Source organism: Salvelinus namaycush, chromosome 42 (genome assembly GCF_016432855.1).
Source record: "Salvelinus namaycush isolate Seneca chromosome 42, SaNama_1.0, whole genome shotgun sequence".
Taxonomy (NCBI): Eukaryota; Metazoa; Chordata; class Actinopteri; order Salmoniformes; family Salmonidae; genus Salvelinus; species Salvelinus namaycush.
Window position 1 is genome coordinate 5,253,729 of NC_052348.1, and position 144,179 is coordinate 5,397,907.

At 44.2% G+C, this 144,179-nt stretch overlaps 1 protein-coding gene across 1 annotated transcript; it reads left to right on the forward strand.

Annotated features, from left to right (window-relative positions):
• The first annotated feature begins 15,044 nt into the window (after nucleotides 1–15,044).
• Nucleotides 15,045–111,337, forward strand: LOC120034666 (protocadherin Fat 1-like). Its single transcript, XM_038981262.1, has 27 exons — nucleotides 15,045–18,306; nucleotides 36,396–36,710; nucleotides 48,250–48,311; nucleotides 57,364–57,693; nucleotides 59,168–59,384; nucleotides 60,791–60,930; nucleotides 76,903–77,178; nucleotides 77,911–78,121; nucleotides 79,840–83,913; nucleotides 84,637–84,833; nucleotides 85,304–85,457; nucleotides 87,709–87,942; nucleotides 95,082–95,471; nucleotides 96,247–96,461; nucleotides 97,464–97,601; nucleotides 98,114–98,257; nucleotides 98,798–98,995; nucleotides 100,940–101,539; nucleotides 102,191–102,413; nucleotides 102,642–102,776; nucleotides 102,967–103,124; nucleotides 104,281–104,761; nucleotides 105,040–105,193; nucleotides 105,795–105,905; nucleotides 106,060–106,703; nucleotides 107,271–107,405; nucleotides 110,448–111,337. The coding sequence occupies exons 1-27, from the start codon at nucleotides 15,045–15,047 to the stop codon at nucleotides 111,134–111,136; spliced, it is 13,887 nt and encodes a 4,628-aa protein (XP_038837190.1). The 3' UTR covers nucleotides 111,137–111,337.
• Nucleotides 111,338–144,179: the final 32,842 nt, after the last annotated feature.

Below are 144,179 nucleotides of genomic sequence, written 5' to 3' on the forward strand. Positions count from 1 at the left end.
TTCTGTGCTTCCAACTTTATGACAACAGTTTGGGGAAGGCCCTTTCTTGTTTCAGCATGACAATGCCCCCGTTCACAAAGCGAGGTCCATACAAAAATGGTTTGTTGAGATAGGTGTGGAAGAACTTGACTGGCCTGCAAAGAGCCCTGACCTCAACCCCATCGAACACATTTGGGATGAATTGGAACGTCGACTGCGAGCCAGGCCCAGCCGCCCAACATCAGTGCCAGACTTCACTAATGCTCTTGTGGCTGAATGGAACAAGTCCCTGCAGCGAAACATCTTGGGGAAAGCCATCCCACAGTTAATGCGAGTGTAGCGAAATGCTTAGGCTAATTGTCATTTCCGGTCACAACTTGCAGACTTGTTTACGTGTTGCTGTGCGTTTTGTTGCCAACCTTACTTTGCTACCTGACAACTTTACGGTTTTTACTTTTTAATTACCGTTTATATTTTTTGTTTTTCCCTCACTCAACTTTTTTTCATTCAACTTTTTCACTCCGGACGTTTTATCTGGACATGGTTCGTCAGGACTTCCAACAGCCGAAGCTAAGTAGTAACATTAACATGATGCCTTCTAATTGCAGTCGCTGTACCCATAATATACAGGAGAACCATCGCCTTACGGCGAGGAAAGCTGTACTGCAAGCCCAGCTTCAGACGCAATCGTTAGGCAAGGGTAATTTCAGTGTAGGAAAGGATGAAACAGCGTCTGTGCCACCAGTAAGTACAGATAGTAGTATAAATCCCCCCGCACGGTCCCTGCAGCCGGACAACTTTCTCATGGCTTCTGGAGGGAAATGCTGTAGGAATGCTCAACCGGTGTCGCTCATTCAGCCGACAGAAACTTTCAACCGGTTTTCCCCATTAAGCAGCGGGTCTGAGGCCGAGCCTTCTCTGGTCTCTACTCCTCCCGTTACGGGGACTGAGACGCCGAAGCTTCCCACCATTAGCTCTGACAAATTGAAAACCCTAGTCATTGGCGACTCCATTACCCGCAGTATTAGACTTAAAACGAATCATCCAGCGATCATACACTGTTTACCAGGGGGCAGGGCTACCGACGTTAAGGCTAATCTGAAGATGGTGCTGGCTAAAGCTAAAACTGGCGAGTGTATAGAGATATTGTTATCCACGTCGGCACCAACGATGTTAGGATGAAACAGTCAGAGGTCACCAAGCGCAACATAGCTTCAGCCTGTAAATCAGCTAGAAAGATGTGTCGGCATCGAGTAATTGTCTCTGGCCCCCTCCCAGTTAGGGGGAGTGATGAGCTCTACAGCAGAGTCTCACAACTCAATCGCTGGTTGAAAACTGTTTTCTGCCCCTCCCAAAAGATTGAATTTTTGGGATAATTGGCCCTCTTTCTGGGACTCACCCACAAACAGGACCAAGCCTGGCCTGTTGAGGAGTGACGGACTCCATCCTAGCTGGAGGGGTGCTCTCATCTTATCTATCAACATAGACAGGGCTCTAACTACTCTAGCTCCACAATGAAATAGGGTGCAGGCTGTTAGCCAGCCTGCCAGCTTAGTGGAGTCTGCCACTAGCACAGTCAGTGTAGTCAGCTTAGCTATCCCCATTGAGACTGTGTCTGTGCCTCGACCTAGGTTGGGCAAAACTAAACATGGCAGTGTTCGCCTTAGCAATCTCACTAGAATAAAGACCTCCTCTATTCCTGCCATTATTGAAAGAGATCGTGATACCTCACATCTCAAAATAGGGCTACTTAATGTTAGATCCCTCACTTCAAAGGCAGTTATAGTCAATTAACTAATCACTGATCATAATCTTGATGTGATTGGCCTGACTGAAACATGGCTTAAGCCTGATGAATTTACTGTGTTAAATGAGGCCTCACCTCCTGGTTACACTAGTGACCCCGTGCATCCCGCAAAGGCGGAGGTGTTGCTAACATTTACGATAGCAAATTTCAATTTACTAAAAAAAAAATGACGTTTTCGTCTTTTGAGCTTCTAGTCATGAAATCTATGCAGCCTACTCAAACACTTTTTATAGCTACTGTTTACAGGCCTCCTGGGCCATAAACAGCGTTCCTCACTGAGTTCCCATCGGACCTTGTAGTCATAGCAGATAATATTCTAATTTTTGGTGAGTTTAATATTCACATGGAAAAGTCCACAGACCCACTCCAAAAGGCTTTCGGAGCTATCATCGACTCACTGGATTTTGTCCAACATGTCTCTGGACCTACTCACTGTCACAGTCATACTCTGGACCTAGTTTTGTCCCATGGAATAAATGTTGTGGATCTTAATGTTTTTCCTCATAATCCTGGACTATCGGACCACTATTTTATTACGTTTGCAATCGCAACAAATAATCTGCTCAGACCCCAACCAAGGAGCATCCTTGTCGTGCTATACTATTCTCAGACAACCCAAAGATTCCTTGATGCCCTTCCAGACTCCCTCTGCCTACCCAAGGACGTCAGAGGACAAAAATCAGTTAACCACCTAACTGAGGAACTCAATTTAACCTTGCGCAATACCTTAGATGCAGTTGCACCCCTAAAAACGAAAAACATTTGTCATAAGAAACTAGCTCCCTGGTATACAGAAAACACCCGAGCTCTGAAGCAAGCTTCCAGAAAATTGGAACGGAAATGGCGCCACACCAAACTGGAAGTCTTCCGAATAGCTTGGAAGAGCCCTCACTGCTGCTCGATCATCCTATTTTTCCAACTTAATTGAGGAAAAAAGAACAATACGAATTTTTTGTTGTTGATACTGTCGCAAAGCTAACTAAAAAGCAGCATTCCCCAAGAGAGGATGGCTTTCACTTCAGCAGTAATAAATTAAAGTTACAGAGGGAGATATAAGACTCCAGCTTCAGAGATTTTTGCAATTCGTTCCAGTCATTGGCAGCAGAGAACTGTAAGGAAAGGCGGCCAAAGGAAATGTTGGCTTTGGGGATGACCAGTGCAATGTACCTGCTAGAGCGCGTGCTATGGGTGGGTGTTGCTATGGTGACCAGTGAGCTGAGATAAGGCGGGGCTTTACCGAGCAAAGACTTATAGATGACCTGGAGCCAGTGGGTTTGGCGACGGATATCTAGTGAGGGCCAGCCAACGAGAGCATACAGGTCGCAGTGGTGGGTAGTGTATGGGGCTTTGGTGATAAAACGGATGGGACTGTTATAGTCTACATCCAATTTGCAGAGTAGAGTGTTGGAGGCTATTTTGTAAATGACATCACCGATGTCAAGCATCGGTAGGATAGTCAGTTTTACGAGAGTATGTTTGGCGGCATGAGAGGCTTTGTTGCGAAATAGGAAGCCAATTTCTAGATTTAATTTTGGATTGGAGATGCTTAACGTGAGTCTGGAAGGAGAGTTTACAGTGTAACCAGACACCTAGGTATTTGTAGTTGTCTGCATATTCTAGGTCAGAACCGTCCAGAGTAGGGATTCTAGTCGGGCAGGAGGGTGCGGGCAGCAATCGGTTGAAGAGCATGCACTTAGTTTTACGAGCAGTTGGAGGCCACGGAAGGAGTGTTGTATGGCGTTGAAGCTCGTTTGGAGGTTTGTTAGCAAAGTGTCCAAAGAAGGGTCAGATGTATACAGATTGGTGTCGTCTGCGTAGAGGTGGATTAGAGAATCACCAACAGCAAGAGCGACATCGTTGATATATTCAGAAAAAACAGTCGGCCCGAGAATTGAACCCTGTGGCACCCCCACTGCCAGAGGTCCGGACAACAGGCCCTCCGATTTGACACACTGAACTCTATCTGAGAAGAAGTTGGTGAACCAGGCGAGGCAGTCATTTGAGAAGCAAAGGCTGTTGAGTCTGCCGAAAAGAATGAGATGATTGACAGAGTCGAAGCCTTGGCCAGGTCGATGAAGACGGCTCCACAGTACTGTCTTTTATCGATGGCGGTTGTGATATCGTTTAGGACCTTGAGCGTGGCTGAGGTGCACCCATGACAAGCTCAGAATCCAGATTGCGTAGTGGAGAAGATATGGTGGGATTCGAAATGGTCGGTGATCTGTTTGTTAACTTCTTATGGCTGCAGCCCGGCGTCGGTACACTTATGACAACAGCCACTTCAAGTGCAGGGCGCGAAATTCAAAAGATATTTCTTTTAAATATTTAACTTTCACACATTAACAAGTCCAATACAGCATATGAAAGGTACACATCTTGTGAATCCAGCCAACATGTCCGATTTTTAAAATGTTTTACAGCGAAAACACCACGTATATTTATGTTAGCTCACCACCAAATACAAAAAAGGACAGACATTTTTCACAGCACAGGTAGCATGCACAAAGCCAACCTAACTAACCAAGAACCAACCAAACTAACCAACAAACAACTTCATCAGATGACAGTCTTATAACATGTTATTCAATAAATCTATGTTTTGTTCGAAAAATGTGCATATTTCAGGTATAAATCATAGTTTACATTGCAGCTACAATCAGAAATTGCACCGAAAGCAGACAGAATAATTACAGACACCAACGCCAAATAACTAAATACTCATCATAAAACATTTCTGAAAAATACATAGTGTACAGCAAATGAAAGACAGGCATCTTGTGATTCCAGACAATATTTCCGATTTATCAAGTGTTTTACAGCGAAAACACAATATAGCGTTATATTAGCTTACCACAATAGCCAAAAACACAAGCAATTTCCCAGTAGCAAAAGTTAGCGATCGTAACAAACAAGCAAAAGATATATAATTTTTGACTAACCTTGATTTTCTCCATCAGATGACAGTCCTATAACATCAGGTTATACATACACTTATGTTTTGTTCGAAAATGTGCATATTTAGAGCTGAAATCAATGGTTATACATTCTGCTAACTTAGCTACTTTTTCCCACTACGTCCGGATTTTTCCTAACACTTTTTCTGACACACATATTCTGACCAAATAGCTATTCATAAACATAACAAAAAAATACATGTTGTATAGGAAATGATAGATCCATTAGTTCTTAATGAAATCGCAGTGTTAGAATTCTAAAAATAACTTCATTACGATATGCAGCTTCGGTATAGCTAGAGTACTCAAACGTTGGGCGTCGGCGACTAGTTCACATGTACGACAGATATATGAAATAGCATCATAAAATGTTTCTTACTTTTGCTGATCTTTCATCAGAATGTTGTCCTTTGTCAAGAACAATCGTTGTTTGGATTTAGAACGTCCATTTTCCCTCTCGATTTAGCAAGCGCACTAGCCAAGTGGCACGACGCTCTCCATGTCAACAAACGGAAGAGAACGGAACACGGCAAAACTCCCGAAAAATTTTCAATAATCTGATGAAACTATATTGAAAAAACATACTTTACGATGATATGGTCACATGTATCAAATAAAATCAAAGCCGGAGATATTAGTCGCCTATAACGACAGCTTTTCAAAAGGCAAATCCATGTCCCTCTTTGCGCCTGCCTGAAAACAGGAAATGGAGGACACGTCATTCCAGGAGCTGTAATTCGAGTCCAGATCAAGTTACACAGTCCATTTCTTCTCTCACTCCTTGTCGACATCTAGTGGAAGACGTATGAAGTGCATCTAAACTAATAAATAACATGGACTTTAATAGGCAGCCCCTGGAACAGAGCCTCAATTTCAGACTTTCCACTTCCTGTCAGGAAGTTTGCTGCAGAATGAGTTCTGTTTCACTCACAGATATAATTCAAACGGTTTTAGAAACTAGAGAGTGTTTTCTATCCAATAGTAATAATAATATGCATATTGTTCGGGCAAGAATTGAGTACGAGGCCGTTTGAAATGGGCACCTTTTATCTGGCTACTCAATACTGCCCCTTCAGCCCAAACAGGTTAACTTGGCTTTCGAAGATTTTAGAAAGACAGGGCAGGATGGATATAGGTGTTTAACAGTTTGGGTCTAGAGTGTCTCCCCCTTAGAAGAGGGGGATGACTGCAGCAACTTTCCAATCTTTCGGGATCTCAGACGATACAAAAGAGAGGTTGAATAGGCTAGTAAAAGGGGTTGCAACAATTTCGGCAGATCATTTTAGAAAGAGAGGGTCCAGATTGTCTAGCCCAGCTGATTTGTAGGGATCCAGATTTTGCAGTTCTTTCATGACATCAGCTTTCTGGATTTGGGTGAAGGAGAAGCGGGGGGTTGGGCAAGTAGCTGTGGGGGTGCTGAGATGTTGGCTGGGGTAGGGGTAGCCAGGTGGTAAGCATGGCCAGCCGTGGAAAAATGTTTATTGAAATTATCGTAGATTTATCGGTGGTGACAATGTTTCCTATCCTCAGTGCAGTGGGCAGCTGGGAGGAGGTGCTCTTATTCTCCATGGACTTTACAGTGTCCCAAAACTTTGGGGATTTAGTGCCACAGGAAGCAAATTTCTGTTTGAAAAAGCTATCCTTAGCTTTCCTAACTGACTGAGTATATTGGTTCCTGACTTCCCTGAAAAGTTGCATATCGCGGGGGCTATTTGATACTAATGCAGAACACCACAGGATGTTTTTGTGCTGGTCAAGGGCAGTCAAGTCTGGGGTGAACCAAGGGCTATATCTGTTCTTAGTTCTACATTTTTTGAACGGGGCATGATTATTTAAAATGGAGAGGAAAGCACTTTTGAAGGCAACCAGGCATCCTCTACTGAAGGAATGAGGTCAATATTCTTCCAGGATACACTGGCCAGGTCAATTAGAAAAGCCTGCTCGCTGAAGTGTTTTAGGGAGCGTTTGATAGTGATGAGGGGTGGTCGTTTGACCGCGGACCCATTGCGCACGCAGGCATTGAGGCAGTGGTCGCTGAGATCCTGGTTGAAGACAGCAGAGGTGTATTTAGAGGGCAAGTTGGTCAGGATGATATCTAAGAGGGTGCCCTTGGTTACGGATTTAGTGTTGTACCTGGTAGGTTCCTTGATAATTTGTGTGAGATTGAGGGCATCTAGCTTAGATTGTAGGATTGCTGGGGTGTTAAGCATGTCCCAGTGTGGTCACTTAACAGTATGAACTCTGAAATATGGATGGGGGGCGATCAATTCACATATGGTGTCCAGGTCACAGCTGGATGCTGAAGCGGGTCTATAACAAGGGGCAACGGTGAGAGACTTGTTTCTGGAAAGGTGGATTTTTAAAAGTAGAAGATCAAATTGTTTGGGCACAGACCTGGATAGTATGACAGAACTCTGCAGGCTGTCTCTGCAGTAGATTGCAACTCAGCCCCCTTTGGCAGTTCGATCTTGTCGGAAAATGTTATAGTTTGGGATGTACATTTCTGGATTTTTGGTGGACTTCCTAAGCTAGGATTCAGACACGGTTAGGACATCCGGGTTGGTGGAGTGTGCTAAAGCAGTGAATAAAACAAACTTAGGGAGGAGGCTTCTAATGTTAACATGCATGAAACCAATGCTTTTACAGTTACAAAAGTCAACAAATGAGAGTGCCTGGGAATGGGAGTGATGCTGGGGGCTGCAGGGCCTGGGTTAACCTCTACATCACCAGAGGAACAGAGGAGGAGTTGTACGGCTAAAGGCTAAAAGAACTGGCCGTCTAGTGCGTTCGGAACAGAAAGTGTAAGGAGCAGGTTTCTGGGTGAGGAATAAAAGATTCAAGGTATAATGTACAGACAAGGGTATGGTAGGATGTGAGTACGGTGGAGGTAAGCCTAAGCATTGAGTGACTATGAGAGAGGTTTTGTCTCTAGAGGCACCATTTAAGCCAGGTGCGGTCACCGCATGTGTGGGGGGGTGGAACAAAAGGGCCAGTTTAGGCATATTGAGCAGGGCTGGAGGCTCTACAGTGAAATAAGACAAAAATGACTAACCAAAACAGCAATAGACTAGGCATATTGACATTAGGGAGAGACATATGTAGCCGAGTGATCATAGGGTCCAGTGAGTAGCTAGGCGAGCTGGAGGCCCGGCGATTGAGACAGCTAGCAGGCCGGGGCTAGCAGGCGAGCAGATGGGCCTCAAGGGGACGTCGCAACGGGAGAGCCTGTTGAAACCCCCTCGGACGGTTACGTCGACAGACCTGTCGTGATGGATTGGCGAGGCTCCGTGTTGGCAGCAAAGGGTCCAGGCCAATTGGCAAAAGAGGTATTGAAGCCCAGGAATTATCCGATAGATCTCTTCGGCTAGCCGGGAGATGGGCTTAGCTCAAGGCTAGCTCCAGGCTAACTGGTGCCTGCTTCAGGACAGAGACCTTAGCCAGGAGTAGCCACTCGGATAGCAGCTAGCTAGCTGCGATGATCCAGAGTAAAGGTTCAGAGCTTGTGGTAGGAATCCGGAGATGTGGTAGAGAAAAGCAGTCCGATATGCTCTGGGTTGATATCGCGCTGTGCAGGCTGGCAGGAGTTGACCGGGCTGAGGCTGGCAGATGTCCGAGTTAACGGTGATGACCGTTAGCAGTGGCTAACTGACTACTAGCTAAGTAGCTAGTTATCTGGCTAGCTTCTGAAGGGGGTTCCGGTTCTAAAGTATAAAAAATAGCAGATCCATACCACATTGGGTGAGGCGGGTTGCAGGAGAGTATGTGGAAATAGATGGAAAATCAGTTGATGGAAATTGAGATTAACAATATTAAAAATATATACGTAATATATACGATGAAAAACGATATATACAAGGGATGGGACAAGACAATCAAAACAGACATCCCACTGCTACGCCATCTTGGAAGTCTATCATGGTCCAAACACACCAAGAAAGTCATGAAGAGGGCACGACAATGCCTTTTCCCCCTCAGGAGACTGAAAAGATTTGGCATGGGTACCCAGATCTTCAAAACATTCTACAACTGTACCATCGAGAGCATCCTGACCGGTTGCATCACAGCCTGGTATGACAACTGCTCGGCATCCAACCGTAAGGCACTACAGAGGTTATTCATGCAGAGGTTAGTCTGGAGAGCCCAGTACATCACTGGGGCCAAGCTTCCTGCCATCCAGGACCTATATACTATACGGTGTCAGAGGAAGGCCCAAAATACTGTCAAAGCCTCCAGTCACCCAAGTCATATACTGTTCTGTCTGCTACCGCACGGCAAGTGGTACCGGAGCGCCAAGTCTATTTCCAAAAAGCTCCTTAACAGCTTCTACCCCCAAACCATAATAAGACTGCTGAACAATGAATCAAATGGCCACCCAGACTATTTGCATTGACACCCCCCCCAAGACATTGACTCGGTACCGGCACCCCCTGTATGTAGCCTCATTATTGTTGTTTTATTCTGTTTATTTAGTCAATATTTTCTTAACTCAATTTTCCTGAGAAAAAAGGAGAAACCCGCACACTGCTCTTGATGGTATCACTGCTGGTCCTTAAAGCTCTGACGAAGGCCTTGAGGCCGATACATGAAGCATATTATTAAAGAGCAGTGATACCATCAAGAGCAGTGTGCGGGTTTCTCTTCTTTTTTCTCATATTATTCAACTGTTACCTTACACAAAAAAGATAGCTCAGATGTGCGAGTGCCTTTTGAATTTGTAACTCTATTTTCTTAAAACTGCATTGTTGGTTAGGGGATTGTAAAGTAGGCATTTCACTGTAGGGTCTACACCTGTGACATTCGGTGCATTTGACAAAAAACAAATTGAATCGATTTTTTTTTTCTAGCTAGGAGACACAAATCACAGGGACGAAGTACATTGCTGAAGGCGTGGTAAGAGCTACCTTGTCAGGGTCCGTGTTGAGTGACAAGCTAGAGGGTTTGTACTACAACTTAAGGCAGAAGTTAAAGTGGAGTTTGAGCACCCTAACCACAACTATTCTCGAGTCCTTGTTTTAATCCCTATGACATGTCTGTCAATAGCCAACCGTCAGTCTTCCTTTTTCACGACACCACAAAAGTTTGATTACTCTCATGATGGGTAAGGGAAAGGGGGACACCTAGTCAGTTGTACAACTGAATGCATTCAACTGAAATGTGTCTTCTGCATTTAACCCAACCCCTTTGACCGAAGTCATGGTAGCTTCAAATGTCCCATAAGAACAACATTTTAACAGTCATTCTGTTTTGAGTTAATGCAACCTTTGGCGCCAACATGGTGCCCATTCAAAATTCAACATCTCCAACCGAGTTTGCTCAACCCTGTATATCTACAGCTCGAGGCTAAACCACCGCTACTCCATCTTTCCCATAACACCTCATACTGTGGCTTGACAAAGAATGGAGGCTGAAACCCCAATGGAGATAACAAATATTACCCCTATAAGCTGATCTTCACTCCTCCATTTAATAGTCATGGGGACGGATAATCTGATCCTAGACGTAGCTAACTTCAACCCAATGCACCTCCAGCAGCCCGCAACAATGAAATGTCGCAACAATGAAAAGCCCCTGTAGTGGGTGCATGGATGGGCTTACACACACACACACACACACACACACACACACACACACACACACACACACACACACACACACACACACACACACACACACACACACACACACAAATAGAGAGAGAGAGAGAGAGAGCAGTGTGCAATCAGAGCAACAAGATTTGTGGCCGTTGCCATGTGAAAAGGGCAACCAGTGGAGCACAAACAGCATTGTAAATACCCCCAATATTATCTTCCCCTACTATTCATACCACAACTATTTTCACATTGCTAAAACACTGTACATAGGTGATAATACAGGCCGAACACTTGACATATTTACTGTTAAATTATAATATTTTGGGGTTAATGTTGTTTTGTGCCTTCTCACTTTAGTTTATTGTTTATTTCAATTGCTATGGCAATGTAAACACATGTTTCTGAGAGAGAGACAGAAGGAGAACACCCCAGAACCCCACACAGCAGAAGGAGAACACCCCAGAACCCCACACAACAGAAGGAGAACACCCCAGAACCCCACACAACAGAAGGAGAACACCCCAGAACCCCACACAACAGAAATAGCATATGCCTGTTTTTACACAGACTCTGGGCAAATTTGACTTTAATGAGGTATTGGTGAATGGACATAGGACAGGGATCAGCACGCACCGGATGACTGGTTCGCATCGCACTCGAGGGTGTGTTAGTTTGTGGCCGACCTGCACACAGCATGGGGTTAACTTCTGATATGTGGCTGTGACTGCATGGTGGAAGAGTAGTCTGTGTTTGGGTTTTCCACTTTCATGCATGTTGACCCTATATATAAAGGGCTTTTAACCTATTTTCCATAGATTGCATTTTACAGTCATTTTATGAGTTCATGCAGAAATGTGCAGCCTTATGCAACCATATAACATAAATGATAGCCTACACAACCTTAGTTTCTTTTCAACAGGGAAAAAGTAATTGTTCTGGTCCTGTAGCAAAGCAACTGAGCATTACCAACGAGGGAATCCTGTTGGCTATTTTATTCTTTCAGACTCCTAGTCGCTTTGCTTTCAAGTTGAACTTGCATGGGAATCAGCAAGGAGAGCAACGAAGGCGTGTGAGCTTCGTTACGTCACCGCATCCTAAAACCGAGGCACCCCGATAGAAACAGTAGGCTACTGCTGTTAAACCGATGTAGCAGCCGAAGTGCACGCAGATGAACAGTTGTGGACTCCAAAGTGCCATACACGCTTGATGAAAATGTGGCTTTTACGGATTTCGGAGGCGTTGAAAATGTAAATAATGTGGAATAACCGGTTTCGGATTGGTTCCTGTGTGTCACTTTATCGTTTTCTGCGACATGCTCTCAAACAAAATTTGGCAACATTTTCTGGGATTTATCTGAACAGAACTTTGGAGAGTCGGCGTCATCCAGCTCGTCTGGTAAGTAATCTAGGAAATAGCATTGCTTTACACTGATAGAGTAACGATAATGTATTGCATAAAACAATTGAAAATAGCAGGAGTCTTTCTTAATGATCATCATCAACATTATTGACATGATAAACTTCCGAGGAGGCTTTAATAGTACATTTTACTGGTAGCCTATGCTTCACAATCTCCAAGATTCCACTCTCACTACACCCACGCACGCACGCACGCACGCACACACACGCATGCACGCACACACAGACTATAAAGTTATGGGTGAGCAGCAGCATGTGCCGTCCAGAGCGCAGTGCTTTGGAGAGAAAATACCCTGAACAATAGTGAGAGAGCGCCATCAATCGCATATCGGTCACACTCCCATGCGCACGAATTTGGGAATAAGATATTATTGCACAGTTATTACAACGAATATTCCAAAATGAAGATACTTTTTGAATACCATGCGTGTACATGTGCACTGCCTCTCGTTGCACACATCGAAATTCAATTTGAGGTTGTAAATAGGAAAACACCTTTTCCCCACATAGGCTCATAATAAAACGTTGTAGGCTATTTGAACCTCACTACTGTACAGGCCATTGTTTACATTAATAGGAACACCATTCACACAAGCTGGATTTAAAAAAATCTAACCTACACCCAAAAAACAATTTCAATTTGCTTGGATTATCTCATAAACACTATTGGCACCGTGCGTAAATGTGCCAAAACGTTGTACGCCTACATTGGGGGAATTGTAATAAAGTGTAATGTTCACTTTATGGATGCATGTAACATGCAATCATATAGGATAATAGTGCATAGGTATTGGCATGACTTTTCCCTATGAAATCCTATTTTATATGATTTGCCTATTATTATATCCAGCCTGCATCACATCCGGCAGTGATTGGGAGTCCCATAGGGTGGCGCACAATTGGCCCAGCGTCGTCCGGGTTTGGCCGTCACTGTAAATAAGAAATTGTTCTTAACTGACTTGCCTAGTTAAATAAAGGTTACACAAAAATACAAAATAGTAATTATAGCCTAGGAAGGAATAAATCATTGAAATTAGATTAGGGAATATAGCCGATCAAAGTTAACCGTTATCTCGGTTCTTAAAGCGGGGGAGCGAGCTGGTTGTTTTATCTTCATGCCAGCAAAGTAGATCCGGGCGTGCGCAACGCGGAGAGATACTAGGCGAATTCAGTGTGGAAGAAAGGGAGCAACGAGAAGAAGTGGAAAGTGGATAGAGTCGCGGAGAGTGAAGTCCACGTAGTTACCATGCAGACATTCGTACCTTACAAACTACATGAAAAACCGCCAAATCCACGCCGTTAATGAGGCAATAGGTATGTAATGTGATCTATTTGTTGTAGCACTTTTCCTGTGAATAATTAAGTTGTTTTTTGTGGTTTGTGAATCGGAGTTAAAAGTTGAGATAGTCCGACCGGACTAGTTATCTGTCAGTGGCGCTCGAGCAGTGGACAGAAATCAGAGTCCTTTCCTTCCTCCAGTGAAGTTTAACGTTTTAAAGTGTTTAGGAAAGGTATTAAATCGGCTACTATCGAAATGAGAGACTTTGGAAGTTGGTCACTGTTTTACGCCTTTTGTTTATTTGTGGGAATTGTTTTACACATTGTGTTGTGTTGGCGGTTCGGGCATTGTTGCCATTTCTTTAAACAATCCATACATCTGGCTCCCGCACGGCTGCGGTGTCTACGTGAAATGAATAGGAATGGTGACCGTTGGTGGATGTGTTGGACAAACAACAGACAGCAAGCAATGATTTTCACGAAGCTGTTTAGTTTTTGTCTTTTGCCATCTTCCAATAATATGAATTCAGCAAAAAAGTTCATTATTATACATAACATGTAAATATCTATATATATTTTTTTCATTCTTTGATTTGCCAGGAATAGCCTAGTTCAGCAGTTGAAAAATCCTGGATGTGTATACAGACTTAGTTAAAAAAACAAACATTGTACATGTATTTATTTGACTTACGATTGCTTACTAACCTGATATGACCGTGCCATAAAGCCCTACACTGAAGACATGAATAGTTAACCTAATCCTCAGCGGGGAAAAAAAATATCCTCAAGGCATACTTTTTTGTTGTTGAAAGTTCTCATGCATGCATTATGCTACTAGCCCCATAAAATGTATAGATGTAGTCTATTGCCTACATACATAATCTAAGGCAGCTGGACAGCAGTGTCCGTCATTAGGCTGGGATGTGCTTTTCCAGATGGCAACCCTCTGAAAGCCCAAAGAGCAACACTGTGTTTATTATAGCACAGCCTACTAGACAGAAAGTAGCCAAGCTCAGGAACTAAGGCCCCAGAGCCAGTATAGAAACAGCTTTTCTGGCTAGAATTCAGTTGTTTTCATCATACACTATTTCCAGGCATAATAATGTACTTATAATATACATGTGAAATCCAATATGAGCACAAACCTGTATGCCTGAATGTCACTTCCTTCCGTGTTAGACCATCTATTTTGAGTCAGTTTGCATATCTAGTTATGCGAGGACAGTACCACTTTTCCACCATTTCCAACCCTTTCTCCGTGTAATGTATCTGCTTGAGCTATTTTTACAATGTCATGTAGATCAAAGCATTTCGAAGATGTGCAATTTAAGGCTGATAGAAGGAATTGTGAAATCTGCTTATCATAGCTTTGAAGTCCGTTTTCGCTTGACCTGCAATGGAATAAGTGAGACTTGAATGCCTTACAGCTATTTTGTCACTACCAATGACCTCCGTCATCATTTCTACATAGAGGGTTGAATTAGAGGAGTATATGTTCTGAAGTGAAGAGACTGGTCTCTGAATTGTGCTTTGAAACAGTGAAACATATTTACGTAGTGTATCCTTTCTGTTAAACCTGTTGCTGAAATATTAAGAGGAATGCCGGCGAAGATAAATAAGTTATTTGGCCTATATCTTTTCTCCCTCTTCCCCTCTAACATAACACCCATTCATCAGCCTGACCATCATTTGTCATGCCATTTAAAGGAGTCCATTGAGGCTCACAGTAAAGAGAGGAGTAAGGTTAGAGACCTTTGTCGAACAGATATTAACAGCAGCCGTTCACCGTGCCACTGTAAAACCACAATTCTCCGAGGAAGGTTCAACATTTAGCCCTTTTGCTTGTTAGCATAAAGACATATTTTATTATGCTCTTAAATTAAAGCACTGATCCATCCCTATTGAGATTTTCTGAAAAATGTATTAAATGTTTAATTTTATGTTTATTTTTTTAGCTTGATTCTAACCTTCTGTTTTGTGTGTCTCCAGGTGGTTTGGTAGAGAACACGGTACGAAAATGGGGAAATACTTGACTTCACTGCTCGTGCTGCTCCTGCAGCTCCTCTGCGGCTGCACAGGGAACCAAAGGACGGAGAAGGCATTGGTCCTGCAGTTCACTCACTCTGTTTACAATGCCACCATATACGAGAACTCTGCTGCTAAGACCTACTTGGAGAGTCATGCGAAGATGGGCATCTACATCACAGACCCCACCTGGGAGATACGGTACAAAATAGTGTCAGGAGACAATGAGAACCTTTTCAAAGCAGAGGACTACGTCCTGGGAGACTTTAGTTTCCTGAGGATAAGGACCAAAGGAGGCAGCACTGCCATTCTGAACCGGGAGGTCAAAGACCACTACTTGCTCACTGTCAAAGCTGTGGAGAGGGGCACTGACATCGAGGCTCGCACCCGAGTCAAGGTCCAGGTCCAGGACACCAACGACCTGAGGCCTCTGTTCTCTCCCACCTCCTACAGCATCTCGCTGCTCGAGAACACAGCCATACGGACCAGTGTGGCCAAGGTCACAGCCACGGATGCCGACATAGGGACGAACGGGGAGTACTACTACAGCTTCCGGGAGTGGACAGATATGTTCGCCGTCCACCCCACAAGCGGGGTGGTGACGCTGACGGGCAAGCTGGATCACTCTGAGACCAAGCTGTATGACCTGGAGATCCTGGCGGTGGACCGAGGCATGAAGCTCTACGGGAGCAGCGGCTTCAGTAGCATGGCCAAGTTGACGGTGAGGGTGGATCAGGCCAACGAGCACGCGCCTGTCATCACCGCCGTCACCCTGGCGCCCTCGGGCGCTGACCGCGACCCCACCTATGCCATAGTGACCGTTGAGGACAACGACCAGGGACCCAATGGGGAGATCGCGTCGTTGAGCGTGGTGGCGGGCGACCCCCTCCAGCAGTTTAAGGCCATGAGAACTAGTCCCGGGAGCAAGGAGTACAAAATCAAAGCTGTCAAGGATGTAGACTGGGACACCCAGACTTTCGGATACAACCTCACGTTACAGGCCAAGGACAAAGGAAGCCCCCCACAGTTTTCCTCAGCGAAAGTGGTACATGTAACATCCCCTCAGTTTAAAGTGGGCCCCCCTAAATTTGAACAAGCTGTTTATAGGGTCAATCTCAGTGAGTTTGCCCCTCTCCATACACCCGTTGCTATGGTAACTGCCTTGCCAAAGTATCCACAGTTGAAGTATGCTTTCAGATATATGGCAGAGAAGAATCGTTTTGCTATTAATCCAGACACTGGCTTAATCACCACAGCTGGACCCATCTATGCGGATTATGCCACAAAATTTGAACTACAAGTTATTACCAGTGACAAAAAGGCAGCGACTAAGGTTATCATTGACATTATAGATGTTAACAATAATGCCCCTGAGTTCCAACAGACCTCGTACAAGGCCACTGTTGATGAGAATGTACCCGTAGGGACTAACGTGTTAGCAGTGAAAGCCACTGATCTAGACAGTGGCGAGAACGGGTATGTGACCTACAGCATTGCCAACGTGAGCCCGCAGCCGTTTGTCATCGACTACTTCTCTGGTGTCATCAGCACCTCAGAGGAGCTGGATTATGAGCTGATGCCAAGGATTTACAATCTTAAAATTAGGGCTTCAGACTGGGGTACCCCTTTCCGACGGGAGGTGGAGTCATCAGTTACTGTCACACTGAATAACCTGAATGACAATAAGCCTCTATTCGAAAACGTCGACTGTGAAGTCACGGTGCCTAGAGACCATGGCGTGGGAGAGCAGATAACGACGGTGTCTGCTATTGATGCTGACGAATTGCAGCTAGTGCGGTACGACATCAAAGCTGGGAATGATCTTGATCTCTTTGAATTGAACTCCAACTCGGGTGTGCTTTCTTTGAAACGAACACTAAGCGAAGGGGAGGCAGCTAAAGTGTCCTTCCATAGCTTACACATCAGAGCCAGTGATGGAGAGCATGAGACTGAACCAATGATTATGAACATCATTGTCATCACAGCTCGCAAGCCTGTCCAAGTGAAATGCGTCGATACTGGGGTTGCTACCATGTTGGCAGAAAAGCTGCTTCAGGGCACTAAGATCCAAGCCCCAACTGAGCCTGACGATAACTTCATGGACATCCATTCGGTTAACCGCTACTCTCCTCAGTTTGCAGAGTCCTTCCCCGGTGTCATTGAGGTCAAAGAGGACCTTCCAGTTGGGGCTAGGGTAGTCCATCTAAGCGCCTCCGACACAGACAGTGGTTTTAACGGAAAACTGGTGTACGTTATTTCAGGAGGAGATACAGAGAGTCGTTTCATTGTAGATATGAACACCGGTTGGCTTTTGGTTCACACTCCACTGGACAGGGAAACGACGGACCACTACACACTGAACGTCACAGTCTACGATCTAGGAATACCCCAGAAGTCCTCCTCCCGTCTTTTAGACGTTAAGATCTTGGATGCTAACGATAACAGTCCGCAGTTCTTGCAAGACTCATATTCGTTGGAAATAAGTGAAAACACACCAGTGGGCACTGAAATCGTCCAGGTGGATTCCACCGATAAGGACCAGGGAGATAACGGAGTAATCAGGTATTCGATTGTGGCCGACACTGACCAGTTTGCCATTGATGAGCTGACTGGAGTAGTGACGGTGAAAAAGCCGCTGGATCGCGAGGTGCACCCGGTTTACATTCTGAAGATCGCTGCACGTGACCAGGCCGTTAATGAACCTCAACTCGTGTCTACAGTGTTGCTAAAGGTCATTCTTGAGGACGTCAATGACAATCCTCCCAAATTCATCCCGTCAAATTACAGCGTGAAAGTGAGGGAGGACCTCCCGATCGGCACTGTGATTATGTGGCTGGAGGCTCACGACCCGGATGTCGGGCTGTTCAGTCAGGTACGGTACAGCCTCATCGATAACGGGGACGGCAACTTCGATGTGGACAAAGTCAGTGGCGCGGTACGCATCCTGCAGAATCTGGATTACGAGAAAAAGCAGGTGTACAATCTCACGGCGAAAGCCAAGGACAAAGGGAAGCCCATTTCCTTATCGTCAACATGCTTTATTGAGGTGGATGTAGTGGACGTAAACGAGAATCTGTATCGCCCGTGGTTCCCCTCGTTTGTGGATAAAGGATTTATAAAAGAGGACGTCCTCATTGGGACATCCGTAATGAAAGTAACGGCTCAGGACGAAGACAAAGGAAGAGACGGAGAAATACGCTACTCCATACGGGACGGTTCTGGCCTAGGGATATTCACCATTGATGAAGATACTGGTGAGTTTCTCACTTTCTTTTCCCCTGTCATTACCATATTGCCCCTATGTGGAGGCCCATTTTGTTTATAATTTATTATTTAAGGCACCAAATGGGCATGCATGAATTTTAAATGACTGGGATGCGAAATAGGGTGCAATCCCCCGTATCTGTGCAGACTGTGCTCTTCTGCCCATGTCCCCCCCCCCCTCCCTGAAATATCAGTGGTGGGGGTAAATGGTGAATAGAGGTGAGGTTCGCTTCCTGGAGAACTGCTAAGCTTCCTGATTCCTTTCATTTTTCTGTCTGAGCGAAGAGAATTGATGGCAGGAACAGCTGGAGCAGCTGTCTCCTAGACATGCAGTAGACATTCCAAACTAGTTGCCGTGGAATTAAGAGGGTTGCTTAGTGATTTTACCCACTGACTCCCCCTTTCCCACACAAGCACTGTTGTGCTGAACACTGCATTTTGTTTCAATGTTGAAAAACGAGTCATATGCAAATTTAATAATGCTTCATGCTGGCTCATCCCACATGAGATGGAACTTGTTTGTATAATGAAAGAGTTATTTTTCTGTGATTGTCATATCTGCTTTAGTACTGCAAATCTAAATGTTTGTTTTGCTGGCGATATGCCCTTGCTGGCCTCTTTGTGGTCTTACAAAGAAAGTAGTAATACTTTTTTTTCAGCTGCTCACGGACGTTAAAGCACCTGTGCCAAGGGTTTAAAAATAAACAGTCTGGAATTCAAACGGTTTTGCCACAAAAAGCTACTGGTCACCCCATTTTTCGTGCGTCAGACCTGACTTGCTGCCCTTCATTTTAAACACAGGCACCATACTCTGGGTGGCTTAGTGCCAGTTTTTCCCTTTTAAAATGTATTTCTGCATAGGAATATACATATTTAATGTACAAATGGGCCGGTGAAACTTGATGCATAAAACATTAGGTTTTTAGCATATATGTAGTCTATCCCCTAAGTCTGGAAGTTCAATGCAAAGTCTCTGGAAATGTAATTTACAGGTTTTAAAGTAACTAAATGAGAAATTGACGAGAGAATGTTAATTTAGATTCAGGTGGAGGCATACACTTTATTAAGCAGAGTAAATTAGCTGGGCCTTCCATGAACCTGTGGGGAAATCACACTTTCTTTGCTGGTAAATTTAGCATGACGGGATGAGCTGGCATGAAGCATTGCTCCTTAAGGACCATCTGTCGGCTATTGTGCCTGTCCAGTCTTAGTGTGATTGTTCTCTCTGGGGTAGTTGTCAGATTGTTGCTTGTAGATAATTCTACCTCTTTTGTTCAAAGATACAGAGGGAAAATGTAAATAGAGCAAACTGGAGCGAGCCTTTGATTCTTGAAATGCAATTTGAAACTCATCTGAGATTGGTTTAAAAATGGCTTCGGTCCCACTCATCAAAGTTTCCAGAAACGTTCTCACACACAATGCACTCTTTAGGGAATTGACATCTGAAACGAAGTGCCTTATATTTAGGCAACAGAGATTTCTGCTCTGGGGTTTGTTAGTTGAGACTTGGCCCTTGGCTTGGGGTTGTGGATCTTAGGACGAATCTCTGAAGTGTTCTTGATTCCGTAAGGGACACCCACTTCTTGTTTGATATCCCACTCCTGAATGTATTGGATGCAGGTCACCGGGAGCTCCTGACCTGCTCTTCCTCCCCTGCCCTTGACCTCCATGTCCTTCAGAGTGATTTATCAGGAGTGGCAATGATAGGATTGTCCTGCTATTCAGTCCCGTTGTTAGGGATCACAGCCAGAGCTGGTAGCAAACCAAATATGCCTAAGGCAGCGGTGTGCCTCCTGGGAATTCATGCATTGACTGAAGGTGGTTTGGGGGGTTGGTCTGGGTCTGAGCAGAGGGTGGTGCAAGGTTACCACATGAGGATTATGCTCTACAAGAATCGATGTCAAACACACCCAGCATCACTTTCACCCAGTCATGCAGCTACAGCTAGTGCTTTCCGACAAGTAGAAAAACAAAGGTTGAGAAGAGAAGAAAACAAATGAAAAAGTGCTAAAACCAAAGGGTACATGCCAGAAGCCACACACACCTTAAGCTCTGGAAAAGTTTTTATGAGAGGGCTAATATGGGAAGGCTGGCTAACATCTGTGGCTGGTTAAGTTAAATGCCTTTTGGAATCTCATGTTCTCGGTATGCATGCTTTATTTATTCCCTGTATCCTCTTGGAACCCTGGGTTTGAGAATGGAGGGGTAGTGATGAGGAATGTGCAAATGAAAAGGTCTTTAGTGCCAATTTGACTCCCATACCTCTCATCTTACCGCCAAGAAGATACCATTGTGGCTTTCAGTGTATCTCCTTAAGCCTAAATCTTGAACTTTAGTTAGTTACTAGCTTAATTTAGTTCAGTGAACAGAGGCGGAAATTAATTTATGTAACTTCAGCTTTCAATATATTTTTTCACCCGTTTCAGGGTTTGTCTTTGCTAACAGCAGTAATTCAGCCATTTGTAGGCCAAGATAAGATTAGCAAAACCCAGAAAGTTGTTACTTCTAAGATAGGAATCAACATGTTCCCCCCCTATCCAGTTCTTATTGTCCGACTGTAGACGGCTATATCTGCCAAACGTCTGGCCCATCTGGATCTCTGGCCCTTGTATTTACGTCTGCACATCACACAAACATGTTTAGAGCTGGGGGCTATGTGGAGCCCTGGTGAGATTTTGTGTGCAGTCCAGGCTAATTCTGGCCTCGTGTGCTCAGACACTGCTGTTGGGGTTATCGAGCTAATGGGGGCCTGACACACTTAAGGCCAGCTAGGTATGCCCGCTAACCTGATTGATGTTCCCAGGGCCAGGCATGGAATTTAGTTCCTTGATTTAATAAACCTTCAGTTGGAAAAAGGAACAAACAGCTGGAGCTTGAGGTCGCGATACAGAGAGAAGAACAACAAGATGGACTTATTTTATAAAGTAGGCTAGTTGAGGCTTCAAGTGAGACGGTGGTTGTTGTGGTTGGGCGTAGAAGTTAGGGCTGGGAATTGCCAGGGACCTCAACATAAGATATTATCACAATACTTAGGTGCCAATACAGTGTTTATTGTATTTCTCATGATTCTACTGTATATATATTGCGATTCGATGTTCCAAACATATTGCTCACAATATGTCTGCTGCAGAGGGGCAAGAGAGCGCCATGAAGAAACAAGTTTTGATCAGGCATAGAAATAAAAGTGCTAAAAACAAAATGGCTCCCTATTTAAAAAGATGGAGAACAAGCTATGAAGGAAAAATACTGGTGCAATTATTTTGGTGCAGGTACAGCCACCTAGCTCAAAACTATATTGCGATATTGTCGATGCTATGTGTATCTTTAAAAAATGATAATACACCCCCCCCTCATCACTAGTAGAAGTTGTTGTTGTTGTGGGGTTGCCGAGCTGGTGAGTGGTATTCATTTTGGGACAAAGCCACTGGACGTTCCATTCTCTCTGTGCATCTAAATTGAGATCGACTCTTAATGGTCTTCACTCAGCAGCGCACTATAAATGCTTTCACCGACGTTCCTGTAAAAAAAAAGCCAGTAATGCAGCTGTTGTTGCTTAGGGAAGGGTGGATGATGTTGTTTGTCATGGGCTGTGCTTGATTAATGGTGAGGTAAGCTATAGGCCTAGGCCCTATATGTCCCCTACTGGTACGTTGTTGTCGATGCAGACAGTTCTCCAAGTAGATCAATTAGACTTGGTGCTTGCACTAAAGGATTGACTGCCGTTTATGAGGTCAGGGAAGGGTCCTCTGTGATCAATTAAGCATGTCTTTCTGTTAGAACTCCTAATACCTTGTATTTCAGCCTTTGACGTAAAGAGCTAGTTCGACCAGACTCTCTCTCATTGTGTTTCTTCTCCAGGAACTGCTAGTTTTGATGCTGTTTTGACAGCACTATTGAAGGCATGTCTTTAAGTTCGTTAGCCTACTTTGTGAACTATGGTGAACAACCAAGATGTGATAATTCAATTTGCACTGATTCACTTAACTGGAGGAAGAAGAGCATGGAAAAAAGAGGTGAAAATGCATATTGATGAAAGTCTCCAGGCTTAAAATATACTAGTAGTAAAGGTGAAGAAATGTGTAGGCCTTCATGCGGTGTGTTTGCATTTATGTAGGAAAAAGGGAAGGAGTCTCAAACAGCCCCAGTGAATCGCCTCTTCCGTCCAGATGCTCGTTGGATAATGTATGCATTGCCCTTTGCTCATTGGATAATGTATGCATTGCCCTTTGCTCATTGGATAATGTATGCATTGCCCTTTGCTCATTGGATAATGTATGCGTTGCCCTTTCACTTCAAGTTGGAGGCAGCCGGTGTGCTGAAAGAGCTCTTTGTGGAAGCAAATGAAATAGTTTGATGTGTAATGGCAAAGTTCTGTGAGCTTGTGTTTTCCCCTCTTCAAATTGGGCCTTTCTCCCCCTCTCTTCCCCAAATTGTCCCCCCATTGCCCTTCCTGTCGAGAGCAAGGTAGGGCCGACCCTCAGTGATGCCAGATAAGGGAAGTATGTGCCGAATGGTTTTGTCTTTTCATGTTTGGCTGCCTTCACTATCCCAGGGTGAGTGGGGTGGGGGTGGGGGGGGGGGAGATAGTGGGAGGCGATAGCTGTGTCTGCACAACCAAAGCTTCATGGGAGATTGATTGAACCCAAGCACCCGTGCCCGGTCCCTTCTATTTTTTTTATTCTATACGCAGAAGCTGAAGCCAGAAGTGTGACTTCTTCAGCACACTGAAAAGAGCCACATGACTTGTAATGGTCTTTGCTTGAGCACCGTTGCTTGGGCGACGGGACCAGGAATGTGCAGCGGGCAGAAGTTGATTGTAGGGTGCTAAATGAAAAGCACACTTTCATTTGTTGCTTCTCTCAGCCCATTAAGTATTTTTTTGAAACCTGTAAAGGTGCCGCGTGCAGATGGTGTGCTCGATTGCGAATGAACTCTTGTCATGCTAATCTAGTCAATTGAGACAAACGGCTAATAATGATTGGTGACATTTTCTTTTCATGTAAACTACTGTACATTTAAAGTAATGGTTGCACAGAGATTCTGCAGACACATACAAGACTGCAGTAACTACATGTTTGTCACACATTTGACAGGAAAGAAAAGCATCAAATACATTTTAGTGAAGTTTACTGAGATAATTAGAATGCTGAAACTTGGGCCAAGAAACCATTTTGTTGTTCAGTTCTCTATCTTGGCGTGTGTTCCCATGTTACTTTGAAAATACCTGCAGTTCCCTGTGGCATGTTCACCTGAATGTGAAGTCGTTTTTTTCCGATCATTGCCCCAATCAAAATGGAGTTTACCGCAGTGAAGGCGGTAACCGACAGAGGCTTAGCTGGCTGTTTATTTTCTCAATATTATGCATTGGCTATCAAAGCGTAACTGACTGAATGTCAAAGTGAAATGGTACTTGGCGTAACGAGTCTTGAGGTTTCATGTGTTGAGAGACAGCCACTTAAAATCAAACAGCGAGAGATGAAGATGCTCCTTTCGAATTCCCCATCTGTCATTTTCGCTGTTAAGCTGCCAATGTAGAGACCAAAGACAGGAAACATCAGAATTACGGTAGCATGACCAGAGACAGCAGCTTAATGGCACTGGGTTCAAGTCCCGTGTTATACAGATGGAGAAGTGACGTATTTAGGCCTAGGTGCCATGGTTGCCTCTTAGGGTTGGAAAGCTTGGGATAGAAAATGCTGCCCAAACATGCATTTAAAGTCCAATACTGTCCCAACATTCCTGTCATACCTCTCAACAACTGTAATGCCTCTTATTTATATATATATTCTTTTTTTACCTTTATTTAACAAGGAAAATCAGTTAACTTCTTATGGCTGCAATCCCGTTAACGGGATCGATATGACAACAGCCAGTGAAAGTGCAGGGCGCCAAATTCAAACAACAGAAATCTCATAATTAAAATTCCTCAAACATACATGTATCTTATACCATTTTAAAGGTAATCTTGTTGTTAATCCCACCAACGTGTCCGATTTCAAATAGGCTTTTCAACGAAAGCACCACAAACGATTATATTAGGTCACCACCAACTCACAGAAAAATTCAGCCATTTTTCCAGCCAAAGAGAGGAGTCACAAAAAGCACAAATAGAGATAAAATTAATCACTAACCTTTGATGATCTTCATCAGATGACACTCATAGGACTTCATGTTACACAATACATATATGTCTAATTTCGATTTAAGTTCATATTTATATCCAAAAACCTCAGTTTACATTGGCGCCATGTTCAGAAATGCCTCAAAAATATCCGGAGAAATTGCAGAGAGCCACGTCAAATAACAGAAATACTCATCATAAACTTTGATGAAAGATACATGTTTTACATAGAATTAAAGATACACTTGTTCGTTAATGCAACCGCTGTGTCAGATTTCAAAAAGCTTTACGGCAAAACACAATATTCAATAATCTGAAAACAGCGTTCAGGCACAAAAGCAAGCCATACAGTTACCCGCCAAATTGTGCAGTCAACAAAACATTATAAATCTTCACTTACCTTTGCTGATCTTCGTCGGAATGCACTCCCAGGACTCCCACTTCCACAAGAAATGTTTGTTTTGTTCGGTAATGTCCATAATTTATGTCCAAATAGCTATTTTTGTAGCGTGTTTGGTAAACAAATCCAACGTCAGGAAGCGCGTTCACTAAAAGCTGACAAAATGTCCAAAAGTTCCGGAACAGTCAGTAGAAACATGTCAAACGATGTATTGAATCAATCTTTAGAATGTTGTTCAAATAAATCTTGAATAACGTTCCAACCGGAGAATTACATTGACTTCAGATGAGCGATGGAACAGAGCTCCCTCTCATGTGAACGCGCATGGTCAAAGCATGGTCAGGTCATGGCAGACCTGACTAATTCCTGTCTCATTCGGCCCCCCTTCACAGTAGAGGCATCAGACAAGGTTGACATCTAGTGGAAGTGCAAACTCATCCATATCTCGCTGTGATTTCAATAGGATCTTGGTTGAAAATCGACCAACCTCAGAATTCCCACTTCCTGTTTGGATTTTTTCTCAGGTTTTTGCCTGCCATATGAGTTCTGTTATACTCACAGACATAATTCAAACAGTTTTAGAAACTTCAGAGTGTTTTCTATCCAATACTAATAATAATATGCATATATTAGCAACTATGACTGAGGAGCAGGCCGTTTACTCTGGGCACCTCTGTGCACCTTTCATCCAAGCTACTCAATACTGCCCCTGCAGCCATAAGAAGTTAAGAACAAATGCTTATTTACAATGACGGCCTACCGGGGAACAGTGGGTTAACTGCCTTGTTCAGGGGCAGAACGACAAATTTTTACCTTGTCAGCTCGGGGATTCGATCTAGCAACCTTTCGGTTACTGGCCCGACGCTCTAACCACGAGGCTACCTGCCGCCCTCAAATAGTCGGTATATAGGGGGCGGCAGGTAGCCTAGTGGTTAGAGCGTCGGGTCAGTAATCGAAAGGTTGCAAGATCAAATACCACTCTAATCTCTGAAGACAATAATAATTGAATGAAAAAATAATCAACCTTTGTAAATGTCAGCACGGCAGCCTCTTGGAAAATGAGAGCTGGCTTATATTTCAAAGCGCCTTATCTGTCTTCAAAAAAAGACCTTTCCACAGGAACCATTTACCGCAGCGCATTGAGTACAGTCGGTGTCAGTGGGCAACTATCTCAGGGGGCTTCATAAACATTTTGCGATAAGGGGAAGACAGACGGTGCATCGCGCCCACTATTGTCAGAGGAACGGGGCATGGCACCAGAGGGCCGGGAGGTAACAGGTCTTAAATTTATAACGTGATATTAAACCAGGTGCCCAGCTCACAGGCCCGCTCTGAGGCTTTCGAAATAACACTGCACTCTGGTGACAATGGAAACTGCCTGGGCATGTTCCAATAGGCTTCCTCAACTGGAATTAATTGGCTAAATTCTGCCTGAAAAAAAGAGAAAAATCCCATCAGGCATGTTCTCATTGCATCACTCCCCTTTTGTTCATTAAAGACTCTCTCTCTTTCACTGTCTATCTTGCTACATTCTCCCCTCTCCCCCTCACTCCAGATGAATGCAGCCATTCTTTCATTTCTTTCCTTGGGCCAGAGAATCTAGAATATGATTCTTATTTTATTACACAGTGTCATGAAGCTATAGTTTTGAATATCCATGCCGCTTTAAAACATGAATGTGCCACTGGTCTGCTAATGCAGTTTTAGTTAGTGCCCTCTCCTTTTAAGACTATACGATTAGGTCAGTATGTAGAGTGAAGCACACATTGTTAAGTTGTCTGAAATGATTCAGTTTGTCTAAAGTTTTAAGGTACCGTTTTCCTTAAGCCCAGCTGTTGATAGCGCTGTTTTATGCCTCGGGTGGCGATTGTATACAAAATGCACAATGATGCGCGAAGCGGAAGTGGTTGGTGGGGGCACAACTCAGAGGATCATCGGGTCAAAGAGAGATCAAATTGCATTTTGTTTTGTCACGTGCGCCGAATATAGCAAGTGTAAACTTTACTGTTAAATGCTTACTTACGAGCCCTTTCCTAACAATGCAGAGTTAAAAAGTATGGAAATTAGCTAAAATTATCTAAAAAAAGGAATTAGTAACACAATAATGAGGCTTTATACAAGGGTCAGTGTGCTGGGGTATGAATAAGTTCAGGTGATTGAGGTAATGGGACATGTAGGTAGGGGTGAAAGTGACTAGGCAATCAGGTTAGATAATAAACAGAGGAGCAGCAGTGTGTGTGAAAGTGTGAGTGTGTTGGTGTGTGCGTGTGTCGTCAGTATGCACATGTGGTATGTTTTGTGTTTGTAAGCATGTGTGTCGGAGTCGGTGTAGTATGCATGAGTGTGTGGGTAGTCCAGTGAGTGTGCATAGAGTCAGTGCAAAAAATATATAATGGGTCGGTGTAAATAGTCCAGGTAGCCATTTTATTAATAACTATTCAGCAGTCTTATGGTTTGGGGGTAGAAGCTGTTGGTTTGGTTTGGTGCTCCGGCACCGCTTGCCGTGCGGTAATCACACGGCAAGCAGAGAGACATGCACTTTTGTGTTGAGAGACTCTGTGTGAACTCATCATGCAGCTGTTTGGATGATGGTTTTCCCGGATCTACACTAACGTACTGAATACCCCCTGAATGCTGGTCACTCTTCAAAGCACCACCATATTTGGTCAATGACCCCGATATGGTCTTTGCCACTTCAATAGCCTGCTAAGTCCTCTTTTGCATGGTGATTCTAAGCCTTTAGCCGATGTGTTACCGTGTGTAACTCGAGCTGTCTGCAGTATTCAGAAATATCCACCATTCTATAAAGTAATAAAGACGATGAGTGCGACAGCGAGCCCTGTAGGCTATGTGGTCATCCCATGAGGTGGAGTTTTTCCTCCTTTGGCTGCACTTCATAGCCTTGTGAATTTTTCAAAAGTTTCAGGAATTAATACTTACAGTATGGACTGAAAAATGTTGGAAGTGGAGGGCTTAGCTTCTGAGAACTCTTGGAACCAAAGATACGATTTGATTTAAGTTGCGGGGGCATGGGAAGCTTAGCTCAGGACTCTATTTCTAATACACCCAGGGCTCTACGTGGTGGAGGAATTTGAAGCATTTCGCCAGGGCCGGTGGAAAGAGAAGAGGGGGGGGATTGAGAAAGTTTATGTAGACATGTGAGGCAGGAGTCCTAAGAAGGCTGAGGAATGCGAGGGGAAAGGAGAGCAGAATTACCAAGAGGTAGTTCAAAGCAGACGTCTGACTTTTTCATGTGCAGACCAAGGGAGTGCTGGCGTAAGCCGAAAGAGCTGATCTCTCGGTCTTGAGAAGACACGTTTTTTGTTCTCTCGTGGTCTCCGAAGCGCGTAAATTATTCCTGTACGGCCTCTTGTTGTGAAGGTCATCGGAAGACCATCTCGACTTCTGTAGATATCTTTGTCGACAATAGAAAAACTGTGAAACTAGTTTTTCTCTGGGCTGTGTAAAGTTGACTGCAGCCTAATTCCTCATTACACGTTTTCAATGCCAGAAAAATGTGATATTGACTCAGTTTCTGAAGTAGACGGTGTGCTACCATATGAAAATAAGCACGGGGGATAAACAAGATTTTGCAAATCCTAATCCTTTTTTGACAACTGCTAATCTTTTTGGCTCTCTAATTTGTTTCAATTGCCAGCTTTTGATATCCATGACATGTGCAATCCCCTCCATTTGTGGCGGCGCCATTGTAGTTACAAGGCCTTCTGGGGAAAAGAGTTTGTCTCTCCCCAATTTAGCCCCCCGCCCACTAATTACCCCCTTTCATGACAGGGACCTTGGCCCTATACATGCCAGAAATACTGAGTACACCTCATCCTCTGAACTAAATAGGGAACATCATAGTATAGTTCCGCAGTTACTACCCCCACTGTGTGGTACATTTTTGTTTTTCCCCTGGATCAGCTGGCTTTATCCAATCTACTTAAATGTTTTCTGTCCTCAGACCTCCAGACCTCCTCTGCCATTTTCCTCGGCGCCTCGAAGCACAACCATGTTATTTCACCATTTTGTCAAAACAACACTCAGCGGCTATGTGTTGCGCAGCGGACTTCTTCCAGCCTCCCCCGCTGTAACTAGCTATTGAGTAAATGTCACGGTGGACCTGTTCCGGAGACTGATTGAAATGAACACACTTTGCAGTTCACACGCCTATATGAGATGGCAGAATTGTAGGAACAGCGTTAGCCGTTAGCTCTTTTTATTGTGTAGCCTGACTGCTGTGCTAGGTGGCTGTGGAAGGTGTAGCCGTAGGGTATGCAAGGAAGAGGGAAAGAAAGGAGAGAGAGTAAGTCTGGCTGGGTAGGTTGCCTAGGCTTTGTGAACTGTTTTTATTGCCTCAAGGGCACATTTTGCAACTTCCTCATTTGACTAGCCTAGAAGTATAGGTGCGATGGCTAAATACCTCAGATTTATCATTTATACACATTTATACAGCCAACTATTGTTTCGATAGATGCTTTGTCTTCTAGTAGGTCTATTTAAAGCCAGTCACGCATTCATGTTTGAATAAAAAGTAGATGTCAACTGAAATTGTCATTGTGTTCAGCAATAGTTTAATTGAAATGGTTTTCTCTTTGAATTGAACTTCATATTCTTGGCGTCAGAGCCTCATCAAACTATAAAAAAGATACAAGATTTGGGCTTTCTTACTTCCGCCAGTCAACCATTACATTGCTATCGTACATGTTGGCCTTACCTACCACAGTTTTTAAGGGTCAAGGTCCTCTATGACTATGTATTCTTGTTGTTAGTCACCACTAGAATGAATGAATGACATTTTATTTTCGTGTCACATCGTTAATTGGCAACCCATCCTTTCCGGGATGAATTGAAACATAAACAAACATTACAATGATTCACTGTGATAACTCTTTCGGTGTTCTGTGCTTTACAATAATTCACCGTTATAATTCAGTGATAATTGCGGTAGCAGTGCAGAACTTCAGTAATATAAAGCCATCTTCTCTTTGCTGATGGTTTAAGGGCTGGTAGTGGGCTGCTAAAAGCCTGACACTGATGAGCGAATGGAATGAAATGGTATGGGTGTGGTGGCTAAATCCTTCTGATTCATCATTTATACACTCTGTGAGTAATTATCCATTGATTTGATATGTTTCGATAGATGCTTCGTCTTCTGGTAGGTTTATTTAAAGCCAGTCACGCATTCATGTTTGAATAAAAAGTAGATGCCAACTGAAATTGTCATTGTGTTCAGTTAGAGGTTCATCGAAATGGGTTCTCTTTAAATTAAACTATTCTAGGCGTCAGAGCCTCATCAAACTATAAAAAAAAGATTGGGACTTTCTTACTTCTGCCGGTCGACCATTACAATGCTATCGTACAAATTGTCCTCATCTACCACAGTTTGTTTACGTTTCCTGTGAGGGGTGAGTTTGGGTCAAGGTCCTCTATGACGATGTAGTCTTGTTGTTGCAGTGCAGAACTGCACTAATATAAAGTATTCTTCTCCATGCCAATGGCTTTAGGGTTGGCAGCGGGCTGCTTAAAAGCCTGACACTCCTGAGTGGAATGGTTCTGTTATGCCAGTGTCTCCCAGTCAAACGGATGAGCACTCAAGCAGGGGCATCGTCTTTGCACGGGCACAACAAATGTCTCATCCCTCTCGCTCTACCTGTTCTCTTTCACCTTCTATCACACACACTTAGTCTGATTAGCACACATTCTCATCCTTACACGGAAAAGTACAACACACACACACACGCACACACTCTCCCCTCTATCTTAGTCTCTCACTCCATTTTCTTTCACCCACTCAACCGCTCTCTCCATCTCATCCTCACTCCTTTTCCCAGTCTCCACCCTCTCTCTCTCTCTCTCTCTCTCCACCTCTCACACACTCACTCATACTCTTTCCCGATGCTCTCGCAGGACGCTAGCAGTCAGATTAGCACTCACGTTTCTTATTCGTGCTTCACATTTGCAAATCCCTGCACATCTGTTCCTCCCAGAAGCTATCTCAACGAGTGCAGTGAGTAGTCGACAGTGCTTCCGTGAGAAAAAACTCACACTTGCACATTTTGACTACTTTCTGTTTGGCAATATATATATTTTTGTAATCTGTTTACTTCGTTATATAATCACTTTTTTTTTTACGATTTCCACCTCACGATGGCCCTTTTGGGTGCATTTCACATTCGGTGCCAGCCAGCAAGCCTTGACAACCCTGTATGCCCATATGACATTGACCATATTACACCCTGCATGCCTTCAGAAAGTATTCATACCCCTTAATCCTTTACTTAATTCATACCCCTTTACTTAACTAATTGTTGTGTTACAGCCTGAATACAAAATGGATTAAATATATATTTTTCTCACCCATCTACACACAATACCCCATAATGACAAAGTGAAAACAGGTTTTTAGAAATGTTTGCAAAGGTAGCAAAATAAAGTACAAAAATATCTAATTTAAGTAATCTGAGTCAATACTTTGTAGAAGCACCTTTGGCAGCGATTACAGCTGTGATTCTTTCTGGGTAAGTCTCTTTAAGTGACTCTTTCTGGGTAAGTCTCTTTAAGAGCTTTCCACACCTGGATTGTGAAACATTTGTCCATTATTCTTTCAACAATTCTTCAAGCTCTGTCAAATTGGTTGTTGGTCATTACTAGACAACCATTTTCAGGTCTTGCTTTAAATCTTCAGGTAGATTTAAGTCAAAACTGTAACTCGGCCACTCAGGAACATTCACTGTCTTCTTGGTAAGCAACTCCAGTGTAGATTTGGCCTTGTGTTTTAGGTTATTGTCCTGTTGAAAGGTGAATTTGTCTCCTAGTGTCTGGTTGAAAGCAGAATGAACCAGGTTTTCCTCTAGGATTTTGTCTGTGCTTTGCTCCATTCCGTACATTTTTTATCGTGTGAAAACGGTTACAAGCATATCCGTTAGGGTTGGGCGGTATCCATATTACTGGCGCCAAAAAACTGAAAAAAGACCATGGAGTCTGGGAGTCGCTAGGGCAACGGGCCTGCCTGCTCTGCTTGGAGAAGATGGGGGAGGAGCAGGTGGGCCTAGAACGGAGAGGAGAAAAAACGCAAGGAAATCAAGCTGCAGTGGTAGCTGTACAGATAACTCATTCAAAGGGCTTTGGCTTCTCAAACACAGCAGAAAGCTAACACAATATGATGCCCCGTGACCTTATTAATTCAGCCACTTACTTAGATAACTAGCAAGTTAAACTTAGGGATCGACCTGTCTCCGAATTGTTTTGTTTTTCGCATTTAAAAAAATAAATAAAACGCATAAGAAATATTGCAATGTTTTGTAAATGCAGATCTAAATGCTTCTTATTGTAATTTTTGCTCAGCATCAAACAAATGTTGTGCTTCAGTTGCACTTTTCCACTCGGATGAGAATTCACGAATGAGCATTCTATCAAACGACAGCGCTCTGACTGATGTGTAACTACTTTTTTCAGTGTAGCCAGCCTACTTTTCTCAGGTAAAATGCAATATTAACTTTAAGCGAAACATTAGGAAATGTAGCTGGTTACATTTTTTCTATGATAAACATTAGAAATATGATGGCCATGCATTGTTTTTTTGCAAAAAAGACTTTGCTTTTTCATTGTTAGCTCATTTACTTGTTGTTGCACTTCTGTTGTCATCTGATGAAATTGAAGCTATTTTCTGTCGGACGTGTTGCGCTAATGTATTTTCTGTGAAGGAAAACTATAGCTGCACGTCGCTGATCACTCTTTTGAAGCCCAAAAAAGACTGGTTACTTTCAATATAAAACGCGATCCCTGTCAATACACAGCTGGTCTCAGCTGCTCCCACTTTCAGCCGTTGTGCTATTTACAAACAAACACGCGACCGGTTCAACTGCTCTGGGGAACAACGGTAAGCTTCATAATGAAAAATAATGTGACAGATGAAATGAAGAACGCGATCTGCTTTATCTCCTAACATATTGCACAAGTTGACTGCAGGTATTTACTTAAAAAGTAACTACAAATATTAAAATGTACGGTATACCGTCCAAGCCTAATACCATAACATGATGCAGCTACCACTATGCTTGAAAATATGGAGAGGGCAGTATTTTTGCAGTATTACTTTAGTGCCTTCTTGCAAACAGGATGCATGTTTTTCCTTCTTTTCCCCTAGACAATTCGGTTAGTATATTGGAGTAACTACATTTTTGCATTTTGGTCAAATAGCAGATGCTCTTATCCAGAGCGACTTACAGTAGTGATTCCATAAATGTTTCTACAAATGTTGTAACTACAGTTTTGTAACTACAATGTTGATCCATCCTCAGGCTTCTCCTATCACAGCCATTCAACTCTGTAACTGTGTTAAAGTCACCATTGGCCTCATGGTGAAATCCCTGAGTGGTATCCTTCCTCTCCGGCAACTGAGTTAGGAAGGACGTCTGTATATTTGTAGTGACTGGGTGTATTGATACGCCATCCAAAGTGTAATTAATAACTTCACAATGCTCAAAGGGATATTCAGCATCTGCATTTGTTTTACCCATCTACCAATATAGGTGCCTTTCTTTTTGAGAAATTGGAAAACGTACTAACTCACTACATTGCAGCTTTAAATTTGTTATTAAATTGTAGAAATTTCAAAATACATAATTCCACTTTGACATGATGTGTAGGTGACAAAAAAATTAAAATGTAATCAATTTTAAATTCAGGCTGTAAGACAACAAAATGTGGAATAAGTCAAGGGGTGTGAGTATTTTCTGTCAGGTTATACCGTCACATGGCTGTAGGAAGTGTTATGGAGTGTTACAGTGCTATCCATTTCCCCCTTTGCCGCACTGCCTCCCTGCCTTATTACACGCCTCAAGCTAACCGCTATCCCTGGCTAGCAGTAATGATGAGTAATGACAAAAAGCACCTCAGACTCAGACATAAGATACAGTAAATCTGAGGTGAATAAAAACTCTGAAACCTCTGAAAAGTGAAATGTCAGTGACAGGTGTTTTTGAGTTCTCTCTTTTTCCGGAATCTTTCTATTCCCCCCTGAGGCGAAAGGTAGGCCTCTCTCTCGGTTACAGACCTGCAGTGCAAATGATTGAGTTACAGGGAGCAACAAAGGTTTTTGAAAGGCAGGCCGTAGGAAAAGTAGGAGAGGTGCCATGGAGCAGTGTCTTATCATTCTTCGGTATATGGCACACTAGGACAGTGTTATAGTCTCTCTGCCATATCTAGTGCACAGCAGTATGCGATTACCGCTTGCCTATACACGGGAACCAGGTCCACGCCCTGGCTTTATTATCATTTATTATCGTCGGCGGTGGGCCGGGCCAATGATCTCACTTTTTTATTGCTTTCGATAACAGGTCATTGTGACCTTTTTCTAAAATGTTAATGTTTACTTAAATCGTGTGGAAAGAGATTTTCTAGAGATTGTCTGCTTAACAACTGAGTCATTTCCTATTGCTTTAGCCCTGACATGACACAACACAAGCCTGCATAATGATCAGATATATATTTAAAGCCCCAAATAAAATGTGCATGAGAAACCACATCATAAACATTGGGTAATCCTCGAGGGAAACAACTGTTCACCCATCCAGAGAAGGATTGCTGACTAGACTGCTTTCTAGTGTGCCGTTTTGATGGTTCCACCACTGATCTCCTTTCAGTCATCGGGGGGGGGGGGGGTATTGTTGTGAAATGTTAGTCCTAACAGGTCTTTGAAAGCTCCTCTGTTTGTTCAGCTGAAAGCTATAGGCCCGTCATGGCATATGGCCTGCTGTAAAACACCAGGCATGTCATGTAGAAACAGACAGCAGGGGCTGATGTCAATACCAACCTTCTACCCTACCATATTCCCCCCCACTGCTGTGCACCGACACCTACCCATGATTAAAATAGCACTGAATGATACTCCCTATCTTTCCTTTCTCTTGTTCTCTTTCAAGTGCTATCTACATACTGAAAAATACATTTTCCCTAAGCGTTTGTGTGTGATCCCCATAGCAGAATGCTGAATGCTCTTTGAACTACTTTTTGAGTGATGGCCTTATTGTTTTTATATGTATGGACTAAGACAATTTCCATCTAAAAAGCTGCGAGTGAAAGGGTTTTCCATATAAAACAATTATATGAATTTCTCTTACATAAATCTTCATAAGGATCGGCGTTCCGTCAATGGGACAGTTGTAAATCATGCAGCGTGTTTTGTCAAGATTGCAGATTTTAGAGAAACAACACGTCGGTACATATAAGTGCCTTATATCGGCTGAAAACTTAAATTCTTGTTAACATAACTGCACTGTCCAATTTACAGTAGCTATTACTGCGAAAAAATGCCATGCTATTGTTTGAGGAGAGCTCCTAACAACAAAACACTTTTTTCAACGCGATAGGTTTGATAAATTCACCTCTGAAGGTGAAATGTGTACTTACATTTTGAAATCTTGCTCTGATTTATCATCCAAAGGGTCCCAGAGATAACATGAAATGTCGTTTTGTTAAATAAAATACTTTTTCATATCCTAAAAAGGTCCATATAGCACACACGATCAATTTTGCATTTCCACTCGTTCAATTTGCAAAGAAAGGAATCTGTGAAAATCTCACCCTAAACGTTGTTTGAATGAGTCAAATCACATTCGTATCTATTCCTCAGAGACCCTAGAAGGTAACAAGAATTCACTATTTCATTAGGGGTGTAGTATATCCTATAGGACACCATATTTGATCAGAGAGCTACGCCTTCATGGCACGCCGATGACTCGGGCGGCCATCACTTGAACGGCTGTATCTTTCTCAAATAAGCACCAATCGGGGTCAAACAAAGCTAGCTAGATGGGCTTTACGGGAGTATCCAGAAACCATGTATATGTCGTAAAGTGTAGGTAATAACCTTGTACGACAGCATGCCTTTTCATTTTGGACAAAAATTCTAAGGATATTCAGAGTTATGAAGTTATGGAAACTGGTTGTTTTGCAAATGTTGAACTTATAATAGGGCTACTAATACTTGGAAAGTTGAATCAAAGTCCAAGTATACAGATTTGATGATATTCTTGCAGAAAAATGGAATATGAATGTGAATGTTTCCTTCACGATTTGCCCAAATGACTCTAGGGACTTCACACTAAAAGTCTTGTAGGTCAGTCATTCTTCAAGTTATCCATCTGAAACGTTGCACATACACTGCTGCCATCTTGTGGACACTATCGGAATTATAACCAGAGTGACGGCTATAACAGTGACCTTTCTCTTGCATTTCAAAGATGGTGGTAAAAAAACACTGGTTGGTTTTCTCTTTGTATTTTCTTCCACCAGATCTATTGTGTTATATTCTCCTACATTCAATTCACATTTCCACACACTTCAAAGTGTTTCTTTTTAAATGGTACCAAGAAAATGCATATTCTTGCTTCAGGGCCTGAGCTACAGGCAGTTAGATTTGGGTATGTAATTTGGGCGAAAATTGAAAAAAAGGGGGCTATCCCTATGGTTTTCCATATAAAAAAATTATATTTATTTATCTTTCATAATAAAAGAGCCCTAAGAACTAATTATTCTCTCTTTCTTTCTCCCAGGGGTCATCAGAACCCAGGAACTCCTGGACCACGAGACCACCCCGCACTACTGGCTGACTGTGTACGCCACGGACGGTGGCGTGGTGCCCCTCTCGGCCTTCGTGGAGGTCTACGTGGAGGTCCAGGACGTCAACGACAATGCGCCGCAGACCTCTGAGCCTGTCTACTACCCGTCGGTTGCGGAGAACTCGCCCAAGGACGTGTCCATCATCCAGATCGAGGCGGTGGACCCGGACGCCCGGGCCGGCGACAAGCTCTCCTACAAGATCACCAGTGGCAACCCGCAGGGATTTTTCGCCATCAACTCCAAGATGGGTAAGACGAAGGCAAAGGCCGCCACTTTGCTGAATTTAACTTTATTGATTCCCAAGGTGGAATTGAATTCTCGCAGGCAAACATGTGTAGTGCTACTATGCTTTAAATGAAGTGCATTGACAGAATAGTAAAGGAAGACAGAAAACAACCAGTTAAGTTCATACGTGTTATTAATGTTATCCATTTGTGGTACAATGAAATGTATTGGAAATGGCCTTGTCTTTTGCTTTGTCTATTCCAATGCGTGTGTTCTGTAATATGAAACACGAAGCATGTACAGTGCCTTGGATTTATCCTCCCACGTATAATGTGTGGCCAGCAATCAATTAACCATTGCCTATCAGATTGTAGGCAATAGGCTACATACCGACTGAGAGTCAAGTGTATGTAATGTCATGTCCAATTTCATCACTTGAAAGAATCCAACTCCTCTCACAAGGTCATGAATATCGCTTCTACATAAAGAATAAATGTAGAAAGAATAGATGTTCAATTGCCCTTTGAGACTGAGGGTACACGGGGGCAGTTGTAGGTTATCTAGGTGATATCAATATTTTTGTTCTTGTTTTATAAGAAGCCTTCGGTATCTCCAGTATGCCCACGCGATTTTAGCATGGTCGATAGGAGTGATGTCTACAGGGGTTTTTCCCACTACCCACAGAGCACAGTGTGTTCACATATGGTGTTCTGAAAATGGACGAACGTTGAATATTTCATCGTTATTCTTGAGTGGGGTGAAGCCCACTGGAGCAGACAGTGATTTGACTTCAACATGAGCGGAAATAGTAGTAAAAGGAGTACAAGTTGCAAACTGAAGCTTTTGAAATGGAAGCCGAAGTTTTTGAATGTGGATGTTGTAGTTTTTGAATGTGGATGTTGTAGTTTTTGAATGTGGATGTTGTAGTTTTTTCAGAGGACTGTCTGTTATTTTTGGTGGGGTTTTGAGGAATTGTTCACACTTTATATTCAGTTGGACAGATACCATGTTATTATATATGAATGTGATTTATTAGTATAATATCATAGAGCTTGACTTTGTTCAGTTGGCTTTCATTACAATTCAGTCTGGACTTCAAAGGCCTTATCTGCAGGCCCCATGCCCAGTTATGTAATTACAGTTGGGTTACCGAAGCAGTTAGACGCTACAAGGCATAACAGCAGCTCAATATGAAAAGTTTGCTAGACTGAATCAAGTCAATCAAAAAAATTATATTTGTATGTCCCCTTTTAATAATTAACACAGAATGCTCATTACAAACAAGCCTGTTTACTTTGATTGCATTGTGCAACCTTGTATGTCTTTCAGTAACTGCTAATTAACAAACTCATTTAAATCCTTCCTCTGAGTTTTGCATACTAGTCTCTTTTTGCTTTAAATGCAAAGTACTCATTTAAACTGACATGAGGAATGGGCGGTAGAGCAATCGTCTCTCTCAATTTCCCCCGTTGACTTGTGTGGTCCCATATTCCAAGGCGGTCCTCCAATCAACAAACTGTGGTTATTTTTGTTATAGCAGGGGCCAATGTAAATGTTCTTGACCAAGTAAGGGTTCGTCATGTAGCATGCTCTCCAGCTTTCCCGACTGATGGCAACTGTCCAAGGAGAGACGGAAAAGAAAGGGAAGAAAGAAAGAGAACGTTTTTTTCTTTCTTTCTTTCTTTTCATTCTAAGGCGCATTTGTCTGCATTTAGATCATTTAGGCATAGGTTTGATAATTAAGGTGGGAGTTGTGTGGGAGGTGGAAGGTTTGTGAGTGTGGGGGTGTGTGTGTGTGTGTGGGTTGACTGTAAGATTCCACTTAGACAGATAAGACATCCTGAACACAGTGGGTAAAGTGTATTTATCTTGCAACGGAGCAGGCATTCTTGAAGTGGAGCAGGCTGTAACGGCTGTCGTTGGAATAAGACCAAAGCGCAGCGTGGAAAGTGTTCATGATCTTTATTGTCAAGAATCACTCAAACAAAAATAACGAATATAAAAAACGAAAGGGAACAGTTCCGTCAGGCACAGATACTAAACGGAAAACAACACCCCACAAAACCCAAACGGAAAATGACAACTATTATATGATCCCCAATCAGAGACAACGATAGACAGCTGCCTCTGATTGGGAACCACACTAGGCAAAAACAACAAAGAAATAGAAAACATAGATTCTCCCACCTGAGTCACACGCTGACCTAACCAAACATAGAGAATAAATAAGGATCTCTAAGGTCAGGGCGTGACATAGGCATTCTTGAAGTGATTTACAGTATAGACTAGTAGAGATGAGTTCACCAGACTCATGCTGTCGAGATAATAGCCGGATTTTAGGAGTTGGCCTCGATTTGAGTTTCTCCTATCTGTAGTTAGTATATAGAGCAGACCAGCCGAGACATGAATACACACCGGTGATTAATCACATAGGATCTGATCAGCCGAAGAGGTTTCATTTCACCCTCCGTTTTAACAGGATTGTCTGATTCTATTTTACTGTGTTCCCTTAAGAGCTCCATTGGTGCCCTCTGATCAATGGGCAGATCCATATTTGACCCCGGCCATTGATTTGGGCTGACATCCAGTGATTTTCATTTGACCTCTGAGATGGAAAGCACGTCACCGCTCAACTGTTGAAAAGCCAAAGGTGTGTCTGAGAAAGTGAATTGACGTGTCCGTCTGTCTATTTTCCCGGTTAGCTGCTCTAGATCGGCCCCATAGTCGCTTCCACTGTAGTGTATTGTAGTTGGGTGTTTGCCTCCTAACGTATCCGATATGCGTCACGGTCTTTCGACGCATTGTTCTTGGATGTTCCAAAAACTACCCTATTTAGCTACCACAGAGCAGATTTCAACTTGCCCTTTGAACCAAATGCTCCTTCTTAACCTACATATTACCAGCGAATATTTCGCCCCTTCCAGATTACGGGGTATTTATGAAACTCAAAGCTTTACGGGGCTACTGAGTCTACCTGTTTATGCTCCAAACACGCACCGCTTCTCCGGTTGCTTTGTAGGTCTTCTCAAATGGTTTACACGAAGGACGGTGGTGAGCGAGGGATGAAACCCATTCATGCATATCAAAGTGTTTTACATTTTTTATCAGTGGAACACCAGGGCTCCTAGCATCAGGTTTCGACAAAGAGGCGGCTTGTACAAAGAGAAACTTCAACTAAATCACTGCCCCCGTATATGTGTTTGTGCAATTTCTCTGGAGGAAAGGGAGGGAGAGAGAGAGAGTGAGTGAGAGTGCGGGAGGGAAGGTAGAGAGAGATTTGAGTGCATCTCAACTGTTGCTGAATACATTAAATGTAATATTCAGAAGTGAATGGGACACATTTGTTCAAAGATAAACTTAACTAAATCACTTCTATGTGCATTTAATATGGAGAGAGAGAGACACATTAACTTTTTATGTTCCATATCACTACCATTACGACGGATGAACATTGGCCTCATACCCGGTCGACATTATCAACTCAATATGACATTCTCCCCACATATTACAGGACAGCACGCTCTGTAATTATATGTTCAAAAACAGCAACGGGAGCAAGGCCCTGTTTTGGCATATCTACAAAGCTCTAGAAAGGGGTGGGGAAAAAATAAAGGAAAAACATTGTGTGTGTTGTATGTGTGGGTTTTGGCAAACGTTGCATACACACGTGTAGCTAGCTAGCTTATTAGCTTTGAAGCTAACATTTCTTCCCTTCAGCTTTCTGCTTTAATGTCTGACAGCTTCAAATGCAGAGAGATGAAGGCTTCTGCTCATGCCACTTTTGGGTCACCCTTTTCCCTATTTTGGTGAGCCTTGCAGACACGTGTAGCTTAGCTAGCTAGCTAGCTATCATTGAAGCTAGCATTTTCCTCCTGTAGCTTATTGCCTGACAGTCCGAGGGCTTCAAACGCAGATGAAGGCTTCATCTCCTGGCTGCTTTTGTGTCACCTTGCCCTTTTCCCTGTGCAGCCCCCGTATCGGCTGGCTAAATCCCTGGATGAAAGGCTTACTTTATTTCTGCAGAGTAAACAAGTCCGGCTGTTTAGTTCCCTGTAACTCTGGGGGTTTCATTTAAGTGCAAGGCCAGCTCTCTCCCTCTCTCGCAAGACACCATGGCAATCCCATTCGGCGAAAGCTGACAATGGGAATTCATGGGTTTTGGGGTTTCGCTTGGTCTGGAATAAAAAGAGTTCCTCCCCGCTGTTTGGAAGTTTGAATGTTTTCTTTTCCCCAGTCTTTCGAAGACGCCAAGGAGAATTGGGTCACTTGAATACTGTCTGCTTTGTGAGATTGACTCCTTGGCCATCAATGTATGTGTGCAGTCTGCGTTTGTAGCGTTGTATGTGCCTCCTCACATAACTCAGTGGTGTGTATCCAGAGCCGGTGTGAACGACTCTTCCCCTTTCTCCTTCACCTGATCTAGTGCTAACCCACCCGCTCGCTGTGCTGAAGCGGATCAGGTTTATCATGATACACATACCACAGGATTCCCTCCCTTCCTCCTCTCTCATTCGTCCCTCCCCCTCTCTCTCTCTGTGGGTTCAGCGTCCTTTTCAAACACAGCTCCGGTCGGAAAACACATTTCTGTTTTCCCACCCTCGCTCGGCTTGACCCCCAGCGAGCTCTTATAGGAGTAGAGTTACCGAGTTACCCACCTCCTGCTCTGTACAAGCCTCCACTCTCACGTGCACTCTCCACTCTTTAAATCGCTACAAAGCTTTGGCCTCTCGTTTAAAAGCGAGGTCGGGGCGTATTTCTCGGGCGGTCGTCAGGAAGAGGTGGACGTGAGCTGCCTACCTGCATAGATGGAGAGTAGGAAGACGGTTACTGTTAATGATACCTGGCGAATGAGGGATTTAAATGACGAAGGCAGCCTGCTGCGACGGTTTGGACTGGGCTTTAAACAATGTCCGAACTAGAGGTTGTGCTCAAACAGCCGTGACTTCTCGTCGGAAATACACTTGCACTCAGGAAACAGGGAGGGAGAGGGAGAGGTCAGCCAAAGATCACAAGAATATCGCAGAGAGTCTGTGATAGAATTAGACTAACTAGCTGGCAATTCTATATAGTCCAAAGGTGATACACCAATGTGTCATCATATGCTGATTATTATGATAATGGTGATGATCATTGTGATCTGTAATTGCAAGAGCACCAATAGTCTCTGGTTCAGTATTTCAGTGTTTTAACTACGATCCCTCTAGGACTCTCTTTTATGACGATAGGTTCAAGGTTCCCTAGGATCAAACACTGGCCTTGCCCAAGAGACTATTGTATAGTCTGTTGTATGAAAGTTAGCCTGGGAGCGCAAACACACAAAACCTCCCCTTTCACAATGAGGCACTCAATGTTCTTCACTTGACAACAGTACAGCATAGCCCATTCACTTAGTTCTGCCTCCTCTTTTAGTCCTGACAATGGCATGTCCTGTGTGGGACAGAGTTGTGTATACCACATTGTTTCCCCCGCATTTGGCGGCAGCAGTTGACCCACGTATTGAAATTAACGGGAAAGATAAACCCAGGTGAATGTTTGTATTTCTTTTGGGCCACCATTGAAAATGAGGGCTCAACGCCTCCTCCTAGCGAGTCCGGATCAGAGAGCCAGTCATTGTAGTAAATTGAAAAGGAATATCTCAGTATTGCGTTGGCAAGCATGGTTTCCTCTGACAGCTTTTATATGCATTTCTCATGCCGGTAGTCGTATGAAAAGCCTTTAGAACAGGGGGGAAAAAAATTGCCGGTGGGGTCCGGACTTCAAATCATCCACTCCGTGATATACTCGTATCAGCTTTCAGCGACGCCTTCTCTATTAGAAAAGGGAAGAGAAAAAACATCTGACAATGTGCACCGCGTTTTTCAAAGCGCCCAGGCCGATAGCGAGGGGAAGCCAGATAGGAAATGGATACTACCACCAACAACTTCCTGCCGTTTCCTGCTATTCGGGGGCCGAACAATTGGCACGAGACACCAAATGTTGTTAAAGGAGCAAGAAAGGAAAGGGATGGAGTATACTTTTCTCAGGGAAAACTAATCGACAGGTTCTAGCTACCTGCACCTTTGTAGGGTGTTTTGTGTGTGTGTGTGTGTGTGTGTGTGTGTGTGTGTGTGTGTATCTGCCTCGTGTGTGTCCATCTGTCTCTCTTTCTTAGAGTGTGAGGGAGGCCTATAGCACTACAAGGCTTCAAGGTTCATTAAGTATGAGCTCTTAGCACACCTGTTCCTCCCGGCTCGCCCCCTCCTAAGCTCCTAAGCACCTCCCTGACCTCTCTGGGAACAGCTGAATCTACATCCTTGCACACCGACCAGACTGTCTGTCTTCAGCGCGTGACTGAGAACGGGAATGTACACAGGAGCCGATGTAAAAAAAAAAAAACATGTCTGTCATCTGCCTGGGGATCGGTGTTTTCTCACTCACACACAAGGTGTTTCCGGTCTTTCACTGTCTATTTTGCTCTACCTTTCTCTTCTTACCTCCCTCTCCCTGTTTCTCTCATTCTCTGTCTGTCTGTCTCTGTCTCTCTCTCTCTCTCTCTCTCTCTCTAAATTGAAGGCATAATATAAACAGTATAGCCAGTATGTAGACCCCAGCTGGTAATCAGCTCCACAGTATCCAATTACTCATCCTCGTCACCAAACCATACATCAATCACACGCTCAAACAGGCATCTGGACAGAACCCCCCCATAAAAAACAGACAAGGGCTGCATTCCTATAGGCACACCGTTAGCACAACGTTTTGCAACGGGAGATGAACATTTGTGCCTCTCCTTGGAGAAGTCCCTCACTGTTTTAGCCAGTTGTCTTCCGTTTGGTGCCCTGTGAATACGACCCCAGTCACATTTAACCATGGGAATCAGAATCAGTAACACCCAGGTGGCTCGGATACGCTTTCAATGTACCACGACCACAGATGACATTGACCTTATGAAAATTGGTCCCCGAAATTGCGTTCCTTCAGTGTCGATATTTATTTATGTTTATGGTCGTAAGCAACTGCGCTTCCTTGTGCTTCCGCTTATCGGCAGTCCTGCACATCCTGGCGGGGAAAATTCCCAAGCTTCCAAATTTCCTCGGCTTCCATCATATGAATATTAGTTTTGGAGATGATATATTTCCCCAGATCTCCTGTATCCGTCCTACTCGAGAACCGTCTACAGAGAGACAGTGAGCTCATAGTAGGGGTCCCTCTTTTTGCATCCCTAATGGAAACCTATTCCCTACTTACGGCATTATTTTTGACCAGGGCCCACTGTCAAAAGAAGTGCACTGTGTAGGGAATAGGTTTCCATGAGGGACGCGGGAATTGTTTATATCCCCTCTTATGAATATCCATTAGGTGAGTCCTATTAGCTACCTGGTAGGAGGGCAATGAGGTAGGGAGCATGGTCCTCTGAAGCATCCCTATCCCACCTTGGGGGGTGTGTGTGTGTGTGTGTGTGTGTGTGTGTGTGTGTGTGTGTGTGTGTGTGTGTGTGTGTGTGTGTGTGTGTGTGTGTGTGTGTGTGTGTGTGTGTGTGTGTGTGTGTGGTGTGTGTGCGCGCGCATAGGGGAGCGGGGCAGGCATTTTAGTTTTGAAGGGATTTAGCTGTCCCTCTCTCTCTCCTTCGCTAAATGCTAGCCATTTTCACAAAGACCCCCTCTTAGCAGCAGGTGTGGGAGGGTCACGGGAGGGTATTGTCTGAGTCCACTTACACTGTGTCTGTGTGTGTGCCTGTCAGTACGTCCCTGTCCGAGTGTGTAGTGGTTTCTATCTTGTGTGAATCTGTGTCCCTGTCTGAATCCCTGTTAGTACGCGTGAAGTGGGCTCTTATGGGGAAGGCAGGGGCCTTTTGTAAGCTGTGTGAAGTGCGGCATTCCCTTAGCTAAATGATACATCTGCGGAGGCCCATCAATGGTCCCCAGTCAACGGCTCTGTGGCAGCTGACCTTTAAAGGAACACCCAAACAACCCCTTCTCTACTCTAAGTGTTTATCCTGCCTTATCTTAGAACCCCTCACACAAGTCGGCCATGCTTTGGGCTACTTCTTTTGGGATACTTTGCCGTGCGACACACGCTTTGGGATAATGCCGGTTTTCTTGGGCTGTGTTGGCTGTGTGACGGAGCAACAAGTGCAGGAAACAAATCTCCCCGGAGACTAGGTTGGAGCTAGTTGGTAGATTCTACAATGAAACACGAAGATGTTGAAATTGTTGTCTTCGGCACACGAAGCTAGGAGAGGTTAAATGTTTTCTCCTTATGAGAAAAACGAGTCGCCCTGGGCCATTGTATATATTTTTTTTTTACCCTCGACACAACAACAGAAAAACAGCAATCCCGACCTAGATCAAATAATGATATCTCGGGGAGATTTTTGCTAGTTTGTCAACAACTACGGTAAATACCTCAAGGCGCTCATATAGCTCGTTCATAACCGGGGAGGGTTTAAACCACCCACTGCAGACACCAACAACATTCCCACACGTCTGCAGTCGACAGCTAAATATGTGTCACCCTGCTAGACTGCTAATCACTGCAGTAATACCTGGGTTGTGTCGTCCCAGCCCGGCATCGTCCCGGACAGCTCCCCCGGCCTCCATTTTGGAGACGCGGTTGTGCTGAAGGACATGCTGAGGAGTGCCTCTCCTCTGCAACTGTTGTTTTTCCCCTCTTCTCAAAACAGCCTGGCTGTAATTACTGTCGGCCCTGGCTCAGCCCACTCCTGAGGAGGCTTGTGTGTGTTTGGAGCGCGAACGGCAACCTTCTCTCTGCTGTCTAGTGTGTGTGTGATTGCGTGTGTGTGTGATTGCGTGTGTGTGTGTGTTTTGAGAGCTGGTTTTTGGGTTTGGAACTGCAAGCTTCTCCCTGATGGCAGGCCTATATGTAGCCTGCCAACAGCTGTACAGCTCCTCCAATCTTAACACAACTTAGTCATGTTGACTTCTGTCTGTACTCTGTATCTAGGACCAGTCTCTATAGCTATACACCGACTGTAAAAAAACTTTCCATGACATAGATTGACCAGGTGAATCCAGGTGAAAGTTACGATCCCTTATTGATATCACCTGTCCACTTCAATCATTGTAGATGAAGGGGAGGAGACAGGTTAACAAATTATTTTTAAGCCTTGAGACAATTGAGACATGGATTGGGCAAGACAAAATATTTAAGTGCCTTTGAACAGGGTATGGTAGTAGGTGCCAGGCACACCAGTTTGTGTCAAGAACTGCAACGCTGCTGGGGTTTTTCACGCTCAACATTTTCCTGTAACTATCAAGAATGGTCTACTACCCAAAGGACATCCAGACAACTTGACACAACTGTGGGAAGCATTGGAGTCAACATGGGCCGGGCATTCCCAGTGGAATGCTTTCGACAACTTAGAGTCCACGCCCCGACGATTTGAGGCTTAATGTTTAGTACACTGTGTATAGTACTTATTGGCAGCAGTGTATTTCCAATCCATAGGCAGAATTGATCTTCAGAGGCTGGAAGCCTGGAGCCGTGGCTCAGGTAAAGATAGGAACGTACGCTAAGCTAAGAGTACCACTTCATAGTTGTTGATGCTTATAACCCCACATCAAAGGACCGCTCCCGAGAGCTTGGAGACAGCTAAGATACTTAAAAAAAGAAAAGAAAGATAGCTCCAGCCATCCGGATCAATTTAGAGCAACCTTTCCTAAGAGTTCTACCTCAGTTAAATTTAGCTTCTCGCCAGGATGGAGGTACAGAGGAGTCAACCCCCGTCCCTTCAATTAAAGCTGTGGAGGATTTTCAGCCTGGCACACTTGGCAGCTTGACAAAGGGGAATGTGTGTGTGAGAGCGCAACCCCCTCTCTTTGCCAGTCTTTGGGAAATGTGGGTAATATTATTGTGTGTATTTGTGTGTGTGTATATACGTGTGTGTGTGTGAGCCACTCTCTCTTTCATTCGTTGGGAAATGGGGGTAATACGATCACTTTGTTTATGTCCATTGAGATGCCTTGCAAATTGGCCGCTTTTCAGGACAGCCCCACCGATATTCCTTACCTTCGTTTACAAAGAGCCTTGTTCGCCGTGACCTTTTAAAAGCTACGTCACAGTTAGCTGCTAGTATCAACCCATAACACTACCCATCGCCAAACTACCCAGCATTATTACAACAGTACAGTGTAGCACATTGACTTAGTTCTTGCATTTGTCCTGACAGTGACATGTTGTCAAGAGTCCTTCCTTTCTTAATCGCTCCCAATTTCCTGGACAAGCTTTTCCAACGTATTACAAACAAACAAAAACTAGCTTAGCACACAAGGGAAACATTGTCTTTCTCTAATGCTGATATCGCTTTGTTTTGATTTATTTTAAATTCCAAATTAACATTGTTAATTTTTAGGGTATAGTATGACGCCCGGGGGAGCTCTGGCTCAGTTGAGTCCTTCATTTGCCGTGCAGGGCTATTTTGAGAGGTGCTGTAAGTTGTGGGCTTGCTATTCTGGTTTGCACCATATGTGCCATTGATGGGCTCGGGTTTCGGAAATCCTTTTTTTGCTATGATAATCAGGTCGACCAGCCGGCTCTGGTGCGGTCTGCTCTGGCACGTCTACTCTGCACTCATGTCTACTGCAAGGTTACAATTACGCCGGGAGTGAGAATACACTGCTTATTATTTGAGGAGAAGAGACTGCTCATATAATGTAGCCATACTTATTTTTTAAATTCTCTCTTCTCCCTGTCCTTTGGTTGAATCTGATTCAAATCGGATCAGATCTCGAGGCATGAGTTTTGCATAGATTTTTTATTCTTAGCTAAGCCGGGATACGCAACGCTTTAAGTCCCTACTACTGCTGTAGCCCTCAGAAAAAGTGAAACACCATCCCCCCCCTGTGTGAAAATAATTGTAGTCACAGTGGAAATCGGGGGTTCTCGAAATCCGAAATGGGATCTCATTCGAAACCCCTACACAGATGAGTTGAGACTCTGGGGCTCGGGCTTGGGGCTGCAGTTGACTGTGTCTGCCTCTGACTGCCCGCCTCTGTATTTGTTCAGCTTGCGTTATAAACCTCAGTTAGAGTTTAGAGGCCGCTGCTGTTTCAGAGCCCGTTAGCGGACCTCCGCGATATTTCACTTGTGGCGGACGGGGTGGCCTGACAGTGGACCTGTCTGGGTCGCGGAGGTGACCGGGGGGTTAGAGACTTTTCTGAGGGTCAGTATCTCAGCCCCTTCCTCCTCTCGCAGGTCATTTAGAAGAAGGGTTGGATGACATAACCAAGGAAACAAAGAATGGAGGGCTTGATTTTCACAAACATTATAAATGTTTACCCTTTACCCCTATTTACCCTGGCCCTTTCATGCTTTAGTGTTAGTTTGGCTTTAGGAAGCACATCATGTGTCTTGTAATGAAGTTTGTCTGCCATTACAAATATGCCCTTTTCTCAATATTAGCTGCCTTTTTCTCTATGGTTTTGTGATTTCATTTTCATGATTGCATGAAGTCAAGAAAATGGATATCACATTGTCCTGTAGTAAGGCAATATAACATTGATGCAACATTGATACATTGATCGGGGCCATAATACTAGCAAACCTCTCTTTTTCTCTCAACAGGTCTTGTTACAACTACCTCGAGGAAGCTGGATCGAGAACAGCAGGACGAGCACATTCTTGAGGTAAGCACCTTGTTCTGTCTGGTCTACCACTAACAGAAAGGGGGGAGGGAGAAAGAAGAGGGGGAATGAAAAAAAACGGTCTACTTCCTTGTCTGTCCGTCTGTGTGAGCCCTCGTGTTTGTTTGGAGAAGCATTAGCAGCATTGCTAATCATCAGAAAGGCCCTCAAGGACGACCTCTCCAGCCGAAACGGCCGTTAGGCTTGGCTGTCTTCAACCAACGTACTTTGGCCGAGCGCCAAGTATTGCCAACCAAAACAAACTGGGGCACAGAGACGCAGCGCATAGTTCCACACTAACCGGCGGAAGGGGGTTTGGGTTTTGGATCGTGATTCCGCCGTTTGAGATTTCCAGGGGGGAATCAGGGTGACTGTGCCTTTGTTCTTCTCCAGTGTACCATCACGGGATCGAGGGAGGCAAGCCGGGGCAGGAAGCGAACCTTCAACGCCGGGTTGATGTTTAAACTTGTGGATACTCACTTTTTCTCTCTCTATCTCGCTCTATTTCTGTCTCTCCCTCTCTATCTTCTCTAACCCCACCCTCCTTCCACCCCCCACCCCCCTCTTCATTCCGTTCCCTCTGCCCAACCTAACCAAACGTTTAACGCCAGCACATTTAATTTTGTGCCAAGATCGATTAACCAGATTGGGCGCTGCTTAATTATCGTTATAGGAGTTAATGCAATTCGAGGTTCATTGGATGCCAATTAATGCCGATGTGTGCCTGCATGCCAGCCACTCCCTGTGTTTTCATACTCAATTTACAGTGGGACGCACTCATTTTATTCTGGGACTGGAGAGTAAAGATAGTGGGGGAGAGGAGGGGAGAGATCTGTTCTCCTGAGGAAGACATTTTACTGCCTCCCGCTTCTCCTCCTCCTCTCTCCTTCTCTCGCTCTCTCTTTTTCCCTCCCCTCTCTCTCATTCTCTCCAACCACATCTATGATAAATGAAATGGCCTACTCTTAGATTTGAGTGCCGAGTTGCAGAGGCCTCAAGAGAGAGGAAAACTAAATTGAAGCTTTCGACACAAAAGCCCTTTTAATTTGTTAAAGTGACCAGGTTAGGAGCCCTCTGTGCGAACGACCGAGCAGATTCCCAGGACAGTCAGAGTCAAAAGCCACCCTTGAGGGTTAATCTCAGGGGCATTGGTTGGTGTGTGACAGTAGCATTAGAGATAAAGAGAGCTGATAGCCAGTGTGTTTTTCCAACAGACTCCTGTTTTTACGAATACATAGCCAGAGCCCGTTTATTATTAGTACGCTGCTCATTTGTCCCGTTTGAAGAAATGCTCCAGCAGACGTTAAATAACCACATTAAATGTTAACAAGCTCAAAGCGCTCCTCCAGTTCTTTCATGTTGGGGCCAAATTAAAATGCACAGCGACATTTGTACACTTCTTTTCTCTTATATATATATATATATATATATATATATACCGAACCAGTCAAAAGTTTGGACACATCTATTCATTCAAGGGTTTTTCTTTATTTTAACTATTTTCTTCATTGTAGAATAATAGTGAAGACATCAAAACTATGAAATAACACATATGGAATCATGTAGTAACTTAAAAAGTGTTAAACAAAGCTAAATATATTTTAGATTCTTCAAAGTAGCCACTCTTTGCTTTGATGAAAGCTTTGCACACTCTTGGCATTCTCTCAACCAGCTTCACCTGGAATGCTTTCTCAACAGTCCTAAAGGAGTTCCCACATATGCTGAGCACTTGCTGGCTGCTTTTCCTTCACTCCGCGTTCCAACTCATCTCAAACCTTGGGCTCCCGAGTGGCGCAGTGGTCTGAGACACTGCATCTCAGTGCAAGAGGCGTCACTGCACTACCTTGTTAGAATCCAGGCTGCATCACATTCGGTCATGATTGAGAGTCCCATAGGGCAACGCACAAGTTGTCCAAGTTTGGCTGGGGTAGGTTGTCATTGTAAATAAGAATTTGTTCTTAACTGACTTGCCTAGTTAAATAAAGGTTATATAAAATAAAAATATCTCAATTGGGTTGAGGTCAGGTCATCTGATGCGCAGCACTCCATCACTCTCCTTCTTGGTCAAGTAGCCCGTACACAGCCTGGAGGTGTATTGGGTCATTGTGCTGTTGAAAAACAAATGATAGTTCACACTAAGCGCAAATCAGATGGGATGGTGTATCACTGCAGAATGCTGTGGTAACCATGCTGGTTAAGTGTGCCTTGACTTCTAAATAAATCACTGACAGTGTCACCAGGAAACCACCCCTACACCATAACAACTCCTCCTCCGTGCTTCACGGTTGGAACTACACATGCAGAGATCATACCATAACAACTCCTCCTCCGTGCTTCACGGTTGGAACTACACATGCAGAGATCATACGTTCACCTACTCTGCGTCTCACAAAGACACAGCGGTTGGAACCAAAAATCTTAAATTTGGACTCATCAGACCAAAGGACACATTTGCACTGGTCTAATGTCCATTGCTCATGTTTCTTGGCCATAAGCAAGTCTTTTCTTCTTATTGGTGTCCTTTAGTAGTGGTTTCTTTGCAGCAATTCGACCATGAAGGCCTGATTCACCCAGTCTCCTCTGAACAGTTGATGTTGAGATCTGTCTGTTTACTTGAAGTCGGTGAAGCATTTATTTGGGCTGCAATTTCTGAGGCTGGTAACTCTAATGAACTTATCCTCTGCAGCAGAGGTATCTCTGGGTCTTCCTTTCCTTTGGCGGTCCTCATGAGAACCAGTTTTATCATAGCGCTTGATGGGTTTTCCGACTGCACTTGAAGACTCTTTCGAAGTTCTTGACACTTTCCGGATTGACTGACCTTTGTGTCTTAAAGTAATGATGGACTGTCATTTCTCTTTGCTTATTTGAGCTGTTCTTGCCATAATATGGACTTGGTATTTTACCAAATAGGGCTATCGTCTGTAAACCACCCCTTCCTTGTTACAACACAGCTGATTGGCTCAAACCCTTTAAGAAGGAAAGACATTCCATAAATTAACTTATAACAAGGCACACCTGTTATTTGAAATGCATTCCAGGTGACTTCCTCATGAAGCTGGTTGAGAGAATGCCAAGAGTGTGCAAAGCTGTCATCAAGGTAAAGGGTGGCTACTTTGAAGAATCTCAAATATAAAATATATTTTGATTTGTTTAACACTTTTGGTAACTACATGTTTCCATCTGTGTTATTTCATAGTTTTGATGTCTTCACTATTATTCTAAAATGTAGAAAATAGTAAAAATAAAGAAAAACCCTTGAATGAGTAGGTGTGTCCAAACTTTTGACTGGTGGTGTGTGTGTGTGTGTGTGTGTGTATATATATATGTGTGTGTATATACACTGCTCAAAAAAATAAAGGGAACACTAAAATAACACATCCTAGATCTGAATGAATGAACTATTCTTATTAAATACTTTTTTCTTTACATAGTTGAATGTGCTGACAACAAAATCACACAAAAATTATCAATGGAAATCAAATTTATCAACCCATGGAGGTCTGGATTTGGAGTCACACTCAAAATTAAAGTGGAAAACCACACTACAGGCTGATCCAACTTTGATGTAATGTCCTTAAAACAAGTCAAAATGAGGCTCAGTAGTGTGTGTGGCCTCCACGTGCCTGTATGACCTCCCTACAACGCCTGGGCATGCTCCTGATGAGGTGGCGGATGGTCTCCTGAGGGATCTCCTCCCAGACCTGGACTAAAGCATCCGCCAACTCCTGGACAGTCTGTGGTGCAACGTGGCGTTGGTGGATGGAGCGAGACATTATGTCCCAGATGTGCTCAATTGAATTCAGGTCTGGGGAACGGGCGGGCCAGTCCATAGCATCAATGCCTTCCTCTTGCAGGAACTGCTGACACACTCCAGCCACATGAGGTCTAGCATTGTCTTGCATTAGGAGGAACCCAGGGCCAACCGCACCAGCATATGGTCTCACAAGGGGTCTGAGGATCTCATCTCGGTACCTAATGGCAGTCAGGCTACCTCTGGCGAGCCCATGGAGGGCTGTGCGGCCCCCCAAAGAAATGCCACCCCACACCATGACTGACCCACCGCCAAACCGGTCATGCTGGAGGATGTTGCAGGCAGCAGAACGTTCTCCACGGCGTCTCCAGACTGTCACATGTGCTCAGTGTGAACCTGCTTTCATCTGTGAAGAGCACAGGGCGCCAGTGGCGAATTTGCCAATCTTGGTGTTCTCTGGCAAATGCCAAACGTCCTGCACGGTGTTGGGCTGTAAGCACAACCCCCACCTGTGGACGTCGGGCCCTCATACCACCCTCATGGAGTCTGTTTCTGACCATTTGAGCAGACACATGCACATTTGTGGCCTGCTGGAGGTCATTTTGCAGGGCTCTGGCAGTGCTCCTCCTGCTCCTTCTTGCACAAAGGCGGAGGTAGCGGTCCTGCTGCTGGGTTGTTGCCCTCCTACGGCCTCCTCCACGTCTCCTGATGTACTGGCCTGTTTCCTGGTAGCGCCTCCATGCTCTGGACACTACGTTGACAGACACAGCAAACCTTCTTGCCACAGCTCGCATTGATGTGCCATCCTGGATGAGCTGCACTACCTGAGCCACTTGTGTGGGTTGTAGACTCCGTCTCATGCTACCACTAGAGTGAAAGCACCGCCAGCATTCAAAAGTGACCAAAACATCAGCCAGGAAGCATAGGAACTGAGAAGTGGTCTGTAGTCACCACCTGCAGAACCACTCCTTTATTGGGGGTGTCTTGCTAATTGCCTATAATTTCCACCTGTTGTCTATTCCATTTGCACAACAGCATGTGAAATGTATTGTCAATCAGTGTTGCTTCCTAAGTGGACAGTTTGATTGTGTGATTGACTTGGAGTTACATTGTGTTGTTTAAGTGTTCCCTTTATTTTTTTGAGCAGTGTATATATATATATATATATATATATTCAGGTGGTTGTGGAGAAAGGGGTTTCAGGCCAGGGTTTGAGGTCTTCCCACCTTCCCTCCACCACCTTTGTCCTATAAGTTGATTTTAGGTCAGTTTTGCAAATGCCAGGCTCACCAAGATTAGCCTAGCATTTGCTCACTCAGAGACCTCCCCCACTGCCAGTGGCGCTCACACACATACACGCTGGCATGTGCACACATGCACAGATGCAAGCAAGCAAGCACGTACACACACACACACACACACACACACACACACACACACCACCTACCAACCCCCAACCCAACTCCATCCCTTTCCCCATCCACCCAGTCACCCAGCCATATGACCATATTAGAGAGACATACTTCCCTCAGATTACGCAGATCCACAAGAATTCGAAAACAAACCCAATTTTGATAAACTCCCATATCTACTGGGTGAAATACCACAGTGTGCCATCACAGCAGCAGCAAGATTTGTGACCTGTTGCCACAAGAAAAAGGCAACCAGTGAAGAAATCATTTTTATGTTTATTTATTTTCCCTTTTGTACTTTAACTATTTGCACCATGTTACAACACTGTATATAGACATAATATGACATTTGAAATGTCTTTATTCTTTTGGAACTTCTGTGAGTGTAATCTTTACTGTTTATTTCGCTTTTGATTATTATCTACTTCACTTGCTTTGGCAATGTTAACATATGTTTCCCATGCCAATAAAGCCCTTGAAATGAATTGAATTGAGAGTGAGGGAGAGAGAGGGAGGGAGGGAGAGAGAGGAAACAACAAGGGAGACATGTTAGGACATGCTCGCCCAGACCTGAAAGAGAGGCAAGTTTAATGTTCTGCTCATAGGCATATCTCTACATCAACTTCCCAAGTTTCTATAGTCTCAGCCACTTTCTTTATTAATGCCCTCTGAAGTGTCTAGGCACTAATGTTTCACTACATCAGACTTGACAGTTGGCTGCCATTTGACCAGGGGTTTGTTGCAGACGTGCCAAGTGTAAACATTTCATTACAAAAAGCCTGAGAACCACTGTGACACGGTCTTCACGTTGTTGTGACTGGCCTCTGGTAAAGGCTTTGTTTTGAAAGAGTAGGATGTGCTGATGAGCAACTGTCTAGCACGGCTCGGAAGCGCACACACAAGCACTCATGTACACACACACACACACACACTCACTCACCCACCCACCCACCCACCCACCCACCCACTCACTCACTCACTCACTCACTCACTCACTCACTCACTCACTCACTCACTCACTCACTCACTCACTCACTCACTCACTCACTCACTCACTCACTCACTCACTCACTCTGTCGGACAAGGTAAAAATCTGCTGTTCTGCCCCTGAGAAAGGCAGTTAACCCACTTGTTCCCCGTAAAGTATTACAGAGTTCAGTTAGTTTTTGTAATTGATGCTCTTATCTTGCCTCTTCGGTCGCTCGGCAATAATTACCATTCAGGCTGCATCCCAAATGGCACCCTATTCCCTATTTAATGCACTACTTTTGACCAGAGGCCTGTGAGCTCTGGTCGAAAGAATTGCACTATATCGGGAATCGGATATAATTTGGGATGCACACACACACAGCCGAGTTCAGCTGTTCACATTAGCCCGGGTCCTCATATTCAGCTTTTTTCAATCCACTGCTTTGATTTCACAAAGGGAACAGGGAACTGTGGACAAAGCGTGTGTACCAATGACACTCTACTCCCTATATAGTGCGCTGCTTTTGAACAGGACACCTAGGGCTCTGGTCAAAAGTAGTGCACTATGTAGATGTAGGGTGCCATTTGGGATGCATAAATATCATCCGAAAACGGGGCCAAATGAACTCATCTGCCCGTAATGGCAATGTTCATTACAGAATATGAGAATACGGGCCAACGCACCGGCAACACTGCTCCCGAGAGGCGCACGCCGCCTCGAACTCGAATGGTCCTCGTCGTCCCATTTAATTAATTTTGTTCGGGCAAATAGCTCAGGCGGCCTTGGACCGACTAGGCGCAGGAAAACAAAAACACATTATGCCGCTAATTGTCGCTGCTAGTGCCAAATGGCGTGTGACCACAACCCCAAAGTGTTTTTGCTAAAGCGCTGAGCAGATGGTTTTAAATGACTATTGTTCAGCTCTTTATTTTTATTTCTGACGCTTTAAGCTCAGAATTGCTCACATCTCTCCCAGCTGTGAGATAGACGAACCCCAGTTTAGTTTCCCAGTTACTCATGAGATTTAAGGGTTGTGTTTGTTTGGGTCATCTAAGCTTATTGCTGGCTGCGTAAATTCAGCTGGCTGTGCATTTCATTTGAAAGACACCATTCAGCCATTAAGCCAGGCCTAATTAACAAAGTGTTAAAACAGCTGAGTGTTCAAACTACCAAGTGTTAAAACTAATGTTAAAACAAACTTAAGTCTCTCCAGCAAACTATGGGCTGTAGGGTTTCATTATTATTTTTTGAACTATATTTAATCAAACTTCTCCAAATGGGTTAACATGTTTTTTTTTTAACCCTGGTCCCAGATCAGTTTGTGCTATGTGTCAATGACCATGGGAATTGGCAAGAACGCACAAACTGATCTGGGACCAGGCTGGTGTTTTGATACCTAATTCTTATTTCGCTGTGAGGAAGAAATCAGTGCTAGAGGCATCACTACAGACACCCTGGTTCATATCCAGGCTGTATCACAACCGGCCGTGATTGGGAGTCCCATAGGGCGACGCACAATTGGCCCAGCGTCATCCGGGTTTGGCCGGCGTAGGCCGTCATTGAAAATAAGAATTTGTTCTTAACTGACTTGCCTAGTTAAATAAAGGTGTTAAAAAATAAATTAAAAAATATAAAAACATAAGCATAGATAAAAAGTATTTTTTTCTCCTTGTGTCTGGTTGGATGGTGATACATTCATCAGGTAAACCCATTTAACGGAATATGTTGTTTTTGGAGCACTAAGGAGACATTGGGAAAGGGGATACCTAGTCAGTTGTCCAACTGAATGTATTCAACTGAAATGTGTCTTCCGCATTTAACTCAACCCCTCTGAATCAGAGAGGTGCTGGGGGGCTGCTTTAATTGACATCCACGTCTTGAGCGCCCGGGGAACAGTGGGTTAACTGCCTTGCTCAGGGGCACATTGCTCACCAAAGAGACGGGACCTGCTACATCACCAAAATAACGACGAGTCTCATTCTTCTGTGGCAGAAAAGCAAAGCGAGTGTGGTCTTTGGACCGTCGTCTCGTAAAAAAACGGCAAACTATAACTTGCCTCACATTCATTGAATCCATTCACCATAAAAAAGAATGACTGAAAGGGAAAGAAAGAAAGAAGGAAAGGGAACAATTCAACTTCAATAAGCGAGCGAGTGAATAACAGCCTGTTCCCTTCGCATATTGGTTCTCGGAAGCACAGCGTGGGTCTTTGAATAAAATGACTTGATAGCTCGCTAATCTCGGAAGGAATTGCTTCAATTTTGGCAGCCAATTGACTAACTGAGAAACATTTGTGAGCACAGCAATGAAATGGAGAGAGGGAGGAAGAGATATGGGGGAGAAAGAAAATGGGGGAGAAAGGGGGAGAAAGCGAGGGAAAGGGGAGAGAAGAAAGCGAGTTTGCTTTTTACCTCCGCTCTCTTTGGTTAATTCTAGGACTTCGAATAAGGAACGTCCTCAAACGTCGGAGCTCCGGTCATTACATATTCACGAGATGCAGAGTTTACTGCTTACACATATGTGCGCCATTATTGCCTGGTTCCCCCTCTCCTCTGCAGTATATGCATTGTTTCGCTAAACTGGTTTTAAACGTGGCTTTAATTGGAAATGTTTACGTGACAACACTCTTTCCAAGGTTGCATGGGAATATGGAACACAATGTCCATTCAAAATGTGATGACACTTAATTCACATAGATCCTTTGAAGCGTTTCATTCAACGTTTCTCTCTTTTCCCTCTCACAGTCTCAAACATAGGATTCCAATTGTAATTCCATGTTTTCCCCCAAATTTCTCATGGAATTCCCATTGTAATTCCATATTTCCTGCTCTTTTTTTGTTGTTGCTCGGAATAAAGTCACAGGCATCATAATTTCCATACTCCCATTTTAATTCCATGTTTTTCCCAACTTTTCCCTAATAGATCACCGTCACCGACCACGGGGTTCCCGCAAAATCCACCACGGTCCGTGTCATCGTCAAAGTCCTGGACGAGAACGACAATCGGCCGCAGTTCCTGGAGAAGATCTACAAGATCAAGCTTCCGGAACGGGAAAAAACGGAAAAGGACCGGGCTCTGAAGCGGGATCCCGTGTACCGGGTGATCGCCTCGGACCGCGATGGGGGTGCCAACTCGGAGATCTCGTATTCCATTGAGGAGGGAGATGAGCACGGGAAGTTCTTCATCGAGCCAAAGACGGGTCTGGTGTCGTCCAAGAAGTTCTCCTCCGCCGGGGAGTATGACATCCTCACCGTAAGTAGCCTAGCGCATTTTGATTAATCGTTTTTATACTCTGGATTTTTCACTAGGAAATTCCTCCGCATCTTATACTGAACAAAAATATAAACGCAACATGCAACAATGACATTTTTTTAAACTGAGTTAGAGTTCATATAAGTAATTTCATTAGGACCTAATCTATGGATTTCACATGACTGGGCAGGGGCGCAGCCATGGGGGGGGGGTCTTGGAGGGCATAGGCCCACCCACTTGGGAGCCAGGCCCAGCCAATCAGAATTAGTTTTTCCCTACAAAAGGGCTTCATTACAGACAGTTTCATCAGCTGTCCGTGTGGCTGTTCCCAGATGATCCCGCAGGTGAAGAAGCCAGATGTGGAGGTCCTGGGCTGGCGTGGTCTGTGGTTGTGAGGCCGATTTGGACATACTGCTAAATTCTCTAAAACAACTTTGGAGGCAGCTTATGGTAGAGAAATGAACATTAAATTATCTGGTAGCAGCTCTGGTGGACATTCCTGCAGTCAGCATGCCAATTGCACGCTCCCTCAAATGTAGACATCTGTGGCATTATGTTGTGTGACAAAACTGGACATTCAAGTGGCCTTTTATTGTCCCCAGCACAAGGTGCACCTGTGTAATGATCATGCCTTTTAATCAGTTTCTTGATATGCCACACCTGTCAGGTGGATGGATTATCTTGGCAAAGGGGAAATGCTTACTAACAGGGATGTAAACAAATTTTTGCACAACATTTGAGAGAAATAAGCTTTTTATGCTTATAGAACATTTCTGGGATCTTTTCTTTCAGCTCATGAAACATGGGACCAATACTTGACAAGTTGCGTTTATATTTTGGTTCAGTATAGTTAGGGAGAAGTCATTTAGGCTTAGATTTTATTTAGCTTTTAGAGGAATGTCAATGTACATACTGAGTTATATGACATCTTAAACTAGAGCCAGGGTTTTAGAGAATTACTGGACATATCGGACTGGGGGCTTTGCTTTATTCACATTGATTTACTTTTACATTTCCAATGTACATGCCATATTGCATTTGTTAATAGCATTTTGAGGTTTAGGATAGTCACAGTACTTTTATGTCATAGAACTTTTGGGCCAATGTTGCCTGTGATAGATTTATCTCACTTGACGGAATTAGACACTTAACACAGTAATCTCCCCGTACATCTGTTTAACGGGGGACGCCATGGTAACAGGTGTTCTGCTCGGTTGTTGTTTTTTCCATGTGGGCTGGCTGACCGTTCTTTGACCCCTTGGCCTATCTGTCTCTGTCTCTCACTCTATTTCTCTCTCTCTCTCTTGCTCTCTCTCTCTGTCTGTTTCCTCTTTCCCCCTCTCTCTCCCTGTGTTTTAATTAAAGTATTTTAATTCATGCTTTTAAGTGCTATCCCCTGGGAGTCCAATGTGTTTTGTTGTATAATTTACTTACCCAAATCAATTCAAATCAATTCATTCCCTCTCTCTATCAGATCAAAGCCGTGGACAACGGGCGCCCCCAGAAGTCGTCCACCTGCCGGCTGCACATCGAGTGGATCCCCAAGCCGGAGGTGGCGGCCAGCGCGCCCCCCCTGGCCTTTGAGGAGCCCCCCTTCTTCTTCTCAGTGATGGAGAGCGACCCCGTGGCGCACATGGTGGGGGTCATAACCACGGAGACGTCGGACACGCCAGTCTGGTTCGAGATCACAGGTGAAACCTTGACGAGTGGATGCAGGGTTTTGTTTTAGGTTGTGTGTGGGTCTGTGCATACGCGCATGCGTGTGTATGTGTGTTAGTTGAATGCATTCTAGAAGGAGATGGATCTAGCTGTATAGTCAAGGGAAGACATCCCCGGCATAGATTCTTGTAGCATTCTTCTTAACATTAACCCAAGCACGTGAATATGAGTGTGAAGCCTACAAACCCAAAAACAAAACCAATGTAGAACCTATTTTTCTCCTTGCTCACTGTAATAATTGAGTCTCTAATAGTGACTTCTTTGCATGGTGAATGTTAACATCTCTACTGAATAAACTTCCTGATATTTCCTGAAAAATACTTCTCCCTTCTCCCTTCTTCTAACCAACGTTTGACTGACGCTTTCCCTCTCTTTTTCTATGTTTTCTGCTTCTCTGCTGCTCTTCTCTTCTTTTCTCCTTTGGGAATGTCTCTCTTTTACTGGATTTGGTTTGTCCAGAAGGAGACACGGGGGAAGTGTTTTACATCGTTCAGATGGCTTGCGACCTCAACTGTACAGCGGAAGGTAGATCTGCTGTAATGGGATCTCTCTGCTGTCATTGGCTGTATTAAGTGATCTCTCTAATACCATTGGAGATTGTTGACTGTGATGTCTGTCATGCAGATCTGGGTTCAAAAACTATTTGAAATCATTTAAACTACTTTAGGTGTGCTTGACTGAGCTTGCCTGGCTTAATAGACCAATAGGATAGTCCCAGAAGTGCAAACCCCGCCCATCCTACACTTCATGCAGGCTCAAAGTGTTTGAAAGATTTCAAATAGTGTTTGAACCCAGTTGTGCTGTCACGTGGTTGAGCTTGTGCATTGTTTCTGTCATTCTTGTGATCGTGTGACAACAGATTTACATAAACACATATACCGCACATAAACATGAACATATGGCTCCATTTTGTCTATGTACTGTATGTGTATTTCATTCATGGTGTCTTGTGGAATCTATTGACACATGCAACTAACTGTATGCGATTGATGTATACACATCATTTGCACATATGGTTCCATAATGAGCCTGGAAAGTTAACATAAGTACAGGGAAATGTTTTTACATTGTTGATGCATAGTGCAGTACACATGTGCTTCTGTATGTATCAACAATAAGGATAATGTTGCTTATTATACTAATATAAGCAACCGTATGGATAATATACATAAATTATTATTATTATACATGGATTACATACAATTTATGTATAAATTCCTCTTGCCTAACGCCACAGCCAAACAGAACCATATGTCACTGTTAGCTTACCTAGCTCCAGTACTGCGTCATAATTTAAACAGGTGATGATAGCCCCACTCATTTCCTGTCCATTTTAATTGTGCGCCCGCCTAACCCTTCCTTCCGTCGTTTCCACCAGGTGGGAACTACGACAGCCGCTTTGACGTGGGCAAGGCCAGTGGGACCCTGATCGTGGCGAGGCCCCTCGATGCTGAGCAAAAATCCAATTATAACCTGACAGTGGAGGCAACGGACGGGACGCGATTTGTCAGCACCCAGGTAATTGGAACGTTAATGTTTGTTGATGGCGGTAGAGTTTGTCATGGATCCTATGAGGTAGGATGAAACATAAACATGGTCTGCATGAGAGTCTTCATTCTGTGTCCATCCGTTTCAATGCTTTTAGTTGTGATTTCGGCACTCTTGCCAAATTTAAATTAAGCTGTGACTCCCTTTGTCTGACAGCCAGCCAGACAGACAGACAGACGAGGGGTTAAGCAAGGAGGTGGATCTAGAGTGAGGTCAGAAGATCTGTGCGCCCATCCATTGCCTGTTTTTGATTAGACTCGCGCGTGGGTCAACACCGCACATATTCCAGGCGCTCGCTTTTCCAAACTTGACCCCTAACGTCATAACATGTGCTTGGCGGACATTCCTTCTTCTCTCTGTCCACATCTACCGGCGGCAGAAGAGGTCTGCATCCCAAATGGAACCCTATTCACTCTATCATGCACTTTATTGGGAACAAGGTGCCATTTGGGATACAGGCAAGGAGCGTTCAGAACCGCTTTCTTGGCAGACCAGCTCCAGGATTCTTCCATTGTCTCATTTCTGATGGGCCTAGGAGCGAGGGAGGAAGAAAGAGAGGAGGGCGGAAGAACAGTGCCTGTCTAGCCAGGCGCTTTTTAAAAGGTGTGCATTCCACAGCCCGTGTCTGCAGCTACACCCCTCCTTCGCCCTCAATGAACCTGCATCTCTCTCTCTCTCTCTCTCTCTCTCTCTCTCTCTCTCTCTCTCTCTCTCTCTCTCTCTCAATTCAATTCAATTCAATTCAATTCAAGGGGCTTTATTGGCATGGGAAACATGTGTTAACATTGCCAAAGCAAGTGAGGTAGATATTATACAAAAGTGAAATAAACAATACAAATTAACAGTAAACATTACACATACAGAAGTTTCAAAACAATAAAGACATTACAAATGTTATATTATATATATACAGTGTTGTAACAATGTACAAATGGTTAAAGCACACAAGTTAAAATAAATAAGCATAAATATGGGTTGTATTTACAATGGTGTTTGTTCTTCACTGGTTGCCCTTTTCTTGTGGCAACAGGTCACAAATCTTGCTGCTGTGATGGCGCACTGTGGAATTTCTCCCAGTAGATATGGGAGTTTATCAAAATTGGATTTGTTTTCAAATTCTTTGTGGATCTGTGTAATCTGAGGGAAATATGTCTCTCTAATATGGTCATACATTGGGCAGGAGGTTAGGAAGTGCAGCTCAGTTTCCACCTCATTTTGTGGGCAGTGTGCACATAGCCTGTCTTCTCTTGAGAGCCATGTCTGCCTACGGCGGCCTTTCTCAATAGCAAGGCTATGCTCACTGAGTCTGTACATAGTCAAAGCTTTCCTTAAGTTTGGGTCAGTCACAGTGGTCAGGTATTCTGCCACTGTGTACTCTCTGTTTAGGGCCAAATAGCATTCTAGTTTGCTCTGTTTTTTTGTTAATTCTTTCCAATGTGTCAAGTAATTATCTTTTTGTTTTCTCATGATTTGGTTGGGTCTAATTGTGCTGTTGTCCTGGGGCTCTGTGGGGTGTGTTTGTGTTTGTGAACAGAGCCCTAGGACCAGCTTGCTTAGGGGACTCTTCTCCAGGTTCATCTCTCTGTAGGTGATGGCTTTGTTATGGAAGGTTTGGGAATCGCTTCCTTTTAGGTGGTTGTAGAATTTAACGGCTCTTTTCTGGATTTTGATCATTAGTGGGTATCGGCCTAATTCTGCTCTGCATGCATTATTTGGTGTTCTACGTTGTACACGGAGGATATTTTTGCAGAATTCTGCATGCAGAGTCTCAATTTGGTGTTTGTCCCATTTTGTGAAATCTTGGTTGGTGAGCGGACCCCAGACCTCACAACCATAAAGGGCAATGGGCTCTATGACTGATTCAAGTATTTTTAGCCAGATCCTAATTGGTATGTTGAAATTTATGTTCCTTTTGATGGCATAGAAGGCCCTTCTTGCCTTGTCTCTCAGATCGTTCACAGCTTTGTGGAAGTTACCTGTGGTGCTGATGTTTAGGCCGAGGTATGTATAGTTTTTTGTGTGCTCTAGGGCAACGGTGTCTAGATGGAATTTGTGGTCCTGGTGACTGGACCTTTTTTGGAACACCATTATTTTGGTCTTACTGAGATTTACTGTCAGGGCCCAGGTCTGACAGAATCTGTGCAGAAGATCTAGGTGCTGCTGTAGGCCCTCCTTGGTTGGTGACAGAAGCACCAGATCATCAGCAAACAGTAGACATTTGACTTCGGATTCTAGTAGGGTGAGACCGGGTGCTGCAGACTGTTCTAGTGCCCGCGCCAATTCGTTGATATATATGTTGAAGAGGGTGGGGCTTAAGCTGCATCCCTGTCTCACCCCACGACCCTGTGTGAAGAAATGTGTGTGTTTTTTGCCAATTTTAACCGCACACTTGTTGTTTGTGTACATGGATTTTATAATGTCGTATGTTTTACCCCCAACACCACTTTCCATCAATTTGTATAGCAGACCCTCATGCCAAATTGAGTCAAAGGCTTTTTTGAAATCAACAAAGCATGAGAAGACTTTGCCTTTGTTTTGGTTTGTTTGGTTGTCAATTAGGGTGTGTAGGGTGAATACATGGTCTGTTGTACGGTAATTTGGTAAAAAGCCAATTTGACATTTGCTCAGTACATTGTTTTCATTGAGGAAATGTACGAGTCTGCTGTTAATGATAATGCAGAGGATTTTCCCAAGGTTACTGTTGACGCATATTCCACGGTAGTTATTGGGGTCAAATTTGTCTCCACTTTTGTGGATTGGGGTGATCAGTCCTTGGTTCCAAATATTGGGGAAGATGCCAGAGCTAAGGACGATGTTAAAGAGTTTTAGTATAGCCAATTGGAATTTGTTGTCTGTATATTTGATCATTTCATTAAGGATACCATCAACACCACAGGCCTTTTTGGGTTGGAGGGTTTTTATTTTGTCCTGTAACTCATTCAAGGTAATTGGAGAATCCAGTGGGTTCTGGTAGTCTTTAATAGTTGATTCTAGGATTTGTATTTGATCATGTATATGTTTTTGCTCTTTATTCTTTGTTATAGAGCCAAAAAGATTGGAGAAGTGGTTTACCCATACATCTCCATTTTGGATAGATAATTCTTCGTGTTGTTGTTTGTTTAGTGTTTTCCAATTTTCCCAGAATTGGTTAGAGTCTATGGAGTCTTCAATTACATTGAGCTGATTTCTGACGTGCTGTTCCTTCTTTTTCCGTAGTGTATTTCTGTATTGTTTTAGTGATTCACCATAGTGAAGGCGTAGACTCAGGTTTTCCGGGTCTCTATGTTTTTGGTTGGACAGGTTTCTCAATTTATTTCTTAGATTTTTGCATTCTTTATCAAACCATTTGTCATTGTTGTTCATTTTCTTCGGTTTTCTATTTGAGATTTTTAGATTTGATAGGGAAGCTGAGAGGTCAAATATACTGTTAAGATTTTCTACTGCCAAGTTTACACCTTCACTATTGCAGTGGAACATTTTACCCAGGAAGTTGTCTAAAAGGGATTGAATTTGCTGTTGCCTAATTGTTTTTTGGTAGGTTTCCAAACTGCATTCCTTCCATCTATAGCATTTCTTAATGTTACTCAGTTCCTTTGGCTTTGATGCCTCATGATTGAGTATTGCTCTGTTCAAGTAGACTGTGATTTTGCTGTGGTCTGATAGGGGTGTCAGTGGGCTGACTGTGAACGCTCTGAGAGACTCTGGGTTGAGGTCAGTGATAAAGTAGTCTACAGTGCTACTGCCAAGAGATGAGCTATAGGTGAACCTACCATAGGAGTCCCCTCGAAGCCTACCATTGACTATGTACATACCCAGCGTGCGACAGAGCTGCAGGAGTTGTGACCCGTTTTTGTTGGTTATGTTGTCATAGTTGTGCCTAGGGGGGCATATGGGGGAGGGAATGCTGTCACCTGCAGGCAGGTGTTTGTCCCCCTGTGTGCTGAGGGTGTCAGGTTCTTGTCTCTCTCTCTCTCTCTCTCTCTCTCTCTCTCTCTCTCTCTCTCTCTCTCTCTCTCTCGAGACATGAAAGTGCATTGAGGTCTCCTGAAAAGACTGTGGCTAAAGAAAAGTGCAGGTCCACTCCACATTCTTTAATTCCGAGATGAACAATCTCTTGAGGTTTTATGAAAATCCACAACTAGTCACCTCCAGCTCATGGCAGATGCATAATGATATTGCTATTATGTGATATGTTAATAGTGAAATTGTTAACTTATTGGCCTCTCCGTTTACAATCCATAGTCTAGACCGGCGTTCAAATAGCATTTGTTTACTTTCAAAGTGTTTCATTGTGCATGCCTAGTGACAGGTTTGCTCTTTTAGGACTATCCTATTCATTCCATTGTGCCAGGCAAGCTCAATCAAAGTATTTGAAATAAAACACACACTATTTCAACTAGAGGTCGACCGATTAATCGGCATGGCCAATTAATTAGGGCCGATTTCAAGGTTTCATAACAATCGGTAATCGGCATTTTTGGGCGCTGATTATGGCCGATTACATTGCATTCCACGAGGAAACTGCGTGGCAGGCTGACCACCTGTTACGCGAGTGCAGCAAGAAGCCAAGGTAAGTTGCTAGCTAGCATTAAACTTATCTTATAAAAAACAATCAATCTTCACATAATCACTAGTTAACTACACATGGTTGATGATATTACTAGTTTATCTAGCTTGTCCTGCGTTGCATATAATCAATGCGGTGCCTTATCATCAAATCACAGCCTACTTCGCCAAACGGGTGATGATTTAACAAAAGCGCATTCGCGAAAAAAACACAATCTTTGCACGAATGTACCTAACCATAAACATCAATGCCCTTCTTAAAATCAGTACACAGAAGTATATATTTTTAAACCTGCATATTTAGTTACAAGAAATTCATGTTAGCAGGCAATATTAACTAGGGAAATTGTGTCACTTCTTTTGCGTTCATTGCACGCAGAGTCAGTGTATATGCTACAGTTTGGGCCGCCTGGCTCGTTGCGAACTAATTTTCCAGAATTTTACATAATTATGACATAACATTGAAGGTTGTGCAATGTAACAGCAATATTTAGACTTAGGGATGCCACCCGTTTGATAAAATACAGAACGGTTCCTTATTTCACTGAAAGAATAAACGTTTTGTTTTCGAAATGATAGTGTCCGGATTTGACCATATTAATGACCAAAGGCTCGTATTTCTGTGTGTATTATATTATAATTACGATAAATCGGTATCGGCTTTTTTTGGTCCTCCAATAATCGGTATCGGCGTTGAAAAATCATAATCGGCCGACCTCTAATTTCAACCCAGGTCCCTATCCATAGTCACAGTCCTCAGGCCTATCGACTCTGGAAATATTCCAATGGTTCTGTGCCTCTTCTCAAAAGCATTCAGAGATCCGTTGTGGGGGGAAAAAAACTCTACTTGTTGTCTCTGCCTGTAAATAGAGCCTTTTATCATGTGGCCCTGTGCGCCGCCGAGCCCCTCTCAGCCTGCTGGGTTGGGGCGGCGAAGCGGGCGGCCGTGTTTTCCACAGCCCGCCGACGGAAGCGTCACTAAATGGAGGCTTCAGATCCATCACAGAGCACCCTATTGTCATGTAGAGAGAGAGACACACACAGGCAAATGCGCACACAGACTCTCGCGCACACACACAAACACACACATACATGCTTGCATATGTAAGCACACACAAATACATATAGTACCAGTCAAGAGTTTGGACACACTGACTCATTCCAGGGTTTTTCTTTATTTTTACTACTACTACTACATTGTAGAATAATAGTGAAGACATCAAAACTATCAAATAACACATGGAATCATGTAGTAACAAAAAAAGTGTTAAACAAATCAAAATATATTTTAGATTCTTCAAAGTAGCCACCCTTTCCCTTGATGACAGCTTTACACACTCTTGGCATTCTCTCAACCAGCTTCAGCTGGAATTATTTTCCAACAGTCTTAAAGGAGTCCCCACATATCCTGAGCACTTGTTGGCTGCTTTTCTTAAAGTAATGATGGACTTTTGTTTCTCTTTGCTTATTTGAGCTGTTCTTTTGGTAAAAGACTTGGTCTTTTACCAAATAGGTCTAGCTTCTGTTTTCCACTCCTACCTTGTCACAACACAACGCATTAAGAAGGAAAGAAATTCCACAAATTAACTTTTAACAAGGCACACCTGTTAATTGAAATGCATTCCATGTGACCTCCTCATGAAGCTGGTTAAGAGAATACCAAGAGTGTGCAAAGGTGTCATCAAGGCAAAGGGTGGCTACTTTGAAGAATCTCTCATATAAAATATATTTAGATTTGTTTTAACACTTTTTTTGGTAACTACATGATTCCATATGTGTTATTTCATAGTTTTGATGTCTTCACTAGTATTCTACAATGTAGAAAATAGTAAAAATAAAGGAAAACCCTTAAATGAGTAGGCGTTCCCAAACTTTTGACTGGTACTGTACATGCTTGCATATGCACATGCGCGCGCACACACACACACACACGATCTTCGAGGACAATTCACTTCAGCAGACCCCTCCTTCATTCTCTTCTATCCCAGTCGATACATTGACTTATTAGTTAGATTTAGTCAAGTTCAGAAGACATGAAAAACAAGTGTGTATTTTTAGTGTATTTTATCGGAAATACGGTTCCAGTTGGGACACATTCATGTTTTGACCGGTGGGATGGCGTTACAAAGGGGAGAAATGACATAACACAATTAGTGACTGACAGTGTTCAAAGGCTCGGCACCCTGTTTTTCAAGTCGCCTCTCGTTACTGTGAGGGGTGTGTGAAGGCCTTTGTGGAGCCGAACCCTCTTAGTTAGACATCAGAGAAGATCAGTCGCAGGCCGCGGATGAGCACACATACCGGGAATATGGGTCGTGTTGGGGAGTAGGGTGGGGGTGGTCTGGCCCGTTTTAGGGGTGTCTGTGTGTGGGGGGAGAGAGAGAGAGCGAGAGAGAATAAAGAATGTGTCAGTTTGACGATCTGTTGATTTAAATTATGTAAAATATTCAGTGTTACCCTTTTTGTTCAATCTTTCTTTTTTAGAAGGGGTTTTAAAATACCTCAATATATATTGTTCCCCTGGATTTGTCTGCTTTACAAAGTTCAATATTCTGTTTCAGCTTTTTAAGGTTTTTAGATGAGTCAATGGAGATAACAGAGTAATTGACTTTGTGGATGACCCCCAAGTAAGACCTATTTTTGTGACGTTGCGTGTAAACCGAGGGGAAGGAAAAAAACAACAGAACATGCCAAACAACGGATTAAAGACACAAAGGGATGTTTTGGGTACTTTGTTTTCTGTGACGGAGGTGTGCTGTTTACCCTGTGGCCGGGAGTATGCCATTCGTTTAGTCGAAACGGAACACACACACACAGTTTCACTTATCTTCTCCTTCAATTCAAAGTCATGTGGTGTCTGCCTCTGCCAGACTTGCTGGCCTATTTTCTTTAGTTTTTTCTCTCCTCCCTTCTTCCTCTCTCCAAGGAATGCGTTTGTTTGTTTTCTTGTTTTCTCCCTCTCTCTTTATTTCTCTCTCTTTCTGTTTCTATCAGTCTCCATCTCTCTCTCTTTCCCTCTTTCAATTCCCTTTCTCTCTTCCTCTTTCTCTCCCTTTCTGTTCCCTTCCAAATTCGAGGTTCTCCCTCCCTCCCTCTCAGTCCCACCATGCACAGATCATTATTATTCTTTATTCTGTTGAGGGAGAATAAAGCCTAAACAAGAAACACTGGACCTCTGTTGGTCGTGTTCTATTTTAATCCTATTTCGAGAAGCGTGTAGCTACAGGTTGCACCATGCCAACATCCTGGACCCAAAAACCTGGCACTTGGCAGGGGGGGCATCATTGCCCGCCTTACCCGGACATGGCGCCCGCAGAGGGCGGTGGCGTTTTTCTGCCTCACGTGTACCATGTTGGACGCCGCGCACGGGTCTGCGTTGGAGGTCTGTGTGGGGGAGGTGTGAACTCTCTCTCTCTCTTTTTTTCTTCTCTGGCACCATTTTCCCTTTCTGTCCCTCTCGGAAGTTGCTGGCTGGCTCTCGCTCGCGCTGTTTGTTGTGCGGTTGTGGTTGGACCTAGGCTTATATGCCTGTTGTAGCTACCTTGCTGACCTGTTCCTAGGTCTCTGACTGGCTACGTGACACCATAGTGAAGTAAAGTGCTTCTGTGTGGTGTTCTGTTATGTGGGAGTTTGTCTGTCTTTCTGTCCATCTTTCTCTCTCTCGCTCTCTCTTTCCTGTCTGTCTGTCTGCCTGCCTATACCTACCTACCAAACGACCAGTCTTGACTCTCTGTTTGTCTGCCTCTTGCTCCAAAGTGGCGCCTCTCTCTCTCGCTCTCTCTCTCTCTCTCTGTGTGGGGGTCAGCTGATCCGAAGCAGAGGCGGAGAGAAACATTCCATCCTGGGCACCTCATCGGCAGGGAGCGGTGCCAGCCCAGGCAGGCTGCCCCCTTCCTTCCCTTCCATTCCTTTCCTCTGCCTCCTTGCCTGCCTCCTTGCCAGCCCCCCATACCATCCTCCTGCTCTGCAGTAGTGCTGCAGGCTGTTGTGTCCACAATCTGCCTCAGTTCCCTTTTAGCGGTTTTCTTTTTCCATCTTTCTCTCTCTTTCACTTTCCATATTTGTCTTGTGTGCTTTTCTCTATCTGTCTCGTTCCTCACTCTCCTTTTCACGTAGATGCTGTCCGTTTTCACCTCCTTTATCTGACTCTGTTTTTGTTACCTTGGAGCGATCCGTTCCCCTCTTTCTTCATATCGGATGTGTTACATCTTTATCTTTTCTCTCTTTCTTTCTCTCCCTCACTGTCTTCTCTCTCTTTTGCTCTTTCTTTCTCACTGTCTCCTCTCTGAATTTCACCTTCTATTTCCCTTTTCTTTCTGCCTCCTCCCTCTCTTTTTCTCTTGCTCATCGTGATTCGGGCTCTCCTCTCAGCCGTTTTCTCCCTTTCAATATCTCTCTCTCCTTTTGATATATATTTCCCTTCATCCTTTAATCTCTTCATCTGTCGTATGTTTCCGTTCGCTGTCTCAGTCCCAATCTTGTTTTGTTGAAACGAGTCCCTCAGGAAGGTATCGAGAGTGAGAAACTTCTCTCCTTTGCCGTCTTTTCAACTGCCAGTCACACTGCATCATGCAGATTCGGGGGTAATGCCCCTTTGAAGTGTCTTGAAGAGGATATATGCTTTCCTCCCTGAATGTGTTTTTTTTTTTTTTTTCGAAAAATAGACCGATGGATAGATAATAGTGTACGTTCGTATTTTTCTCGGTCTCGTTTTCCCCCCTTTCCTTTCTTTCTGACGGTATGTAGACTCACTTGGTGGATGATTTGGCGGATAGGAGCAGACACTCGCCTGGGATTTCTTTTTCTATTGCTTTTTTTTCTTCTCTCAGGCCCAACCGCTTGTGAAGGGCCCTCCTTTTGCTCGCTGCGCTATCTGCCACCGTCCAGATTGAAACGCATTGTGTAGGGGCTCAACTCGCAGTGGTGGGTTGAGAGGGTTTGTATGTGTGTGCAAACTGGATCGCAGAGGCCCCAGGGACCTTAGACAGTGTGACGTCTGGCGTGACATGAAACGAGGCGCCTGGACTAGAGAGGGAGACTGGTGGGCTGCCAAGAGGGTCCTATCCATAACACCACACACACCCCACCGGCGACCCCTTTAGGGTCACACTGAGTACAGTTTCAAGAAGGATCTAAACAGGGACCGTGCACAGACGTTTTGGTCCTCAAAAATAACTTTCAGAGCTCAAAATTCATAACACACCAAATGTCTCTCTAGCCAAAATGTCCACATGTATAGACCTATTTATTTTCTAAAACAACAGCCAACATCACACATTGTAAGCAAGCTAATGCCAGACGACGAGAGGTGATGATGTAAATATGTAATATGTAAATTATGATGTAAATATGCTAGCTAGTTAGCTATGCTGTTGAAACCAACTCGTTTTTTACATCTGCCACTTACTAAGACGCAGTCAAGTTGCCCCATTCTATGTCCCTAACAGTGAGAGACACACATATGACAGATACAACTCTAAAGTAGCCTCCTACCAGTATTCAAGTCTCGCAGCTAGTGGCCGCTACATGCAAGTCAGACAAGTGAGCTTCCTCGGGCTGGGCAGGGGGGACGTTTCTGAGATTCAAGAGCTTATGAAATTTGCTCGTTTGATGAGCACTTTGTTACATTTTAGATGAAAACCAAAAATGAAAAGAGAATCTAAATTCAAATAAAAAGTAATTCATAGGAGGGCAAAAGGGCAGGTGCTCGGGCACAGATTGAGCACTATCTGTGGACGTGCCTGCATCTAGATAACAGCCAGTTCCGTTCAAAACTGTATGGGATAGAAAGCGAGAGGGATAGATTAGAGATGCAACTGTACAGTTGCAATATACAGTACACAGCGGTATACAATTCTACTTGGACTGAGAATAATATCTTTCAGAAGCTAACTTTCATCCAATCCACTAGCAGACTGATACAACTCTTGACTGTTAGCATACCGCTAACATTAGAGACTGCCAGCTCTGAAGCTAAAGCACTGCCTAACTAGTATGTAACCTAGCCAATAGCTGTACTCCCCACTGCTTGACATGGGCATCTGTGAACCCAGCCAGCCCTGCCAACCTCACAGCACACGACAGATTTTTTATGTTATCGCACCCGTCAGATTAGGCTATATTTGTCTCCTGCACTCTGCTGGCAGTGCTTTCCATGCTCTCATTGCTGTCAAGAGGCACCAACGGACTTTTTTGACAGCGTAGCAGAGCAGAGGTGCTGGCAGTGAGTGAGTTGCCTATTTCTGTCCTCTTGACAACGATTCCTACTATAGACCTGAACGCCAACATTGCTGGTCCTAATATTTATATATTTCTTAATTAATTCCATTCTTTTACTTTTAGATTTGTGTGTATTGTTGTGAATTGTTAGAATCCACTGCACTGTTGGAGCTAGGAACACAAGCATTTCGCTACACCCGCAATAACATCTGCTAAATATGTGTATGCGCCCTTTGATTTGATTTGAACCGTGCCGCGCCGGCTCAAATGTTTCGTTTTCACGTTGTCTTTTACAGCACGGTTCCAGCAACTATGGCGGAAGTGCAACCAGGCCAGCCCAGTATGGCTCAGCTCGGCTTGGCTCAGTTTGGCCCTATATAGTGGGATTCAGGTATACGGGTTCCAGCTAAATGTGTTATTCCCATGTGGGACATTGCCCCCTGGTGGCTGGCATCCAGGTGTCCAATCTGTGTTTTCCTTTTGTTTCCGCCATGGAAAAGCCCCGCCGGGCCAGCCACAGCCATTCCATGGGCTCGCCCTAATCCCTCGTCGGAAGTCCAGTAGACGAGTGGCTCACGTTGATAAAAACAAGCCTCACTGGATTTTTAGTTTAGGGACCAGGGATGTGATGCTTTGTATGAAATGGGGGGGAAACTTCCACATTGCCAACTGTGGTATTGTGACAAAAAGGTCTGTCTTTGTGTGGAAAATATATTTCGCAGTATGTGTTTTGTTGCAATATATGTTTAGAGTATGATGCTGTGTTATGGAATTACACAATGGCACTTTTATCAGAGATCGTGTGCATAAATATATCTGTCAATGTATTATACGTTCCTATTAAAGTGTACCTCAATGTATGAGCAGATATATTTTTTTTTCATAATCAATCTTCATCCTTGAACTATGAAACCCACGTTGTCCGTGTGATAAATAGTTGGTGAACCTTTTGAATCTGCAATATATTTCTAAATGCATTTCACGTTTCACAACTGATGGCTTACTTTGATGTCATTTATCAAGCGATCACCTGTACCTTTATCACCGCCTCTTTAACGCTCCCTCAATGCTCCCTCAACGTGTCTTCACCTGAAAGCATTAGGGTTATCCCACATTGATTTCTTGTTTTCCTTGTCGGCAGTGCCAAGTGGCCACCCGGTGGAAAATATTTCACAACACTGCTCATTACCTGAAAGATGGATGGAAAGGGATGTAGAGAGGGGAAGAGGGAGCCAGGAAGGGAGAAAGAGGGAGGGAGAGATGGGAAGTAGAGGATGAGAAGAGCACTCTCGGGAATGGAGAAAGAGAGAGCGTGAGTGAAGAGCAGAGACAGAGAAACAATGACTGAGAGACAGTGAAAAGTCAACAACATCATGCATTACTCTGATTGACCCTGACTCAAATATTCACAACATCATGCATTACTCTCAGATTGACCCTGACTCAAATATTCACTACATCATGCATTACTCTGATTGACCCTGACTCAAATATTCACTACATCATGCATTACTCTGATTGACCCTGACTCAAATATTCACTACATCATGCATTACTCTGATTGACCCTGACTCAAATATTCACAACATCATGCATTACTCTGATTGACCCTGACTCAAATATTCACAACATCATGTATTACTCTGATTGACCCTGACTCAAATATTCACTACATCATGCATTACTCTGATTGACCCTGACTCAAATATTCACTACATCATGCATTACTCTGATTCACCCTGTCTCAAATATTCACTACATCATGCATTACTCTGATTGACCCTGACTCAAATATTCACAACATCATGCATTACTCTGATTGACCCTGACTCAAATATTCACTACATCATGCATTACTCTCAGATTGACCCTGACTCAAATATTCACAACATCATGCATTATTACTCTGATTGACCCTGACTCAAATATTCACAACATCATGCATTACTCTGATTGACCCTGACTCAAATATTCACTACATGCATTACTCTGATTGACCCTGACTCAATATTCACAACATCATGCATTACTCTCAGATTGACCCTGACTCAAATATTCACTACATCATGCATTACTCTGATTGACCCTGACTCAAATATTCACAACATCATGCATTACTCTCAGATTGACCCTGACTCAAATATTCACTACATCATGCATTACTCTGATTGACCCTGACTCAAATATTCACTACATCATGCATTACTCTCAGATTGACCCTGACTCAAATATTCACTACATCATGCATTATTACTCTGATTGACCCTGACTCAAATATTCACAACATCATGCATTACTCTGATTGACCCTGACTCAAATATTCACTACATCATGCATTACTCTCAGATTGACCCTGACTCAAATATTCACTACATCATGCATTACTCTGATTGACCCTGACTCAAATATTCACTACATCATGCATTACTCTGATTGACCCTGACTCAAATATTCACAACATCATGCATTACTCTGATTGACCCTGACTCAAATATTCACTACATCATGCATTACTCTGATTGACCCTGACTCAAATATTCACAACATCATGCATTACTCTGATTGACCCTGACTCAAATATTCACTACATCATGCATTACTCTGATTGACCCTGACTCAAATATTCACAACATCATGCATTACTCTGATTGACCCTGACTCAAATATTCACAACATCATGCATTATTACTCTGATTGACCCTGACTCAAATATTCACTACATCATGCATTACTCTCAGATTGACCCTGACTCAAATATTCACTACATCATGCATTATTACTCTGATTGACCCTGACTCAAATATTCACAACATCATGCATTACTCTGATTGACCCTGACTCAAATATTCACTACATGCATTACTCTGATTGACCCTGACTCAATATTCACAACATCATGCATTACTCTCAGATTGACCCTGACTCAAATATTCACTACATCATGCATTACTCTGATTGACCCTGACTCAAATATTCACAACATCATGCATTACTCTCAGATTGACCCTGACTCAAATATTCACTACATCATGCATTACTCTGATTGACCCTGACTCAAATATTCACTACATCATGCATTACTCTCAGATTGACCCTGACTCAAATATTCACTACATCATGCATTATTACTCTGATTGACCCTGACTCAAATATTCACAACATCATGCATTACTCTGATTGACCCTGACTCAAATATTCACTACATCATGCATTACTCTCAGATTGACCCTGACTCAAATATTCACTACATCATGCATTATTACTCTGATTGACCCTGACTCAAATATTCACAACATCATGCATTACTCTGATTGACCCTGACTCAAATATTCACTACATGCATTACTCTGATTGACCCTGACTCAATATTCACAACATCATGCATTACTCTCAGATTGACCCTGACTCAAATATTCACTACATCATGCATTACTCTGATTGACCCTGACTCAAATATTCACAACATCATGCATTACTCTCAGATTGACCCTGACTCAAATATTCACTACATCATGCATTACTCTGATTGACCCTGACTCAAATATTCACTACATCATGCATTACTCTCAGATTGACCCTGACTCAAATATTCACTACATCATGCATTATTACTCTGATTGACCCTGACTCAAATATTCACAACATCATGCATTACTCTGATTGACCCTGACTCAAATATTCACTACATCATGCATTACTCTCAGATTGACCCTGACTCAAATATTCACTACATCATGCATTACTCTGATTGACCCTGACTCAAATATTCACTACATCATGCATTACTCTGATTGACCCTGACTCAAATATTCACAACATCATGCATTACTCTGATTGACCCTGACTCAAATATTCACTACATCATGCATTACTCTGATTGACCCTGACTCAAATATTCACAACATCATGCATTACTCTGATTGACCCTGACTCAAATATTCACTACATCATGCATTACTCTGATTGACCCTGACTCAAATATTCACAACATCATGCATTACTCTGATTGACCCTGACTCAAATATTCACTACATCATGCATTATTACTCTGATTGACCCTGACTCAAATATTCACAACATCATGCATTACTCTGATTGACCCTGACTCAAATATTCACTACATGCATTACTCTGATTGACCCTGACTCAATATTCACAACATCATGCATTACTCTCAGATTGACCCTGACTCAAATATTCACTACATCATGCATTACTCTGATTGACCCTGACTCAAATATTCACAACATCATGCATTACTCTCAGATTGACCCTGACTCAAATATTCACTACATCATGCATTACTCTGATTGACCCTGACTCAAATATTCACTACATCATGCATTACTCTCAGATTGACCCTGACTCAAATATTCACTACATCATGCATTATTACTCTGATTGACCCTGACTCAAATATTCACAACATCATGCATTACTCTGATTGACCCTGACTCAAATATTCACTACATCATGCATTACTCTCAGATTGACCCTGACTCAAATATTCACTACATCATGCATTACTCTGATTGACCCTGACTCAAATATTCACTACATCATGCATTACTCTGATTGACCCTGACTCAAATATTCACAACATCATGCATTACTCTGATTGACCCTGACTCAAATATTCACTACATCATGCATTACTCTGATTGACCCTGACTCAAATATTCACAACATCATGCATTACTCTGATTGACCCTGACTCAAATATTCACTACATCATGCATTACTCTGATTGACCCTGACTCAAATATTCACTACATCATGCATTATTACTCTGATTGACCCTGACTCAAATATTCACAACATGCATTACTCTCAGATTCACCCTGACTCAAATATTCACTACATCATGCATTACTCTGATTGACCCTGACTCAAATATCCATAACATCATGCATTACTCTGATTGACCCTGACTCAAATATTCACAACATGCATTACTCTCAGATTCACCCTGACTCAAATATTCACTACATCATGCATTACTCTGATTGACCCTGACTCAAATATCCATAACATCATGCATTACTCTGATTGACCCTGACTCAAATATTCACTACATCATGCATTACTCTCAGATTGACCCTGACTCAAATATTCACCACACTGACATCCATCATCCCTCTCCCCTCCTCCCACCAGGTGCTGATCCGTGTCATCGACACCAACAACCACCGGCCCCAGTTCTCCCAGCCGCGCTATGAGGTGGTTGTGGCCGAGGACACGCCGCCAGAGACCGAGGTGCTCCGGATCGGTGCCACGGACGAAGACGATAAGAACAAGTTGACCTTTACCCTCTTGAGCAGCACGGACCCCTTCAGTCTGAAGAAGTTCCGTCTGGACCCGGGAACCGGTGCCCTCTACACGGCCGAGCGGCTTGACCACGAGACCATGCGGCGCCACACTCTCACCGTTATGGTACGGATTTCACAGATTTTCTAGAATCGACCTATTTAATAATGTGTGTTATTATTCTGGTGTCAGTGCTGAGTGTGCTGGGAAAAACTTGCTAGAGCTTTGGTCAAAGTGGTGTGGTGCTCAGACAATTAACACTGTACACCCTGAACGAACCCACTCATCCCAGGCAATCGGGAACATGTCGTTATATCATCATTGTTACCATAGAAACGGAACAGATTAAAGGAATGTCGGTGTTCTATTAGCATATTATGAAAGGTTTGATTCTGAGACACTTTCTTCATTGAGAGAGTAACATAGGTTTCAGACCACTCTCTCCTCTTCAGCCACTGTGTGTGCCTCTCTCTCAATCAGCCACTCTCCAATTCCAACAGATGGGCAGTCAGCCTGTATTGATTAATTGTTTGTTTGTTTGCTGGTATTTGCCATTTGGAACTAACCATGCAGCACCCATCCAAAGTGATTCCTCCCCCCATTCATTGTTTACTTGTTTGGATCACTGGGAATTAAGACACATTCAGAAAAAGAGTTACTTTGACGTGTTTTTTTTAATGATTTGATGAGTTGTCATTTTAATGAAGTTACCGTTGAGGGAAAGAAGAGGTTTTTTTCAGATTGTATTACAACTCATTCATTCTCTCTTTTTTTGTATCCCTATCTGTCTCCCCCTCTGTCCTATTCCTTTCTCTTCACCTCTGTCTCTTTTTCTTGCTCTCTTTCCCCCCTCCCCAGGTACGTGACCAGGACATCCCTGTCAAGAGGAATCTGGTGCGCGTCATCGTGGACGTGGAGGACACCAACGACAACGCGCCGTGGTTCGTGGGCTCACCGTACTCCGGGCGCGTCTTCGAGTCGGCCGCCTTGGGCTCGGCAGTCCTCCAGGTCACCGCCCTGGACAAAGACAAGGGACAGAATGCAGAGGTCATCTACAGCATCGAGTCAGGTTGGCTAACAGCACCACAGGCGCCCTAGCATATATTCTTAGGAGTAGCATGAGGTTGCCCCTAGATGCGGATCTTGGATCAGTTTTGCATTTTCCACACTAATGGTTAAGGTTAGGATTTGAGGAGGGGAAGCTGATCCTAGATCGGTACCTAGGGGAAACTTAACCCCGGAGCCACATTCCTAACATGTCAGCCATTCTGGCATTCTCTAGCCCCTGGCCAGTCATGATAGAGGTATGCATAGCAGCATAGCAGCCCAGTTAGCGATACCAACGCAAGGGGCCTGGGGAAAATGTATGCAGGGCATCCAGAGGTCCCCTGCCCACTGACCCTCGGTGGTGAATGGAATACGTCACACAAAGTAGGAGGACTTTGTCAGAGGATCTCCAAGCATGTGGGAGTTCGGCCGATGCCCCCTCTGAATTTCCCACCATTGTTTTCCCTGTAAAATAAGCTGTGTTTTGGGAGAGGGTCGGGCATATAGTCATTGGCTGGGTTCTTTGTTTAGGATGTACATTTTTCAGATAGTTGAGATGACTCAAGCTCATTGAAATGTATCTTGCCGGAGAACGAGTCAGGTTTTCAAAGCAGAGGTGGACTGGTGTAGGCAGTCTTCACAAATGCCTTTCGAGAGCTATGGCCATTTGGGGGGTGATGGAATGAAGGGGGTCATGTTTAGATTTAGTCAAATTGACATCAAAAGTAGATTTGTTTTTGCATTTTAGCTAACCCTAACCCCTTTCCTAACCTAAACCTAATTATCCTAACCTGCTACGTTAATTATCCTAACCTGCTGCGTAAGTTCTCCTAGGCTATATCCCTTTTAGACAAAAGCAGGGAGTATGCTAATCAGAGTGGTTCATCTTGAATTTGCTGTATTGTTTTAAGGAGGTCATACCAAGGATCATTTTGCTGTTAAGAATTAAAAAAATAATAATAAATAGTTTTTCTTACTTCTTACTGCTATTAGTCCAAACAAAAGCATTGAATCACAGATTCACTACATGGAACAACAGATACCCCCCCCCAAAAAAAAAAAATCTAAAGGAAGTTTGTTCTGGACATGTATCTAACCCATTATTTTTGACTCTAAACAGTCTCCATATATACTTCCATTAAAAAAAATATACCGGGGAACCTTCAGACGAGTCTTGTGAGGCCTTTGGGCATCCTAGAGAAAAACATGATGTTCGTGATAGTCTCACTTTTCCACAGAGGGAAGTTGTCAGATCGGCTGTACTGACTTCAGACGTGTCCCAAGATGCTTGTGGAGGTCGTAGAGCAAAACAGAGAACACAATTGTTCGTGAGAGTCTCATCCTTCCATAGAGGGGTCATAATAGTTTGTAGGCCAAACTGTTTGGACGCTACAGACGATTTTGTGAGAAGACCAATTTTCAGGATGTCTTATGGCTCTAGCTCTGTCACCTTTCACAGCAGATGCGGAATTACGCCATCGGCGGATGCAGTGGATTGAGATACATCCACTGCAAAAACATATCTCTAGCTTAAATTGACAGAATTTTTTATTATGCTAATTAGATTTCCTTGAGGGCGCTGACATTGACTCTAGTTAATTCAATTTACGGTAATCTAGAAGCCTAAAATTGCACCCTGGCTTTAATGTTTAAGAAATGCACACATTTCTGGCCGGAATGAAAATCAATGCTATAGTAACCACATTAATAAATCTTCTTGTGTTCTTTTTTTTGGAACAGGAAATGTTGCAAACTCATTTGCCATTGATCCAGTGCTGGGCACTGTTACCGTGGCCAAGGAGCTGGACCGAAGCAGCAAGAACCAGTTTGAACTAGCTGTGAAGGCAACCGACAAAGGAACCCCTTCGCTGACTGCCACCGCCACCGTCCACATCGCTGTCACCGTGTCGGACAATGCCACCCCCAGATTTACTGCCAAGGAGTTCTCTGCAGAGGTCAGCGAATTGGCCCTCCCTGGCAGTTTTGTAACCATGATCACAGCAACAAGCCAGTCCTCTGTGTTCTACCAAATCAAAGGTGGAAACACTGATGGCGCATTTGATGTAAACCCAAACTCCGGTGTGGTTGTAACTTCGAGGGCTTTGGACTATGAAATGACCCCTGAGTACAGACTGACCATCCAGGGAACCAACATGGCGGGTCTTGCTAGCAACACCACTCTGCTGATTCACCTGAAGGACGAGAACGATAATGCCCCCATCTTCCTCCAGCCAGAGTTCACAGGCATGATTAGCGAATCGGCTCCCATCAGCAGTGTGGTCTTGACCAGAGAAAACACCCCGCTGGTCATCCGCGCCTCGGACGCTGACCGCGATGCCAACGCCATGCTGGTCTATCAGATCGTCGAGCCGTTCGCTCACAACTACTTTGCCATCGATTCCAGTACGGGAGCCATTAGAATGACAACCACTCTGGATTACGAACAAAGGAGTGTATTCCGCTTCACCATTCAGGTCCACGACCTCGGAATTCCGCGTCTGTTCGCCGAGACAGCCGCCAACGTGACCGTCGAAGTCATCGATGTCAACGACTGCTCGCCGCAGTTCAGTCAGGAGCTCTACGAGACATCAGTGATCGTGCCAACTTACAAAGGTGTCGAGGTAATCAAAGTCAACGCATCAGATGCAGACTCCGGACCAAACTCTAAACTCTTCTTCTCCATCTCAGAGGGGAACATCGGGGAGAAATTCAAGATGGATCCCAACACAGGCATCATCACTATCCAGAACGTCACCCAGCTAAGAAGCCGGTACGAGCTCAGGGTGAGGGTCTCGGACGGCAGGTTCGCCAACACAGCATCGATAAAGATAAACATCCGTGAGAACAAGGAGAGCAGCCTGAAGTTCACTAGTGACTCCTACAAGGCTTATGTCAAAGAGAACTCCTCTGAGAAGAAAACATTAGCGGTCATTGCCGCTGTGGGGAACCACATCAATGAACCCCTCTTCTACACTGTCCTGAACCCAGACCAGAGGTTCCAAATCAGCCGTACTTCCGGAGTGCTCTCCACCACAGGGATACCTTTCGATCGCGAGGCGCAGGACACGTTCGACCTCGTCGTGGAGGTGACCAGGGAGGACGCTTCCTCCGAAGTGGCCCACGTTCTGGTGACGGTGATCATAGAAGATGTGAACGACAACCAGCCCATGTTTGTCAACTTGCCCTATCAAGCCTTGGTCCAGGTGGACGCAGAGGAGGGTCAGGCCATCCGTCAGGTGACAGCAGTGGACGGGGACGTGGGTCAAAATGCTGAAATCCATTACCACCTGAAAGAACACCACAAGCACTTCCAGATAAGCCCCTCGGGAGAAATCTCCCTCAAAAAACAGTTAGACAAAGACTCCCTCAACAGTGAGTTTGTCATCAACGTTGTGGCCAAAGATGCAGGAGAACCAGCCCTCTCGGCAGAAGTCGAAGTGCCCATAACTATAGTAAACAAAGCCATGCCAGTGTTTGAGAAGGCATTCTACAGCATCGAAATCCCTGAAAATATCCAGTTACACACACCTGTAGTTCACGTCCAGGCTACTGACTCTGAAGGCCCCAAGATAGTATACACCATCTCTGAGGGAGATGCCTTCAGTCAGTTTTCCATCAATTTCAACACAGGTGTCATACATGTAATCCAACCTCTAGATTTTGAGACCCACCCCGCTTATAAATTGAGTGTCAGAGCCACAGACTCACTGACTGGGGCCCACGCTGATGTCTTTGTCGATATCATTCTGGTAGACGTCAACGATAACCCCCCTGTCTTCCAACTAAAGTCCTACAACGCAAGTGTTTCTGAAGCTTCCTTCATCGGCACTGCAGTTTTGCAAGTTGCCGCCACAGACTCCGACACTGGCAACAACAAAATGCTCTTCTACCAGCTAGTTGAGGACAAGGAAAAGAGCTCAGACTACTTCAGCATTGACCGTGACTTGGGAATCATCTGGACTGCTCGCATGCTCGACCAGGAGGAAAAGCAGCAACACAAGCTGACTGTCCGCGCAGTGGACGGAGGAGTGCCTGCCCTCTCCAGCGATGTCACTGTGACCATAGATGTCACTGACCTGAATGACAATGCTCCGGTGTTCACTGAGAGCTCTTACAATGCCACAGTCAGCGAATTGGCCCCCCGCGGTTACTTCGTCACCCAAGTCCAGGCGTCCGACGCCGACAGCTCAGACGCCGGCAGGCTTGAGTTCTCCATCCTGTCTGGCAATGAGGACCAGAACTTTGCCATGGATAAAAACACTGGGGCCATCGTCATCTCCAACCACCGTAAACTACAGATGGAGCCACTGTACAACCTCAACGTGTCCGTGTCAGACGGTGTATTCAGGACCTCGGCCGTGGTCAAAGTCACAGTCAACGGTGCCAACTTCCACAACCCCACTTTCCCCCAGCTCGACTATGTAGTTGAACTCACTGAGAACTCGCCGGTCGGCACGTTAGTGGCGGAGGCCAAAGCCACAGATGAAGACGCTGGCACATACGGGAGCCTAACTTACCACATCGTCAACGATTTTGCCAAAGACAAGTTTTCTGTCAATGAAAATGGAGAGATTTTCACCCGGGAGATCCTAGACCGCGAGAACGCCATTGAGAAGGTCATCCCCATATCGCTCATGGCAAAGGACGGTGGCGGCAAAGTAGGCTTCTGCATTATTAATGTGATTTTGACAGATGTCAATGACAATGCCCCACAATTCAGGGCAGTGGAGTACAAAGCCAATGTAGCATCGGATGTCCCCAGGGGAACCACCGTGGTGAAAATTGCTGCGTCAGACATGGATGAGGGAAGCAACGCCGACATCGCTTACACTATCGAAGCCGACGTGGAAAACGTGGAGGAGAACTTCGAAATCCACCCCTTCAGTGGAGTCATTGTCACCAAAGAGAGCCTCATCGGACTCGAAAACGACCTCTACGCTTTCTACGTTAGGGCAAAGGATGCTGGGAGTCCTTCCAAACAATCCGTCGTCCGCGTTTATATCAGGATAGTGGCCCCTGAGGTACCGGTCCCCAAGTTTGCAGAGCCACACTTCCGGTTCACCATCGCTGAAGACATGCCCATCGGCACGGATATTGACGTCATCCAGGCGGAGAGTGAACAACCGGTGTTCTACAGCCTAGTGAAGGGCAACACCCCGGAGAGTAACCAGAATGAGGTCTTCGTGGTGGATCGGGACACTGGGGCCCTGAAGCTGGAGAAGAGTATGGACCACGAGACCACAAAGTGGTACCAGCTCACGCTGCAAGCCCAGAGCCAACAGGAGGGCTACGAAACGTTGGCGTCTGTCGACATCAACATCCAGGTCAAGGATCTCAACGACAACAAGCCTGTGTTTGAGTCAGACCCGTATGAGGCGGTGGTGGTGGAGAACCTTCCAGATGGCACGCCGGTGATCCAGGTCAAAGCCACCGACCAGGACTCGGGCACCAACGGTCAAGTCATCTACAGCCTGGACCCCAAACAAACTTCGTCTGAGATCTCTGAGCTGTTCGCCGTCAACAGTGAGACAGGCTGGGTGACGACATTGAAAGAGCTCGACTGCGAGAAGACCAGCAAGTACACCATTGCCGTGCTGGCCACAGACCGCGGAGACAAGGTGCAGCTGGTGACCAGCTCCACTGTGGAGGTTACCGTGGCCGACGTCAACGATAACCCGCCTCGCTTCACCGCCGAGATCTACAAGGGCACGGTGAGCGAAGACGACCTTCCACCCAGTGGAGTCATTGCCATCCTGAGCACGTTGGACGCCGACACAGAGGAGATCAACAAACAAGTCAGCTACTTTATCACAGGTGGGTTTTTATCTCTAACAATACCAGTATTTGCTCTGCTCACAGCTCATGGCTTGATAGCCTTCCCTGTTTGTGTTAATACACAGCTTTAATAAACACCGCTCAAAAGAGGATTAGAAATGTACAGCTGCTTAAATATGAAGATCAGATCTGCTCTCTGAACATATAATGCACATTCTTTATCTGTAAACACTTTGAATCGACTAATTTGCGAAGGCTCAAGGCAAATATGTAGGTCATCAGAAAGAAAGAAAGAAAAAGGTCATGTTTAATTATTTCGATGACGCTTTGAAACTGATGGGGGAAATGCACTTCCTCTGGTGCTCATTAGCGGATGGAATGACTTATGCCACGTTTAATAACCAGAGATTTTGATATCATATTATCTTGGATGCACATTTCCTACTACACAAAAAAACAGCCTCCTTATTATGGTTTCCTGTGTACCGAACAGACTTCGTGAACGTCGGTTTGCAAGTTGAAGTGGTTAGGATAAATGAATGATAGGACCGTTACCCGAGGTAGATTTGCTCAGGCACTATAAAGATCCCGGGGGTTGAGCACGACTCTGACCAGAGGACAGCTTTTGAAATAGGAAGCGATGCAGTTCCTCTTTGAGCTTCGCTATCCCTCGCAGGGTAAGATCTTCTCTGATTCCCCATTTGACTCTCGCCATTGACTCTCTCTCCATTAACTTTTCCCAATGGCTCTCTACCCATACAGGAGGCGACCCTCTAGGACAGTTTGCGATCGAGCACCTCCAGAACGAGTGGAAAGTGTCTGTCAGGAAGCCACTGGACCGCGAGGAGCGCGACAACTACCTCCTAAATATCACCGCCACCGACGGCACCTTTGCCACCAAGGCCGTGGTCGAGGTCAAAGTCCTGGACGCCAACGACAACAGCCCCGTTTGCGAGAAGGTAAAGAGAGAAGGCAGGCCACTAAAAAATGCCATGTTATCTGCGTGTGGGGGTACACGCTATGCATGACAAGTATCTGAGAGAAAGGAAGGCGGGAGCGAGGGAAGAAAATAAGAGGTTTGGAAAGGCTTCTCGTTGAAGAAAGGCAAGCGAAAATGAAGGGGTAATTTTCTTACATTGAGGGCTATTTTTACCAGCTAATGTATTTCCATTGCTGATTGTATTATGGTTTAAGTGCATGCTGCTGTCGATTGTAATGTATTTTCATTCTACCCCTCTATCCATTTCCTCCCTTCTTGTTAATATACCTATTGAATTATGCTTATTCTTGCATATTCTACCTTTAATTCTCTCTGTCCGCCCCCACCATCAATGTTTTTCTCCCTTCTGATGTCTTTCCCACTCTTCCCTCCCACACACTCTCATCCTCCCTTTCTCTCTCTCCCCTCTCCCTCTCTCCGCTCCCCCAGTCCCTCTACACAGAGAGGGTCCCCGAGGGCTTCCCAGCCGGCAGGCTCATCCTGCAGGTCTCGGCCACAGACGCAGACATCCGCTCCAACGCCCACATCTCCTACGAGCTCCAGGGACCGGGAGCCGAGCTCTTCACCATCGACCCCGACACAGGTGTGTGTGTGTGTTGGTCTGTCTGTCTGTTTTCCTGTCTGTCTGTGTTACACCTCAACACACTCAATGTGTTGACTAGTCTGCCCATGCTACCATACAGCTAATCAAAATCAAAATAACCACAGGTTCATGTCTGCCACAATGTAGAGTTGTTTCGAGTCATTTCAAATGCTGCACTGCACTCGCATTCATCCAGTTTACATTCACGGCATGTCCAAGGTTATTCTCACTATTATGACTATCAAATGTCAATGGGTGCGTGATGGCAGCATGACGTGTAACACTAACCCACCCACACATACACACACACACACACACACACACACACACACACACACACACACACACACACACACACACACACACACACCAGTTTTACAATGTCATGATTTGATGTCTGAACCTAGTATCACTACACTGACGGACCCTGTCTTTTGTCTCCCTCTGTAACGTCACAAACAGACACAGTAATAACCTCCCAGTGTGGACACCAGTCATGCACACTGCACACTTTCTGATTGAATCATAATCCATCCACCCCAGTTTGTGTGTGTGTGTGTGTGTGTGTGTGTGTGTCCCTAGTGGCAAGGTGGATTTTGTTTACGTCGCATCCTTTTTGATGATTATTTTAATGTATTTTGCCCCCAGAACATTTCCCCGGAGGATTAGCGAGCAATGGCGCTATGAACCCGAGTTTCATCTAACATGCAAGCGACATTGTTCTCGCCTGAAGGTTTCGAGTCTCCTCTGCAGAAAGCGGAGACAAAATGGAATGACACGAGCCAGGCCTTAGAAAACACACTACCAGTTAGCTCCTGTTAACCCCCACACACTAAAAAAAGAAATGGCACATTGGTTTACTTCTGAAGGGAGAGAGAGAGGGTTGTGAAGAAACGAGACAGCAGCAGTGTAGAGTAGGCTAGAGACATACTTTTACAGCACAACAACAGCCCCTTTTATTCTGGTTCAAATTCAGACGTACTTTGATACCTCCGTATGAGCCAGAGACGAGCGAGGAGGGAGAGAAGAAGAGCGAAGAATCCGGCCATTTCAATTTGGTTTTGGCCCAAATTGAAGGAGAAGGATTTAGTCAGAGTATCGAGAGGGGGTCCTTTTTTCCGTGCCGAGAAGGAGGATTTACAAGCATTTCGCCACACCCGCAATAACATCTGCTAAATGTGTGTATGTGACCAATACAATTGGGTTTGATTATTGCATGCGAGGAACACTAAGAGGCTTCGTTAGTAACGGCAGTTTGTGTGCTTGTGTGGGCGCACGTGTGTGTCCAGCGAGGCCCCGGTAATGTTGGCATGCACCATATCCCAGGACACCTCCTAGCTGCTCTTAGTTGCCAACTATTCCTGTCCTCTTGCGTTTTCCACCACCCCCCCCCCCCCCCCCCCTTCCTCTCTGTCAATTATTTATTTATTTCTCTCCATCCTCTTCTGAAAACCATGAGTTGTTTGGATGTGGGTTGGATGCTTGGATCAGGGGAAGGGGTTTGTGGCATACAAGAGGATATGAGGTCTCGGAACACGCACGACTGCAGGCACACATTGTCTGACTCAGTGATCTGTGAGAAGTGTTACTTCTGAAAGCACCGAAGCGGCTAATGCCAACTTAAAAATAGAGGTGTGTGTGTGGAGATGAGCATGACGAGGTTGTAAGGTTTTCGGGAACTAAGTGTTGAAGTGAAGTTTCCCCCTAGTTACAGATCAGCTTCCCCCAACCTTAACCTTTGTTTCGGCGACTGTTAGAAATGTAGATCCGTTATCATTTGTACACGGTATCGATTTGGTTTCAGTTATTCTTTCTACTCAAACCAGCCGGTGGGCCGCATTAAATTGGTCGAGGGGCACGCTACACCGAACTAAACGGCTCAGACACCATTTAGCTTGACTTGCGTTTTATTTTGAGGCTTTCTTGGACGGGGCCTGGGGTAGGTAGAGGATGCTGTTCTAACACTATCTGTCCTTGTCGAACAATAGATTTTGAAAGAGTGCAACCCGCAAGCGCCGTAGCGTGTAGACGTGCGTGTGGATTGCAAGAACTTTTAACACGCCTGTGTGTGTTTGCGTGTGTTTGGCTGTGTGTTTGTGTGTGTCGTCGCTTTTAACGAGTGCGTGTGATTGACATGTTAGTGTGTGTGTCAGCGCTTTTAACGAGTGTGTCTGATTGACGTGTGTGTGTGTGTGTGTGATTGCCTGCCCCGTTGACTGACATGTGCCTTTTTCCGTCTTCCATTTCCCAGGTGAACTGAAGACCCAGCAGCCCCTGGACCGCGAGGAGAAGGAGGAGTACCGCCTGACGGTGCGGGCGCTAGACGGCGGCGGGCGATATTGCGAGGCGGCCGTGCACCTGACTGTGGAGGACGTGAACGACAACGCGCCACAGTTCACCTCCGGCCCTTACGCCATCACCGTCTTCGAGAACACGGAAGTCGGCACCTTCGTGGCGCGGCTGCTCGCCACCGACCTCGACGCCGGTACGTTTGTTTGTTTATTTACAAATGAGTTGATATGTTTTGTTTATTGTTCTTATCTGACCAGTCTTCCACCAGGCAATGCTGAGCTCTCTGGTCTAGTGCTTGTACACCCGGTGCTCTCGGTGTTGTGCACAATGCGCAATACGTTGCGTCTTTCGGTTGACTCTGCCCACGTCCGGTAGCCACCGCGGAGCTCGACGTTATCCGCCAGTAAACTTAGTCGAATTTGAACCGCGTCATCTTTATTTGTGAACAGGCGAGTCACTGAATTATTAAATTCATCTTTCTGCTGAGAAATACAGACATAGTTGTTTGAGAAGTATGGCTGCTTTGCTTTTCCCCTGCAATGCTGATTCCACAGGATCACAGTAATCCCCACTCCATTTTACACCAGACTCTTATGGCGTAAAACGATGATAGGGATGGATGAATGAAATTCTGTTCTCCTCGAGCACTCGATTCTAAAAAAGGCCTAATGGCCATTTTCTATTTGCCATTTGCCGGTGGGTAAGTCACAACCCACACGTTCTCTTCATAGTCTTCTATGACTTTTGTGTTTGTGGCCCTGTGCGGCTCTGTTGGTAGAGAAGGGCGCTTACAGCTTCAGGATCACGTGTTCACTTCCCGCTGGGGACACCCATACGAAAATGTACGCGTGCACTACTGTTAGTGGCTTTGGATGAAACAGTCTGCTACATGGCGTATGTGTACATCACCGTTCAGGAAACCCACCTGAGCGGGGGCAGCTGCTTTGAGATGAAAACGACTGATTTGTCCCCCACAACTCCCTCAAATGGAGGACAGTTGAAAGCGTTAGTGTGGCGGCCATATTTAAACTCGAGAGCTCTGATACTAGCGAACTCCCCTGAAATGGGACACGATTGGCACTTTTAGCGGCACTACCAATTTGACTAGATAGGTTCTGGTTCTTTTACTGGCATTTGGTAATGACTCCTCTGACAGGGCAAGGTGTTCTAGACTAGGGGAGCGTGTCAGCTTGTTCCCTTCAAAAGCCTAGGTATGGACGAAGAGATGCTCTCTCTCCCTTTCTCACCCCCGTCCTTCCTCCCTCTCTCTCAGTCCTTCAGGTAAACTGACAGTTTGGACAGATCGAATGGGATGTAAGAACTGGGTCGCTCGTTCGCTCAGAATGTCAAAACGGGGGCCTGCTTTTTCGACAGCTCTTCCACCCAGGGTTGGCAGACGAGCACGGAATTCCTAAAGTCCGCCCTACCTCCGTGCTAACATAAAGGATATCTGAAAGGAGGAGTGGAGGAATTAGGTTCTCACCCTCCCTCCCCCAATTTCAGCTGGAGGTGCATTTCAGATCATTTGGAGCTGGAGAGAGGGAGGGAGGGAGGGGGAGGGAGGGAGGGAGGTAGAGAGAGAGGGAGGGAGACCAAATTGAGACTGCATGCAGAATTCTGCAAAAATATCCTCTGTGTACAACGTAAAACGCCAAATAATGCATGCAGAGCAGAATTAGGCCGATACCCGCTAATGATCAACATCCAGAAAATAACCGTTAAGTTCTACAACCACCTAAAAGGAAGCTATTCCCAAACCTTCCATAACAAAGCCATCACCTACAGAGAGATGAACCTGGAGAAGAGTCCCCTAAGCAAGCTGGTCCTGGGGCTCTGTTCACAAACAGACCCCACAGAGCCCCAGGACAGCAACACAATTAGACCCAACCAAATCATGAGAAAATGAAAAGCTATTTACTTGACACGTTGGAAAGAATTAACAAAAGAACAGAGCAAACTAGAATGCTATTTGGCCCTAAACAGATAGTACACAGTGGCAGAATACCTGACCACTGTGACTGACCCAAACTTAAGGAAAGTTTTGACAATGCACAGACTCAGTGAGCATAGCCTTGCTATTTTGAGAGGCCACAGTAAGCAGACCTGGCTCTCAAGAGAATACAGGCTATGTGCAACACTGCCCACAAAATGAGGTGGAAACTGAGCTGCACTTCCTAACCTCCTGCCAAATGTATGACCATATAAGAGACACATATTTCCCTCAGATTACGCAGATCTACAGCAAATCCAATTTTGATAAGCTCCCGTATCTACTGGGTGAAATACCACAGTGTGCCATCACAGCAGCAAGATGTGTGACCTGTTGCCTCAAGAAAAGGGCAACCAGTGAAGAACAAACACCATTGTAAATACAACCCATATTTATGTTTATTTTTTTCTTCCCTTTTGCACTTGAACTATTTGCACATCGTTGCAACTCGGTATAGAAAGACAAAGGTCTTTATTCTTTTTGAACTTTTGCGAGTGTAACGTTTACTGTTATTGTTTATAAATATTGTTTGTTTCACTTTTGTTTATGATGTATTTCACTTACATTGGCAATGTCAACACACGTTTCCCGAGCCAATAAAGCCCTTTGAACGAGAGACATTTGCATTCCTTTTTCACACGTGTCGGTATCACATACACAGATCTGTAGAGTTCTAGTTTGTATCTTTATCGCCAGCCTTGTAAAATGAGTTGGCTGATGCCCGTATTGCCGGGAGAACTGAAAGAGTCCCACACACAGGGAAATAGCAAAGTCTCTGACGACAAAATACCACATTTTGCCACAGTCCAGGTCACACAGTCCTCGCTCACTCAGCCGGCGGCCATTGGACTGAGTGTGTGCGTGTGCACCTGCATGCGTGTCAGACCTCCGTTGTCAGACAGATAGAGGATTCATTCACTATTCGGGCGGGATATCATCAACAGTTGAGACTCTTGAGTATCTCGTTGCTCCAAATGTTGACACATTTCGAGCACTGCCAGTTCCCTGCACCAGTTGTGCTATCTAGACCGGCTCATTTGCGTTGGAAGATATTGGGCACTTTCGTACTTACTCGCGTCATTGTCCCCGCTGTGTGCCCACTGCCATGGCGGCGTTTCTCAAAGTGGTTTCTTATCGGTCTGAGGGAAAGAAGCTGACAAACCATGAAGCTGGTTGGTGACCTTTATTGGCGTTTAAGGGAGAAGTTATGCTGACACATTCCTTTCTCTGTTTCTTCTCTCTCTCTCTCTCATTCTCTCTCTTCATGTTCTCTCTCTTCATTTTCTCTCTTCATTCTCTCTCTCTTCATTTTCTCTCTTCGTGTTCTCTCTCTTCATTTTCTCTCTCCATTTTCTCTCTCCATTTTCTCTCTCTTCATTTTCTCTCTTCATTCTCTCTCTCTTCATTTTCTCTCTCTTCATTCTCTCTCTCTTCTCATTCTCTCTCTTCTCTCTCTCTTCATTTTCTCTCTCTCATTCTCTCTTCATTCTCTTCATTTTCTCTCTCTTCATTTTCTCTCTCTCATTCTCTCTTCATTTTCTCTCTTCATGTTCTCTCTCATTCTCTCTTCATTTTCTCTCTTCATGTTCTCTCATTCTCTCTTCATTTTCTCTCTCTTTATTTTCTCTCTTCATGTTCTCTCTCTCATTCTCTCTTCATTTTCTCTCTCTTCATTTTCTCTCTTCATGTTCTCTCTCATTCTCTCTTCATTTTCTCTCTCTTCATTTTCTCTCTTCGTGTTCTCTCTTCATGTTCTCTTCATTTTCTCTCTCTCCATTTTCTCTCTTCATGTTCTCTCTCATTCTCTCTTCATGTTCTCTCTCATTCTCTCTCTTCATTTTCTCTCTTCATGTTCTCTCTCATTCTCTCTCTTCATTTTCTCTCTTCATGTTCTCTCATTCTCTCTTCATTTTCTCTCTTCATGTTCTCTCTCATTCTCTCTTCATTTTCTCTCTTCATGTTCTCTCTCATTCTCTCTTCATTTTCTCTCTTCATGTTCTCTCTCATTCTCTCTCTTCATGTTCTCTCTCATTCTCTCTTCATTTTCTCTCTTCATGTTCTCTCTCATTCTCTCTTCATTGTCTCTCTCTTCATTTTCTCTCTTCATGTTCTCTCTCATTCTCTCTTCATGTTCTCTCTCATTCTCTCTTCATTTTCTCTCTTCATGTTCTCTCTCATTCTCTCTTCATTTTCTCTCTCTTCATTTTCTCACTTCATGTTCTCTCTCATTCTCTCTTCATTTTCTCTCTCTTCATTTTCTCTCTTCGTGTTCTCTCTCATTCTCTCTTCATTTTCTCTCTTCATGTTCTCTCATTCTCTCTTCATGTTCTCTCTCATTCTCTCTTCATTTTCTCTCTCTTCATTTTCTCTCTTCATGTTCTCTCTCATTCTCTCTTCATTTTCTCTCTCTTCATTTTCTCTCTTCATTTTCTCTCTTCATGTTCTCTCCATGTTCTCTTCATTTTCTCTCTCTCCATTTTCTCTCTTCATGTTCTCTCTCATTCTCTCTTCATGTTCTCTCTCATTCTCTCTTCATTTTCTCTCTTCATGTTCTCTCTCATTCTCTCTTCATTTTCTCTCTCTTCATTTTCTCTCTTCATTTTCTCTCATTCTCTCTCTTCATTTTCTCTCTTCATGTTCTCTCTCATTCTCTCTTCATTTTCTCTCTCTTCATTTTCTCTCTTCATGTTCTCTCTCATTCTCTCTTCATTTTCTCTCTCTTCATTTTCTCACTTCATGTTCTCTCATTCTCTCTTCATTTTCTCTCTCTTCATTTTCTCTCTTCATGTTCTCTCATTTTCTCTCATTCTCTCTTCATTTTCTCTCATATTCTCTCTTCATTTTCTCTCTCTCTCTTCATTTTCTCTCTCAATTTTCTCTCTCTCTCTTCATTTTCTCTTTCTCTCTTCATTTTCTCTCTTCATGTTCTCTCTCATTCTCTCTTCATTTTCTCTCATTCTCTCTCTTCATTTTCTCTCTTCATTTTCGCTCTTCATGTTCTCTCTCATTCTCTCTTCATTTTCTCTCTTCATGTTCTCTCTCATTCTCTCTTCATTGTCTCTCTCTTCATTTTCTCTCTTCATGTTCTCTCTCATTCTCTCTTCATGTTCTCTCTCATTCTCTCCATTTTCTCTCTCTTCATTTTCTCTCTTCATGTTCTCTCTCATTCTCTCTTCATTTTCTCTCTCTTCATTTTCTCACTTCATGTTCTCTCATTCTCTCTTCATTTTCTCTCTCTTCATTTTCTCTCTTCATGTTCTCTCATTTTCTCTCATTCTCTCTTCATTTTCTCTCTCTTCATTTTCTCTCTCATTCTCTCTTCATGTTCTCTCTCATTCTCTCTTCATTTTCTCTCATATTCTCTCTTCATTTTCTCTCTCTCTCTTCATTTTCTCTCTCAATTTTCTCTCTCTCTCTTCATTTTCTCTTTCTCTCTTCATTTTCTCTCTTCATTTTCTCTCTCTTCATTTTCTCTCTTCATATTCTCTCTCTCTCTTAATTTTCTCTCTCTTCATTTTCTCTCTCTCTCTTCATTTTCTCTCTCTCTCTCTCCATTTTCTCTCTTCATATTCTCTCTCTCTCTCTCTCTCTCTCTCTCTCTTCATTTTCTCTCTCTCTCCATTTTCTCTCTTCATATTCTCTCTCTCTCTCCATTTTCTCTCTCTCTCTCTCTCTTCATATTCTCTCTCTCTCTTCATTTTCTCTCTTCATTTTCTCTCTCTTCATTTTCTCTCTTCATTTTCTCTCGCTCTCTCTTCATTTTCTCTCTTCATATTCTCTCTCTCTTCATCTCTTCCCATCTCTATCCTCTCTATCCCCCATCTCTTCCCATCTCCATCCTCTCTATCCCCTCATCTCTTCCCATATCTATCCTCTCTATCCCCTCATCTCTTCCCATCTCTTTCCTCTCTATCCCCCTATCTCTTCCCATATTTATCCTCTCTATCCCCTCATCTCTTCCCATATCTATCCTCTCTATCCCCTATCTCTTCCCATCTCTTTACTCTCTATCCCCCTATCTCTTTCCTCTCTATCACCCCATCTCTATCCTCTCTACCCCCCTATCTCTATCCCCCTATCTCTATCATCTCTATCCCCCTATCTCTTCCCATCTTTCCTCTCTATCCCCCTATCTCTTCCCATCTCTTTTCTCTCTATCCCCCTATCTCTTTTGTTCTCTATCCCCCTCTCTTCTTATCTCTCCCCAGTTGTTATCTTCTGAAGTGGTTTCTTTTCTTTCTATTCCTTGTCTGTGCTGTCCCTCGTTCTATTGGGTAAACAGCATTCATGTGGCTCATACTAGACGCAAACGAGCTTCCTTGCCACTTTGGGCTGAGGAGGAACGTCTTTGTTACCGCTGTCGATAAAGCTTCAACGAAGGCTGTCTTCCGAGGGCACAGTTTAATCAAACCCACGGTGCAGAATTTGGAGATAGTCAGTTAGCATGTTTGTTTGCCTGCGGTTAAGGATACCAGATAGGGATGCAAGATAAAAGCAGGAACATCGTTTTATAAGGTACTGCATAAACATGGCAAAAACGGGTCTGGTTGAATCAGACCCACAGTCTTGGTGGAAACCTCCAGGAGACGGGATATGAAGTACAATCGTCTGGTGACGGGAGTCGAGATTGCCTAACGATTTGGCGCGATCCACTTAGACGTCATCGAGCAATTTCCGGCGGCCGAGTAATTTGGTCTGATAAAAGCGACGGTGACTGGAACCAACAGGTGGCAATAAACCGGGCTCCCGCAGACAGCAACTGCATCCCAAATGGCACCCTGTTCCCATTGTAGTGCACTACTTTTGACCAGGGCCCGTTTGGTCAAGAGTAGTGCACTATCGAAGAGAATGCCAGTTGGGACACGGTCAGTCTCTTTAGTCGTAATGAGATGCGCAGAGGAGGGGGATGTGTGTGTGAGAGAGAGAGATGTGGGCCACCTGCAAAAAGGCATTATGGTTATTGTCCACATCCGTCTCCGTCTCGTTTTTGGACCGCCCTGTCGGGAAGCGGCAAGGTGTTGTTACGAGGGCGATGTGACTTGCATTTGGAATGTTTTAGGTCGGTGAAAAGGGTATATTGTGTTGACAGGCTGATACGACAAAGTGTTGTTACTCAGGAGTGTGTGACTGTATTGCTGAGGAAGCACACGCAGCTTTATATCGTTTTTCCGTTTGGATTGTTCATGGATTTGCTTTCCAACAAAGGCAAAACGATAATGAACTGTCACTCAGAGTAATGTTAGTCGAATGTTCTTATATCAGAATATCAGATTCTACACATTAGTTTTATTTGAGTCTATGTGTTTCTAACACGATCTCCATCTCTCTCTGTCTCCTCCCAGGCTTGAACGGCGACATCCTCTACTCCCTCGCCGACTCGGCCGACGGCCACTTCTCCATGGACGAGCGTACCGGCGTCGTCGCGTTACAAAAGCCCCTGGACCGCGAGGCGCGGGCCGTGTACGAGCTCAAAGCGCGCGCCTCTGACCGAGGCTCCCCGCGCCGCCTCTCGTCCCTCTCCCGCGTCACGGTCTCCGTGCTGGACATCAACGACAACCCGCCCGTGTTCGAGCACCGCGAGTATGTGGCGGGCGTTTCGGAGGACGTGGCGGTGGGCACGCAGTTGCTGCGGGTGCACGCTGCTAGTCGGGACATCGAGGCCAACGGGGAGATCGCCTACGCCATCGTGAGCGGGAACGAGCACGGCATGTTCAGTGTCGACCCTCGGACTGGTATGTCTCTCTCTCTCTCTCTCTCTCTCTCTCTCTCTCTCTGTATCTCTCTCTCTCTCTCTGTATCTCTCTCTCTCTCTCTGTATCTCTCTCTCTCTCTGTATCTCTCTCTCTCTCTCTCTCTCTGTATCTGTGTATCTCTCTCTCTCTCTGTATCTCTCTCTGTATCTCTCTCTGTATCTCTCTCTCTCTCTCTCTCTATCTGTATCTGTGTATCTCTCTCTCTCTATCTGTATCTCTCTCTCTGTATCTGTATCTCTCTCTCTCTGTATCTCTCTCTGTATCTCTCTCTCTGTATCTCTCTCTCTCTCTGTATCTCTCTCTGTATCTGTATCCTGCCCCTCTTGTCTCCACCTCTCCACTTCCTTTAATATGTCTCCCCAGTCGCCAGGGGCACCATATTATGACTACTATCTTTGTGTGTATGTACGGCAGGTTTAGCTTTTTTCCGTAATAAGTCTTGTTCTGGAGGCAGCCCTGCAGAGTGGTCACTAGCTGTTTTGAACCCTAACCTTAACCACACTGCTAACCCTAATGCCTGACCTTAAATTAAGACCAAAAAACAAATGTTTCTCTCTCTCTCTATTTTTACAAAATAGCCAATTTCGACTTTGCAGCTGGCCTATCTAAGGGGAGATCACTCAGTAAACGTCAACCTGCATTTCAAAGGGGACGTAGCAGATGACAATTCTGTTGTGTACATTGGGACAGTGGTGGAACCTTCTTCTAATCCAACCGTCCTATCCTCCCTCTCCCTCTTTCGTCTCCCCTCCAGGTGACGTCTTCGTCATCGAGCCGCTGGACTTCGAGGCGTCCCACGAGTACTACCTGACGGTGGAGGCCACGGACGGGGGCACGCCGCCGCTCAGCGACATGGCCACGGTCAACATCAACCTGACGGACGTCAACGACAACAGCCCCGCCTTCAGCCAGACGACCTACGCCGCCGTGGTGGCCGAGGACGCCGAGCCCGGCAAGACAGTGGTGACGGTGAGTTGACCGATGAGTGACCGTTCTGATCATTTGGTCTGGTGTTTCCCTTCGCAACTAGAAAGAAAAGCATAGAAAATCGCTAAAAGAATATATTAGAGTTTGTTTGCGTCGTGTTCAAACCGACAAAATGTTTTTGTATTGCGGTGATTCCCCTACCATTGTATAGGCAGTGCGCTTATGTCCCGTTTGTAATTTTTCTTCCGTTTCCCTCCCGCTCATAAAATACCTTTTCAATCACCGCACACCTCATCCTATTATTTTACCCCTCTCTTAACAAGTATTTCAGTCAGTACTCTCTCTCTCGCTCTCTCTCTGTATCTCTCTCTCGCTCTCTCTGTATCTCTCTCTCTCTCTGTATCTCTCTCTCTCTCTGTATCTCTCTCTCTCTGTATCTCTCTATGTATCTCTATGTATCTCTCTCTCTCTCTCTCTCTCTCTCTCTCTGTATCTCTCTCTTTCTGTCTGTCCGTCACGTATCAGTTGCTGTGTTAGATCACCTTCTGGTGGTGCAGAGTTAAACGAGGACCTCCCTCCGCTCTTCATGCTCAGCCTACTGTAACAGACACACACACACACTAATGAATTAAAGACAGGTGACTCACTGAGCCGTCCCTTTCTCACTGTCCCCCTCTCCTTCTCTCTCTCTCCCCTTCCCCCTTTTTCTATACATTTTCAAACACCTCTTCCCTTGGCCCCTCTCCCTCTTTCTTCCCTTGTGTCCATTTGTCACCTGTGTCTAATCAACCCGAATATAAATGATTCGTCGTTAAACAGGATTTTTATGCTTGCCCGTGTCACACACGTGTGAATCCTGTCTGTCCCCTGATTTCCCCGAGGATCCGTTTCAATACCGGCCAGGTGTGTGTGTGTGTGTGAACATCTGTGTCCCACGGTCTCGTGTCAGAGCAGGTGCGTGTGTAAGTCTACATCTGTGTGTGTGTGTGTCGTCCTCGGCGGCTGGTCGTGACTCTTCCTCTCTCCTGTTCTCTCGGGTCGTAGGTGATGGCGGAGGATGCAGACGGGCCAGCCTATAACCACGTGCGTTACTCCATCGTGGAGGGGAACCAGGGCAGTCCCTTCACCATTGACCCAATCAGGGGAGAGGTCAAAGTGGCACGCCAGCTAGACAGAGAGACGGTATGGTGAAACATTCATCTCTGTAATGGATGGGCATTGATGTAAATACATTCAAATGCATATCTGTGAAATGTCTTTGAAGTGTGTGTGTGTGTGTGTGTGTGTGTGTGTGTGTGTGTGTGTGTGTGTGTGTGTGTGTGTGTGTGTGTGTGTGTGTGTGTCAATGTATTTATGCTACTTCATATATTCATTTATGTGTGTGTGTGTGTCAATGTATTTATGCTACTTCATATATTCATTTATATGTGTGTGTGTGTGTGTGTGTGTGTGTGTAAATATATGCATTTGTGTGTGTGGACATCTAATTCTGTCTTCAGTGGCACCTTAATTGCACTGTAGACTGCAATCAAACTGAAAAGCAGAGCCAGTTTACCAGTCAGCTTTGCATAATCGCTTACAAAAGCAGTACAGAGCGTGATAGAGGTATTAATTCTCTCTCTTCCTCTCTCCCTCCTCTCTTTCCCCCTCCGTTTCTCTCTCGCCACCCCTCTTCCCTCCCTTCCCCCCGTCAGACATCTGGGTACACCCTGACGGTGGTGGCGTCGGACAACGGCGTTCCGGCCCGCTCCAGCAGCGCCACGGTCAACGTCGACGTGTCTGACGTCAACGACAACCCGCCCCTCTTCTCCCCTGCCAACTACAGCCTCATCATCCAGGTGAGGAGGAAGGGAGGGATGGATGGGAGGAGAGAGTGGGAGGGAGGAGGGGCGGTGAAGGTGAAGGTGGTCAAGAGGGAAAGGTGCTGGTAGAGAGAGGCCAACGGGGAGGAGGAGGAGAGGATAGAGACGAAGGGAGGGATGAGGGGTGGAAGTGGTGAGACGACTGAAGGTGTAATGATTCGAAAGATGAGTAAAAAAAGGAGGAAAGATGCATTTTTTTGTATCAGGAAGGGAGGGAGAGATTGGGCAAGTAAGGATAGTGGATGCACCGTCAGGTATCTCTGTCTTTACTTTTGAGGAGCCGACGGTGAAAACCAGAAACGTCATTTCGGAGAAACTCTGAAATCTGATATAGGGATTTGGTATCTGTGCACAAACACACACATATACGCACACTGAAAAAAATGACTTAGCCTTCGAGGAAGAGAAAGATTGATACACAAGATTGATTCCCACATCAAATCCTCCGTCCTGCTCTCTCACACAGCAGTTGTTACTGCCTAGTCTAAAAGTCTAAACCACTTCCTTTCCCCGCAGGAGAATCGTCCAATGGGGACCAGCGTTGTCCAGCTCATCGTGACCGACCGGGACGCCACGCACAATGGGCCGCCGTTCGCCTTCGCCATCATCGACGGCAATGAGGGGGGTGTGTTCGAGGTGAACCAACAGGGGGCGCTGCTGGTGGTGGATGAGCTGAAGAGGAAGACCAAGGAGAACTACCTACTGAATGTCCAGGTACTATAGGAGCGTATGGAGTGTTGGTTGGTCACTCTCTCTCCTTCTATTACTGTGGTTCCTTCACTTTCTTTTTCTTTCCCTCTCTCTCTCTTTCTTTCTGTATCTCTCTCTTTCTCTCTGTATCTCTCTCTCTCTGTATCTCTCTCTTTCTCTCTGTATCTCTTTCTTTCTTTCTGTATCTCTCTCTCTTTCTCTCTCTCTTTCTCTCTCTCTCTGTATCTCTCTTTCTGTATGTCTCTGTATCTCTCTCTTTCTCTCTATATCTCTCTTTCTGTATCTCTCTCTTTCTCTCTGTTTCTCTCTCTCTCTTTCTGTATCTCTCTTTCTCTATCTCTCTCTTTCTCTTTCTCTCTGTATTTCTCTCTTTCTCTATCTCTCTCTTTCTCTATATATCTCTCTTTCTCTCTGTATCTCTCTCTTTCTGTATCTCTCTCTCTTTCTCTCTGTATCTCTCTCTTTCTCTCTGTATCTCTCTCTCTCTGTATCTCTCTCTCTGTATCTCTCTCTCTCTCTCATTATGTATCTCTTTCTCTGTATCTCTCTCTCTTTCTGTATCTCTTTCTCTCTGTATCTCTGTATCTCTCTCTGTATCGCTCTCTGTGTATCTCTCTTTCTCTTTCTGTGTTTCTCTTTCTGTGTCCGTCTCTCTGTATCTCTCTTTCTCTTTGTAACTCTCTCTCTCTGTATTTCTCTCTCTCTGTCTCCACCCCCTCTACTCCCCCATCATACTTATACCTATGCTTACCTCTCTTTCTCTCCCTTCTCTCTCTTTCTGTGGAAAATAGCCTGCTCTGCAGCTGCCCACTGTGATAAACCTCTCTTAGAAACATCAAAATGATAACAAGATCTATAGCGTCAAATCTAAATAATCACCATGTATAAAAAAAAATCCTGCTGCCCTCTCTCACACCGAGTGAATCAGAGTGCAAGGCAGAATATCTCACATGAGAGGCATAGTGGAGAGCGCCGCAGCCAGCTCGCGTGTTGCCAGTTGGTGAACTACTGTCCTCGCTCTCCGAGGAGAAAAGGAGTAGGCGGATGAGAAAGAAGTGCGATTTCTCGACTCAGACTAACGTTCTGAATGTTGCAGATAGAAATATATTGAGCCGAGCCGAGCCGGTTTCCCTATTCTGTCTGACCGACAATTCTATCTGTTCTACACGGTGTATTTCTCTCTTTAACGTTTGGTAATCCTCCTGAACTCTCCAGAGGTTGCTGTAGCATCTCTGGCTGTGTCAATGCCTTCCAAATGCAGGTGGATGTTTATTTGTCTGAGCACGTAGGCCCTTAGTCTTTCTGCAGGTAGTACATTTTGACTTGAGTATTGATGAACGGGGAAGGTTCAGCATTTGGAGAATGGAAGAGCATAAGCTCCCTCTACTGTGGGAAAGTGGAGCTGCATACAGCCATACAGCAAAATCAATGGCAAAGATGGAGTACATTCAACATGTGTCTTGGGTTTTTGCTGTACCCTGTATGTTATTTGGTTAGCCGTTTAAGCACTCTTGGAAGATAAGCCAGTGATTGGCTGTAATAGAGTATAATAAACAAGCAAACTAACATGCAACTGAAGAAGTGATAGTCAATCATAGGTCTAGCATAGTTATGTTATTACCCGTTATTACCCGTGTAGGGGTGATTGCAGGGTGATAGTTGGGTCAGTCTGCTTTAACATTATTGCCGAAATAGTGGCAGTTATTTGGCCTCGTACATTGTTAGAAATAGTACTTTTGTTAACTTGATGAATGAAAGCAGTGAAATAAGTGAATTGTGTCAAAGTTTTGGAGACATTTTTTACTAGGCCTAAGTCCGAGTATGAGTTTTTCATAATCAATATGAAAGCTTTAGTTGGGTCACCGCACAATTCCTCTCTCTCTCTCTCTCTCTCAACAGACACAACGTGTGACTTATCCCTCTCTCCTCTCCCTTTTCTCCCTCTAGGTGGCTGACAACGGCAAGCCCCAGCTCCTCTCCACGGCCTACATCAGCATCCGGGTCATCGACGAGAGTGTCTACCCGCCCGCCGTCTTCCCGTTGGACATCTACATCTCTGTTGCCGGCGAGGAATATCCCGGCGGCGTGCTCGGCAAAATCCACGCCACCGACCAGGACATTTACGACACGCTAACTTACAGTCTCGCACCTCCATCATCCCCGGATAACGCCGAAGACGCTCTGTTCACCGTCTCCGCCGCGGACGGCAAAGTCATCGCCCGGCGCCCGCTCGACGTGGGCCACTATCCGCTCAACATCACCGTCACAGACGGGCGCTTTTCGGCGACGGCCGACGTGAACGTGCACGTGCGCCAAGCGACTCGCCAGGCGCTGGACAACTCCATCGCCGTGCGTTTCGCCGGCATCGCGCCCGAGGAGTTCGTCGGGGACTACTGGCGCACGTTCCAGCGGGCGTTGAGGAATATAGCGGGGGTGAGACGCAGCGAGGTGCAGCTGGTTAGTCTGCAGCCCTCCGAGCAGGGGACAGGAGACCTGGATGTTCTACTGGCTCTGGAGAAGTCCGGGAGTCCCTACCAGCCACAGGAAGTAAGAACCATGACCACGGCTCGTATTCAACAAACCCTAACCCTAACCCTGATCTAGGATCAGGTCCTCCCCCTGTCCATCATCCTATTAATTGTGATCTGAAAGGCAAAACTGATTCTAGATCAGCACTTACGTTGTTTACTAGCCAATGATACCGATAATAATACCAATAACATATGTAATAATTTAATGCTTGTCATATAATGCTTGTCATATATAATGCTTGTCATAATGATGATAGGGATATTAGCTTTAGCATAACATATACTATGGCACACTATGTATGAATAGCTTTTAAAATGTTGGTCTGTCTCCCACTAACATAAAAGTAAGAATAGAAGACGGGCAACCATGGAAATTGACAGACTGTATTTACAGTTGTGAAATAGAATCAAAACTCTAGAATTCACCACGAAGAATAGTCAAATGCAATCGTAAGGCGGTACACATCAAAAGAACGTGTATCAACTTTAGTAGATCTCTTGGTGTAATGGCTAAAGTGTTGAAGGTTGCTGGTCCAGAATTAGAGTCCCGGCAACCCCCCCCCCCAAATTCGCTGCATTTCAATGAACATTTCAATGAATATGTCCGTTTAAGGACTTCCAAGTTGATCTTTCAGTCTTTTCGACGTCTTCACTATTGCTCCTCCAGGTGGTCTTCCGCAAGCTCAACTCGTCTGCGGCGGTCATCGAGGAAATGACGGGCGTGCGCCTCGTGCGCGTGGTCAAGAAGCTGTGCGCCGGCCTGGACTGCCCGCTGCGCTTCTGCGACGAGGTCATCAGCCTGGACAAGACCACCATGTCCACCTATAGCACGGCCCGCCTCAGCTTCGTCACGCCACGACACCAGCGCACGGCTACCTGTCAATGTGAAGGTACTGACAGACACACACCGAGACGTACATGGGCCTAAACACACACACACACACACAAACACATAGGCATAGATGTGCATAAATAGACACACACACACCTTTACCCCTCCCACCCCATCACACACACATACGCCTAAACCACCACAGCCCCCACACACACACCCCCCTTACCCCCTGACCCCATGCTGGCTTCATCATGCTCTTAACCCGTGTACGTTGTTGTTCCAGGTGGCAAATGCCCCACGGCGAACAAGCTGTGTGATGCCAACCCCTGCCCAGAGGGCATGGAGTGTGTGGCAGACCAGAAGGAGGCCAAGTATAGCTGTGTGTGTCCAGATGGTGCCAAGGAGGGCAAGTGCTCCGGTAAGAGCAGACAGACCTCTCATCCTATCCCTCTCTCTCTCTACTACCCCTCTCCCTATCTCTCTCCCTCTCGCTCACTGATATGAAGCTGTCAAATGAGTATATATGAACCTATTGTTTGTTTTGCCTCTGTATTCACTGTCTAGTTATCGGTCTCTCCCCCCCATACTTATCTTTAACCCCCCCCCAGACGGCCAGTCCCTGACGTTCAGCGGGACGGGCTATGTCAAGTACCGTCTGATGGAGAATGAGAACAAGGAGGAGATGAAGCTGTCCCTCAGGCTGAGGACCTTCTCCAGCCACGCCACCGTCATGTACGCCAAGGGCACCGACTACAGCATCCTGGAGGTGGGTCAAAGGTCAAACACTGTGTGCGTGTCCATGTGAGAAAACGCCGGATTCTAGCTACTAGCTACAGATTATAAGTAAAAAAAATCTCCTTCCCACACCCTTTCAAGTCCACCGTAGTAGTATTTTTCCCGGCTTGGGCATGAAATCACAGTAAACAAACCCCTTTCTTGTCTGTGCTGTGGGTACTGTCCTATTTATTCTGAGTCTGCTGCTCCAGCTCCCAGTCCAATGCCCAATCCCCGTATTAGCCCATGTTATCCTGTGTAGGCAACGGCCTGATAATCGCTAGTTGCCAGGACCTCCCCTTTGGGGGGCCACCATGCTGTGTGCTAGTTGTCTTTTATGAGGGCTCTGGGAATGTGGTGGTGGGGCTGCATGTAGAACAACACACACAGCCGTGCTGTTTTCAGGGAATGCTGAGAGGGAAGCGGAAAGCATTTTCTCACACATTCCTCACCGGGGTACTGTCTGGGTGCCAGAGGATCAGCTATTCACTACGTAGTGCACTACTTTTGAGCAGGGCCCATAGGGCTCTGGTCAAAAGTAGTGCACTATCGATGAAATGGGGTGCCATTTGGGACACTGCTTCGTGCTCCAAGGGAGTTAGCCTACTGATTGGAATATTACATGATATCACAAGACAATGTCATACGGTAAGATACATTATATATACAAAAGTATGTGGACAGCCCTTCAAATTTGTGGATTCGACTTAATTTCAGTCACACCTGTTGCTGGTGTATAAGGTGTATAAAATCGAGCACACAGCCATGCAATCTCCATAGACAAACATTGGCAGTAGAATGGCCTTACTGAAGAGCTCAGTGACTTTCAGCGTGGCACCGTCATAGGATGCCACCGTTCCAACAGGTCAGTTGTCAAATTTCTGCTCTTCTAGAAGATTTATTTTTACTGCTCTAATTACATTTGTAACCAGTTAAGAACAGCCCTTAGCAGTGGTATATTGGCCATGTATCACTCGTTCCTTATTTCTTAATTATGGTAGCCCCGCCTTGGCTAGGTGAACATTTTGACATGTTGCTGATACTTATCCAGTCTGGTTAGAGCTACAGAAGTTCCTATGGTGGGTAGGGACTAGCGGTTCTATCTGGACAGAGCCTAACTTCTCTCTCTCCCTTTCTCCTTCCGTCAGATTGTGAATGGCCGCCTGCAGTACAAGTTTGACTGCGGCAGCGGCCCTGGAATCGTCTCTGTACACAGCACCCAGGTCAACGACGGCGACTGGCACACGGTCACTCTTGAGGTGGATGGCAACTACGCCAAGCTAGTCCTGGACCGCGTGCACGCCGCCTCGGGCACAGCGCCGGGTACTCTGCGCACACTCAACCTGGACAACAGCGTCTACTTCGGCGGGCATGTGCGCCAGCACCCCTCTTCCACAGCCGGGCGCCACGGTCGCAGTTTGCCCGTCACCAATGGGCTCCGAGGCTGCGTGGAAGCCATCGTGCTCAACGGCCAAGAGCTGCCGCTCAACACCAAGGTGCGTGGTGCCCACGCCGTGCTTGAGGACGTGGTGGACGTGGCTCCCGGGTGCGTGCTGGCACCCGCCACCGAGGGCTGCTCCAGCAACCCCTGTACCAACGGGGGCAGCTGCTCCTCACTGGCCAACGAAGGTACGAAGCTCCCGTTGTGGTTTTTGTCGCTTGGTGTCGTGTTTACTCAAGCTGCTTAGTTATGCTCCTCAACCTAGTCTGCTTATAATGCCCAACATTTCATTATTTAAAGATGATTACGTTATCATCCGAACGTGTGTTTCTGAACCCAAAGTTAAAGTATACAGCTGTAATCCTCATTCCTCAATCCAAACCTGTTTTCCCCACAGCTCTGTGAACACACAATTACAATGAAATGTCCAACCTTTTCTCTTATGCCTTCTCTGCTGTTTCACCAGGTTACTTCTGTAAGTGCAAGGCTTCGTTCATGGGTACTCACTGTGAGATTGGCATCAGCCCGTGTGCCTCCAACCCCTGCCTGTACGGGGGGACCTGCGTGCCACGCGGCGACGACCTCTACTGCCAGTGCAGAGGGCAGTACTCAGGACAACGGTATGAATCTGTCTCTTTCGTATAGATCTGATACTTTTATTAACACAGTGACTGTTTAAGGGTGAAAATTATAGATTTGGGAGCTCAGACGAGCCATTTTCCCTGACTTTTGCTGGCAGATATAATGATTTATTACTTGTTATAAGCATGGTATTAAAAATGATGCCCTCTTACCAATTTCAATGTTTGGATAACATTTTCAAAGAAATATTCTGTTTTGGCATGTGTTGTATAAATATTTGACGGCGGAAACAATCTCAGCTTATCTGCATTCCCATATCCATCATCCCGTATTTTTTGTTGTTGCTCCTATCCAGGGCTCCGCATTCTCCATCAAGAGTAACATCTGTCAGCCCTCCATTCGCTCAACCTGAAATGAAAATCGAGCCTGAGCTCGTGTTGATAAAAAAACGGAAGCGTTGCACTGTGGGAAATGGCATTGAGCGTTTCCGCAGAGCTGAAATCACATGCACACGTATAGATAATTCTCTAAGATACTAGGATTAAGCATTGGATCAGTGACTGTCGGGAAGTAATACGGTTATTTCTCATTACTCTTTGGTCTAGGCTGCTGTATTGAATACGTATCTTTTCGCTACAGGTGCCAGGTGGGACCATACTGCACAGACAACCCCTGTAAAAACAGTGGGAAGTGCATTGACAGCCTGGATGGTCCTGTGTGTGAGTGTGAACAGGGATTCCAGGGTGACAGGTATGTGTGCACAAACGGCGGCCATGTTAATTCTCAAGGCCACAGTTTCTCCAGTAGTAGATTTGCCAAACTACTATCTTTTACTGTCAATGTGTTCTTTTACTGTCAATGTGTTCCTGTCTCCTGATCCTCCCTGTCCTTTGTCGCGGTGCAGGTGCCTCAGTGATGTGGACGAGTGCCTGAAGAACCCATGCTCCAACGGCGGCCAATGCCAGAACACCTACGGCTCGTACACCTGCAACTGCTCCCTGGGGTACATCGGCTGGCTATGCGAACTCCGCTCCGAGGTCCGCAACGAGTTCGTCTCCACCTCCTGGAACATCGGCCTTGAAGAAGTCATCGGTATTGTGGTCTTTGTGGCCTCCATTTTCCTCCTGGTCGTCCTCTTTGTGGTCATCCGCAAGAGGGCGTGCCGAAGAAAGTCCAAGTCTGACGACGACAATCGCAGCCCGGGAGGTTTAGGAGCGCCGCACTCCTTCCTCCAGCGGCCCTACTTTGACGCAAAGCTCTGTAAGAACATTTACTCTGACATTCCGCCGCAGGTGCCTGTTCGGCCCAGCTCGTACACACCCAGCATCCCCAGCGATTCGCGCAACAACCTGGACCGCAACTCGTTTGAGGGCTCGGCCATCCCCGAGCACCCCGAGTTCAGCACGTTCAACCCGGACACGATGCACGGACACCGCAAGACGGTTGCCGTGTGCAGCGTGGCGCCCAACCTGCCTCCGCCGCCGCCCTCCAACTCGGTCTCCGACAGCGACTCCATCCAGAAGCCCAGCTGGGACTACGAGTATGACGGTAAAGCTCCTTTACTTCAGTCCATATCTTTATTGTTGATTAGTATTTGTAGATTCCCTACTATAGATTTGTCAGGCTGATTGGTGGAATTACCTTCACATCATTCATGGTGTGTCCAATGGGGTTGGGCCGATATATGATTAAATCGACTATCGTGATATTTGATATTATCTTGAGTGCAAGACGGTATATCGTAACATGCAAGACTACACTCTTTTTGAGCTTTACAAATCAAAACTGTGCAGTTCTATCAGTTCGGCTGTATCAATATGTCTAAATGAATTAACAAAGCCTTATTTTTCCGCCATACTGAGATTGTTTAATGAGAATGTGACAATAATATTATAAATAAAGACATCAATTGTACAGTCTGGAATAATCTATCTAGTTATTAAAGGGGCAAATATCTCCCAACCCTCGTGTCCAATACTAAAGCCAACGTACAAAAACCCTCGAACTTGATCACAGTAGAAATGTAGCAAATCCCTGCGTGTAGTCTCTTCCGGACATACTACTTCACCAACTTACATCTCTGTTTGTCTGTGTGTATGTGCTTCTGTACTCCAGCTAAGGTAGTAGACATGGATCACTGTTTGACCAAGAAGCCAGTGGAGGACAGTGCCTGTCACTACAACACCAGGGGCAGTATGTCTGAGGTCCAGTCCCTCAGCTCCTTCCAATCTGAGTCCTGTGACGATAACGGTATGTATCTGAACAGAAATGGTCAACCTCTTTTCATTGATAAATGTCCTAATGTATTGACTAGATTGAATTATACCCGAAGTGAACCAAGTTTGGTCGTCTTACAGACCCATATTTGTTCTTAATATGGATCTAAATATGTACTTTGGTTGTATATTTCTGAATTCCGAGGAAGTACATCAGACTCTTGCATGTTTGCAGTGGAAGGCAAACGTGGGGATGCTTGTGAAAAAGTCGTCTGGTTCTTGTTTGACTACAGTTCTTTGTAGAGTGGCCCCTTGGCTGTAGTTGACTTGTATACATGCTACATGCTAATCATCGCTCTTTGCATGCCGTGGTTGGCTGCAGCGGTGGCTCTGTGGGGTCATGTGTTCTTTTCTCTCCCTCTTTGCTGCGGGGCTTCAGTTCCCATTTGGATCAAATCGGTCCACAGACCCAGAACACGGTTTTAACTAGGGGTCAGCTTGTAAGTCCTCAATCACCTCGGTACAGAAGGAAGCGATCAAAGATTTTTTTAAATTGCCAGATTCTCCAGGAATAAAAAAGCCTTTCTGTTGTCGGTCTCTTTCTTTTTTCTCTCTCGCCCTCTACTCAGCCCTAGCCGCAAACCAGGCTTGCTTGTACAGGCTTCCCCACTGAAGTGGCAAGAGGGGAAATTAGCATTAGCCAAGGAAGTTAGCAAATTAGCATCATAACATGATAAGTTATTTTCTTTTATTTACTTGTATGTCCCTTTTTTTTTTTGTCTCTTTTCGCATGTGTTTCTTTTAAAACAAAATCTAGCCACGGATGGATGTTTGAAGAAGACAGCGAGGAGAATTAAGCAAGGGTATAAAGTACATATGATGGTTCTTCTCCCATATCTGCCCTCATTTCCCATTGGGTTGTGGGGAATGTGTTTGCCATCAATCACCACAACCTTCATCTGTACTTACCCTTAACCTGACCGTGAAAACATGCTGGATTTCTGATACATAGATCTAATGTATTTATCATAGATATCTTTACAGTATATCTATATAGAAAATATTTCAACTTCTTTGTGAAGTATTTTTTATTTTTTTTATGTTTTACTGTATTTTGACAAAATATACTCTTCGCTATTTTAGGGCTGGAAAGGCATTTTTATCCTTGAGAATTTCTCTGATCCTTCCTTCCATACTGTCAATGGCACCCCCAGCATCTTCGTATGTTGTTGCTGTGTGTTCTCCTGCACAAAGACCAAACTCCCTCTCCACCGTGTCCCGTTCCACCTCTGTGTTTGTGACCAACCATTGAAACCCAAACATCCAATGTAGACATCCTTCAACATCATGCAGTCAAAGTCTTACCCTTCCTTCTTCGTCCTACCCCCCCCCCCCCCCCCAACCAAAAACTCCATACGTTTCAGAGCAACACAGGGGGGGAAATGTTTTTGTAGGGAAACGTCAAACTGACGTTCGAGAAACGTTTCCCGATGCAAACGTGCTCGTCCATTTTTGTTTGGTTTGTTTTTCCAAACCATTTGTACTAATGTGAAAATATTCCTCATCTGCTCCTTTCCCTTACCTTTCACAAGCCTCCATAGTGACGGTTATCCACCTTGTCAACTCTGTTATTGACTCGGTGGAAGGAGAAGGTACTTTTTTACTACTATCACCTCACTACTTGTTAGTCGTCTGTGGTGTTACTGTGTGGTTGCGTTCCATAGTTTCCAGACCTGGGTTCAAATACTATTTGAAATCTTTCAAGTACTTTGAGTGTTTGCTTCCGCCTGCCTGGAGTAGCAGGTGGGCGGAGTTTGCACTTTAAAAACAAATTTCCATTGGTTCCATTGCAACAGGCAAGCACAGTTTAAAATGATTTTGAATACTATTTTAACCCAGGTCTGGTAGTTTCATGCTCCGTCCTCAGTGTCAGGATGATGAGTTAGCCCTCGGAGATGCCATTTCCTTATCCAATGATATGCCTCATTTCATTGTCATCCAAATTATTGTAATTTGAATCGCGCTGCCTAATTTGAGTCTCAAAATTGAAATGTCTCACACGATTGGCCAATTAACAGGGCAGCAAAAGTATCTTTTGGAAGGTGCTAGGTTAATTTCCCTTGCCCCTCGATTGACTGTTTAAGAAAATGGCACTACCGTTGTTTGTATTGTAAGCGTGTATCTTTACTCAGAGCAGTAGGTGTTTTTTTTCTTCATGTTTCATTCTTGTTCTGGGCTTTTCTCTCTCAGGTTCTTAACTTGACTTGTTCTCCCTCTCTCCTCTCCCGTCTCGCCTCGTCTAAAGAGTCTTTTTTGGCTCATGATCTCAAGAACCCAAGAGGTGACTGTTTTGTCATTTTTTTGCCTGAAGCCCAGTGGTGTTTCTCCCCCTTACTGTCAACCAACAAAACAATCCTTTGCATGACGTAGATGCTGTGAGGAAATAAGACTGGAAATGTGTAAGCATTATTTGGTTGAAAAAAATATATCGATAATTATAAACTAAACTTGCAAACTAATTTTGTCACAGTACTTCAATTCAAATCCCTCATGTAGACACTAAAATGTGTTTTGTGTTCCCCCTTTCCCCCAGTAACTATAACAGTCCCACGTTGAATGAAGTTAGATTCCTTTGATGTCTGACACTAAAAAACTTAGAGACAACTTTAAAGAAACTGTTTGAAACGTTGCTTTGAAAATCACTAATCGTATTCACCCCCATTTTGAAATGATCTCAGCATAAACCACTCCATAAAAGCAGTACATGTAGTAAAAGTGTCTGTTTCAAGTGTATTACATCTTAATCAGTATTTGTTTATACTATGTGTGTGTACGTGTGTATTTGCAAAGAACGTGTGTGCATTTTAAACTGTTTTGTGATTTTTGTGTTTATTTTTTAACACATCCAACTGAATGTGTTGGTGTGTCATGAAAATTGCATGGTGTGGGTTTTTAACACTAATATGCTGCTGTTGTGTAAATGTATGTAATCTGATCTGTGCGAGTGTGTGTGTGTGCTTTGAGGGGTAGGGTGGTGGGACCTGTGGTGTCTAATTCTTTGCATCCTGTCCAACAGGCTATCACTGGGACACATCTGATTGGATGCCAAGTGTTCAACTTCCTGGAATCCAGGAGTTCCCGCAGTATGAGGTCGTGGAGTCCCCGGCCCCCCTGTACAGTGACCCGAACGCCATCGATACTGACTACTACCCCGGCGGCTACGACATCGAGAGCGACTTCCCGCTGCCGCCAGAGGACTTCCCCGCCCACGAGGACCTGCCCCCGCCGCCGCTATCCGAGTATGGCGACCGCTACGCCACCCTGGAACCACCCCGGAGGGACCTGGCGCCTCCTGGCAGCCCAGGTTCGAGTTCGGCCTCGGGGGTACGCCACCGCCCACCACTGCCCCAGCTCTATAGCCTTAACCAGTACCTACCGCACCACCACTACCCCAGCGACGCTGAGGGCAGCCTGGGCCGGGGAAGCTCCATGGCCGCCACCAACTCCACCCCGACCTCCACCATGGGCGGCGCCAGCAGCTACCGTGGCGGCTACCCCATGGGGTACGGGCGGGGGGACTTTGAGGCGCCGGCGCTGGACAACATGTCCATGTCCCTGTACACATCCACGGCCTCCTGCTCGGACATGTCGGCGTGCTGCGAGGAGTCAGAGGTCATGATGAGCGACTATGAGAGCGGTGACGAGGGACACTTTGAGCGGCTGGCCATTCCCGCACTGGACTCCCAACAGCACACTGAAGTCTGACACTGGATCCAAACAAAAGTGCCTGAACCCCCCCCAATCCCCCCCACCCATCCATCTCTACCTTATGTTAACCCCCTCTACCCGTGTATGTACACACTACAACTGCACACAACACAAAGAGACACTACACTGACACAGACACACTTATACATACAGTGCCATGCAAAAGTATTCACCCCCTTGGTGTTTTTTCCTATTTTGTTGCATTACAACCTGTAATTTAAATAGATTTTTATTTGTATTTCATGTAATGGACATACACATAATAGTCCAAATTGGTGAAGTGAAATGAAAAAAATTACTTGTTTCAAAAAAATTACAAACGGAAAAGTGGTGTGTGCATATGTATTCACCCCCTTTGCTATGAAGACCCTAAATAAGATCTGGTTCAACCAATTACCTTCAGAAGTCACATAATTAATTAAATAAAGTCCACCTGTGTGAAATCTAAGTGTCACGTGATCTGTCACATGATCTCAGTATATATACACACCTGTTCTGAAAGGCCCCAGAGTCTGCAACACCACTAAGCAAGGGGAACCACCAAGCAAGTGGCACCATGAAGACCAAGGAGCTCTCCAAACAGGTCAGGGAGTGGAGAAGTACAGATCAGGGTTGGGTTATAAAAAAATATCTGAAACTTTGAACATCCCATAGAGCACCATTAAAACCATTATTAAAAAATGAAAAGAATATAGCACCACAATAAACCTGCCAAGAGAGGGCTGCCCACCAATACTCACGGAGCAGGCAAGGAGGGCATTAATCAGAGAGGCAACAAAGAGACCAAAGATAACACTGAAGGAGCTGCAAAGCTCCACAGCGGAGATTGGAGTATCTGTCCATAGGACCACTTTAAGCCGTACACTCCACAGAGCTGGGCTTTACGGAAGAGTGGCCAGAAAAAAGCCATTGCTTAAAGAAAAAAAGGCATGTGTGAGACTCCCCAAACATATGGAAGAAGGTACTCTGGTCAGATGAGACTATATTTGAGCTTTTTCGCCATCAAGGAAAACACTATGTCTGGCACAAACCCAACACCTCTCATCACCCCGAGAACACCATGGCCAGGTCTTGGAATGGCCTTGTCAAAGCCCAGACATCAATCCAATTGAGAATCTGTGGTATGACTTAAAGATTGCTGAACACCAGCATGAACCCATCCAACTTGAAGGAGCTGGAGCAGTTTTGCCTATAAGAATGGGTAAAAATCCCAGTGGTTAGATGTGCCAGGCTTATAGAGACATACCCCAAGAGACTTGCAGCTGTAATTGCTGCAAAATGTGGCTCTACAGTATTTACTTTGGGGGGGGTGAATAGTTATGCACACTCAAGTTTTCATTTTTTTTGTCTTATTTCTTGTTTAACAATATTTTGCATCTTCAAAGAGGTAGGCATGTTGTGTAAATCAAATTATACAAACCACCCAAAAAATATATTTTAATTCCAGGTTGTAAGGCAACAAAATAGGAAAAATGCGAAAGGGGGGTGAATACTTTCACAAGGCACTGTACACACACAGAGCAATGCATTTGTTCACCTAAACAGGAGTAATGTGGACTGGTCTTACTCTGAAGGCTGCTTGGCTGGGCGGCAGTGTCTTCAAGGAGATATCATTTAGCACTGGACCCCGAAGCCTCCTCTATCTACTCAGTCCAACTCCTGCAGTACTGGAAAAATACCTGTGTTTGAGTTGGATGTGCCATTGCTTTAAGTAAGTGTCAATTATGCACAAGAAATGTCTGACGGACAACTACATTGATGTACAACTACGAAGTAAAAAAGAAAACCATTGACACAATAACAATTATGATAAATTAAACACCGAATTCAAGGTGATATCTGTATTTGTAGAGGTTAAACCGTGCAAACTGATTTTTGATACAAATCCTCGTTCATTTTCAATGTAAATTTAAATGTACAGTTTTGATTTCAAGGTTTACTAGGTTTTGTAGATATTTTAAGCTTTTGTTTCCCCCCCCCCAAAAAAAACACAAGTTAAATGGTGTGCTACATTATCAGCCTTACTGTTCCTTCATTCACAAGAAGAAAAAACTGAAACGTATTTAACAAAAGAGAAGAGCTCTGCTTTTCCAAAACACGATGTATCCGTTGAAAGTTGATCGTCTCCTGCTCATTTCAAAAAGGGTCTTCGATGAGCGACTGCATATTCTTGTGTTGTTCTATTTTTTATTTGTTTGTTTGTACATGGCGACTTTGGAACCTCTTTATTTTTCCACCACGAAAATGGGACCCAATATATTTATAGTGCAAAGTTATCCATAGACACTTGACTTTTTCAGATGTCAATGTGGGTGTGAGCAGTGCTATGGTCTTGTTAAGGTTTTTATTGAATACTGCCACTAGCTCACGCTTTCCTACTGGCAATAAATTATTCATAAAAAAAAACATTTGGGTTCCTTGTGTCTTTTATTTGCAGCTGGTGTTTCAAGTATTTCATTTAATTCAATTCGATACAACTTTACTTAGGGGCAATTAAGTGAAGCAAGTAAGGGTAAACATCAAAGTCAACTGTAGAAATATCATGTGTATAACATACAGTTGAAGTCGGAAGTTTACATACACTTAGGTTTGAGTCATTAAAACTCGTTTTTCAACCACTCCACAAACTTCTTGTTAACAAACTATAGTTTTGGCAAGTTGGTTAGGTCATCTACTTTGTGCATGACACAAGTCATTTTTCCAACAATTGTTTACAGACATATTATTTCACTTATAATTCACTGTATCACAATTCTAGTGGGTCAGAAGTTTACAAACGCCAAGTTGACTGTGCCTTTAAACAGCTTGGAAAATTCCAGAAAATGATGTCATGGCTTTAGAAGCTTCTGATAGGCTAATTGACATCATTTTAGTCAATTGGAGGTGTACCTGTGCATGTATTTCAAGGCCTACCTTCAAACTCAGTGCCTCTTTGTTTGACATCATGGGAAAATCAAAAGAAATCATCCAAGATCTCAGAAACAATTCTAGAATTCTAGACCTCCTCAAGTCTGGTTCATCCTTGGGAGCAATTTCCAAACGCCTGAAGATACCACGTTCATCTGTACAAACAATAGTACGCAAGTATAAACACCATGGGACCATGCAGCCGCCATACCGCTCAGGTAGGAGACATGTTCTGTCTCCTAGAGATGAACGTACTTTGGTGTGAAAAGTGCAAATCAATCCCAGAACAACAGCAAAGGATCTTGTGAAGATGCTGAAGGAAACGGGTACAAAAGTATCTATATCCACAGTAAAACGAGTCCTATATCGACAACCTGAAAGGTCACTCAGCAAGGAAGAAGCCACTGCTCCAAAACCGCCATAAAAAAGCCAGACTACGGTTTGCAACTGCACATGGAGACAAAGATCGTACTTTTTGGAGAAATGTCCTCTGGTCTGATAAAACAAAAATAGAACTGCATGGCCATAATGACCATCATTATGTTTGGAGGAAAAAGGGGGAGGCTTGACCCCAAGCATACTTCCAAAGTTGTGGCAAAATGGTTTAAGGACAACAAAGTCAAGGTATTGGAGTGGCCATCACAAAGCTCTGACCTCAATCCTATAGAACATTTGTGGGCAGAACTGAAAAAGTGTGAGCAAGGAGGCCTACAAACTTGACTCAGTTACACCAGCTCTGTCAGGAGGAATTGGCCAAAATTCACCCAACTTATTGTGGGAAGCTTGTGGAAGGCTACCCGAAATGTTTGACCCAAGTTCAACAATTTAAAGGCAATGCTACCAAATACTAATTGAGTGTATGTAAACTTCTGACCCACTGGGAATGTGATGAAAGAAATTAAAGCTGAAATAAATCATTCTCTCTACTATTATTCTGACATTTCACATTCTTAAAATAAAGCGGTGATCCTAACTGACCTAAGACAGGGAATTTTTACTAGGATTAAATGTCAGGAATTGTGAAAAACTGAGTTTAAATGTATTTGGCTAAGGTGTATGTAAACTTCTGGCTTCAACTGTACATTTTTTCCAAATCAATTGTTTTGCAATGATGGATGAAATTGAATGCCAATCAGCTTGATGATCTCAGTGATCTCAATAACAGAACCATTGAGAGTTCTGTTAGATAAACCTCCCTATCAAAGTTAAATGTCATCAAGCTCGCAAGTGTAGACAGTTGAAATTCAAGTCTACTGCATACTGATGTATTTTCACAATGTTCAGTCATTCATCAACCTTTTACATTATAAACGATTACACCACCTTTGCCTCAATCAAAGCACACACTGCACAGATCAGGTTACAAACATTTACACACCACCATATTAATGGTAAAAACCCACACCGTGCAATTGTCACAACACACCAACACCAAGTTGCAAAAGCAAGCTGGAATTGATTTGTGATGAGCTGGAATCAAATCGACTCAAATACAAAAAGGAGGAAAGAGTAGTATACACAAGTTGAATTGTGATTTAACCTCAATTATGTGTGATTCTATTTCAGTTCATCTTGTTTATTTTGTTGATCATTTGTTCCCTTCCAAGTTTCAGTGACTGCTTTTTCCTCACTATTTTTACAGCATGAAGCGATTTCACCTCAGGAAGAATGCTTCTTTATTTACCACATATTGCCACTCGGTTTTTGATCATTTTCTCAGAACTGTGTCATATAAGTATAACCACCCAAGAGCTATAAAACACCTCCTTCCAGTCAGTGAAGGAACAGACGAGCGCAGGCGTAGTCGTTTTTAGTGTAGAACTGTAGACCGGCATTGTGGTTTTTTAGTGTAGGACTGTAGACTGGTGTCGAAGCCTCAAATCTGAACAGGCATCTCTGCATTGGCATCGTCAAACTCAGAGCCCCTCCAGATTTCCATCACCGGACCACCATGGTTTACTTGTGAGGAGCCTGACCTGAAGACCGGGGTTTAGGATCACCCAACTGTCATAGACTCCATTGACTGTGGAGACTGAGGTAGATGTTGACTGAGTCTGATTGTTGTTGTCTTCCAAAAGTACCACCTTCACCCCCAAGTCCATAACGTTCTGCGGTTAGGTCGCTCCATCTAATTCCGGCATTCCCCCACCCTAAAGTATTGACCTCAAGCTTCATACCAGCAATCAACAACCTCATGTGTTTTCACAGCTTGAGGTCTCATTATGACTGTATTCCTTGACTTCACTGTGCATGTATGTGTTAATTTTGAATCCTGCTTAATCCAGAAATGATATCAAATTTCGATTTCAGATCTGTCTAATAAGGTCGATGTGTATCACAAAGGTATTTGTCTGATCGTAATCCGTATTTGGCTGATTGCGCTGAACTGGATAGTGGATAAAAATATGGTCAATTCTCCTCAAATCTCTACAGACAACTCTAACAACAATCCTGTCTCGATTCCGCTCAGTGCCACCTATTGTTCTGGAATGGTCTCGATTTACATAATCAGGAAATTGTCTAGCCTGCATAGGTGTAGTCAGACAGCATGTTAGGCCGATACAGTAACGCATATTCCCTGTTATCATGTTAACATCAAAACTGAGTCGCATTACATCTTGGTTACCAGCCACAAACGAGGTTCATTTATCAGAATTCTCCATGTTTGAGTTATTGAGATCCCTCGTTAATCACATTATTGCAGTTTAGCTTGAACTTGGCATAATGCTACATTGCTGCTTCAGGTCATGGACTTCAAACATTGGTCTTCTCTAGGGTAGGGGGCAGCATTCGGAATTTTGGATGAAATGCATGCCCAAATTAAACTGCCTGCTTCTCGGGCCCAGAAGATATGATATGCATATAACTGGTAGATTTGGATAGAAAACACTCTAAAGTTTCCAAAACCTGTTAAAATAGTGTCTGTGTATAACAGAACTGATTTGGCAGGCGAAAACCTGAGGAAAATCCATTCAGGAAGTCGTTTATTTTTTTTTATTTTTTTATTCTATTCAATGCCATTACAGTATCCATTGACTTAGGACTCAAATTGCAGTTTCTATTCCTTCTACTAGATGTCTACTAGATGTCAACAGTCTTTACAAATTGTTTCAGGCTTGTATTCTGAAAAATTAGGAAGTAAGAGCAGTCTGAATGAGTAGACCCTAAAGTGTCAGAGCTTTTTCATGTGCGAGACCGAGAGAGTGCCTTTCTTGTTTACCTTTTAAATTGACGACGTTATTGTCCGGTTGAAATATTATCGATTATTTAGGCTAAAAACAACCTGAGGATTGAATATAAACATCGTTTGACATGTTTCTATGAACTTTACGGATACAATTAGGATTTTTTTGTCTGCCTGTTTTGACTGCGTTTGAGCCTGTGGATTACTGAAGAAAACGCGCAAACAAAACTGAGGTTTTTGTATATAAAGAGACTTTATCGAACAAAATTAACATTTATTGAGTAAATGAATGTCTGCTGAGTACAACCATATGAAGATCATCAAAGGTAAGGGATACATTTTATCTCTTTTTCTGACTTGTGTAACTGTTCTACTTGGCTGGTTACTGTTTGTAATGATTTGTCTGCTGGGCTATGTTCTCAAATAATCGTAAGGTATGCTTTCGCCGAAAAGCATTTTAAAATCTGACACCGTGGTTGGATTCACAAGAAGTTAATCTTTAAACCTATGTAAAATATGTTTTGTTTTCAGAATTTTTATAATGAGTATTTCTGTATTTGAATTTGGCGCCCAGCAGTTTCACTGGCTGTTGAAGAGGTGGGACGCTAATGTCTCACGTACCCAAGAGAGGTTTTAACAGACTTAACTATTTATCTCATAAACAGATCATCTGGGGCACTCACCACTATATAAAAACAGTGACACTACAACTCTAATATGCATTACATTTATTTAAAGATTCAAGTGTACCTTAAAAGTTGAATGCATATACTTCAACATGACTGCATACTGATAAACGTATTCTTGCGATGTTCAGTTATTCATCAACTTTAACATTATGAACACGTTAATCATAGATATAGCTTATTCAGTACAGTTGATTTCTATTGTAACGACTCCCACCGAAGGTGGCTCCCCTTCCTGTTCGGGTGGCGCTCGGCGGTCGTCGTCACCGGCCTACTAGCTGCTACTGACTTTTTTTGTTTTTGTTTAGTGGTTACAACTGTTTGTGGGGCTTTATTACCCAGCAGGCCGTGCGGGATTGTTGTGTGTACAGGTAGTACATTCTTGTGTGTCATGGTTCGTGTACGTTGTGTCTTGTGATTTCGTGTTCTCACTTTATTTGTGGTGGAGCATTACTTTTAGAGTAGCGTCGTGTTTCACTCGTGTTGGGAATTAAATTGGAACGCTACTCTGAACTCTCCGTCTCCTGCGTCTGACTCCTTCATCCACTACACCCCGGGCATTACAACTATTGCATTTTATTTAGAAAATTAGGTCAGAATTATTCATGAAACAAGGGTGCCAAATAAAAACAGGTGATTTGTAATCAGACTCAAGATTCAAATTCATGTTTCCTTGAACATGTACATTTATTGTCTGATTAAAGTTAAATGTCAACGATGATTCAAAGGTTAAATACTTGTTCATATAAAGATTTGCTTCAAAGACCCCAATATTATCATGGCATAAAACATTTCATCGTGGGCTTTGATTTTTAGGGTTGATTTTCCCAGGCTACTGTACGTGCTACTTCATTGTTGTTCAACAGCATGAATCGAACCTGGGAACCTGGAGAAATGGCCACGCTGAACTCTTAAAAATAGACATCATATGCAGGTATCTCCTCTAAGGAAGTCTCTTTAGTAAAATACACTGCCCACTGGTAGGTTTGCTACTCGTTGTTGTTGACGCTGTTCGCAGAGTAGTACCCTACCCACGAGTAATTAAACACCTCCTTCCAGTCAGCGAAGAACGTCTTCAGAAACAGGCGAGCGCAGGCGTAGCCGTTTTTCATGTAGAGCTTCAGACTAGCGTCGTAGCCTTTCACAACAATGGGAATCAACCCGTCCGCATCGTCAAATTCAGCACCACGCCAGACTTTTATGTCAGTCATGTCCCAGAGAGATTTCCGTTTATGCAGCCTGACCTGAAGACTGGGGTTCAGGGTCACGGATACGGCCGAGGTTCTGGATGTGTTGTTGCCGACAGGGGACTCAGCTAGTTTGGTCGGACTAGCATCATCCTTGAAAAGTCCCACCACCATCTAACGGTCCATGGTAGGTTGCTCCAACTAATTTTCAGGTAGCCGTTCTCGGCTGGTTTGACTTCAAGTTTGATCAGGTGACAATCATCCTCTGTATTGATTTCCACCATCTGAAGCCTTTGGAATCGGACCGACTTTGCGGAACAGAGTTGAAATTCGGGTGTCGGGCACGTTTGATATCCTGATTGCATCAGAAATGCCTCCAAACCGGCCAGTGTGTTGTTCCTCCCTCTGACCATCTGTAACATATGAATTTAGAGGTCGAAGCCAATGCTATGTGTGTGATTTGGATCAAAGGACTTTGCTTGGTTGTCATTGAGCGGATACATTTGAGTGACAAAGACCTCGTCCAACCTGAACTGATTTGACCCATTGGCCCGGACAACCCTGACAATCATCCTGTCCCTGTTTCTGTTCCCTGACTTCAGTGAGTTGTAGTAGCTTTGAGTGATATACTCAGGCAAGGTCCAAGAGTTAGCCTTGCTGGTATCCCCCACTGCGTAGTAAGCTTGCCTCTTTGGATCGGTCAGAGCTGGGAGGAAACTCGTTATTAACCAAAGCAATAGTCACCTCTGGCTGGATCGAAATGGGTTTGGATGATGTCATGGTTGTTGTCGATCTCTGATTGGTCAACAAACCTCTAAAGCAGATGGAGACCACGTCGTGGGAAGATGTTGCTGTACCATATGCTTCTCAGATCCCTGATTGTATCAATGGTTGGAAATGTAGAGGCAGTGGACAGAAAGAGGAGCAGGAGGGAACAAGGAAAATGTATAAAACATGAAGTATAACTGTTACTAAGGTTCAACCACTTTTCGGATACAGTAATATGTGTATATCATAAAGACATCAACATTATGTGTACCATGTACTGTAGTAGCGATATAGTACAGAAATGAACATCTTACCTGCTCTTTAAGCTGTCTTTTTGCAGTGTATCTTGCTACTAAGAGATTTGGTGTATTTATATGAATTTATACCCATTGTGCAAACATACCATGCTGAGGGCAATTGTGTGTGTGGACTGCTGATGTCTGGAGTGTTATCGGGTCACATCTATTGATCAAGGAGGATTGCCTATCGATAACAGTTATTGGTTTCGCAGGTGCACATACAATAGATTTTATGAACTTTCTTCTTCCCCTTTTCTGGCAAAAATATCCAGTAGCTACTGCATTTTGTAATGAACTGTACATATTGACCATGGACAAATGTTGCTACGATTTCCTTCTAGTACTTTTTGGATGAAAGAAAAGCTTTACAACTGAAAATGTATAAGGCCCCAATTCAATCAGTTGCAGATAAAGGATCACCGCACCGCAGGCTCACTCAGAATGATTAGGCTTTATGCAGGTGTGGTTTGACGTCGATATTAAATGACCATGTCAGTGAGAGGAACAACTTTCAAATAATTAACGTCTCTGATAAACATTCAGATTGAAGCCATAGTATGTTTCTGCTTTACTGGTTGAGGCTCTGAATGGTGGAAGGTCTTTGTCTTGAATGAATCCAATCAGACTGTTCTGGGTTCAAACCTGGGTTCAATAATATGTTTTATAATTTCACTTCAGATGTGCTTGATTGAGCTTGTCTGTTGCAATGGAACCAACAGAAAAGTCCCTAAAGTGCAAACCTGGCACTCCAGGTAGGCTAAATCAAACACTCAGAAATAGTTCAAGTATTATGGTTTGAGTGAATTGAGCCCTTATAAATGAGTGAATGGTGTTACTCAGTTATCCCGGTATTTCCTTTTGCAGTGATAGGGAAGGTTGAATTTAAAGAAGGGCTGAATTTACCGATTCCACCTGGGCTCTTTTGGTACTCATTAACAAAAGCGAGATTTGGGTCTTGGGGGTGTGTTTCGATGTGGGTAGGCTTGTTCGACATTGCAGTCGACAGTGCAGGCGACTGCCGACTGACGGATCTACAAATCACCTTGAACCATACATAACTACTCATTATTATTTGTAGATCAGTCAGTCACCCTTTGCCCACAATGCATCATGGATTTGATGCTTTCGAACAGGGCCAGTGTCTTACGTTCACTATATCAATGCCACATAGGTTGTTTTCAACCAGAGAAGTAGTTTTTTGCATTAAGTTGCTCTTTAACCAACAGTCAACCGAAAAATTAAAACATACTATTTGCTGGAATGAGGAAAACCGTGCGTTACCACACTGTAGGAAAAACTGTTTGTTTTGGGTGTATTATGAACAGGTTTATTAGTGAGCTATTTGTCTGAAAAGTACATTGTCATGCAAGAAAAAGTACCTGACTACTTGTATTTTATTTTGTGTTTCATATAAAATGCACCACTGTTCTTATTGTTGGATCAAGATGTTCTAAGAGAGGGGAGCATTTTTTGTTGTTGCAATCACCCTACAGATTAAGAGGCACGTATGAGTATAAGACTGAGGGATAGATTGGGGTTTTTAATGTTCATTTGTGTCTGGATCTGTGTGTCTGGTTAGGTGTAATGCAACTCTTGATAAGATCAAATAACATTGGCTCTGGCAGTTAACTCATACACTCGCACGTGCACACACACACACACAGGTGAAGATGGCGCCCGAGAAGAAGGCAGACGTTTTACATGCCCCCAGCCAATTGTGTTTTTTTGTTCGTTTATTTGTGTTCGTAACTTGTTTTGTACATAATGTTGTCGATACTGTCTCTTATGAACGAAAATAACTTCTAGACATCAGGACTGCGATTACTCACCACGGACTAGCAGAATTTATTTTTTTGACACTGACGAGCCAGACGCAAGGATATACGTGATCTGCATGAAGAGGAGGCGGAGAAAGAGGGGCCGAAGGTCGGGCTGGCTTCTGAAAATGTGTAGGCGATCGAATAAACCCCAACTTCCCTCCATTCAGTTAGCAAATGTACAATCTTTGGAGAATAAAATCAACAAGTTACGCGGAAGATTAAAATACCAACGGGACATTAAAAACTAACATCTTATGCTTCACGGAGTTGTGGCTAAACGATGTACCGGCAGGATAGAACAAGGGGAGGCGGTCTATGTATTTTTTAAACAACAGCTGGTGCACGATATCTAAGGAAGTCTCGAGCTATTGCTCGCCTGAGGTAGAGTATCTCATGATAAGCTGTAGACCACACTACCTACCGAGAGAGTTTTCATCTGTATTCTTTCTAGCTGTTTACATACCACCACAGTCAAAGGCTGGCACTAAGACAGCAATGAATGAGCTGTATTCTACCATAAGCAAACACTCCTTGTAGCCGAGGACTTTAATGCAGGGAAACTTAAATCCGTTTCACCAAATTTCTATCAGCATCTTAAATGTGCAACCAGAGGAAAAAGAACTCTTGACCACCTATACTCCACACACAGAGACGCATACAAAGCTCTCCCTCGCCCTCCATTTGGCAAATCTGACCATAATTCTATCCTCCTGATTCCTGCTTACAAGCTAAAATTAAAGCAGGAAGCACCAATGACTAGATCAATAAAAAAGTGGTCAGAGGAAGCAGACACTAAGCTACAGGACTGTTTTTCTAGCACAGACTGGAATATGTTCCGGGATTCCTCCCACGGCATTGAGGAGTACACCACATCAGTCATTGGCTTCATCAATAAGTGCATCGATGACGTCATCCCCACAGTGACCGTACGTATATACCCCAACCAGAAGCCATGGATTAAATGCAGCCTCCGCACTGAGCTAAAGGCTAGAGCATCCACTTTCAAGGAGCGAGACTCCAACCCGGAAGCTTATAAGAAATCCCGCTATGCCCTCCGACGAACCATCAAACAGGCAAAGCGTCAATACAGGACTAATATCGAGTCATACTACACCGGCTCTGACACTCGTTAGATGTGGCAGGGCTTGCTAACCATTACAGACTACAAATGGAAGCACAGCCAAGAGCTGGGTAGTGACATGAGCCGACCAGATGAACTAAACTACTTCTATGCTCGCTTCAAGGCAAATAAATGTGAAACATGCATGAGAGCCCCAGCTGTTCCAGAAGACTGTGTGATCACGCTTTCCGGCAGCCGATGTGAGTAAGACCTTTAAACAGGTCAACATTCACAAGGCCGTAGGGCCAGACGGATTACCAGGACGTATACTGCGAGCGTGCGCTGACGAACTGGCAAGTGTCTTCACTGACATTTTCAACCTCTCCCTGTCCGAGTCTGTAATACCTACATGTTTAAGCAGACCACCATAGTCCTTGTGCCCAAAAACACTAAGGTAACCTGCCTAAATGACTACCGACCCGTAGCACTCATGTCGGTAGCCATGAAGTGCTTTGAAAGGCTGGTCATGGCTCACATCAACACCATCATCCCAGAAACCCTAGACCCAATTCAATTTGCATATCGACCCAACAGATCCACAGATGATGCAATCTCTAATGCACTCCACACTGCCCTTTCCCACCTGGACAAAAGGAACAGCTATGTGAGAATGCTATTCATTGACTACAGCTCAGCATTCAACACCATAGCTTAATGATGAGCTTTGAGGGCACTAAGGAGCCTAGGACTAAACACCTCCCTTTGCAACTGGATCCTGGACTTCCTGACGGGACGCCCCAGGTGGTAACGGTAGGTAACAACACGTCCGCCACACTGATCCTCAACACAGGGGCCCCTCAGAGGTGCGTGCTCAGTCCCCTCCTGTACGCCCTGTTCACTCATGACTGCACCGCCAGGCACGATCCAACACCATCATTCAATTTGCAGATGACACAACAGTGGCAGGCCTGATCACCGACAACGATGAGACAGCCTATAGGGAAGAGGTCAGAGACCTAGCCGTGTGGTGCCAGGACAACAACCTCTCTCTCAATGTGATCAAGACAAAGGAGATGATTATGGACTACAGGAAAAAGAGGACCGAGCGCTCCCCTATTCTCATTGACGGGGCTGCAGTGGAGCAGGTTGAGAGCTTCTAGTTCCTTGGTGTCCACATCACCAACAAATGAACATGGTCCAAGCACACCAAGACCGTCATGAAGAGGGCACGACAAAACCTATTCCCCCTCAGGAGACTGAAAAGATTTGTCATGGGTCCTCAGATCCTCAAAAGGTTCTACAGCTGCATCATTGAGAGCATCCTGACTGGTTGCATCACTGCCTGGAATGGCAACTGCTCGGCCTCCGACCGCAAGGCACTACAGAGGGTAGTGCGTACGGCCCAGTACATCACTGGGGCCAACCTTCCTGCCATCCAGGACCTCTATACCAGGCGGTGTCAGAGGAAGGACCTAAAAATTGTTTGACTCCAGCCACCCTAGTCATAGACTGTTCTTTCTGCTACCACATAGCAAGCTCTACCGGAGCACCAAGTCTAGGTCCAAGAGGCTTCTAATCAGCTTCTACCCCCAAGCCATAAGACTCATGAACAGCTAGTCAAATGGCTACCCAGACTATTTGCAGTGCCCCCCCCCCCCTTCCCCCTCATTCATCCCCTCTTTGCTACTCTCTGTTGTCATCTATGCATATTCACTTTAATAACTCTACCTACATGTACATACTACCTCAACTAACCGGTGCCCCCGCACATTGACTCTGTATTGGTTCCCCCCTGTATATAGTCTCGCTATTGTTATTTTACTGCTGCTCTTTAATTACTTGTTACTATTATCTCTTATTGTTATCCGTATTTTTTTTAAATTGCATTGTTGGTTAGGGGCTCGTAAGTAAGCATTTCACTGTAAGGTCTACACCTGTTATATTCGCCGCATGTGACTAATACAATTTGATTTGATTTGACACACACATACACTGGAAACACTCCCCCAGTCTTATAGAATGGGTTTACTTTACATTAGCTCTCATTAGTGGTCCAGCCTTTTAAAGAAATCTGAAAAACATACACATTCTTCAAAAATATGTTTTGTTTACACCTGATTGATGTCTCAGCCCTTATAGAGAGTTTCGATGACACATGCATTAACGTCAGGTCATACACATCAATAACACATTTTCATTGAAAGCCCCTCACTTAGCTAGCTAGCTCTCAAAGAGCTGATGAGTTCATGGCTACATCCCAAATTGAAACCTATTCCCTATATAGTGCGCTACTTTAGACCAGAGCCTTATGGACCATGGTAAAAATAAGTGCACTATATAGGGAATATGAATATAGGGAATATGATGCCATTTAGGATGCAACACATCTATTCAGTTCACTTAAAAGTCACCTCTTATTGCACAGGAAGAGTCTTACAAAGGTCCCTAAAAAAGGCTTTGAGCAGATGTTGAATAATGTGTTTCCAGTATATTTAACCCTTTATTGGGCCAAACCGGCCTTTGTGTCAGTAGTACTGTGCTATAGATGTATTTATGAAAGGATGAATGAGTTAATTAATTACATACATTTGTATTTGTTACCCATCCTTTAAATGTACAGTGCAAGATTGTTAATGAGTTACTTTTATGAATAATATAATTATGTAACTGCTTGATGTTATCAGTTAGAGCAGGGCTTCCCAAACTCGGTCCTGGGGACCCCAGGTGGTGCACGTTTGGATGTTTACACTTGCACTACACAGCTAGCTAATTCAAATAATCAACTACTCATCTAGCTTTGATTAGTTGAATCAGCTGTGTTGATGATTTGAATCAGCTGTGTAGTGCTAAGGCAAAAAAACTAATGAGCACCAGTTGGGGACCACAGGACCAAGTGTGGGAAATGCTGAGTTAGAGTTACAATTGGCCTGATGATATCGATTAGAGTTAGAATTGGCCTTATTCAAGGTGTGAAATGGAATGTTTGGGAGCTTTTTCTTCTCAGAAACCCTTTGTGGTGTGGCTGCTGCCTGTTCAGACCTGTTCTGTTGTAAGTAAGGCATTCTAGGGGCAAACTCGGTCCACCCATATGTCAACAAAATCAATATAACATGTGTTTTCCCTCGGTGACAGAATTAGAATTGTTAAGCAATCCGTTAACTTTGACATGGTGTATTATCGCCTGTCAGACAGAGACATTTTAATGGTCGTACCTGAAAAATGACAAAATAAATAAATGGGGAAAAGTTGTGCCCATTTAATTCACTTTTTGCACATCATGGTCCCCTGTGGGCCTTCATTTCCTGCTTGAGCAGACTCCTCCAGAACTTCTAGAATGTCTGCCCCTCCATCCTAATGAATTATTAGAGTTTGAATCACGTCATTTATCAACAGAAATGTGTGGGGAAAACACTTTTAAAACTCTCAGTAGCACAGTCTGGCCAATTTCATATGGAAGATGTAACTCAATGCCATTTTAAAAAATATATTAGTGGAGGCTGGAACAGGGAGAAATGGAGAGGACTGTCTCATTGAAATTCCTGGAATAAATGGAACGGTATCAAACAAATGCAAATTAAAGTTGTGTGTTTTATAAATACTTTTTGTTATAGTTATTCTCAGGTGAGTGGAAATTGTAGATATTTGAAACCAAGGGCTCTGTTTAATCAAATGTCTAACCAGCTTTCCATGTGATGTAAAACAAATTGACATTTCTGCACAATACAAATTAATGTTGCAATGATTTGGTCCATCTTGACAAAAATATGTTGAAGTTTTTTATTTGGTTTACATTTCTTCGTGATTTAAAATAGAAGAAGCATATGACAAAATGGCTGTTACATATATGGTGCAACATCACCTTTTGTGTGTCTTTTGGGATTATGCTTTTTCTCGATTGAGACCCATTCGGAACCATTCTCCTACCCTGACCTGTCTCAACTGTAGCGTGGTTAAGAATGATGAGTAAAAAAAAATCACTGATCATTGACACATAGGGTGAGAATATATAGCTTAGGTAGATGTTCCCTTAATCACAGATCTAGAATCAGATTACTAACCTTAATCCTAACCTTAATCATTAGGGGGATTAAAAAATATCTGTGCCTGGAACAGAGGTTGGGGACCGTTTATAGTCTAGCTATTTCACAATCATTCATGCCTTCCCTTAATCTTAAACTCCACAGATCCAATTTAATTCCTAAATGGCATGTGGGGCGCTTTCTATTAAACAACGTCGCGGCTATAATTGCTTAAAATGTTTAACCTTCTAGATTCAATTGACGAACCGGTGCGTCAATCTAAATGACATAACAATCTCATTCAAAGTCTCTCAATTGAAAATGGAGACATCCGTTTTTTTTGCATTTTATGTATGTGTCTCAATCCACCAGTGTCACACTTTCGCATCTGCGGTGAAATGTGACAAAGCAGTGTTTGTCAGACCATGAGACATCCCGAAAATCGGTCTTATGAAAACGTCTGTAGCAACCGAACGGTTTGACCTACAAACTAATGGGACCCCACTGTGGAAAGGGGAGATTCCGTTTCGCTCTAACAACCCCCACAAGTGTCACGGGAATCGTCTGAAGGTAACCGGTACCAATTTTTTTTAAACGAATGGAAGTATGGAGGTAGTTTTGTTCAGGTAGGAAGTATGAAAGTAGGTTTTTTTGCACAGTAAATATGTGTAAAAAAAGGAACAAAAGTTATTTTATATCTCCTAGATTTAGGACAGACACTTCAAAACCTTGTTTCTTATGATTAATTATTTTACTGTCCTTTTTTGTCAATCTGTTATTCAATGCGTTTCTATTGGATTTAGTAGTAAAGGCCAAAATCATTATTTTATCTTTTTTTTTTTTATATATATATTTGTTTTATACCTAAAGGGTTAATTATCTAAAACTTTAAATAATTAATGAGGAACATAATGTATAGGATCAGGAATTACTGAGTGAAGTTCGGAGTAGGCTGCCTCGAGTGCAGTGGTTAGTCACTGGATCAGCTTGATGTTGTTGTTGTTGCTCTGGAACCCCACCAGGTGGCGCTGTTTAACAAATACTATTGACACTTGACAATTACTGTTGACAGCATACATTCAATTGTTTAAGTGATATTGATAGGCCCTTAAGACATTATGGGGGAGTTGTCCTCTAAAATATATATTTTAAATGATGATGTATGCAGGTATCTGTGTAGTATTCACTGTGTATTACTGGGTGCTTTAGTAGAGGTTATACGTTTCTTTTACTTCCAACCCTCAAAGTAAGACCAGACAAGGCCAGATCAGGAAAAGCTCATGTTTTCGGGCTGAGTAAATATAGTATTGATGATCTGTTTGTGTGTGTGTGTGTGTGTGTGTGTGTGTGTGTGTGTGTGTGTGTGTGTGTGTGTGTGTGTGTGTGTGTGTGTGTGTGTGTGTGTGTGTGTGTGTGTGTGTGTGTGTGTGTGTGTGTGTGCATGCATGTGTTGATGATGATGATGATAAATCAGATTTGAATCACCACATGTAGCCTAGTGGTTAGAGCGTTGGACTAGTAACTGAAAGGTTTCAAGTTCGAATCCCCGAGCTGACAAGGTACAAATCTGTCATTCTGCCCCTGAACAAGGCCGTTAACCCACTGTTCCTAGGCCGTCATTGAAAATAAGAATGTGTTCTTAACTGACTTGCCTAGTTAAATAAAGGTAAAATGAAAAATGTAAGCATCAGTGTGAATTATTTCAAGACTATGCCAGTGTCAGATTGTGTTACGCTTTTTCTGCACTAGAGGGCGGTCACCACTAAGCCTGCAGTAATCACATATTCACAGGTGGTGAATATGCGTTTGTAGTTATGCTCCGCGAACTGAGTGATGATACAACAGCCCACTAATGTTCTACAGATGAAGAAGTCATATCTACACATTCCTGAATCGCTGCCTCAAGCTGAAACAAGACAATAAGGTTGGAACCTCACATTCATAGGTTTAGATTAGAATAACTTTGTTATCCCAAACTTTCATCTGGAGTTTTTAAAGTTCACATCATCACTAGTCTTTCAGACCACTATCTATAAGGAAAAAAACAATTGTCAGTGAATGATGCAGGTTAAAGATGTGGGGTAAGTTGAGATGTTTCTTTACATTCAGTATCACTACATCAAGGGGAATAAAGTATTCTTCCTAACAAAGATACGTCTACATTTATTTCAGGGTGTTGTGTATCCCTAGAAATAACCAGAATTGGTGTAAAGACAACAGTTAAGAAAATATAGCTTCGCCAAAGAAAGTGGTGTTTTGTTTGGCACACATCTCCCCGGGTATGGGGTAAGTTGAGCGTAGGGACAGCGTAAGTGGGTGATGGTGTTGGTAGGTCAAACTTTCATTCATGGAATGCGGGTGTTGTATGTTGTATATCTTAAATGTATGCCTACATTCAGACATAGATCTCTGTTCAATATCACCTACCCTTCCAGTTCTCTGGGACACAGATGTTGTTTTGATGTGCCAATTCGTAGGCACGTTTTCTGCATTTGAGGCTACTAAGCCCATAAAACTGGTCCCTGAGATTCTTGATATGTCTAGCAAGCTCAGACTCCATGTCATCAGAAAATACCTTGTGGCTCTTCTACTGGCTTCTTCCTTTCTCTCACTTCCTTATCTGCTCTGTAGCAATAAAAATACACTATCTTGATTTCATATGCATGACACATTGCAAAAATACTATGCATATTATGCATACAGTGGACAAAATGTAAATATCATTTGTATGGGGTATGGTGGCCATTGGCTCAACGTGTTGACTATATTAGCCCACAGAGCTACAAGGATGCACTTTCATGCTAGGTTTAGGACCTCATATTGTAGCTTATAGAGACGCCAACTGATGTGTAAAACAATATTAAAATGATATACTTTTAGATTCAAGCATCATGAAACCTATCACACATTTATTTGACTTTGCGAACATTTCTAGACCTAACTTGCTTACTGCTTTTTCCATGCCGTTTCTTTCTTCACATACTCCATGAAATGAGGACCTCTTCCTAAATATTTGGTCACATGATTCATTTTGTGTATGGTTTCCTAGAAACAAGAGTGGCTCAACTAAATATTTGGCTCAACTTACCACACTATCCCCGACAGGCAAAATACTTTGTATCAATCTGGATATTTGCCATATTCAACTGTCCTTGTTTCTAGCCTTGCTTCACCGCCTCCCTAAACACTGGTATATATTAGCTGCGTCAAGCCTGTTCCAAATTACAAGTTAACCAGGGGTTAATGGGTGTTGTCCACCTTACACTCCTTAACAGTGTCATGACTCTCCTGACAATGGATCAAAGGACCCATCAGCTAGGCAAATGTTTGAAGATAGCCAGACTCCCTCTCTCCCACAGAAGAGGGGAAGGGGGGCTGTGCCGGTCTCGACATCATAACACTGGGTCGTACATTTAAGCAGGAGGGAACTTTCCCTCTCTGCCTTCCAGTATCCACCAAAGAAAGGCATTTGTCTACAGAATACCGCTGCCTTCTAAATGATATCATTGTTTTTCATGTAAACTTGTGCCCAGTCAGTAACCACGCCCACGTGAGCACAGACATTGTGTCGGCGTGATGGAACGCCCCCTTTTTACTTGAGGATAAAAGCTCTGGTAACAAAATGTATATTAGACCAAAACATGCCGGGTTGCTGCTGGCGTGTAAAGTGGTCGGGAGCCTGAACCTGAATAATTAACCTTGAGACCACTACAAGACCAAGCAGACAGACGGTGTAAGCCGGGCGTCACGAATGGTTAAAACTACAAGACCAGACAGCGTGTAGCGGCGGCTACACGTTACGAAATGGTTAGAAACTCAAACTCTCAACACAAGTGAAGAAGATAAAGAACAGAACATTCACAGTCTGCAGCTGTGCATGTAAAAGTGGTCCTAGAACTTTGACTAAAAGACACGAGGCGGGAAGGAAGAATCCTTCCCAGACAACCGTTGGTACATCTGAAGTATCTATTCTAACAAACACTCCAAGACCAGCCGAGCCTCACACCGAAGTGGGATAGGACACTCAAACCCTTTTTGAGAAAGTGGTTCAACAGAGAGACGACGATCACGGACAGCTACACGTAAATATATATATTGCATTTCTTCTCCGAATGATCGGTGGTTCATGTGCAAAGTATTACTCTTCCTTTGAGCGTAAGTTCCAAATGTATTCATGTGTTCTTTCTTTGTCTCTCCCTCTCTTTACCTACCCCTCAACTCTACATATGTGTAACAAGCCGTCATATCTTGTCAGTCCACTAGGGACTTTTGTCTCATGTAAGTGTGTATGTGTATTCTATGTTATTATTTAGTTAGTTAGTAAATAAATGATTAAATCAATTTGTTTATATTCAGAAGGGCTAGGGTTCAGAATGAGACTGATGAGGTAATGATTAATAAGTGACTGTTATAGATGTAAGAGATATCTATATATCTTTAGAGTTTAAGTCGGGAGATAGTAACTCGTTAAACAACTTTCCCCGTGGTGCCCCAAAATCCTAATGAGTTAATTGTTACATGATTCATTTAATCGAGTAACAATTAAACATAGTTAGTTTGATTTAATAAATAACAGTCATCACATTAATGAAAGTCATGTCACGACAACAGTTGTGGGTATATTTTCTAGGAAAGTTGTACACTCTGACCGAGTTTATATACTAGAGACTAGTCTAGAATATTATCAAGTACTGAGTTTTATGCAGGGAAGGGGTTATATGCGACACAGGATCTACTGTAGTTTGTATCTGGTCAATTCCACGATAACTGAGACTCAGATGTTTCACTTTAAAATGTATGCCAAACCATTTTTTTTTTTAAGTTTAACAAACCATACAGTGACTACTTTTAAAAATTTTAACTGAACATTTTACAAAAATACATCTACTGGAAGAACTGTGTAGATGCAAAGTTTGGTAACAGAATATTGGTCAAAATCTCCCTCAGTTCTTTATGTGACTATGTTTTCCAAAAACTCTTGAATATAAGCTCTTTATTAAGATTCAAAGATGTCTGCAGAAAGAATTGGGTGTCAGCTCTGACATGACACTTTGAGTTTGAAAAAATCTCCTTTGGTTATTGAACTATAGAAAGAAGAGGATTTACACCTAGTAACAGAATTATGGTAATGGTATTACATCATGGGTCCCTGATCTGTACTATATTTAAATGCATGATTATGGCTATGAATGTCATTCTCTTCATGGTGAGTTTTAAGTTTCAAAGTTTGCAACAGGTGTAAAACAGTACAGTGCATTTCTGACCTTGATCTCTTTCTCACAATGCAGTGATAAGAATATAGTTAATAAGAGAAAATAGAATAAACTAAATAAAGTAATAAAAATTAGCATATTTATATATTAATCTGCACACTTGCTAATATTCAAAAGGGCTCCGTCCCTAAACAAGACATGATGCACAAAAAATGCTAATATCGGTACCGTGACATGAATAGGATTTGCGCCATGAATGCTAAAACATTTTAGAAACAGTGCCAGGGAAACTAAACCAAAGCATGGATTGCTGTCATACCTTGTCCATAGACTTCTTACAGGGTAAGGACACCAAGGTCATTTGTGTGAACTATCCCTTTAATAGTGATACAACAGCTACAGCTATCACAAAGAGCTTACAATTGTAATGTAGAAAATCTGACTTTTCCTAACGACCATTTATAGCATTCATCATTATTCAAATTTCTTTCCAAATGGGTTGCTACCAAATCTTTATAATCAAATAAAATTGTATTTGTCACACACGCCTAATACAACAGGTGTAGACCTTACCGTGAAATTCTTACTTACAAGCCCTTAACCAACAATGCAGTTCAAGAAATAGAGTTAAGAGGGGCCTCCCGGGTGGCGCAGTGGTCTAAGGTGCCACCAGAGATTCTGGGTTCGATGAGACAAGACAGTAACTACTACCAATTGGATACCATGAAATTGGGGAGGAAAAGGGGGTAAAATAATTGTAAACATTTAAAAAAGAAAAAAAAGAAATAGAGTTAAGAAAACATTTACTAAATAAACTAAAGTAAAACATTTAATTTAATAAAAAGTATCAAAATAAAATATCTAAAACGAGGCTATATACTGTTACCGAGTCAATGTGCAGGTACAGGTTAGTTGAGGTAATTTCTACATGTACTGTAGGTAGGGTTAAAGTGATTCATTTGATTAATTGTTCAGCAGTCTTATTGCTTGGTGGTAGAAGCTGTTAAGGAGCTTTTTGGAAATAGACTTGGCGCTCCGGTACCACTTGCCGTGCGGTAGCAGAGAGAACAGTATATGACTTGGGTGACTGGAGTCTTTGACAATATTTTGGGACCTTCCTCTGACACCGTATAGTATATAGGTCCTGGATGGCAGGAAACTTGGCCCCAGTGATGTACTGAGCTGTACACACCACCCTCTGTAGCGCCTTATGGTCGGGTGCTGAGCAGTTGCCATTGATGCATGCAACAACAACATCTGAGCAGGAGAACGCGTCCATTACACTGGGTGTGTTCGAGCAGTAAGGCTAACGAAGCCGACTGTAGACCAAAGTTGCCGAGGGCGGTGTCTCTGCGGCGTATAGAAAAGTTTCATAAATAGCAAGTTAGCTTCTCTATGTTTGCTGCATGGCCATCGTTGGCTGTGTGGCTCATATATCTTCATTTCGTCTGTTTAATTGGGATAGCTACTCCCCCACACAGCAAGGCCTTATGGGCATTTGAGTTTCTATTGGTCTTATTTCATGTTATCACCCAGTTTTATGAACTGCCTGCACTGTGTGAACTTCACACATAAATAATAGGCTTGTTCGACCAGCATTACAGGCGATTGAATAACACCAACTGAATGCAAAGATATAGCATATGGTCATCGGTATCCATTCAAAAAGTGTTCATGCAAGACACCTCTGGTTGCCCATATGCCCTGATCCACTAACATCTACATCACATGAATTGTCCTGATAATGACACCCACTATCAGATAAACCCATCTACATGATGTGCTGTACAGACAAATTACATGAATTTGCAGCTTCTATAGACTAATGTTAGGGGATATAGAGCATTTCTTATGGCACGTGGATCTTCATTCACCCACTATTGGAGGGAGGCATGCTGACTTTTAGTGTGCAGAGCTGGAGCATGCAAAGTGACAGCATCCCTGGATCTATCTGACTCTAGTTGTTGTGTGCCACCTGGGCTGTGTTTAGACAGGCAGCCCAATACTGATCTTTTTTGCGCTAATTGGTGTTTTGACCAATCAGATCAGCTCTGAAAAAGATCTGATGTGAAAAGATGTGATTGGTCAAAAGACCAATTTAGTGGACAAAAGATCAGAATTGTGCTGCCTGTCTAAACACAGTCCAGGTATAGTGTCCGATGCACTGAGCTGCTGCATATTTGAGAGAGCGAGAGAGAGACCATATTAGAGACACATTTCCATCAGACTACGAATTCTTTGTCGATCTGTGTAAACAAACCCGATTTTGATAAACTCCCATATCTACTGGGTGAAATATCACAGTGTGCCATTACAGCAGCAGGATGTGTGACCTGTTGCCACAAGAAAAGGGCAACCAGTGAAGAACGAACACCATTGTAAATACAACCCATATTTATGTTAATTTATTTTCCCTTTTGTACTTTAACCATTTGCACATCGTTACAACACTGTATACATATATACATATTATGACATTTGAAATGTCTTTATTCTTTTGGAACTTCTGTGAGTGTAATGTTTACTCTTCATTTTAATTGTTTATTTCACTTTTGTATATTATCTACTTCACTTGCTTTGGCAATGTTAACATATACTTCGCATGCCAATAAAGCCCCTTAGAGAGAGATCACATGTATATCCTCACCTACTAGAGCTTGCTAGCAGTGGCAGCAAGAGAACTCATCATTTGTGAAATTGAGTGGAGGAAAATCTGTCCAAGTCTCATGAAGGATAGCCAGTTGGCCCCCCCAGTGAACACCCAAGTGCCACTCACCACGCACATGTCCCATATGTGGCTTAAGGCAGGGTTTTCCAAACTCAGTGGTCCGATGCCATGCATGCCCGACCACCTTTGAAGTTGGCTCAAACGTAATCTCACAGCTAAATTGTAAAAAAAAAAAATGCAGGCCATGGCCGCCAATTGAAGCATGTAACACTTGGTAACTGCCCACGAGCGCTCGGAAAATCCAGACCGTTTTCTCCTCATCACTCCAGGGTGTGTGCGCTTCCTAAACAATCCAGTGCCATTCGTTATTCCCAATGGCGAGGCTAATTGTGAAAGTTAGGCGGTCGGCGGGATCAAAACAGTTTGTCGAGGCTACTGAGGGAAACTTGCCAAGCGTTCGCACACCTATGTGGCACAGTGATATGAAGGATCATGGGTAATCACACGACCATGATAATAATTTGGGGGGTGCTTATATGTCTTTTTACACAAGTGTGTTATGGATTTTGGGGTGTTATTTTTTTGCATATCCCAACTCCCTCTGACACACTCGCAGGGAGCGGGGTCACGGCCAGGGTCACGGCCAGGGTCACCATTGTACAGCGCCCCTGGAGCAATTACTGTTACGTTCCTTGCTCAGGGGCACAGCGACAGATCTTTCACCTTGTCAGCTCCGGTTTTTAAACCAGAGACCTTTCAGTTACTGGTCCAATGCTCTAACCTTGAGGCTACATTCCACCCCACACAGCTTGGTGAAAGGGGGAAAAAGGGTAAACTGGGTTTTAAACCACAGATCTGGGATCAGATTAGGTAACCCCAGTCCTTGTAACGGAATTCCTCCTTCTCTTCATACGAAGAGGAGGAGTAGTGATTCGACCAAAATGCAGCGTGGTTATATGACATAATGATTTATTCAACAAGACGAAGACGAAACGAAATACACTTTGAATAAACTACAAAACAAATAAACGATGTAGACAGACCTGGACACGAACTTACATATAACGTGAAGAACGCATGAACAGGAAACAGACTACATACAAAACGAACGAACGAACGATACCGAAACAGTCCCGTGTGGCGCGACAAACACAGACACAGGAGACAACCACCCACAACAAACAATGTGAAACCACCTACCTTAATATGGCTCTCAATCAGAGGAAATGAAAACCACCTGCCTCTAATTGAGAGCCATATCAGGTCACCCATTTACCAACATAGAAACACAAAACATAGACTGCCCACCCAAACTCACATCCTGACCAACTAACACATACAAAACTAACAGAAAACAGGTCAGGAACGTGACATAACCCCCCCCTTAAGGTGCGAACTCCGGGCGCACCAGCACAAAGTCTAGGGGAGGGTCTGGGTGGGCATCTGACCACGGTGGTGGCTCAGGCTCTGGGCGAGGTCCCCACCCCACCATAGTCAATCCCAGCTTACGTCTCCCCCTCCGACTGACCACCCTCCTATTACACCCACTTAATTTACAGGGTAACATCAAAATAAGGGGCAGCACCGGGACAAGGGGCAAGACCGGGATAAGGTAGCTCAGGACAGAGAAGTAGGTCAGGATAAAGAGGTAGCTCAGGATAGAGGGGCAACTCCGGGCTGAAGGGCAGCTCCGGACAGAGAGACAGCTCTGGACTGAGGGGCAGTTCAGGATTAATAGCAGCTCTGGGCTGAGGGGCAGCTCATGACTGGCTGACGGCTCTGGACGCTCATGGCTAGCTGACGACTCTGGACGCTCATGGCTGGCTGACGGCTCTGGACGCTCATGGCTGGCTGACGGCTCTGGACGCTCATGGCTGGCTGACGGCTCTGGACGCTCATGGCTCGCTGACGGCTCTGGACGCTCATGGCTCGCTGACGGCTCTGGACGCTCATGGCTAGCTGACGGCTCTGGACGCTCATGGCTCGCTGACGGCTCTGGCAGATCCTGTCTGGTTGGCGGCTCTGGCAGATCCTGTCTGGTTGGCGGCTCTGGCAGATCCTGTCTGGTTGGCGGCTCTGGCAGATCCTGACTGACGAATGGCTCTAGCGGCTCCTGACTGACTAACGGCTCTGACGGCTCGGGACAGACGGGCGGCTCTAATGGCTCGGGACAGACGGATGGCTCAGACGGCGCTGGGCAGACGGATGGCTCAGATGGCGCTGGGGAGACGGATGGCTCAGATGGCGCTGGGGAGACGGATGGCTCAGATGGCGCTGGGGAGACGGATGGCTCAGGCCGGATGAGGCGCACTGTAGGCCTGGTGCGTGGTGCCGGAACTGGAGGCACCGGGCTAAGGACACGCACCTTCAGGCTAGTGCGGGGAGCAGGGACAGGGCACACTGACCTCTCGAAGCGCACTATAGGCCTGGTGCGTGGTACCGGCACTGGTGGTACCGGGCTAAGGGCACGCACCTCAGGGCGAGTGCGGGGAGAAGAAACAGTGCGTACAGGGCTCTGGAGACGCACAGGTGGCTTAGTGCGTGGTGCCGGAACTGGAGGCACTGGGCTGGAGACACGCACATTTACATTTACATTTACATTTAAGTCATTTAGCAGACGCTCTTATCCAGAGCGACTTACAAGTACATACATTCATACTTTTTTTGTACTGGCCCCCCGTGGGAATCGAACCCACAACCCTGGCGTTGCAAGCGCCATGCTCTACCAACTGAGCTACACGGGACCATAGGGAGAGTGCGTGGAGGAGGAACAGGGCTCTGGAAACGCACTGGAAGCCTGGTGCGTGGAGTAGGCACTGGTGGTACTGGGCTGGGGCGGGGAGGTGGCGCCGGAAATACCGGACCGTGCAGGCGTACTGGCTCCCTTGAGCACTGAGCCTGCCCAACCTTACCTGGTTGAATGCTCCCCGTCGCCCGACCAGTGCGGGGAGGTGGAATAACCCGCACCGGGCTATGTAGGCGAACCGGGGACACCATGCGTAAGGCTGGTGCCATGTAAGCCGGCCCGAGGAGACGTACTGGTGGCCAGATATGTAGGGCCGGCTTCATGACATCCGGCTCAACGCTCAATCTAGCCCTACCAGTGCGGGGAGGTGGAATAATCCGCACCGGGCTATGCACACGTACAGGAGACACCGTGCGCTCTACTGCGTAACACGGTGTCTGCCCGTACTCCCGCTCTCCACGGTTAGCCTGGGAAGTGGGCGCAGGTCTCCTACCTGCCCTTGGCCCACTACCTCTTAGCCCCCCCCCAAGAAATTTTTGGGTAGTACTCACGGGCTTTTCGGGCTTCCGTGCTAGACGCGTCCCCTCATAACGCCGGTTCCTCTCTCCGGTTTCCTCCGCTCTCCGAGCTGCCTCCAGCTGTTCCCATGGGAGGCGATCCTTTCCAGCCAGGATCTCCTCCCATGTGTAGCAACCCTTACCGTCCAAAACATCCTCCCATGTCCATTCCTCCTTCTTGCGCTGTCCCTTCCTCCCGTTACACCGCTGCTTGATCTTTTGTTGGTGGGTGGTTCTGTAACGACCTGGGTGTCGGGGGGTGTGAAATCAGACGCAGGAACAGCAGAGCTTCAATACGGTGATCTTTAATGCCCAACCGGCAAACCAAAATGTCCAACACGGACTTACTGGGTGTCATAAACACCTGTCTACAAACACGGGAGACAAACCCAGTACACAATACAAATAACCACTCCCGAAATCCAAAGCAACAGACGAACATACAAAACGAACGAACGAACGAACGATACCGAAACAGTCCCGTGTGGCGCGACAAACACAGACACAGGAGACAACCACCCACAACAAACAATGTGAAACCACCTACCTTAATATGGCTCTCAATCAGAGGAAATGAAAACCACCTGCCTCTAATTGAGAGCCATATCAGGTCACCCATTTACCAACATAGAAACACAAAACATAGACTGCCCACCCAAACTCACGTCCTGACCAACTAACACATACAAAACTAACAGAAAACAGGTCAGGAACGTGACAGTCCTGAGCATAACCATTATGGCGATGACAAAATATCAGTTATTAGGGGCAACTTCTACCTACTCTTGCCTCATTTGTCTGACTGAGAATAATCCTTCAAATCATTTGATACTAATTCTTGATCTAGGAGTTTTGTCTTTGTCGACAATAGTTACCAAATATGTTTCCTGACATGACTAGAGTCTGTCTAAAGGGTAAACACACTAGAGTTTTCTCGCTTCATCACAAAAACAATTTTTAACCAGAACACGTGATTTCTCATGGTGTTTGTGATAACAGGTGTTTATAATGAGAAAATGGAGTACTGAACCTTAGAATACTACACCATTTCTGAAGGAGCGTCATTTCAGAATGAAGACTACTATAGTTCAGTCACTTGTGCTGTTCTGTCTGTCTAGGGCATGGGCTCGGGAGAGAATGGAGGGGTCAGAGAAAATGGGGGCACTATGGGGATGGGTGCTGAGCTGAGCTGAGCTGAGCTGAGCTGAGCTGAAGTCAATGAACAGGTGGGAAAGGGCCGTTTGGAGTGCGATTGAGATTGCGTCATCTGTGGATCTGTTGGGCGGTATGCGAATTGTAGTGGGTCATCTCTAAGCTAAGGACTGGGACTAAACACCTCCCTCTGCATCTGGATCCTGGACTTCCTGACGGGCCACCCCCAGGTGGTAAGGGTAAGCAACAACACATCTGCCAAGCTGATCCTCAACACCGGGGCCCCTCAGGTGTGCGTGCGTAGTCCCCTCCTGTACTCCCTGTTCACCTACGACTGGGTGGCCAAGCACGACTCCAGCACCATCATTAAGTTTGCTGACGACAAAACAGTGGTAGGCCTGATTACCGACAATGATGAGACAGCCTATAGGGAGGAGGTCAAAGACCTGGCAGTGTGGTGCCAGGACAACAACCTCTCCCTCAATGTGAACAAGACAAAGAAGAGGATCGTGGACTACAGGAAAAAGAGGGCTGAACAGGCCCCCATTAACTTCTCTAGGGTAGGGGGCAGCATTCGGAATTTTGGATGAAAAGCATGCCCAAATTAAACTGCCAGCTACTCATCCCCAGAAGATAAGATATGCATATATCATTAGTAGATAATATATGCATATCTTTAATATATATATATACATATTATTAGTAGATTTGGATAGAAAACACTCTGAAGATTCTAAAACCGCTTGAATCATGTCTGTGAGTATAACAGAACTTATTTATTAGGCGAAACCCCGAGGACAAACCATTCAGATTTTTTTTTTTTTGAGGACACTCTTTTTAATGAAATTTCATTGGGAATCCAGATTTCTAAGGGAACTTCTTGCAGTTCCTACCGCTTCCACTGGATGTCAACAGTGTTTAGAAATTGGTTGAGGTTAATCCTTTGTGTAATGAAGAAGTACGGCCATCTTGAACGAGGGTCACTCGAAGTGTCCTGTTTGTTAGAGGCGCATGACCAGAAAGCTAGCTACAATTTGTTTTAATCCTGTATTGAAGTTAACTGTAAGCTTTGTCCAAACATTTCAAACTACTTTTGTAATACAAATGTAGGTATTTTTTTACGTAAATAATCGATAAAATTGAAGACGGGATTATCTGATTATCTAAAGACTGTTGACATCCAGTGGAAGCGATAGGAACTGCAGAAAGGTCCCTTAGAAATCTGGATTCCCAATGAAAACCCATTGAAAAGAGAGTGACCTCAAAAAAATTAATCTGAATGGTTTGTCCTCTGGGTTTTGCCTGCCAAATAAGTTCTGTTATAGTCACAGACATGATTCAAACAGTTTTAGAAACTTCAGAGTGTTTATATCCAAATCTACTAATAATATGCATATATTAGCAACTGGGCCTGGGTAGCAGGCAGTTTACTCTGGGCACATTTTTCATCCAAATGTGAAAATGCTGCCCCCTATCCCTAAGAAGTTTTAAGGGCTTGTAAGTAAGCATTTCACGGTAAGTTGGTGTTTGGCGCATGTGACAAATAACTATTTTATTTGACATGGAGCAGAGAGTGCAGCTGAGGAACGTGGAGGCCAGACTGAGGGACAGCGAGGACAAGGTGGACGAGTGGAGAGTGAAGCTGATTCTGACCAAGAGCAAAGTGGCAGGCTTGTAGGGAGTGAGAGAGGGGGAGTGAGAGAGGGAGGGAGGGAGAGAGACTGCCATGAAAAATTTGCTGAATCAAGTATTGTTTAACTCAGCAGTGATAATTGTTACATTTTTGGACTTCTCTTGTAGCGTTTGAGACCAGAGAGACAGCCAATGAGGGAAAGGTTGACCAGCAGAATGAAGAGATGATGGCTCTGCTAGTGAAACTGGAAAGAAAAACGCAGGTATGAAGCGGGTTTAATTGTGTATTGACAGCTGGTTGATGTTAGTTTTCACTGTGATTTCTCCTCAACTTCTGTTTGATGTCAACCTCCAGATGAAAACGAGCCAAGGACACAAGAGAAAACATGCAAGGAGTCTGCTTTTAATGATTCTTCTGTCTCGTTTTACCCTTGGATGCCAGACTGACAGCCAGTGAGGGTCAGATTTCAGATAACTAAGTGATGGTACTAAGAAATATCTCTTACAATTCTGTATATATGAGCTGTGTCATCAATGCTTATCCACATTATTCTTAATATTGTTGTAGCTGTTGAGGTCAGACTGAGCGTCAGTGAGAGCCAGGTGGAGTAGCCGAAGACAGAAACCAGCAGGTAATACACATGTTGTCTCTCCATGACAAATCCTTCACTATAATGTAATGGATTCTTCATTTCCAGCATCCTGATCATTCAACATAATCCACACAGAACCATTTTATCCCCAGACACTGGTTTATGGCAGCGCTGAGTGTACTTTATTTTGCGATGCATGTAATGATAATGTAATTCATTATCAAGGCATCTTCTCCCATTTGCGAGGCGTCTACTAGTTCACTGTCAAGGATGACCGTGACAATGTTTACTATAGAGCACGCCTGCTAAAGAAGCAATAAGGCATGAAGGGGTGTGGTATATGGCCAATATACCACGGCTAAGGGCTGTTCTTATGAACGACGCAACTACGGAGTGCCTGGATACAGCCCTTAGCCGTGGTATATTGGCCATATACCACAAACCCCAGAGGTGCCTTAATGCTATTATAAACTGGTTACCAACGTAATTAGAGCAGTAAAAATACATGTTTTGTCATACCAGTGGTTTATGGTCTAATATACCATGGGTGTCAGCCAATCAGCATTCAGGGCTCGAACCACCCAGTTTATAATGTTTAACGTTGAATGGAAGTATCATCTAGGTCATAGTTATTTAGCCAATTGTCTTACTGTAGAGCTGGATGAGGGTGATGTGGTGCACGTGAATCTCCCAGAAGGCTACGTACTATACGATAGTGTACAGTAGACAACCACGGTATCTTCAGTGACTTCCTGCTCGTCCCCATGTGAGGGCAACTGGAAGGCTGCATCCCAATAGGCTTAAGGGGCTTCCTGTCCTTGTCTCCTTTCTGCCATCTGTACTGACACGTAAGAACTGGACTGGTGAAAGCAGATAGCCGGTATATTGCCTTGACCTATCTTGTGGTTTCAGAGCAGTGATGATATAGGAGAGGGAACCATTTTAAACCTTTTAGATGCTCAATGATGAAAAGGGTGAAAGCTGCCAAATGGTGATGTCATACTGATTACTAATAAAAAACAATGAGAACTGAAAAATACTGTGTTGTGTGTCATTGCGATCACTCTCCCTATGGCAGAGATTCAGTTCAAGGCATGTTAAAGCGCTGCGCACTATATCACACGTTTAAAGGTAATTTATGCTTGAGCCTAAATGCCCAGCATTTACCATGAATTAAATCTCTGCGAACACCAGTGAAAATGCCTTTAAAAGGCACATTGTTGGCTGCATAGAGCACTGAGCTACACGTCGCGTTGAATCATCACGCTTTGTCGGCTAGGCACTTTTCAAAGGCAATGCTCCCACAGAGACGGCATTCACAGTAAACACTGCATATGTCAACTCAATCGGAAATGACCTTTAAATGGCGGACAGCCAACAAAGCACGGTCGGATTGAATCCTATGCGTATCTACATGTTTTTCTTTCTGCGGCCTACTGTAGGAGTGTGGATGGTCATTCAGTGTCATGAGTGCCCCCGTTAATGCAGAGAGGTCTTAAGTGGTACACCTCAAAGGGTGAGAAGTTCATCAAACACTCCTCTGCCGCCCTCTCCCCGCAAAAACCCCTCCGGGGCCTGCGAGGCACAGAGCGAGGCACAGAGCGAGGCACAGAGCGAGGCACAGAGCGAGGCACAGAGCGAGAGAGATCCGTCGTCTCCCAAATCACTCTTAACCATCCTCTCCCCCTCCCCTCTGTTTTTTTTGTACCCTCCTTTTCCTCTTTTTATCCTTTCCATTCCAAAATAAACATGACGATTGATATAGTAATTTCTCAAGGTGCTGCTCGCAAACTTTGGCGGCAGAATATTTTGGCGGACGACTTGAGAGGGTTCTGCAAGGCCTTTTCTGTATTGATCCCTGAGTGGAATACGAACGGAGGTGTCCATTGATTTAGAGTCCCCCCCCCCCCCTGAAGTGCTCATTCAGTGCTTATTGAGCCCATCCTTATTTCACAAGAGTCAGAAATAAACCTGTAGGCTTTTTTAATGTATTAAGTCCCACACAGATACCCCTGGGTTCAAATACTATTTGAATAATGTATTTTGATCCCATTGCATCAGGCAAATTAAATGAATCACTGATAAAGTATTTTAAATTATGATTTTATTTGAACCCAGGTCTGCCCTATAGTAGCAAGAAGTACATTTGAACCTGGCTAGAATTACATAAAGAAGATGATCAAAGAGACTAGGAAGAGACCAGGACATGCGTGGCTCCATAAGGGGTAGGTGCTTGATTGGTTTAGAGGTCGTTTCTGAACAAGGCATCAGAAACCATGTCCAACACACTCTGGTGGCCATTTTGAGTCAAAAGATCAATCATACCAACAGTTTCCTCAAACATTTCTGCTCACAATTCATTTGACTAGACACACCATTCGACACTGTTGTATAATGTTCAGTACCTTTTATTCTCTCTGGCTTATCCATCCGGTATTAACCAATAGAGTCACACATGAGCTACAGCATATTACTCAGGTGCTGGTTCAGATGAGTCTCAGAATCATTGATTCATTTAGAATATAAATTGGGGCGGAAACGCACAAAAA

What these genes read in the sequence shown, in the direction of transcription:
- LOC120034666 (XM_038981262.1), top strand. Translation starts at nt 15,045, where the DNA reads ATGGGGAAATACTTGACTTCACTGCTCGTGCTGCTCCTGCAGCTCCTC. An exon ending in AGTCTGGTTCGAGATCACAG is followed by an intron (nt 59,385 to 60,790) that starts GTGAAACCTTGA and finishes CGTTTCCACCAG; the next exon opens with GTGGGAACTACGACAGCCGC. An exon ending in CCGGCAAGACAGTGGTGACG is followed by an intron (nt 96,462 to 97,463) that starts GTGAGTTGACCG and finishes CTCGGGTCGTAG; the next exon opens with GTGATGGCGGAGGATGCAGA.